Source organism: Convolutriloba macropyga, chromosome 12 (assembly GCF_964194025.1).
Source record: "Convolutriloba macropyga chromosome 12, txConMacr16.3, whole genome shotgun sequence".
NCBI classification, from domain to species: Eukaryota; Metazoa; Xenacoelomorpha; order Acoela; family Convolutidae; genus Convolutriloba; species Convolutriloba macropyga.
In genome coordinates this window covers 33,693,801-33,815,696 of record NC_134479.1, presented here as the reverse complement: position 1 = coordinate 33,815,696, position 121,896 = coordinate 33,693,801, and the positions used below count along the sequence as shown (strand labels likewise).

Here is a 121,896-nt window from a genome sequence, read left to right as displayed (position 1 = left end):
AATTTAAAATACTTCAAATGCTTTGAACTTAAGATGAAGTTTATACTTGAATTTTGAGTTTCGAAACAGGAAGAAAGTGCAGCAAAGATACTAATGTCGAATACCAGCAAAGATACTAATGTCGAATACCAGCAAAGACACGAATATTACCATATTAACCAGGATTTAGAAATTTCGGCTGCTATAAGCTTAGCTAAAGTTTTAGATGTTTTGGCCTCATTTCGATACGAAAAAATTTTTTTTTATTTTTTTTCAACTCACTGTCCGAAATTATAAACTCTTAAGTTCTACCCAAGAAAAGAAGTTGAACTTTGACTGCAGGCGCTTTATAACCCAACATACGGATCCATCATAAGTCAATCCTAGCAGAACAACAATTGGAGTAGTATTAGAATATTTTTTACAAAGACAACTAATTTTTCCTAGAAACCTCTAAAAACTAATAGAAAAGCACTTTCAAACCTTAACATTGTTTAGGCAGTGTGACGGTATATTCTTGTTGTTACAGTATCCAACGAAACAATCAAAGTCTTATCTTGCGCAGTTCACGGCCATATTGCTAAGTTTGTACACCTTCTTTGTCAGTTTCTTGCGTTTAAGTTTTGTTTTCGATCAAGTTGTCGGCCCATCCATAAAAAATAGAGAAGCACTTGGAAACTTCAACATTGTTTAGGTAGTGTGACAGTATATTATTGTTGTTACAGTATCCAATGAAACAATCAAGGTCTAAACTTTTGCAGTTCACGGCCACATTGCTAAGTTTCTGGACCTTCTTTGTCAAATTCTTGCGTTTAAGTTGTTTTCGATCAAGTTTTCGGCCCATCCATAAATAATCAACTTTAATTGGTTTTTCTCGTTTACCAATTATTTTGCTTTATGTTCAGCGACTTCTTATAACTGTCGAAGATATCAAACTTTCGGATTACGTCAAAGTATTCATGGTTTCCTGCCCGGGCCGAGTTTTCAACGCTAACAATTGCAAAATTGTAATATTGGCGTTGAAGGCGTTTTATTTATGTAAGAAAAACGCTTGATTGTACATCTTACATAATTTCAACGCATTCAAAGCCAATCTTTCAACTTTTGCGTCGAATTTAGCGTAGATCTTACATATTTTGCTTTAAAAGTAGCGTAGATCTTACATAATTTCAACGCATTCAAAGCCAATGATCAACAAATGAATTACACCTCACTTAGACTTTTTTTTATTGATATACAGGCACAATTTTGATGGTTGTAGAGGTGTGTTAGTGTTAGCAAGGTTAAATCGATATTAGTCAGCAATTCACGCACCTGTGAGAATTAATTACAAAAAAAAGTTGTGCTTCAAATCTCGCTGATAACACGTCTGCGAGCTTTCGAAATATTTGTCCTATTATGCTTATGAAACATCAAAAATCACACGATTACTCGAAAAATATCAAAAACTCGGGTCAAATTTTTCTTTCAATTTTACCGTTACCGATACGAATGCTTGAAGAAGTTCACTCCTAGAGTTCCACAAAAAAACAATTAGGATATAAGCGAACGCTGACAGAAGTAGCCGGCAAATTGCCGGAAACCAGCCGCCATTGATTCGCCTGACGACCATTGGGATTGAAACAAAAAAAGATTGAAATTGCTTAAAAAAATTCCAAATGTTAAAGTGTTCCTAATTGGTGTGTAAATCATGCAAATTCGGTTAGATTCTAAAATTTCTCTTAATTCAGCTTCTGAACTGAAGTCTATTGAACATTATACTGATGCAAGCCGCCGCTGCTCCGCCTGACGACCATTGGGATTTGAAACAGAATAAAAAGATTGAAATTGCTAAAAATTTCTAAGTGTTAAAGTGTTCCTAATTGGTGTGTAAATCATGCAAATTCGGTTAGATTCTAAAATTAGACTTAATTCAGTTTCTGAACTGAAGAAACCATTCAGTTGAAACAGTGAGTGAAGTAGGTTAAAGTCAAGCGTGAAAATCGTGACTTAAGTAAAACAAAAAAACTTGATCAAAAGGTAAAGCAGAGAAAAACATAGCAGGATAAGCCCTGAGGTACAATTCAAAGAAATTTCATTGACTAAACAAAACACTACACCTAGAACGGACAGAGTGAATTGGGAAAATGATTTCCAAAAAAATCAGATCAAAAAATAGAAAAAAAACAGATTATAAAAGTTAAAATGCCGCATGTGAACAGATAACCACTAGCGAGAAAGCTAATTTTTGTTCAAAAACCATTTTCTCACTCTACTTTAAAATTACAGTGAAAAAAATACACGCCGCAAAACCACTTTTTTCGCTTCACTTCCTTTTTTGGCGTGACCAAAACCATACTTCAATTGGACATCAAAAATCATGAAAACATGAACCGCTCTTAAAAAAACAGCGCCCCAATACAATTCAAGTTCTTTAAATTGTAAAAAGGAGAGCGCCTAAATTAAAGCCGTTGAGAGGCTGACGGCTGCTATTAACAAGATAATTCTAAAATTTCACTTCAGATTAAAGTGTCAATTTTACGATTACCAACACAATTGCCTGAAGAAGTCCTTTTCTGTTTATCCAGAAAGAACAAGGAAGACAAAAATGAACGATGACAAGCTTCGATTTTTGACCAATTACGAAAAACAATTTTGTGTGTTGGGCTTTGTATTTTTGTTGGCGTTTGTTAGTATGTTTGTGCGGTTTTTGTGCATCTGTCTTTCAAATTGTACTACACTTCTCTTACTAAAATTCTTTGAAGAGGAGTGATTTGTGTACGCCGCAAAAAGGGGCATTTTTTTGGTTCAAACAGTACAAGTAGTTTTTCTAATGCATATAGGTTGCTTTTGGATACTAAAATTTCTCTGACAGAACTTTAAAGTTGGTTTTTCAACTTTGAGAGGTACGTCGAGTCGTTTTTTAACTTCTATCATCAATTTGAATTTTATACCAGTGATTCAGAATGCCGCTTTGACAAAACATAGCCGGCAGTTTGCCGGAAAATAGCCGCGATAGAAGCTTGTGGCCTTCCATTGACTGAAACAACCAAAGACATAAGTGATAGATCGACAACCAGTCCTTTAATAGACCACTAGGGATAGATTTGGACTGTCAATTTTATGACATATACGGTCTATAAGGAAAAAGTGCTCAGAGAGCTTTTTCAAAAAAAACGCGACTAATACTCAAGAATTAGGACGTATAAGTTTGGCACTACTTAGATGCACACTATTGATCTTTAAATAAAATGTTAATTTTAATGTTCCATAAGTGAGTTCAGAAATCATTTTTTTATTGAGGTAAGTCACGCAATTGGCCTAAAAGCAGAAATGACTTCATGCACACAAATTTTAACTGCAAAGCAATAGAAGTTAGTGAAAAAGTCAATTCCAAGAAGTCAGGTCGAAAGAATCATCGCTGGAAACGACGAATTAAAAAAACATAGCAGAACAAGTCCTGACGAACAAATCAAAGATTTTTCATCGACTAAACAATACACTAGACCTAGAACGGACTAGCACGGAAACCAATTCTACAAAAATCAGAAAAAATTTTTTAAAAAAACTGAAAATTAATGTCAAAATGCCGCATGTGAACAAAAAAGCCACTAGCGAGAAAAGGGAAATTTGGTTCAGACAAAGAACTAGGCCTAGAATGAAATATGAATGGATTGGGAACATTTCGAAAAAAAAATGCGATCCAAAAAATCGAAAAAACAGTAAAAATTAAAGTGAAATTGCCGCATGTGAATAAAAAACCACTAGCGAGAAACCCAATTTTTGTTCAAACACCGTTTTCTCACTTTACTTTAAAATTAGAGCGAAACAATTTCACGCCGCAAAACCACTCGCTTTTTCGCTCCACTTCCTGTTTCGGCGTGACCAAAATCACCACTCCAAATTGACTTCAAAAATCATGAAAATGTGTGAACAGATCTTAAAAACATAGCCGGAAGAATTTCGGAAACGACTCGAAGTGAAAATCCATTTGAACGCCATCCAACTACTCATCAAACAAAACGTGCCTTCACTAATTTATGATTATCTTGAAACAAAGTCATGAAACGAAAAAGTAAAAACAAAAAAATCAAATCTGTTAAAATATGATAAAAAATCTGATCAAATTTTGTTATAAATTGAGATCTCGAAAAAACTATCTCAGCCAAAATAACTTCATCAAAACACAGGTACTTACAGAAACCATTTATCTGAATTTTGAAAAAATACTTTCGGCTAAATTATGAAAAAAAGCTCTTAAAAACAACTTTCACTGAAAAACTGGAAGTTACTAAATTTTTTAGTATTTCAAAAATTATATAAATCTAAAGAAAAATTCCCTTCCGCCAATAGGGTATCCAGATGCTCGCAAAACAATAGGCAAGTCATAATAGGCAAAGAAACTTAGCTAAAAACAGAAAAAAAAACGAAAAACTGCTAAAAATTAAAAAAAAAATAGTTCCCATTTTCGCCATTTTTTTGCCATATTTCTCAACAAAAAAAAAGATTCTTGCCCACAAAACTGTAACAAATGGTTATCAGAATATTGCTCAAGTAGAAGGGGTTTCTTCAATACCCATTTGAGCCAGTAAAACAAAATAATCGTCAAAAAATAGCCCGAAAATCAGCAAAATACCTTAAAAACCTCCGAATTATCATAAAAATCATATGAATTTCCAGAAACCTTCAACCCACTACCGAAAACAGCCTCAACTTAAAACAAAATCATAACCAAACCTCTTAACGAAAATAAATAAAAAAACTGCTTAAAATGCCGCACGTGAACAAAAAAAATTTCACTCGCTTAGAGAAAATTTTTTCACACATCAATTTCTCGCTCTCTCAAAAACAGCGGTATGAAAAAAACCCACTCTCTTTTCGCTCCGCTCTTCACTTTTGTTCAGCACCAAAATCACTCCAAATTTTTTCACGCGCTTCATTTCCCGCTTCAAAAATCACTCCAATAAAATTGATTAAAAAAAGGACTTCTCCAATACTCCTCTTCGAGTCGTAAAAAGACAGCGCCCCAATACAATTCAAATTCTTCGAATTGTAAAAAACCACGATGTCCCCAATAATAGCCGCAATCGCTTCGCGACTATTAATAAGTATATGGAAAAGTTGCCTCCCCTTATAATAGAGTACTAAAACTTTAAGGTGCGCGGTAGTCGAAGGCCTGTCAAGGAAGATTTCAAGCGTCTGGCAGACAATTTGACCGGAGCTCAACTCTTTAACTATCTAAATTAACCTTTTAGCACGTTTCTAAACTTATAGAAAGTAGGACAAAAAACCAGTAGTAGGACAAAAAACTAGCTATTCGAAATACCGCTTTGAATTCAGACAAACAAGTATGTGTCAATTAAAACTAAAGCGATAAGAAAACAATGTTTCACTTAGTGTATTTTTATAGAAATCTCTTTACTAGACGACTGTAGGTTGTGTACAATTAATAATATTCATTTAAAATCATCAATTTAATATGAACAATTCAAAGAGACGAGAAATCGAGAGATCTTCGAACCGCAGCAGCTAGATTTAGACTTTGATCTCAGTTCAGTTTTCACTACAAAATACCGTCTGAGACTTATCTGTTACTTGTTAGTAAGTTGTAATCAGGTTTTCTGATTCTTAAATAGCAGTTTATTACATCGTTATTCGATCTTTAATTCTTTTAGTAATTCATACGACTTGATGAAACAGCATCGGAACCGTTTGTTTGCAATAGTTGTAGTTGAACCGGCTTTGATGTCGATTCGGTTAAGAGTTCACTTCAAGGCAATTCGGCTTATGGTCCACTTTGATGTTTTATATGGCAACTTTGCAAAAATCTCGGCTGTCAGGGTTTTTGTTTAAATGGCGGATTAAATGCTGAGTAGTTAAAAAGTTTGTCGCAAACAATTCTTCTGAGTAAATGTAGCGTTAAATGATGATGGTTCGTAATAATATTCGAGGATATTTCTGCTAATTGAACACTCGGTAATCTGAGAGAGGACTGCTGTGAGAAATTTTCTGCTAATTGAGATGTCGGTTTATGGATACAACTGGATTACAGACTGGTATTGGTCCATGTTTCTCTTCAGGATGTCTTGACAGGGCCCCAATATCCTCTCGAACCGGGATCTGTCAACTTTGACACATTCTAGCTTCCCATTCGCAACCACTGTGGCTGCTCGAGGTCTATTTAAGATGAGAGCGATTTCTCCTGGAAAAACAAATAGATTTTTATAAAGCCGGCGCTAGGAGCAAAAATTCAAAGCCATGGCAGCTTAATTTAATGCTACTGAATGCTTGCCAGAATTAATTATTAGGATCTATTTTCTCAACAAATTGGACATGTAATGTTTATGCCCTCCACGCCCTCATGGTTATTTTATTACATTGCAACAGGCTGTAAATCAACACAACTAGAAAGCAAGCTAAACACCCAAAATATCTCCAATATTTTAATTTAAAGTAAGATGAACCGTAGCACTTTTCTGCGAGCAATACCATTCTTAAAAAATAAAAAAAAATACAGCGTAAGATTTCAAAGCCTGAATTGTAAGTTGAAACTTGGAACTCAACTTGGAACTTAAAACATCAACCCCATAATTTGAATCTTTCGAGAGTTAAAGCTCCGCTCAGTTTGATGTCTACCTTCATCATTAACATAGCTCACGTCACAGAATATGACAAAACACAAACATTGGGAAATCATGTTTAACTCCGTCGGAGTTAGAATTGTTCGGAGAAACCGTAAAATCGCAATACTGACCAAAGTAGTCGGATGTCTTGAGGGTTCCAACCTCGACCTCCTCAGATTCTCCATCCTTCCTCTGCAGCACCTTCGCTTCTCCCTTAAACACATTGGAATTAAACAATACTAGCGAAACAGCTGTTAGCACTCTAGAATAAAAGTGACAAACGTCAAAAGAAAAACATGAGGATGAGTGATTTATTACATTGACAATGATGAAGAAATCGTCGCCTGGTTCTCCCTGTTTGACCACAACCCCTCCGTCACTGTAGGTGATTGCCTCCAGAGAATCAGACAGAGTTAGTGCCTCCCACGAGTCTAGACTCTCTACAAAAATATCACAACTATACAGATACCAGTTATTGATTATCCATGAAAATATCATTCACTGAACTGGTGGGTACTTTAAAGGACCCCGATTTGACCATAGATTTACCATAGACCGTAGTTTACCATAGACCGTAGTTTACCATAGACCGTAGTTTACCATAGACCGTAGTTTACCATAGACCGTAGTTTACCATAGACCGTAGTTTACCATAGACCGTAGTTTACCATAGACCGTAGTTTATCGATTTACCATAGACCATAGTTTACCAAAGATTTGATGATGTTAATGCTGCTCATAGGCAGCTGCGTTTGTTGTGTAATCTTGATCTCCGTTGCCCTTTTTAACCTGGTACCAGTCGAATTTTTATAACAAATAGTACTGGTGATATTAGTTTGTTTGCATTACCAGCCAGCGCCCTCACCAAATAAAGAGGACTATTTGGGTCTATTTTCATCTTTAATTCCACATAACTAATCTTAATACATGTAAAACAGGCCGTACATTGTGTGGCATATGGCGACAAAGGAACGATTAAATAAAATGTTATTGATGTTATACTTTTCAAAGCTTTTGTTTCAAAATTCCACAAATTTGTGCAATCATAATTCAAATCTATTGGTAGGGGCGCTGGCTCGTAATGTGATTTCATTTCAACAAATAATCTGGGGTTCGACCCAAACTGTACCGAGTAGAGAGGGGCATTAAAATTTTAAAGTTAGTAGGAATACGTAAACGTGCAAGCACTCACCTAATATTGGCACTTTCTTCAGAAACTCTTCATACAATTTTCTCTTCTTCAGTGTATTGCCCTGAAACGCGAACAACTCAATTAATAAAAACAAATCGATAAAAAAAAGATCAAATATCAAATTCCACTATTAAGATTTATAGTAAAAAAATGACACCGATTTCAGCACCACACGTTTACAATAATTCTATTCAAACTTCGTTCGAGAGAAACTAATAAAATGCGATAAAACTTGGAAATGATAAGGCATCTCCTAACCTAGAGGCTTGGAAAAGATCTGGAAATAGACAAACATATTTCCTTACCATGAGAAGCATCCTGTACGATTCTCTGTCCAATCTGAAAGTTGTGACTTGAGTAGCTGAGTCTTCCTTGACAGCGATGGTGGCAGCCCTGGGAGTTCCGTAGATCAGGGCCAGTTCCCCAAAAGAGCCCCCTTCCCCAATTGAACCCACTTTGGCGTTGTTCACGTATACGTCAACTTCACCCTTGTGAATGATGTAGAAATAATCACCCTCTTCTCCTGAAGATCAAAACGGTTTTGTGTGACAGAAATACAGATACCGAATTACCGACTAGCAAAGTAAAATTCTTAAAAACTCCGAGCCTTTTCCAATTATATAGTAAACCAATTTCTCTAACCTCGTCTGCTTGTTTGAGGCTATGAATAATGATAGCCTTGTTCCTCTCCGGTATTCCAACTTATCAAATTTATGAAGGCTTTCGAAATTTATGTGGGACTTGCCTTGTTGAGTCAATTATTTGCAAGCTCCATAATTGCTGGATAGATTTTCCCACTTTTTAAAATTTCCTGAAATAAAATTTAGACAAAAGCTGCACGTTTTAAAGGTTTGCGAGCTTTACCAACTGACTCTTCATTTTTCTTTAGAAGTTCAAAGCTAACAAATTTATATCAAAAACAGATAATACCACACATTATATCCAAAATGAGCACGCAAATATGAAGTAAGAAAACAACATATTGATATTAAAAAGAAATTAACTACAGAAACGTAATAAGCTTTAGGACTTGCAGTGTAGTCAGGCTACAAAATCGAGAACAGATCGTTTTCCAGAAAATTAAAAATTACTGTTTCTTTTTATAACTCAATAGATAATGCGATTCTTAATACTATTTATAATCATACTTTACGCAAGGGATAACAGTTTGAATCACAAAACAAAGGACATTTTAAACTTCCATTAATTATTCCAGAAGGTAACGAAAAGTAAAACATCTTTTCTAAGAATGTAACTACAATCGCAACCTAACGCAATACACTTAAATAAAGCTTACTATTCCTTCGTTGCTCAAATCAGTATATAACATTGAAAAAATAGGAGAAAAAGTGGCCATATTTTTCTATATATTCATAAGTTATAAATCAAAACGTCTCTATTCCGTTTCATAAAACTTCACTCCTGGATGAATTTTAAACAATTATACATAGCCGGCAAATAGCCACCGTGCACGCAAATGAGCACGCAAATATGAAGAAAACAACATATTGATATTAAAAAGAAATTAACTACAGAAACGTAATAAGCTTTAGGACTTGCAGTGTAGTCAGGCTACAAAATCGAGAACGGATCGTTTTCCAGAAAATTAAAAACTACTGTTTCTTTTTATAACTCAATAGATAATGCGATTCTTAATACTATTTATAATCATACTTTACGCAAGGGATAACAGTTTGAATCACAAAACAAAGGACATTTTAAACTTCCATTAATTATTCCAGAAGGTAAAGAAAAGTAAAACATCTTTTCTAAGAATGTAACTACAATCGCAACCTAACGCAATACACTTAAATAAAGCTTACTATTCCTTCGTTGCTCAAATCAGTATATAACATTGAAAAAATAGGAGAAAAAGTGGCCATATTTTTCTATATATTCATAAGTTATAAATCAAAACGTCTCTATTCCGTTTCATAAAACTTCACTCCTGGATGAATTTTAAACAATTATACATAGCCGGCAAATAGCCACCGTTCACCCACTTGACCCACAATGGGATTGAAACAAAAGAGATAGAAATTGACCGAATTTTTCCAAATGTCAAAGTCTTCTTATTTGGTGTGTAAATTCTGCATATTCGTTTAGATTCAAAAAATACACTTAATTAGCGTCTAATTTGAATGCTATTAAGCACAATACTGACGCCAGCTATCAATCGCTTTAATGAACTTTGATGACCTAATGCACTAAGACTTAATGACCGGGCTTTATCTGTTTATCCCGTTCTTTTGATTTTGCACTTTTGACATTGACCGTATTGACTAAATTACGTAATTATATACCAAAGAATTGAAAATCCATTCAGTTGAAACAGTGAGTGAAAGAAGTCGAGCGTAAAAATCGTGACTTAAGTAAAAGTAAAAACGTGATCAAAAGGTAAAGCGAATTAAAATAGCCGAAGATTTTCAGAAACGACACAAAGAATTGGCTTCGTGAAAGAACTACCTTGTAAATCAACTGGTACCTATTACTGACAACTGAAACCAAAAAAAACAGGCCAAAAATGAAAAAGCCCTTAAAACCAACCAAACGAAAAACAATTTACTATTATCTAAACAACCAGCCAAACTTTTTGTACGCTATTGAAAAAATCAACTTACGCAAGCAGCAAAAGTCGAGCTGTATTAGGCTCCAAAAACTTTCTATTTTGACGAAAAATTTGAATACTGAAAGAAATGACCAAAAATTGTTGCAAAATTTATCATTTCTGGAAAATTTTCTCAATCGAAACACTAATAAAAGTGATCAATTGGTACCTCTATAAACTTGGCACATTAGTTAGCACTTTGAATCACACTGAGCAAAAAAAACACGCTGGCCAAAATTAATCAAATCGAAATTAATCACCGATTACACTGAAGAGAGAACAAAACAGAAACGAAAAAAATCATATATTACAAAAACCAACCCCTGAGATCATTAGCAGATTATTAGTTCAAATCGATAATTACCAGACCACTAAAGGCAGGGATAAAAAACTAGAGATTTCAGGATAATATTAGATAAAAACAGGCTAGAAAGTGGAGAATACATATATTGAAAAAAGGTGAAAAAACATTCGCAATTTCTGAAAAATTATATTGAATTTAACTTGGAAACTTAATTAAAGATGAAAGAGAAAAAAAATGAGGTATAATCATGAATTTTTTTATTATTAAGCAATGCAGGTTTAAAAAAACAACAATCATTTTTCTGTCTCAGTAAGAAACGAACACAGCTCAATTGCGAAATAGTAAAAACAACTTCAAAAAATTATCGAAATACGAAAAAATTTCATTTAATTTTAAAGAGTTATCGCCAAAAACAATTCCACTAGCAACAAAACGAAACCCAATACACCGACGTTGCACCAAAAGACTTTTTATGGTAATTAAACTCAAAATACGAACAAAACACTTAGAAAGGGACAAAAACCGCCAAAGTCGGATTCGTATGTGTATCATTTCATGAAGCAAAAACACCACACGTCAAAAAACAGGCATCCAATTCAGGAATTATCAAAAAGAAATTGTCATATTTACTAATGTGGCTAAGAAACCTTCAACTCAAAAAATGAAGAAATTAATGAAGAGCCTAAAACTGACAAAAAAATAGAAAAATTTGTGCCGTTTTGCACTTGAAACGCATTATTAAGGCTCTCATGAATATTGTGGTTTTGATTTCAGAAGGCTGCATTTTCATGCGGCGTCAATCAAAATTTACTCCAAAAAACCAAGATACAATTAAAAAAAATTGAGTCAAATAGACGAAAACACGGCTAAAAACTCATCTACATGCGCCAATCTCTAAAAAAACTTCTTTCGGAGTCAAACATAGCCATCAGATGGCCGGAAAATAGCCACGGTTGACGCGCTTAATGCACATCTGGATTGAAAAAGAAAAAAATAATTGACCAAATTTTTTTTTGATTTTTTTAGTGTCAAAAGTGTTCTAATTTGGCCTGCAGTTTCAGTTGGATTCAAAAATTGTATTTAATTCAGCTTATAATTTGAAAGCTTATGAGCTCAATACCAATCTCAACTAGCAAACACTCTAACAAACCTAATAAACCAAATTGATAACCTTATTCTCAATGACTCAATGACCGGGCTTTTTCGGTTTATCCCGTCTCTTCATTTTGATCTTTTGACAGTATTCATTATACATTACGTACTTCAATAAGCAAAAGAATTTGAAATCCATTCAATTGAAACAGTGAGTGAACTAAGTTAGAAGCCAAACGTGCAAATTGTGACTTATGTAAAACGAAAAACGCGATCAAAAGGTAAAGCGAATTAAAAAGGAAAGCGCCTAAATAATAGCCGTTGAAGCTGACGGCGGCTATGAAGTCATTCAATCAAAGCAGCGCATAGCAAAACATAACCGACTAAACGTCGGAAGAATTGCTCTCGAACGACTTGTTGTAGCTCTAATCAATTGCAGTCTGCTTCAGTCGGGGGGGGGGGGGGCTAAATGGGCATAAGAAGTTCAATAGTGGGCTTCAAATCGAGGTTAACATACATTCATTAGAGGTTAACATATACCACTTTTAAGATTTAAATTTAAAATGACACCAATTTCGGCGCACTTTTCATTTGACTTTTGGTATTAAATATCCGCCAATTGGATTCAGCCGCTTGAAATTGTGATTGAGAAATTCAGATCACGCGAAACGCAAGAAGTCAAGGGCGCAAAAGTCACTCGAAAATTCAAAATTGTCAAGCGAAAATTTTGCATAAAAAAGACACACGTTTAAAATAATTGCTATGAACTACGTTCAAGAGCAATTAAAAACTTCTTTCGCTCAGAAAAAGTTAGTTCAAACGGCAATTTTACTCACTTTCACCATTAGGTCAACCCGCCGCCTGAACAAATAGTACTTAAAAAACCTTAAGAAAACCAATATTCCTCTTCGAGTCGTTAAAAAAGGAGAGCGCTTAAATAATAGCCGTTGAGCGGCTGATGGCGGCTATTAAAGATATCCCAACAAATGTCGCTAAATTAATTGAAATTTGGCAATAATTGTCTTAAATGGTTGTTCAGAAAAATTAGCTGTTAGTTTTCAAAGTTGTTAGAGTATTGCCCGTTTTGTGATCCTTTTTGTTTGGTGGCTTAGTCTAATTAATGGCAGATTCATCCTCTTTTTAATACGCATAAGAAACCATATAATGATTTCAATTTTACTTACTCTCTTAAAGAGTTCGACAAGAGTTGTTTTCAGTAACATCTGATTTTCCATTTTCCCCCCTTTTTGTACTTTTCATTGTCGAGTTCATTAATGAAAGTCCCATCGACTTTGTAATCAGGCAACCTTGAACCTATTTAATAGGTCCGTTTTGTAGCAAAGTGTGAAATTGAGGTTGGCGCCTTTCGTTTTTCAAAACAATTGAGCTCATTTCGATTTTGTTCTTACTTCTATAACGTGGTCCCTTATTCGTGTTTCTGAAAACTGAATCGCGCTTTATAATGTTTTATGTTTTTGTCTTATGACGTTTTATGACGTCGCTTATTTTCAAAAACTTAGGAAGTCAATTTCTGCCAAGATTGCAATAAACATTTGATTTCACTTGTGGAATTTTCGAAACAATGGATCTGATAAAATACTAGAGATCACCATAAATGCTCTTCGAGTCTAAAAGTCAATGCACCTATAGAATCCGATTTCTTTGAATCGTAAGTAATAGGAGCGCAATAAAAGCCTGATGTCTGGATGACGCGACTATTAAAAACAGAAAGATGATAATCTTCACTAATAAAGCTGTCTGTTTTCATTGTGTACTAATCAAAATTTAATTAGCACAGAAAAAATTCCAACAATTTGTTTGTAGTCTTGTATTTTTCAACCATATTTTGTAAAAACGCAAGTCAAGGAATTGGATAAGCGGAACATTATGTGCAAACGCACATTACCGAGCCTCCTTGCTAGTATTAAAGCAATGAATATTACTGAAGCTTTGCACTTGAGCTTAAATTTTCACAGAATGCAACCAAAGTGTATTATCAGCGCGAGAGAAAACAAACATTTAGCATTATTGAAGCTGACGCACAATTTCAATTCTGATTGTTCGGAGCACTAACCCTGAACAATGATGTTTTCGCCTGCTTTGTAGTCTTTTGGTTCCATGACATCAAAAATGTCGGATCTGGTCTTGTCGTCTAAGTACTTGAACAGGACGTTCTTGTTCAGGGCCTCCTGCAGAGCCAACATTTCCTGATACGTCTTGGGAATATCCTGAAAGAAGAAGGAAAAATTAATCACGTAACTGTCAGCCAACATGGGTAAAAATTAAAATGATTCAGATCACGCCAGCTATGAATCAAAGCTTTCTGACTTATTTTTGGATGCAACAAAAACCAGAGTTTTAAAAAGATTTTACAAAACTAAAATCTCTGTATAAAATTACCTTGCACCACATAGTTTCCGTGTTTTACTGCTTACCAATTGTCAATACCACAGTCAATTCTTAATTTATCCTGGTTTGAATTGTTTAGTATTCCCCGTATTAGAACCCCGTATTCCCAGCCGTGTAGTGGAGCGGCAAGATACGGCTTGTTGCCAGATATGGTTTTGACGTAGAACATAAAAATGCCCAAGTAGCACAATCATCATGTATCAATAATGCATAGCAAAATCGGTACACACGATGTTCACTAATCAAAATTGTCATCTATAAGACCTCAAAAAGTATCAAATTTGTTTTACTTTTTTGACATAGTTGGCGATGTCTTCCTCGGTGACAGCCTCTGATGAAACAGCACCCCTTCTGCTCTTCTGTGGTGCTCTCTTTGGTTGGAAATCGTCGGGCAAGATGTCATCGTCTATCTCTTCTGAGGTAGCGCCTACAACCCACAAGATTCATCAACAAAACAATCTTCAAAGATTTATCAACTATTTGTAAAAAAAAACATTAATCGATAAAGATATAAATTGAACAGGTCCCTTTTGTAAATTTCTAATAGTTGATGTTTATTTCTGATGAATCCAGTATGTTAATGCATTTCCCGGTTTCAAAAGAAGACAAACAGGAACTCTACCCAATAATAGGTACCCCACTCCCGACGGAAATAAACCCTCAACTTTAATGTTGAACCATTGCAGCGTCAACAAAATTAAATGAATTAGCGAGATTACATTTCATTCCACCCTCGCGGGTCATGGCCATACCAAGACCCCACAAAACCTATTATATTCACTGGAAAAAAATGACTTCAATTTTGTTTTCAATTTTGAGAAAAACATGCTGTATACAATAATAACAAAATGATATATACTATAATTAAAACTGAGGTTGACAAATGGTTCGTGCACAAATGAATGGCAGCTCTGGATCTCTATTCAACCTCATTTTTGCTGGATCCCATTACCATGAACTTCTTCATGACAAAATCTGACAGGTTGAAATTTGCAGTATGAATGTATAAATATATCCCAAGTATTAATTCTGTTAATTAATATCTGGATTCTAGGTTGAAAACAGTTGCATATTTCAATTGAATCTTAGAGCAGAAAAAGGAACGCTTTTTTATAATACCAACAGTACGGTATAAAAACAGTTCAAAACAACCGATAACTCGTAACTCAAACATGTATCTTATTTAGACATATTATGGATATTAACATGCATAAGAATAGAGTTATAATAGTCACCTAGGTTTGCACCTCCAGTGCCTGATGACCTGAGGCCAGTGGTAGTATCAGCGCCTGAACCAGAAGCCGATCTCATTTCCTAAACACAACACATATTAACTATTACTTACTAATGACAAAACAAGGGCAAAATTATAATTGAGACAATTGAAAACAGGCCCTTTTACGGCAAAAAGTTCTACCAGAGTACACTCTAGACTGAAAATATGTAAATAAGCAGTGAAGGAACTGTAATTTCGTAATCTCTGAAACCAATTTACTATAATTAAACATAACCGACTAAACGTCAGAAGAATTGCTCTCGAACGACTAGTGGGAGCTCTAATCAATTGCAGCCTGCTTCGATAGGAGGAGGGGAGGGGGGGGGGGGGGGGGGGGGAGGGGAGCCTAAATGGGACTAAAAAGTTCAATAGCTGGCTTCAAATAACCACATTAGAGGTTAACATATACCACTATTAAGCTTTAATGTGAAAAATGGCATCAGTTTCGGTGCACTTTTCATTTGACTTTTAGTATTAAATTGCCGTCAATTGAGATCACGCGAAATGCAAAAAGTCAAGGGCGTAAGTCTCTCAAAAAGTCAAAACGGTTATGCGAAAATTTTGCATTAAAAAAGACGCGTTTACAATAATTGCTTCTCTGTGAGTACAATTAAAAAGTCGTACTGTATACTTGCAATAATAAATTTTAAGTAAACAAAAACCCGATAAATGAAGACAAGGAAGATAAATAATTTAACAGTTAGTTCTATAAACCCTCCAAAATGGATCGAACGAGCTCCAAAAGGTTGATCTGATGCAAGTTATCAGAACTGTAGACTACTAAAATTGCCTTGATGGCAACGAAAAAACTACATAAAGGAAGATAACCAAAATTTGGTACACTTGCAAAACTAAATCTAATAAATATGACCTGTCACAGCATTTAACAAATTCAAGATAGATTTAGATACAGCATTTACCGAATCTAGATCTATTCAAAGCCTTTGATTCACCAAAGCATGAGACACAACAGCTAGAAAATATATAAATTCAAGAGAGCAATAAAGCGATCTAATAATAAGCTGTGATAAAATCATCTTTTTTCTCTTAGTTGAGTGAAACTAAAGATCTTCTTTTCTTTGCACTTCGTAACTGTCGGCCCTAGCATTCGGAATTCCTTCACCGCTCCCATCTCATAAGCCTCACTTGTCCTGAAAGTAGGGTATTTCCTTCCTTTTACCATGAATCAATGGGCGAGCGGTTGGGTTTTTCAGTAGCTATCCATGGGTGTGAGGCCAGCCTTAGCTTAATTGAAGGAGCGTGAGGTGAGCGCAGCGGGGGGGGGGGTCATGGGGATGCAACAGTGGGGGAGGGGGTTAACAGTGGGCGAGGGCAACGGGGGGAGGGCGAATTTTGGCTGCACGGGGCCCTTGCGGCCTGAACAATGAGCAGGGGTGGGGATAGGAGTCGAAGTGAGAGGGGACTGATGTAGAGAGGGGGGAGGGGGAGGTGGGTCAACCTCTAATAACGCCCATCACACTATAAGTATAAGTCTACAAAACAGGTTCTGTGAATCGCATACTTGGAGACTATTGAGCTGAAAGGCTCTAAGATCGTTTAATGCCCCCTGGGCGCTACCTGTTTACCCCGTTTTCGAGGACAGAAGTGAAATGGGTCAGACGAAAAATCGGTCAAGCGAAAAATCGCATAAAAAAGACCGACCGGACTAATATAATTGCTACAAACTTCGTTAAAAAATAACTCACTATCAGTCATCAGGGCAAATTAAGTGAACTTAATTAAGTGAAATTAGCACATTTATTTTTCAAAAATGCGAAAGAGTAACTATGTCACGAAATGAAGCAGTTCGGTCCCAGAACATTAAAAAATAAGGCTTTTCAGATAAAAACGAAAATCAAGACTAAACTACTAAAAATGGAAATGTTTAGAAGGGTTAGGTAAAAAGACAGATAGGTGCACGATGAATTCCTAAGAGGCCACTAATTATTAATAACAAATTTGCCAGCAACTTTATAAGGGAAGGTTTTTAGATAAAACAAAAAAAAGCAAAGAAACTAAGGTTTACTAATTTCGAAAATATGAAGAAACAGATTCTCTTACTTCTATAACTCAAAAATAGGAGTTTTTTCTAACAATTTTTTCAAGAAAAGAAATGAAAAAAGCTATATACACAATTTGATTGCAAAAAAATATAACCGACTAACGTCGGGCAAATCGCTCTCAAACTTCAGTCAAGAAGTTGACTTCGTCAGAAGCTAGCTACGGGTTAGAGATGATAGTTTTAGCTTAAATGAAGTTACGTGGGGTGAGTGCGGCAACACTCTTAAGACTCGCCCTTCCCAATATCAATTTGTCTCCAAAACAGTTTCGGTTAATCATTTAGTCTAGTAAGCTGAAAGGATCTAAGAGAACTTAATCCCCTCCGGTTGTTGCCTGTTTATCCCATTTTTGAAGACGGAAAGTCAAAAGGGTTCGACGAAAAACCCGTCAAGCGAAAAATAGCATAAAAAGACCACATCACTAATATAATAGCAAAACTTCGTTTGCGAGCAAATAAACATAGACAGACCAACTTTGCATGAACTGTTCTTCAAAAGGCGGGGAAATTGAATTCAGATGGGGTTTATAATGTATGATCCTTAACTCAATCCAAGGAATTTGAAAAAAAAACAGCTGAATGAACCCCAAAAAAGCTGCGGAGCAGTTTGCCCGCGGTAATTTAAAAAAACATTTTAGCCCTGAAAAGCAGAAACGAAATGTTTTTTTAAATGCTATGCCTGCAGCCTCCATCTCACCTATTAGAAGGATCAGTCTACAATTTTTCTGAAAAAAATTATCAAAAATTTCACAATGTTGGAATTTTCGCTTAACTTTCACATGGGAAAAGGCAATAACTTACGGTTGAATAATGAGTTGAGCACTACCAGCAGGCATGTTGCCTTGATAAAAATATACTAATACAGATGCTGTAACTACGCCAAAAACCGGAATATTTTTGTTTAAAATTATTATCTGTAAAAAACAATTACAATTATTGACTAAATTTAATTTTAGAAGTGGCTTTAATTTTGATTATTGAGTTTTAAATTGCTTTGATGAGCTTAGACAGCTTTGGTCAATGCTTAGGTGAGATCTTTATAGACAATATCAAGCATTGGAAGAGGTAGATTTAGAAAAAAAAATCCGCTTTCATCTAAATTACCAATGCGGTTACCCCCAAAATTTTCTTTAGCTTTGAGTGTATTTTTTGAGATGAGGAATAAACTGTAGTCCCTCAACCAATGGATTTTAGAATAATTGTAAAAACTGGCCAAATAGGGTTGCGCAGAAAAGTACTAGAATGAGGTAAAAGTTGGGAGACTCTTGATGTGGTCACTTTGGTTCTTTTCGATCAAACAAATTTTTGTCATCTTTGCTTTGGGACTGTTGTTTTTACTACAGTTTAAAATTCCAAGTTTATGGGAGAAAAAAAGTTTCTGGCAAAAGTGAAAAAATTTCTACAATTTGATTTTTTGGGGGCCACGTTAGCTGAGTTCAGCTTTTACAAAAAGAATCTAACTAATATGTGCGGGTGCTCATTACAGAGGCTTTAAAGATGTTAAACTATAATTCTTCTTTCTGTTGAAACTTTAACGATGTCTAAATTTATTAAGTTTACTTTTAACGTGCATGGAATATTAATTTTGTAATACTTCCACCTCGGTCACAAACCAAAAACAGGGTAAAATTTATTTTTATAACTAGAGCGAAACTGATACTTGCACGTTAGCAACAAAGCAAAAAATTGCGAGGTAAATTTTTATTGCAATCCCATAAAAACAAACACCTGAACTGACTCGCCAGCAAAGGTAACTTATTGCCACTTACCATTTTATGCCAATAAAATATGGGTAAAATAAGCCACCGAGACTACAGAAAAAGAACTGTACAGGTTTTAAAACTGACCACAGTGAACTAAAAGAGCAAATCTTAAGCGAAATTCAATTAAATTGTAAATCCCAACACAGCTAGAGTGAAATCACTCGAGATTTAGATTCAAATTGAGTTCAAGTTCCTCAAGTCAAGACATAAAACAAACTATTAGGCTTTTACCACCTAGCTACGTCCAATCAACTATCACGTATTGAGAATACATATGCACCGCGCTCTACTTTGAACCGCAATGATTTACAAAATAACAAATAAAATTCAGCGCCTAAGACTTCAAATTATATCGCTACGCAAATGTTGGATTTGTTTGACCTCCATTAGGCGCTCTTTCGGTTGGTGACTTTTAATGAGGCTTTGCTTTGTTGTGTTGCAAAGCCTATTCGATCAAATATTCAGAAGGGAAACCGAAAGGTATTAAGGCCTAAAAATACTACCTTGGAAAACTTTTGAATAATAGCCGTAAAACTTTCAAAATTTCATATCACACTGAGGTGGGAGAGGGTTGAAATTTTAAGATTAGGAACCGCCCTTCATACCCTGAAATTATCTCCTCGAAACAGTTTTGATTACTCACATACTTAAAGACTAGTAAGGTGTAAGGCTCTAAAAGAGCTGCTCAGCCACTTGATGCCCTCAGAGCGTTACCTGTGATCCCGGTCAAATGGCTCAGACGAGAAATCAGTAAAGCGAAAAATCACTTAAAAAAGACCACAGGACTAACAATTTCTACGAACTTCGTTTGAGAGCTTTGAGAATTTTCGCAAATTTCTTTTAAAATATCTTAACTAAGGTTTCTGTTGTTAAAATGTGGCTTACACCAGAAATGCCAACCATCAAAAGTAAATTTTTTCCTCAATCTACAAAAAGTTTAAAATAGATCTTCATCAAATGAAAAAGCCTCAGCTGAGCGTATGAAACCTTAGATTATATAACCACATAAGCTACTAATCACGGCTAGAAATTATACTAATTTTATGAATAGCTTCTGCTAACCAATCATTCGGTTTTCCGTCATTTCAGCGCTTAAGAACAAGAATCAGACTTGAGTACGCAAATGGTGTCTTTCAAAATCATTTCTCTTCAATATCAAATTCTCTCGGGGCCAATAGGTCACGAAATGGATCGATTTTTGTCAACTTGAACGACTCTCAATCTTTTCGTTAGCTTAATGAAAGCACCTTACTTGGCGACAAAGATGCACCATTAAAAATGAACACATAATAGGTACATGCAAATAACCTGCAAAATACCCATATGGTTTCGAATCACTCCGTCCCGACCATACAAAATTCTTGTTCAGGATCAATGATACAGAAAAATACGGTTTTGATCAATGAAATAAACAAACTGTAAAGGAAAGAGTACGTAATTTAGCATAGGACATGCGCAAGTAGATTTAACAGTTCCCTACCTACTTTTTTTTCATTGTATTTTAACAATATCGTGTAGAAAAATCAGCTCAAAACAAGTATATTATTCCAATTCCTATGAATAAGTTAAACAAAAAGGTACGAGTTTTATATCGAGCACATTTGAAACATTTTCGCTTTTTTTGGGTTAAATTTGGGTTAAAAAAATAAAGTACCCAGGAAGATACAGACAAATTCATGCTCAATTGATCAAAGAAGAACTTCAGATACAAGAACATGTGAACGAAACTGATGAGTTTTCCGAGAAACAAGCAATACCAGAAAAAAATTTAGCAAAGCAAATTGGAATTGCCACGGTGGGAGGGGGGTCTTTGACTCCACCACGGGGCCCTTACGACCTGAACGTTGTGCAGGGGTGGGGAGGGATTGTGTGTGTGTGGGGGGGATCATGTACGTGGGGGGTGTTGTTGTTGTGTGGGGGTGGGGGGTCAACCTTTAAGAACCGCCCTTCACACCATAAGTACCCAAAAAGTTTCTGTGAATCGCATACTTGGAGACTAGTGAGCTGAAAAGCTCTGAGAGAACTTAATGCGCTGGGCGCTACCTGTTGATTCCGTTTTTGAGGACGAAAAGTGAAATGCGTCAGACAAAGATCGATCAAGCAAAAAATCGCATAAAAAACCAACAAGACTAAATTAATTACTACATAATTCGTTTGAGAGCAATTAAACATTTGATTTATTTACCAATTGCAGTGATTAGTTTGAGAGAAAAAAGGTTTAAAAGAATTAGAAAAAAGTTTAAAAGAAAAGTGAAGCTCATAAATTGTTTCAAAACAGCTCTCAAATAGTACGCAATCAGACACAACTCAAAAAAAGATGCTTATTTCTAATTACTATCTTTGAAACGTGGAGTAAAAATTACAACTTTTAGGGCACAGATTCGTTCGAATTAGTTGTTACTGTGACGGGCTGGTTCACCTTACAAAAACATAGATTTGACTTATTATTGGGAGCTGAACATGGCAATTGTAATTTTTTGTTTTCCTCTGAGACCACAACGATGACCACCTTACAAAATCCAAAAAAAAACATTTTCAATTATCTCCGAAAGAAAAAAACTTGGAACCAGTTTTTCCAAATATTAACAACTATCCCTTAAGCAATTTGACAGAGAAATTGCGAAAACGAGTACAAGCTCGTGTTTTTAACTTATCTTCTGTTTCTGATCCATCTGTTACTAACCTATGACAAATATAACGGACAAGCAAAAGAAAAAAATTTGATTTAAGAAACGTCATCAAGTCCACAATACGGGCTTCGCTCCGCTTCGTTTTGCAGTCCTTAAAAAACAAGATGAGGCTAAAAAAATTTACCTCAAATACTAAAATTGAACTTTTTAGCTATAGCAGATGTGATTTAGTAATATATGAGGTTATCATAGGGGTCATTTAAGTTCTTCGGCTATGTAGGGTTAATATGGGTTCATAACTTTTTGCCAGTTAGGTTCTCTTATGCAAATTTAGGACAACAGATTTTCCACATGAAGCGATACGAGAAAAATCATTGAGATAGAATCATTGAAAAGAACCATTGTTGAGAAGACATTTTCAATTTTGTTTAAATTTTTTCTGCTTTTTTTCCACACAGGCAGAACGGTTTAAAGCAACATATTTTAGCTGCCTGACTATTTTTATCTTGAAGTTCTGGGGGTTTTCTGCCAACCTTAGCTTAGAAAGAAAACGAGCAGATTATATAGTTTTTCCCGCGTCTCATGAGCATTGAGCAAATAAATGTTTCTAAAGGTAAATGGAATATTTATAGATCGAAAAAGCGCGTGTAGATTTTTTCAATCAGATTTGAAAAACCTTTCAAAATTTATCTGATTTATCACAATAATCGCTTAGGTTCAGCAAAACATGTTACCCGCATTTGCTTTGTTTTGAAAATTGGCACTGCTGCAGACAAAAAAGTAGTTCAAGCATACTTCGGTGCAAATTTTACAATTTTGAACATTATCTTGAAATAATTTGCCACAGATTGTCTTCTGACGGTTGCTGAGTTTGTTAGAACAACTACACAATACATTTTTCACCCATTAGATTTATTGGTTTTGAAATACTGACTCAATATAAATCGGAGTTTTTTTTAAAATTTCCGAAATAAACATAATCTCAAACGTTCTCAGAACTAAACATAACCTCAAACGAATTGCTCTCGAACCACTACCCGGGGGATTTTATTATTGTACTTTATTTCACAGGTAGATCACAGGTCTTTGAGAAAAATTTATATGAGTCGAAACGTACGGACGTAAAAGTTAATCGAAAGGTCTCAAGCGGTCAAGCTAAACATTTTGCATGAAGGGTCCCTCTTCTGTGCACTAGAAAAAACTGAAGAGGACTTGCTTCTGAAGCGGCCTTGCTTCAGCAATACAAACTGTAGAATACCAACCCTTTCCGAGTTGTAAAGACACGCAACGAAAACAGAATTGATTCAAAAGCTTCGTACGAGAGAAATTAAATTTCACCTATGTTTACACAAGATTAAAAATTTGTCTTTCAGTATTAATTTTTTTTTGAGAAGTTGTCTTCATAGGGTCAAAAATGAAGTACAATTTGAAAGCTAGACTGACATGTTCCAAGGACTGTCGCTTTTTTCAGCGTTTACGTTAAGTATTCGAAATGTCTCAAGAAAAAGCCAAAAGAAAAATTTAAATTCATTTAACTGGCAATGGGTAGGTATGAATGATACACGAAAATTCCACTTTCAAATAAAGCCCAAAGAAACAACTGAGCTTAACTTGTCATATGAAAAAAACTCAATAACTCAAAATCAAACCGAATGTCAAGATCATGTATATGATATCATGCATCGCAAACAACTACGTCTGCTCTTTCATTGATCATTTTTCTCGGCCGAATTATCCCTCGAAAGAAATGGCTAAAAAGCATTCTAATCTTTCTAAGCTATAACTACAGCAGAGATTTTCTACAACCTACGAAGGGTTCTATAAAACAATAAAGGTTTCAAAAACAATCTTGACACTTCACAATTAAAGTCGAGATGAAACAATTGAAACACTTTAATCCTAAACCAGCGCATGAATTTGTCAAATGGAACCATAAACTCTCATAAATATGCTCACGCAATATTTGCAGCACAATGGCACTGTAAACAAAAGCAAACAAAACAAAACACGCTTTCAAACTATAGGTCACAACCAGCATTCCTCATTATATCAGTACCAATTCTCAAGAATTCAGTTTGTTGTTGAGACATTCCTTACAGTCTTTGACAAATGCAAGGCAAGCATGCAAATTTAATACCACCGAGCTTTTAAAGCTATCACGTTGAAAGTGCTATTTAACCGCCTAACCTCTCGCGCGCGCGTGTGTATATACACAAGAACAGCACACACCTTAGACAAATTGATCAGTTCTGGAGCAAATACTCAAAACAGTCAAAGGAAAATAAATGGAAACGATTAGGAAAAGGCGGAGCTTTTCCAATTAATCGAAAGACCGCTTGTCCGAAATGCCATTTTTAGAGCTCGTGGCATCGTTTAGAAATACCGCCGCTTAAAATGCCCAAATTATCTAGTCGAGTTGAATTATAAAAGAACGAATTGCCCTCAAAATGCAAAGATTATTCTAGAACAATATTAAATTTCATGGATTTTTTTGCGGCGGAAGCTGTGTTGACGCTAGAAACAATTTTGCCCTATGCATCGGTTGGTTGATATTGAAATAAGAATGAAATGATCGAACATGCAAACTTCACAGTCAAAACTGTGAAATCAAATCAACCTGATTTTCTGTTATTTAATTTACGCCAGCCCGTTCCCTAAATTAATGTCCAGTCTAAGACTCAATCCGAACCCCCTCCCTCACCAACCACCCACACACTAATGCAAACACACGTACATACATATAAAACACGGACACTCGTGCAATCTTTTCCTTCGTTAAATCAGAACTACGCGTGTCCACACATACATACATACATACATACACAACAGCATAGAATTCCAGTAGCATGGATTAGCTTTTTTAAATCACTTCTCCGCTCGTATGGCCTCCAAATAAAATCCATTGATAGATTCAATTCATGGGGAGATTTATTTTGAAGAGTACAGTTACCACTAATCCTTCTTCAGACGAATTTAAAATGGAGCATGAAAAGTCAGTTGGTCATTTCTCAGTTTTTATTGACAAAAATCTTCACAAGTTGTTCTCTGTACAAAAGAATTTATGTTCTTTGACGTTTAGATCAAAAACATAGTGATTATAATTTTTATGAGCTCTCTAATTTGTGCAATCTACAGGCCACTTTGATATTCTGGCTCTACCAAAATTGAAACAAATATACATTTTCTTAATACACCACAATTCAAATCTCTGACTTGCTACCAATCAAAGCAGAACTTGTAGCACACCCAAAGCATAAGAACACTGTACGCGGAAAAACTTACGGAAAATGCTCCTGGCAGATTAATTTTCGTACGATAAATGGGAAAGGGAAAATTACAAACGACAAATGGTCATTTTTTCGCAATGAAAAAGAAAAGAAAGAAATTATTTCTCCAAAGTAAAATCATAGATTTTTAATTTTCGCAACAATAAACACGAAGAGGACAAATAGACGGGTTCAATTGACCCACTTAAAGATTGCCCATAATTCATATAAAAGAAATAGTATAATCACAAACAACATTTATTTTCAAATTAAAGAGAGTAATTTTTTTGCACTTTTTTTGAGTTCTCACGTGCGTTCAGGCAATCCATTGGACTAACTGCAACACTTTATCCTGCAAGAGGTCAAAATCATAATCCCCGAGCACCGATTTTTTAGTGAGTATCCCTGAATGAGTGATAAAAAAATGCTTATGGAATTTGCTGAAGTTTTATGATTGATTATAAAGCGAGCGAATACAAACATACCCGGCAGATTGCCGGAAAATAGCCGCCGTTGATTCCAATAAGCATGATTGGGATTGAACGAATAGAATATATTGAAAAAAAAAAAGATTTTTGTACAAAAATATTTTTTAAGTCCGATTTATTTTGATGGCATTTCGTAGTTGAACATACTTCTGTTTCTTAGAGAGAGGCTAGCTACTATCAACACCAATAAGCATTAGAGGTGGTAACTAAGACTTATAGGAACGACGTTCAAATAGCGGGCATATAAAATTGGGCTTTATGGGTTTATCCCGTTTCTATTTCTGACTTCAATTTTTTTATACCGACTCTGTTCATTTTGAATTGCTTTGCTTAGCAACTGATGTTCAAACTCACTTTTAGCAGATTGAGAGAAGAGAGAAACTAGGCTAGAGAAGTCAAAAAGATTTCACGCAAAATGTCGAAAAAGCGGCAAAATGGTAAAGCGAAAAAAAGTTTGACGAAGTAAAAAAACATAGCAGGACAAGTCCTGACGTACAATTCAAAAATTTTCATTGACTAAACAGAAAAACTAGACCTAGAATGGACTATGAGTGAATTAAGAAAACCATTTTAAAAAAGTCAGATCAAAAAAATAAAAAAAAAACAGAAAATCAATGTCAAAAAGCCGCATATGAACAAAAAAAAACCACTAACGAGAAATGAAAATTGAATTCAAACAAAAAACTAGGCCTATAATGAGCTGTGAACGGGTTGGGAAAACCATTTAAAAAAATCCGATCAAAAACTCGAAAAAACAGTAAAAATCAGAGTGAAATTGCCGCATGTGAACAAAAAACCACTACCGAGAAACCGAATTTTTGTTCAAACACCATTTTCTCACTCTACTTTAAAATTAGAGCGAAAAAATTTCACGCCGCAAAACCACTCGCTTTTTCGCTCCATTTCCTGTTTCGGCGTGACCAAAATCACTACTCCAATTTGACTTCAAAAATCATGAAAATGTGTGAACAGATCTTAAAAAAAAAAAAGACAGCGCCCCAATACAATTCAAATTCTTTGAATTGTAAAAAAAAAATACGAGCGCAATAATAGCCGGCTGAGAAGATGAGGGCGGCTATTAATAAAATACCGTTGGCGAGCAAAAACGTCACATCCAAAGCAAACGCTCAAAATTAATCAAGCAGATCAAATTTTGCATGAATGAATGAAGTAAATACGTTAGCTCTCGCAACAAATAATTAAGTCAATTTAACAATGGCCAAGCCAAAGTGCCATTTAGGAAATACTCAGATTTATGAATGATTTGAAATAGTAATACTTGAATGTCTATGTCCGGAAGAATTGGCTCTAAAAGGATGTTTACATCAGCCTGAAGTAGAGTAAAATTGTACCTCAAAAAAGCTCGTGGCTCCAAACACCGAATAGCAACCAGTCAACGATTTAGCCGATTTGAAACTGTTGATTAATGAATGCACTTTGGACAGATACAAATCTTGGCCTAGAAATCAGTTAATGGTAGCAAAATTTATGACCAGGTTACCTGTAATTTTTACATTTAAAGCTGGGGCATAAAAGATGCTAGGCAAACAAATTCTTGCAATGACCTCAGAAAAAAAAATTTAATGAGTTCTTCACTAAACGAAGGAGATAACAATAATCAGATTTAACTTCAGCGCTAAAATTGCGCGAATGCACTTTTGTTGGAACTAAGATGAAATATGTAAAAGATGTTAAGAGCACGAAAAATGTTCTAACCTTGCGGCAATTTTAGCCAGATTAGTTTTTCTACATTCTTGTTGTTGAAGCTGTCGCTAAAGCAATTCGCAGGTAATTTTGGCGTGATACCAGCGCGTATTGCCGTCTATAACTGGTACCTTACCTGCATTTCTAACATTAAAAAATATACATATTGGTAATAATGTGACTGCCTATCCACAACTTGCTTGTGGTGGGGCGACCTTTCTGCATTTATGCCATGGTGAATGTCATGTGGTCTCCAGGAGGGGAATCGTCAAAATCGGGTGAAAGGGGCAAGGAAGGCGGATTATTCTGTGCAATTTGGTCGTGTTGTCTTCTACCTCTACTTGTCTTTCCCACAGGTCAATCACTTTCAGATCTGTGGTGTTCTTATTGTAGCTGAAAATCTTTTACGTCATGTAGTGCTACTTCACATTTGGGACAGCGGTTATCAACATTGCTACAGATCCTACTCAAGTAAGAGTTTAGCAGAGGGCAGTATCCAGTTCTCAGTTGTGCCAATCAGATACGTGCAATTCGTGGCAGCGTTTTTTTGTTATCTTTGGTGGAGGCTGCCTAATTTCTTGCTGTCTCTTCAACCGTATGTCGGTGGATACTTTTGAGCGCATTTTTTAATTCTTTGTCATATAATTGCTTGCTATAGTTTGTGTGTTGTTTCACGCAGTCCCCATAAGTTAAATTTAGTGTCGGTCTCATGGCACGAAAACTGGTTGAGGAGGTTGTTTTCTGATCAGCACGGTGGCTCTGACAACTGCCGGCTAGAAACTGCTCTGCTAACATTTCCGTGTGAGCTTTAACAGGCAGCATTTCACTTCATGTAATTGATGTCAGATATTTTTACACAGCCAATAATCGTGCGAAGAGCAAAGTTTTGTTGTGTTTGCAGGTGGTTCAAGTTTGTATTGCTGATGTGTGAGCCCAAATGGGAGCACAGTAGTTCAGGACGCTCCAACAGATAGCTTTGTAAGTCACTGAGAGTGTCCCTTTTGTGCAGCCCACGTCGCTACCAGCAATCACAGACTGCGAGAAAAAGGTTTGTGCGGCGGGTTTTTCTACATTAAATTTGAGATCTGGAAGTTTTAATTCCAGTAAAATTTTTATTTGTGGAGATCTTCGATGCCCTAGTGGACTGTGCAGTAACCATCAAACTTCGCGTTTATCCTCTCTCCGGCTTTTTTATACCGGCACTTCCAGTATTGAATATGCAATTCAAGACAGCATGGACCTCCAGTTGAAAAAGTGACTGAAATAAAGTCACCCGCGAAAAAACTTGTTAGGAAGAAACGTGAACATACACATAATGAAGCAATTATTGAAAAATCGTTAAGTAGATACAAATAAATGAGGAAAAATCGTGATTCACTTTTAACGACTCAAAGTGGAGTATTGGTCAAGCCCTTTTAGGATTCGAAGACTTCATGATGGTGTTCCTTCTTAAATTTTTAGTGGGGAGAACATTGTAACAAAAATTAAGGGGAGAAAAAAGTGAGCAATGATTTATTGAAAAATTTGATGAGTAGAGAGAAAAGAACGGTCACTTTTTTCGAACCGCTTCCCAATTTTCATAACTCGCCATCGCAGTCAGAAAACCCAATAAGTCATCAACACTTATTTATATTGTTTCTCAGTATTTATAATTTTTTCTGGCGCGGAGCTGGTTTATGCGTCTACTGAAGTTGAAATGGAACTCTGACGCATTAATTGCTTCATAGGCGGGGTTTTTCCTTTCAGCTAAGAAAAAGGAGTGATAAATTATCCACGACTCTTTCTGAGAGAAATGTAGTGGTAAAAATACTTTTCTCTGAGCAAGCAAAAATTATTGTTCATGTGCGAATTTTCAAAGGCGATTTAGGTTTCAATTATTTTTTACCGAACAGTTTCCATTAGGCTAGCTTATTGAAATGTTCATAGAATACAGTACCAAGAATTTTCACTAGCCGTTTGGAAATTTTTATTGTTACTAAGAAATTTATTTATTAGGTCTTTGGTGATGTAGGCACTTTGCGGTTTGTTTGCCTCGTTTTCCCTATTAGTTTAAATTATCATCATTTTCTTTTTAAGTTTTCTTTAGTCAACGTCACATTTTCAAATATATATATGTTGAAATAATTACCAAATACATGAGATTTTTCAGATTTTTGTGTTCTCTCAAGATATTGAATTAATTCTTGATTTCTTAATGATGAAGATTTTGTTCAATGAAGACTTTCATAGATCATGAAAGAAATTTTAGCCAGATGGGAAATTGAGACTGTTGGATACAGCCTCGTCGGGGAATTGGTAGGTTTGTTTGATTTCATAGCAATTGATTTTCTTTTTATTTAGGCTTTGTCTTTGTAACTGCATGATGTTATAATGTTACTGCGGTACAATTTTGGTGTCGATGTATTCTCAATGATACTTTTCAAGCAATTATATTGTTACTCTTTAAATTCAACTCTAAGCAAATTTTAATGATTTTTTCATTCATTTTTGTGTTTGCAATTTCATTGTACTGAAATTTAAGTGACAGTTCAGTTTTCAAATAATTTTAAAACTTTTTTTCTAAATTATATTGAAACCTAAATAGACAATATATAAGAGACCACGAATAAGAAACATACCCGGCAGATTGCCGTAAAATAGCCGCCGTTGATTCCAATAAGCATGATTGGGATTGAAAGAATAGAAGATATTAAAAAAAGATTTTTGTACAAAAACATTTTTTTAGTCCGATTTATTTTGATGGCATTTCGTAGTTTAACATAACGTACTTCTGTTTCTTAGAGAGAGGCTACAGGGGCTACTATCAATACCAATAAGCATTAGAGATGGTAACTAAGACTTATAGGAACGACGTTCAAATAGCGGGCATCTAAAATTAGGCTTTATGGGTTTATCCCGTTTGTACTTCTGACTTCAATTTTTTATACCGATTCTGTTCATTTTGAATTGCTTTGCTTAGCAACTGATGTTCAAATTCACTTTTAGCAGAATGAGAGAAGAGAAACTAGCCCAGAGAAGTCAAAAAGATTTCATGCAAAATGTCGAAAAAGCGGCAAAATGGTAAAGCGAAAAAAAAGTTTGACGAAGTAAAAAAAACATAGCCGGAAGAATTCCGGAAACGACTCGAAGTGAAAATCCATTTGAACGCCATCCAACTATTCATCAAACACAACGTGGTAAATTTTTTAATATTTCAAAAACATAAAAATCCAGAGAAAAAATCCCTTCAGCCAATAGGGTATCCAGATGCTCGCAAAACAATAGGCAAGTCATAATAGGCAAAGAAACTTAGCTAAAGACATAAAAAAAAACAAAAAACTGCAAAAAAAAAATAAGAAAAAAAGTTCCAATTTTCGCCATTTTTTTGTCATATTTCTCAACAAAAAATGATTCTTACCCACAAAACTAACCAATTGTTATCATAAAATTGCTCAAATAGAAAGGGTTTCTTCAATAGCTATTTGAGCCAGTAAAACAAAAAAAATCGTCAAAAAAACGCAAAAATTAGCCCGAAAATCAGCAAAACACATTAAAAACCTCCGAATTATCATAAAATTAATATGAATTTCCAGAAACCTTCAAACCACTACCGAAATCAGCCTAAAATCAAAACAAAATCATAACCAAACCTCTTAACCAAAATAAATGAAAAAAACTGCTTTAAAATGCCGCATGTGAACAAAAAAATTTCGCTCGCTTAGAGAAAATTTTTTCACACATCAATTTCTCGCTCTCTCAAAAACAGCGGTATGAACAAAAACCACTCTCTCGACGAAGTAAAAAACATAGCAGGACAAGTCCTGACGTACAATTCAAGGAATTTTTCATTGAATAAACAGAAAACTGGACCTAGAACGGACTATGAATGGATTCGAAAAACCATTTAGAAAAAAATCCGATCCAAAAAATCGAAAAACAGTGAAAATCAAAGTGAAATTGCCGCATGTGAACAAAAACCACTAGCGAGAAAGCGAATTTTTGTTCAAACACCGTTTTCTCACTACTTTAAATTTAGAGCGAAAAAATTTCACGCTTTTTCGCTCCACTTCCTATTTCGGCGTGACCAAAATCACTACTCCAACTTGACTTCAGAAATCATGAAAATGTGTGAACAGATCTTAAAAAAAAGACAGCGCCCCAATACAATTCAAATTCTTTGAATTGTAATCAAATTCTTTGAATTGTAAAAAACAAAAATAGGAACGCTATAATAGCCGGCTGAGAAGATGAGGGCGGCTATTTAAAAACAAAAACTGCGAATCATGACAGTACAAGGTTGATTAAAAAGTTGCCGATATACTTCATGGCAGTTCAGATGTTCGCTTTAAGGAAATAGCTGTAACTACAATTCAAGAACCTCTCATTGACCAAACCCAAAACTAGACGTCAAAATGCTAACTGAGCTTTGGAAACGAATTACAAAACAGATCGTTACAAACAAGAACTCGAACAGCAATGAAAACGAACTCAAAATGCCACCACAGCGAAAGTGAAAATTTAGTCAACCACCATTTTGTCAATTAATACTGAACGGCAAAAGTAAGTTAGCACCCTCTAGTTTTACGTTACGAAGTAAAAATTCAATCTTTGAGGCAATTTTACTCCAATTTAAAATCACATTTTTTACAAAGGGCACTTGTGCTAAACATTAGAAAACATGGCCGGCAAATAGCCGCTTGTGGCCTTCCATGAATTGAAGCAACTAGAGAAACAAGATATACAGATTGACCACCAGTCCTTTAATAGACCACAAGACTTTTTTGGTGAGATTCGGACTGTCATTTTTATGAGACACATACGGTTGTTACGCACTGATTTTTATAGTGTTCCTCGTGGTGTTATTGAGGTTTATATTAGGAGTAATTAACTCGGATAATTGGCATTTTACAAGGACTTATTTGGTGTTTCACAGTGCGGTTTTTAGCAGATATATTTTGAAACAAAATTAGCTAGTAATAGCCTTTTATTGAGCGGTTCGGATGCGCGATATATCCACTGGTTTGCCTTGTATCTAATAGCTTTTCTCAGAGTTATTCTGCTCTGTAGAGGCCTGGTGTAACTTAGAGTTTTATAAGGATTTTCCAGTTCAATCTTTAATTGTTTTGGCAATAATTAATCAATAAATTTAGCAAGAAGTTTCTCAAGTTTTTATCAAGTTTAACAAGATGTTAGGCAACTGATTGTTAGGCTGGTTCTCCGGTGTTCTGCTCATCGTAAGTTCCGCAGGGCTGTACCTTGAGTTGTATTGGTCCTTCGTAAATATTTAATGATCTACAAGTTGGGCAATTTCCGGCTTTCGTACGTCTCTTGATGTTTGTTAAGTACATATACAAGTTCCGTATTAGCACCTACTTTATCAGAATAATTACTTCACCAAGTACATAATCTCTCATAAAGTTATTTACTAATTATGTGAATTTATCTTCAAGAAACTCAAAAAAGTAAATATTGAGGCTTTTAGGCACTTGATATGTTTGCTAGTAAACTGTCACTCTGCGGTTGTTTTTCGTAAACATAAACAAATTAAGGGCTACAGGCCTAGATGGAAATATTGGCTATATATGGTCTTGAAACTGAATGAATATTAATTAATATAAAGCACTTAATTAAGGATATTTTAAGGAATATCATCACGTAACTATGAGGGACGAAATAGGGGCGTGACACTACCGGAGTTTATGAAAATTTTCCATGAAAATTTTGAGAAAGAACTGGGGTTTTACAATTTTTCTATAAAACATATAATTTGCACGAGTATGAGAGTAAACATATGTTTTTGTTGGAGCCACCCAATTTATGTTTTCTTAGAAAAAAGTTTGGAACGAAAGCATTTTAGTTAAAGACAATGAAAGAAGTTAAGAGAAATAAAGTTTAAGTTAAGACAAATGGAGATAAAGGTTAAAGTGAGGAAGATTAAGACAAGATTAAGGGCTTTGAGGGAACATTAAGAATGTGAAAGGGCGCTAATTTCAGAGGAAAGAGTGAAGACATAAGTTTAAAGTTAAGATTAAGAGAATAACGGAAATTAGCACTGGAAATACTCATGGTTATTTCTTTGAATAATGGCTCTAAACTTTTAGAAGGAGGATAAGAAGGATACTGGTTAAATGAATGGTTTAAAGCACTGGTTAATTTCTGGAAGTGAACATTTATTTCGAGTTTATAAAGCACTGATTAGTTTTACTTAGTGAATGAATGGGCACTTAATCTGTGAAAAGAATAATTCTTATCGAACTTATATAAGACTTTCAAGAACTTAAAGCATACTCTCCTTTCGGGGTTGAGCTTGGTTGTCCAGTTCATCGTCTGTGTGAAATCGGTCCATGGTTTTGAGTGACATGGTAGAAGTTGCAGGCATGGAATTTCGTCGTTGTCGTTTGAGGGTTCCAAGTTATTCTGGGGAAATGACTGTTGGCGGTTGCTTGAGTTGTTTAGCGAGTGTAGTAACAACTTCTGCTTTCAGATGTTTGGGTACGGAAACTACTGGGTTTAGCGGTACATTGGTTCCATTAAGCTTCATGAAATTTGGTACCATTCGTCGTACAAAGGCTACTTTATGGTATAAGAACATGAAGAGAATATGTAGGGCTAGATTCCCGATGAAGACAATGATTGTTAGTGAAAGAGAAAGTTTGATCGGAACGTAGGATTCAAGTTTGTCAATAAGTGCTGGTTTAAATGACTTCATTTCAGTTGTAATGGGCTTTGCTATAGCGTCTAGTGATTCTGTTGATAACTTTCGATTCGAGTAAATAAATTCTGTTTTAACTTTCTTCAATAAATCTAGATTTGCTTCTGTGCTGGAATCATACTTCGGAAGTTCATTGATGTTTGATCGGAACGTAGGATTCAAGTTTGTCAATAAGTGCTGGTTTAAATGACTTCATTTCAGTTGTAATGGGCTTTGCTAAAGCGTCTAGTGATTCTGTTGATAACTTTCGATTCGAGTAAATAATATCTGTTTTAACTTTCTTCATTAAATCTAGATTTGCTTCTGTGCTGGAATCATACTTCGGAAGTTCATTGATGTTGGGTACTGAGTCAATTAAATGTGCAAGTGGATCTGGTAATTTTACATTAATTCTTGTTGCTGGAAGGTACTGACAGCTTTGTAAATCAGCTCGAATTTTAATGTGGTCACTGAACATTGTATGTCCACATTTTAATGTGATTAAACAGATGTTACAACCTTTATGAGGAATATTGGTGTGTTGGCCATTTTCATCCATACCAATCTCACTAAGGGTAAAATCACTTGAAGCTGATGTTAGTAGCCAAATTCCGTATCCAAGGTTCTGTGCTCGTTCAGGGTTGGGTAACACAACCTTCTCTGTGTCACATACTTTCAATGCTGATATTGAGTGGTGAAACTTGAGGGTTGCTAGACACGAGGAGAATTCAAGGTGGGTTTCCATTGTCTCATGACAGATTCGGTATCGTGGCGATCCAAGACAGTTGTCATACTGAGCTTTCGTCAGTACTGTAGTTTCCATCTGTCCTTCGGAGATTGCTAAGTATTCTCCCTCTATCACATATCGTAAGGCATCTACAGAGTCCTTCTGAGGCATAGGGATTACTATTGCACGATAAACTTCAAACACTGTCTGGCTAGAGGCTAGGGGAATGGCTAGTGTCAGTAAAAGTCCGTCTTCAACTGTCGAAATCTCTTGTACTAATTTCGCATCGTAGTACGAAAGTATGTCAGTCATAGGTATTGCCAAAGTTAGACGATCTGGGGCGTTCTTTTGGCTCTCATGGACTGCATCAAGAATCTTTATCAAAGATTTACGAGGTACTAAAGAGATTGGAAGACGTTTATCAAGTAAAGTAGGAATTGCATTTATAACAATAATGCGGAAAGAATATAAGGCTGCTCTGTAACTTTTGATATCTGCATAAAGGGTAAGTAGTAATGAGGCTGCTGTGTCAAAGTTAAAGTTCAACTGTTGCTGTGATAATTGAATTTCCATGCAGGTTGCTATTGCATTCAGATTATGTTCGACAATCGCAAATTGTTCCTCAACTAGTTTCCAGTTTCTGTTCTGGTTTTCTTGCATTTCGTTTTGAACTTTATAAACCTTTGCAAGTTCGTCAGCAACTAGGAAAAACTTCTCATCGGTTTGTGCTCCGATTTCCATGACATAGTCGTTGAGGCTGTTAAAACTATTAGCTAATCGATCGATGTTTTCAACGTTTTGAGACGTGCGCTGACAAGATCCGAAAATTCCTGTTATTCCACCGCATCCTCCGCTGCTCATTGCTATTCCTGGACCGAAAAGTCCAATTCCAGCGACTGCGGCTGCTATAGCAAGCGGGGCGGCTCGTTTCTGTCGATTGTGAGGGTCCTCTTCGACTCTGGTGAGGAGTTTTTCAGTCTCGTTACGTAGCTTAAGTACTTCAATTTCAGCTTCGATTGTTTCAATGAGGATCTTCGTGTAAAGCCAGTCGACATTGAAGGCTTTTGTCTGATTCCGATACGTGGTACTGTACGTCATATTACAGAACTCTGACTTTGTTATCCATTTTTGCGAGAGTTCGTTAAGTAGGGTCTCTACTTGTTGCCGTATCGTGAAATTGTAACGAGGAAACGGTACTAGAAATTCCGCGTTGATGAATTTCTCAGTGATTAATATCTTCCCTTCCTTATGGAAAATTATTCCTTGGGCTAGAGCTGCTTCTGTGTTAATCGGAGTCTCAAAAGTAGGGCCGAAAAGTACGAGATTCAACACAATTGTAAGTAACATCTTCGTGTTTCAATAATATCAACTATGTTTTAGGACAATCTTCTACTGATGTGGCTCCTCTGAGTGTTTCAACTGGTTCTAATTGTTCATCCGGTGTTTATTTGTTCATTTATTTGATGTACTCGGGCTTTTAGTTCTAGTTTTCTCAATATGGCACTTGTTTATGTGATGTTTATTCATTTCAGGTGTGCTCTACTTTTGGGTCATGTGTGTTGATGTAAGTTTTTATTGACATTACTACTAAATATGGTGTTTAAACATGTTGAAGTGTGGTTATTTGGTTGAATAATTGGTGTGTGATGATGGGGATAGTGGTTGGGGGGGGGTCGAATTATGCAGTCTTTACATGTTTTTTCGAGTTTTTCAGATTATTCTGCTTGCAAATATGTGTTTTAATATTACTGTCGGCCCGAATAATATCACTCTGGGGTGCTGCAGCAACGGGACCAGGTATGTATCAAGGAACTGGGTTCACTGGTCTCGTTTGCGGCACCCAGGGTGTAATATCAATAATAGTACAGCAGTAATTAATAGCTTAGAAGATGGAGGAGATGGATGGGACTGGGACGTAATATTATTATTAGTATTCATATTATTATTCTTATTATTCGGGATTGTTGGGATGTGGAGGAGAAGAAGGATGGGAAGATGTGTGGGAAGAAGGAGGGAGAGGGAAGAGAGTGAATATCAGGATAATGAGGGAGGAGTTGAGATGGAGGAGACGGCAGTTTAACTAGTTATTTTTATTTATTTATTTAACTTATTAACTGACTTTTAGTTGTATATGTTTAGTTGTAGTTTGATGAAATATATCCTAATATACTGACTAATATACTTGGTGCTACTAATATTTAATAAGGTGCTATTAATATCATAGTAATTAGTATATAGCAATATTTGTTTTTGTGAGGGGAATTGAGGATATAAGTAGGGGATAAAGGAAGAATTAGTGAGGCGTAGTGAATAAGTAAATGTTAGTGAAGGGTGTAATTGTGTTCAAAGCGGTGTTGTGTGTTTTGCGGCATGTGTTATTAACAATTAGTGGTCGTTATAGCATGGTATTTAAACGTCCTTGGCATTTATTGCATAATCTGTTCTGTTTGTGTGTTTTCATTCCTGTGATTGTTCATTTTTGACTTAACATTTTAACTTTCTGCTGGCTTAACCACTAGTTTGGCTCAATTTTTGAATTTTTAGATAGTTATTGCTAGTCAGGGATGTTGCCCAGTATGAGGATTTTCTGACTTTCTTGCGAAGCAAGTCGTTGTCTCAATCTGAATGGATGTATCCATCATTTGTTCGGACATCTGAGGAGTGACGAGCTTATCGGGACAAAGCAGAGCATATGGTACTGGGGACAAAGAACGTGGGGACGTCTGAGTTGGTCGTGAATCGAGAGGTGTTGTTGTATAAGGTGGAAGTGAAGGTGGGCAGCGAAATGCAAGTTCAGGAGAAGGAAATTCCAACTCAGCAGATGGTGTCTCAGGAGTTGGCTTCGCTTCATGTCGGGTTTAGTGCTTCTGCAAAGCACATTACTCGTGTGAGGTCACAAGTCGATCGCCTGAAAGCTGCTGGGTTCTTCTTTCCACGTTCTATGGGAGGATTGCAGGCCGCTGTTGAAAGGTAATTGCATATGTATATAATATTTGCGTATCTTTTTGGTGTTTTTCTTTAGTTTGTTACATGTATTATTAATTGTGAAGTGGTGTGTGCTTATTGTTTAGAGCTACTCGTGAATGTGTGCCATGTTTCGTGAAGAAGATGCACGGCAAAGAGGTGCATTGCACTTTTTTCCGTGCAAATCTTCGTGCAAACGTGTGTGCCGAATTGGGGTACGAGTTTTATAATGACATGTATGCTGAGCATGTGGACATAATGTCATTTAAAACTCCAAAGTTGCTTGGTGCGCCTGGTGTGAGGGCCGAAGTTGGTGGTCTGTGTGCTCTGTACTACACATAAACTGGTCGGAAGTCAGGTATTTGTTGTATTTTATTGCAAATTTCAGGACGTTTGGCACTTTTAATCAATTTATTACAGACAAGAAGGTTCCCAAGCATAATGTTCGTCCTCTACGCTTGGCTATTGTGGCGAAGATGCGTTCGCCTGGGTTCTCTAAGCTTGTGAAAGACCAGTTAGGGTACTTTGTGTCTGAGTATGAGATTGCTGAGAGTGAAGATAATGGGTCGTTGGCCGAGTTCTGGGTAAAGTTTCTTGTTATACTTGATAATCCTGGTATGTGCATGCGTAGGTAGATATTATATGAGGTTTTGCTATTTAGTTTGTCGGTATGGCTTATTTCCTCGGATGCAACGTCAACATCTATTGGCAGTATACTGAGGAAATGGGGGGCGGCTGGGTCTGTTACAGGCATTCGATCAATGCTAAAGCCACCGCTCCTGCTGTACTGATCCAATGCATCGGGAAATTCATCGACAATGAGTATCGGTACCATTGTGAGCCAATCGTAGACTTTCCAAAGTGAGTATTTAACTGTTTTTGTGAAGATTTATCTTGTTTTTTATGTGATTTTGAGACTTTTTGTTCATTATAATGAAATTTAAACAGGTTGGACGATGCTGAGCGGTACGTGACTCGTTCTACTAGGACAAGGGGTCAGTCCGGTCAGAGTACTAGTGGTGGTGGTACCGTAGTTGAGGATAGTGCCGATGAGGATTGACTAGTGTCGGTGCATTTGAATTCATCATGTAGTTTAGTTTCATCTATAGGTGAGTTTTTACTTATTATTTGGCAATGGTAGCTTTGATAGTTGGTTTTTACTGTTGGAACTAGAAGCTGTAGTGTGTGTGAGCATGTGGTAACTTTTTAATTGCAGTTTGTGACTTTATAATGACATATTTGTGAGAGTGCAAAATTGATGACATAATGACTTTTCATTTTTGAGCATTAACTTAACTTTACTTGTGAAATACTGGTCAGAAACGGGTTCTAATGGTTCTAGACACATGTCCTGGTTATTAACAGCGCTTGTGTGTAATTTGAACTGGTTTGGAAGAGTATTTGGTACCAATTTTCACATGTAAATTTTTCGTAATATAGGCCATTTTTCCACATCATGGCTGGTGTTACATATATGTGAATTTTTCAATTTTTATTGAGCTTTGGGCAAATTTTTTGGCTTGGCCCACTCGGTAGACATCTGTGGGGAAGTACTATGCTATAAATTCAGGTTTTTGGGCACTTTTTGGTCAACTTTTTCATTGATGTATGAGAAAACGAAAAATGCGAAAAATTGAGGGCTCCAGCGTCACTCAATTTTTAAATTGCTCCAATCGGGCTCAAAATTTGCAGATCGCTTCAGCGGCTCAAAAAAGCCAGCAGCGCAAAAATTTGGCGCAATTTGAGCATTTTTCGCAAAGTTATTACTGCTTTCGTGATCTGAACCTGGCTATTTTGGAATCATGAAATTTCGAGTTGCATAAGTCGTCACTGTTCATACATTATCGGTTTTGAATGGTTAAAATGGTAATGTCTGTGCTTGATACTAATGTAGATTACTGAATTATAGGGTTTGAAGCTATTTATCGGGTCAGAACATTGATTTTTACGTCCAAAATGCTAAATTTTAGGCATGATTTTTCCACTAATTGAGTTTTTCAAGACATGTGTCGGTCTGGTGATTCTCTAGTGGCCTAAATCAGGTGCTAACTGTTAGTACTGATATCTGTGGCTATCAGGTGTAGCATTTTGGTAGCATTGAAGTTGAATAACTTGTGTTTTGTGCCGGTTTTTCTGTGAAATTTACTAGATTTTTACTTGTGAAGCGTTATGTTTTGTGCATAAGTTGGCATAGATTGGAGACAATTGATTTTTGACGGTAATTGGGGGTCATACTAGTGAATACTATGTTGGTGGCAGCTATTGGTGCAATTTGGTGCATGATTTGACTTTATTATGTGGAGTTTTTTACTTTAGAATTTTGGGATAAATTTGATCAGATATGTGCAATTTTTGATTTTTTCACTTTTTTCAACATTTATGAATTTCTATGCGATTGTATGGGTTTATTAGGCTTGGAAAACTACTAGGGAGACTGAATATTGGATTTGGGCTCATAAATCGGCTATTTGGTACTATTTTTCTGGTCTAAATCTAGCTCTATTTTGACTAATTTGAGAAGAGTTTGGTAGGCTTCAGCTATTTGCTATTATTTCAACATTTTACTTAACAATTTTCAATATTTTTGATATGGGCGTGTAAAGTTTGACCATACGGATGTTTTGAGCTAAAAATATCAGGTTTTCGATCAATATTTCAGATTTTATGAACTTGTTCGTAAATTTTCAAAAAGTCTCCAAAATTGAGGGGCCCAGCGCCACTCAATTTTTAAAATGCTTCGATTGAGCTCAAAATCGATGAATCGCTTTATCGGCTCAAAAAACCCTGCAGCGCAATTTTGAGCAATTTTGAGTATTTTTTCACGAGTTATAACGTTTTTGCTGCAGTGAACCTGGGTTTTTTGAAAAGGCTCAGATAAGGGATAGGTTATTGGCTATGAGGCTATGAAAAACTTGTTCAAACAATTGATAATGCTATGGTTGGACTGCTCATGAGTAGGGCTAACTGAATTAACAATAAAATTGGTCATATTCGGGTATTAAGATGCATTTTTGATCAATTTTTCTTGAAATTACACTCAATGTTTTGTGATTTTCTGTACTTTGGCAGTCTTTTCTCAGCTTGTATTGGCACTAGGGGGCTGGGAGTGCATATTCTAAGAGATATAGATGTAGGAGTGCTGATGGTATGGTTAATTTTTGTCAGAAGTTAATATTTTTGACTTTAGTGGGAAATAACTGAATTTTTCCTGACAAAATTGTGGCGTTTTGAGAGCTTATTTGGGTTTAAGTCTTCATGGTTGATACTGGGATGAGCTAGGACTAGTTTTTATGGTACTACAAGGCTAGTGGGGGGTTGCACTAGGGTTGTAGGTGGTATAGGTGGCTTTAATCGGGCCAGGTGGGAAATAAAATGACAAATTTTTGAAGCAGTGAATTGAAGCAGAAGCGCAATTTTCGTTTTTTCGTCATTTTTCAACATATACTTGCAAATATTGGGTTTTACGGGTTGTTTGAGGTTGTACCTTATCGTGGCAGCTAGGAGTAGCTGCTGGAGGCATTTGGGACAGTTTTTGGCATATTTTTGGGGTATAATTTACACTACATTATAATCAATTTTAACGCACTTTGGTAGGGTTCGGTATTTTTTGTCATAACTCAACTTTTATTGATTTTTGACGGGATTTTTGGGTACTGGGATGTCAAGCGTGAGCAGTAGGATGGTCTAGCGCTATAAAATAGGTCAACTGAAGGTTTTTTGTAGGAGTTATCATTGAATTCGAGCGGATTCGAAAAGTGTCAAAAATTGAGGGCTCCAGCGTCACTCGATTTTTAAAGTTCTTCAAATCGCTTCAAAATTTGCATGTCGGTTCCTCGGCTTGAAAAATGCTGCAGCGCAAGAATTTGGAATGATAAGGGCATTTTTCACAATTTTGTGGCTATTTTTCGGAAGTGAACCTAGGATTTTTGGAAAGGTCAACTTTGAGCTAAGTTTTTGGTACCTAGAGCGGGTCGAGAGGGGTCAATTATAGCTGGAATCGCTTCTACTGGATGAGGGCTTTTCAGAACAATAGGTTAATCCAGGTTCGGACAAGTAGTTCTGGAGATATAACAAAATAACTAGGATTTGAGGTCGAGATTTTTCGAATTTTGGGCAATTTTTGGGCTTTAGGGCTAAGTTGCTCAGGCTTGGTGGGCTTTTGGGGCAAATAGGGGGTACTGCTAGACTGTACTGGGTCTGTAAATGCTCCAATCGGGCTCAAAATTTGCAGATCGCTTCAGCGGCTCAAAAAACCCAGCAGCGCAAAAATTTGGCGCAATTTGAGCATTTTTCGCAAAGTTATTACTGCTTTCGTGATCTGAACCTGGCTATTTTGGAATCATGAAATTTCGAGTTGCATAAGTCGTCACTGTTCATACATTATCGGTTTTGAATGGTTAAAATGGTACTGTCTGTGCTTGATACTAATGTAGATTACTGAATTATAGGGTTTGAAGCTATTTATCGGGTCAGAACATTGATTTTTACGTCCAAAATGCTAAATTTTAGGCATGATTTTTCCACTAATTGAGTTTTTCAAGACATGTGTCGGTCTGGTGATTCTCTAGTGGCCTAAATCAGGTGCTAACTGTTAGTACTGATATCTGTGGCTATCAGGTGTAGCATTTTGGTAGCATGGAAGTTGAATAACTTGTGTTTTGTGCCGGTTTTTCTGTGAAATTTACTAGATTTTTACTTGTGAAGCGTTATGTTTTGTGCATAAGTTGGCATAGATTGGAGATAATTGATTTTTGACGGTAATTGGGGGTCATACTAGTGAATACTATGTTGGTGGCAGCTATTGGTGCAATTTGGTGCATGATTTGACTTTATTATGTGGAGTTTTTTACTTTAGAATTTTGGGATAAATTTGATCAGATATGTGCAATTTTTGATTTTTTCACTTTTTTCAACATTTATGAATTTCTATGCGATTGTATGGGTTTATTAGGCTTGGAAAACTACTAGGGAGACTGAATATTGGATTTGGGCTCATAAATCGGCTATTTGGTACTATTTTTCTGGTCTAAATCTAGCTCTATTTTGACTAATTTGAGAAGAGTTTGGTAGGCTTCAGCTATTTGCTATTATTTCAACATTTTACTTAACAATTTTCAATATATTTGATATGGGCGTGTAGAGTTTGACCATACGGATGTTTTGAGCTAATAATATCAGGTTTTCGATCAATATTTCAGATTTTATGAACTTGTTCGTAAATTTTCAAAAAGTCTCCAAAATTGAGGGGCCCAGCGTCACTCAATTTTTAAAATGCTTCGATTGAGCTCAAAATTGATGAATCGCTTTATCGGCTCAAAAAACCCTGCAGCGCAAAAATTTGGGCAATTTTGAGTATTTTTTCACGAGTTATAATGTTTTTGCTGCAGTGAACCTGGGTTTTTTGAAAAGGCTCAGATAAGGGATAGGTTATTGGCTATGAGGCTATGAAAAACTTGTTCAAAACGATTGATAATGCTATGGTTGGACTGCTCATGAGTAGGGCTAACTGAATTAACAATAAAATTGGTCATATTCGGGTATTAAGATGCATTTTTGATCAATTTTTCTTGAAATTACACTCAATTTTTTGTGATTTTCTGTACTTTGGCAGTCTTTTCTCAGCTTGTATTGGCACTAGGGGGCTGGGAGTGCATATTCTGAGAGATATAGATGTAGGAGTGCTGATGGTATGGTTAATTTTTGTCAGAAGTTAATATTTTTGACTTTAGTGGGAAATAACTGAATTTTTCCTGACAAAATTGTGGCGTTTTGAGAGCTTATTTGGGTTTAAGTCTTCATGGTTGATACTGGGATGAGCTAGGACTAGTTTTTATGGCACTACAAGGCTAGTGGGGGGTTGCACTAGGGTTGTAGGGGGTATAGGTGGCTTTAATCGGGCCAGGTGGGAAATAAAATGACAAATTTTTGAAGCAGTGAATTGAAGCAGAAGCGCAATTTTCGTTTTTTCGTCATTTTTCAACATATACTTGCAAATATTGGGTTTTAACGGTTGTTTGAGGTTGTACCTTATGGGTGGCAGCTAGGAGTAGCTGCTGGAGGCATTTGGGACAGTTTTTGGCATATTTTTGGGGTATAATTTACACTACATTATAATCAATTTTAACGCACTTTGGTAGGGTTCGGTATTTTTTGTCATAACTCAACTTTTATTGATTTTTGACGGGATTTTTGGGTACTGGGATGTCAAGCGTGAGCAGTAGGATGGTCTAGGGCTATAAAATAGGTCAACTGAAGGTTTTTTGTAGGAGTTATCATTGAATTCGAGCGGATTCGAAAAGTGTCAAAAATTGAGGGCTCCAGCGTCACTCGATTTTTAAAGTTCTTCAAATCGCTTCAAAATTTGCATGTCGGTTCGTCGGCTTGAAAAATGCTGCAGCGCAAAAATTTGGAATGATCGGGGCATTTTTCACAATTTTGTGGCTATTTTTCGGAAGTGAACCTAGGATTTTTGGAAAGGTCAACTTTGAGCTAAGTTTTTGGTACCTAGAGCGGGTCGAGAGGGGTCAATTATAGCTGGAATCGCTTCTACTGGATGAGGGCTTTTCAGAACAATAGGTTAATCCAGGTTCGGACAAGTAGTTCTGGAGATATAACAAAATAACTAGGATTTGAGGTCGAGATTTTTCGAATTTTGGGCAATTTTTGGGCTTTAGGGCTAAGTTGCTCAGGCTTGGTGGGCTTTTGGGGCAAATAGGGGGTACTGCTAGACTGTACTGGGTCTGTAAATGCTAGTGGATGTAGATGGTTATGGGTAGAGGGTCTAAGACTTGGCATATAAGCTCAAAAATGATGTTAAAATCCAATTTATCATACCCACTGGCGAGTTTTGGAAGACTTAAGTGTGAGATTCCTGCATCTATTACTATTTCTCTCAGTTCATAGAGACTTGCTAATACAGATTGATATGTGGGTTTGTGGTAGTATTTGAATTTAGTAACTAAACTGAAGATATAACGTTCGGAAATGGGGTCGAAGTAGATTAAAACTGAGCCAATACCTGGTGGATATCTAAGTCTGATTGCACTTGGAGCTGCTGGGTACCAACTTTTGACTTGTCTGGCTAATCCCTTTGCCATTGCAAGGTCTGCTGATATACAGTGTGCAAAAGAGTGTGAAGAGTATAAGATATCTGTTGGTGAACTTAAATATGTTGCATTTATTTCTTGACTAAAGTGATTTAAGTTTTGATTTGAAGAGCCTGGTGAAGTTTTTTGTTTGAGATCTGGTTACTGGTTTGTTTGTTGAACTGCTGGGCTTTTTCCCTGAATATTTTGCTATACTTGCTCTAACTTGATCTAGTTTTGTCTCTCTACTTGGTGTTTTTGCTTGTTTTGATGCTTGTGCTGAGGCTTTTATTGCTTCACGTTTTTCTTCTTGTTCTAATCTGGCTCGTGCATTTTTTGGTCTAGGACTCCCTGATCTTCTAACTTGGTTGGTTAGGTAAGGGTTTGTCCTATCTTCATCGTGTAACCATAGTTGTCTAGTTATTTTAAATCCTTGGACATTTTTCTTCTGTTGGTATTCTGGTGATTTGAAAGCACTTTTTTCTGGTTTTCGTTTAGGGTGATAAGGTCGCGCTCTTATTTTTCTGTCATTTAACGCAAATTGTTCTTCTCGTGTTTCTGGAGGTGACTCAACATCTAATGGTACTATTGACGGGCGAGGCTGTTGAGCTGGTAGAAACATTTCAGCATCTGATGAAGATGATACGAGAGGAACACGAACTTCTGGTTCTTGCTGTCTTATTTCATCTGCAATTAGTGGATCGACTGGTATTCTAGCGATTTGTTCAGCATCTAGGTTCAGATCAGCTAGGTTTTCGTCTGAACTAATATTTTCATCAAATAGATTTGGAATTGCTTCATCTGAACTTGAGGAGTCAAATACTGGAAGATGGACTGGGGCAGTTCGTGGTCTAACTGCTGGTGCTACTACCCTTGGTGGGGCCAGGGGTGCTGCTGCTGGTCCTGCTAATGGTCCACCTAGGGGAACATTTATGGTAACTCTGACTGGGTCTGGTTTCACTTTCTTGGATTGTTGTATCTCTGTTTCTTGTTCATTGATTAATTCTGGGATATGTTTATCAAAAAGATCTGGTTCCATGTGTTGTCTTCTAGATGGATCTGGTTGAAAGTTTACAGGGTTGATGACTTCAAGGTCTTCAGGGGTTTCACTTGGTTTAATTGGCTTCAGTCTGATGCGATGAACACATTGTGTGTAATTCGTATTTACTTTTCGAATGATGTAATTAGAATCAGTAAGGACTTTTTCCACTTTATATAGCGGTAGCCATTTCTGTACTTGGGAAGCTATTACTGTAGACTGTTCTAGTAGCTTAGGATTCAAAAGTAAACAGAATGATTTCTCCGGAATCGGTTTCGCTGAAGCTTTTTGATCATAATACTTTTTGTACTTCAGGTATGCGGTCGTCAGTTTTTCTTTGTTTTCTCCAAACTTTTGCATCATGGCATCTTGCAGTTCATTTACAAAGTCCGAGTTTACTGCTACTGCATCCATTACTTTTCTAGAGAACCTAATGTCGAGGGGCTTTATGGGTTCTCTGCCATGGAATAAAGTTGAGGGACAACAATTTGTCGCTGAATGATATGAAGTATTATGAATAAAGGTTGCAAGAGGAACATATTTGTGCCAGTCTTTCCATTGTTCCTCAGTATTGAGTTTCAAGATTCGTTTCAATGGTCCATGTGATCGTTCTACTGCTCCAATGGTTTGAGGGCGCTTTAGTGAGGCATGTTTTAACTTTACTTCAAGTAAACTTGCTAATTCTGACATTAATTCTGAAGTAAAATTTGTTCCTAAGTCACTAAGTATTGTTTGAGGAATGTAGCTGTGTTGGAAGAACACCTTTACTAGTTCTCTGGCTACTGTATCAGCATATCCATTGGTTAACGGAACTGCGAATAGGTACTTTGTAAATACATCTATTCCACTCAAGACATACTTATATTGCGATGACTTTAGGGGGCCTACTAAATCTATTTGTAGCATATCTCCTGGGTATTATTGTAGAGAACTGACTGGTTGTAACTTGGGTGTGATGTGGCTTTTTGGTACTCTGTTAAGTTGAAGAAAAGTGAGGCAATTTTTGATGAAACTAATGAAATGTTCGGTGAAGCCTGGGTAATAGAATCGCTTTCTGAATTCCTGAATTGTTGCTTTAATGCCTAAATGTCCTGCTGTTCGTGAATTATGGAGCCTGTATATAGTCTCTTTCCACAAATGCTTAGGTACGCAGAATTGTTTATGAAGTAATTTTCCAGTATCATCATAGAAGTTCCGGTATAAGACATTCCCTTCAAGAATTAATCTGTTGAAGTGTTTGTGGTACTTTTTTAAATTGGTTGAGGCATACTTTAAATCTGGTTGTTGATTATTTTGTTGTATCCAGCTTATTACTGTTCTAATGTCTGTGTCTTTTTGCTGCTCTTCTGCTAAATTGAGGCTAATTAAGTTGTCTGTAAGATCTGGGAACTCATCTAATGGATTTGGGTACTCAATTGAATTTATTTCTTGTTTTCTTTTAAGTTTAAATAGCCATTGGATTTCTGTGATTGGTGAAATATTTTGTTGTTTTTTATAATGTTCGTAAATTCCGAGTTTTTTGAGGACTTCTAGTTCAGCGTTGTCAGCTTCGTCATCAAAATTGTCAATATCAAATAATACGTTCAATTCAACATCAGGATTTTGTGCTTCTGTATTAATTTCTATTTCTCTGACTGGAATTCTATCTGTTAATTTTAAAGACATTGTTGCTGTTTTATCATTCTCCATTCGGGAGAGGAAATCTGCTGCGTAATTAGCACGTCCAGGAATGTGAGCAATTACTATGTTAAATGCAAGTATTCTGTCTAAACAGTTCCAAAGTGATGGCGGTATTACTTTTGACTGAAAGAATTGTGTGAGGCTTTTGTTGTCAGTGAGTATAATTACTTGTTTACTTGATCCCCAAATGTAGTGCGAGAAATAGTCCAGCGTGTAGTACAAAGCTAGGAACTCTTTGTAGTAAATTGAGAACTTTAATTGCGTTGCATTAAACAAATGCGATCCAAACGATACGGGAGCGTATGTTTTCTTTTCTTTCTTGCCTGTTTCATTTACGTAGTCTTCCACTATTAGTACAAAACCTGCGCCGTGGTAACTAGCGTCACAAAGAATTACATACTGCAAGCCTGGCTTTGGCAATCGCAATGTTACATTTGTTGCTTCCATTATATCCTTCTTTATTACTTCTAATGCTTTTACGTGTTCTTCTGTAGTTTCTATTACTGCATCCTTCTTCAGGAGCTTATAAAATGACATTAGTTTTTCACCTAAATTAGGGATGTAATTTCGGAAGAATTGCGTGAAGCCGATTAGTCGCTTTACTTGTTTTGTTGTTTTTGGCATTTTGAATTTATCAAGAAATTTAGTTCTTTTCGACTTTTCTGGTGATATTCCTTCTGCACTGTTATTTCCCAGAAATTTCATTGTATCGGTTGCTATTTCACACTTTTCAGGTGACAATTTCAGTCCCGATTGACGTATACATGTAAAAATTTCTCGTAAAGAGGGTACCAATTGTTCAAAGTTTGTTACTGCATTTCCAATATCATCCATAAACTGGGTACAATTTCCTGAAGCTAGGCATGGGTCCAAGTAATGTCTAATAAAGGAGCTAAATCCTGTTACTGACTTATTCAATCCTTGTGCAAGACATTTATAAGCATAAGTTCTCGAAGCAAAGTTAAATGCTAGCAGTTGCACTGATACATCGTCTGCCATTTGTACACAGTGATATGCTTGAGAACAGTCAAGTTTCGTAAACAGTCTTTTCCCGGCAAAGTAGTTTATTGCGTCGGTCATGTTCGAAATTGGGAAATTCGTGTTCACGTAGTCATTTTTCAGCAAATGGTTTACTTTTCTCAAGTCAATTAACAGTCTAAGTCTTCCTGAGTTCTTTGGTTGTGCAAAAAGAGGACTACTATATCTTGATTGGGACAAATTTGTTATCAGTCCGTAGTAATGCATTAATGCTAATTCTACTTGCAACTCATTTCTCAGATGGACAGGCGTTGGAGGTCCTTGTTCATAAATTGGTATGCTTCTTTCTGGAGTTAACTTTATTTTCAAATCTGTATTGTATCCGACGTCAAATCTATGCTTTGCAAAAATGTCACTGAATTCAACTAATAGTTCACCTACTACTGCTTTTTGCTCATCATTAAGGGCCGATTTCTCCCACGGAAATTTGCTCAAAAAGGTTATTTTGTCCTGATGGTTACCCTTTGGATCTAATTTCTCCATTTCTTGCAGTTTTAGCAGTTGCTCAAAGATTTCTCTCTGCAAGGGCGACAAAATTGTCGGATCTGGGCATGTTTCAGGCGTTGGGAACCACAATTTTTCATATTCGGGCGCTGGTTTCACTGGTTGAGCTTTTCTTTTCGGGGTATCTGTAACTTGAATTAATTGATTTATTTCTGTTAAGTAATTTTCGCTCATTTTTGCAACATTAATTAATTGAGGATCTACTTCTAACAACTTTTCAGCTTGGTCTGATGTTAAGAATGAGAATTTTGCTATTTCTTCGCCTTTATTTATGGTAATGGGGTGGTCAGTAATGTTCAGGACAGAGATATACAGAATGTTATTTTCAGCAACTTTACTTAAAGAGGACGTTAATATTACTTCGCTATCTTTTTCAAAGATTTCGTTTGGAATTATTACCCCGCAAAGGTCAGTGAATGATTCCAGTTTATCGTAAAGCTTGCATTCTAATACTGCCTGTTGATTCGGCTGTAAGACTTGCTTTTTCTGTGTATAAACTCCAAATTTTTTACGTTTTACAACTCTTCTAGGTTGCTTTTCTGGCTTTATTTCATTTATCTGTAGAGTTTGATCAGGGAATTTAATGTAACTTTGTCCTGGGCAGATGCTAACTTTATGTTTAACAAAGAATGGGTTGCCTAATATTACAGGAGTTGTGACAATTAAAACAAGGAAATCTTCTGTAAATGTTTGTGTGCCCAATTTAAATGTAACTTTAATTGCTTTGTCAATTTTAACTATATTTCCGTTTGCCATTTTTACTTTATCTAGATCAGGCTTTTCTATTTCTGTTATTGAATTGATATTTGTATTAATAAGCACCTTGTAAAACTCACGACTTATCACGTTGGCAAATGCTCCTGTATCAATTAGTGCGCGTCTTTCTAATTCTCCATTAAATTTAACTTTAACATAGGATAATGTTCTGCCTATAAGTGGGACAATGCTGAATAATTGCTGAACATGTGGTATTGGCTTTGGTGTGGGTTGAGATGCTTGTGTTGGGAGTTGCACAGAATTATTAACTTTACTTTTATTATTATTACTTTTGCGTTTTCTACGCTTTTTGTTACTTTTATTATAAACTGGTTCTATTACTTTATCTAAATAAGGACTAGACGTGCTTTCGTTATAATGATTAACTGAGTTTTTATAATTTTTATTTTGTTTTTTAAAGTTGGGTGGCTTTATTAGTATTTTTGTTGATTAAATGGAAAATTCATACCTCTCATATTTCTACTTTGGAGTGCACCAGCACGACTAAATTCTTTTGCTTTTTGCATACCATATCTGTCTTGTGCTGGACTATCGTAAACTATACCCTGTCTAAGAAGGTTTTGAGGGGTATTTTTCGTTGGAAATCGATAAACAGGTCTATTAACATAAGCTGGATGAACAAATGGAGGGCTATCTGAAGGTTCGGACCAATAATTCCGGGTTTGTGGCTGTTGATTATAATAAAATGGTCTAGGGGCATTAAATTGCGGTCTAAACTCTCGGTAATTATTAGCACGAGGGGCATACTGTTGCTGGGGCCGATAGTTTTGCTGAACTGGACGATGATTAGGCTGATATTGAGGGTAATTTGGTCGATAATTTTGATATTGGGGGCGGAAATTTTGTCTATAACTTTGTCTGTAGACTTGTTGAGGGTAATGTGGTGTAAAAATGTTTATTGGACCTTGTTCTGGTGGCTCATTTTTAGGTGCTGATCTCTGCTCAAGTTTCTGCTCAAGTTGTTTCTGATTATTTGAAATAGTAGTGATTGCTTTTAACATTTTATCAGTGTTTGTTTCGATTATTTCATTAAATCCGTCATCAAAGTACTCTTCTCTATTAAACATCTCTCTTATTGCAATTTGTTGGCTAGCTAGGGTGCATAATTGATCAATTGTATCTGTATCAGGCCTTTCTAAGAGCTTAGGCTTAAGCCAATTTGGCATAGATTTAATGAAAAAGCGCTTTATTTGTTCGTTTTTTCTGTTTTCTGACGTTTGAAGGGCAGAATCTCTTGCTGCTGTCTCTCTTTCGAATCTACGAGCTTCAGCATCACCTCCTCCTGCTGCTACTACTACTCTTTCTGGTGCTGGATATGCTTTATTGGCTTCAGTTCTTAACTTTACTAAGAAATTTTTTACAGTGTCTGTTTTTGGATTGAACTTTTGGTTCTCTAACTTTTTAATTCTGATCTCTCTCAAGTCATCTTGCGTGAATCTGTTTCTTAGAGCTGTTATACTGTCTGCGAAAACTAGTCTGGTAGCCTCTGGTAAGGTTAGAAAGTATCGTAAAGCGTCTCCTTTTGAATGTAACTGTAAAAAATTCGCTTGTTGCGCGTTTGCGATTGCTGCGACTCCGATTGCACCTGCTATTAGTTGTTCAAACTCGTTGAAGTTGTCCGTTTCTGATCCGGAAAAAGGCGTGATGTTGATCTGCGCGTGTGCCATTTTGCTTTTTACCCGATTAGATTATATACTTTTCGTTCAATCAGTCTTACGTTCGTTCTAAAGTATTAAATAGCACACTTAACTTAACTTCATGGAGAAATTAAAGGGTTTTAAGAGATGAAGACAGTTAGATGAATAGCACAAGGATATCAGAAAAGAAACTACTGAAACCATTCGTTCAGAAAATAATAGAGATGGGCTGCTTATGAACCTATGACGATTCGACCGGAGCTTTAAGAATAGGTTCATAAGCAGCCCATCTCTATTATTTTCTGAACGAATGGTTTCAGTAGTTTCTTTTCTGATATCCTTGTGCTATTCATCTAACTGTCTTCATCTCTTAAAACCCTTTAATCTCTCCATGAAGTTAAGTTAAGTGTGCTCCATGAATCAAACAGTGACTTCGGTCAATTATGCTGTTGCCTATCTGAGTGCAGCTTCCACAAGGCCTGTGCGGTCGTGGTCCCCACGAATTTTCTTAGACTAAGGGGCACTCTTTAGAGGTGAGACTTCGGCGGCCCATACGGCTTCAACGATAGTCTGACGATTCGACCGGAGCTTTAAGACTATCGTTGAAGCCGTATGGGCCGCCGAAGTCTCACCTCTAAAGAGTGCCCCTTAGTCTAAGAAAATTCGTGGGGACCACGACCGCACAGGCCTTGTGGAAGCTGCACTCAGATAGGCAACAGCATAATTGACCGAAGTCACTGTTTGATTCATTAACCTCCGGAGCTGGGTGGGGAAATAAAATATAATTGTTTTTATTTTGTTTAAATTTATGTTTTGCCCTCTTTTAGTTAATATTTAACTGATGGTTTCAGTAATTTAGCTTATTCTGTTGTTATCTGATAATCAGTGATGATGCTGTCAAGGTTAATATCTCTATCAGATTGAAGTTTGTGACGGATAAGGCCAAATTTGCGAGGTTTCTGATTTAAACTTTTTGCTGTCCAATAAATTGCTACATGTTTATCGTCTTTATCTAGCACATAAATAACGATGGATTTATAAGCTGAAGAGGAAAAAGCGCTTACTATCTGAGCTTGTGTTTTATTGCTGTTATGGGTGTAATTGATGTTATTTCCTTCAATATGTTCAACAAAATTGGGGGAAGCTCGGCAATTATTAATAGCGGGGAGAATTTGTTCTTTATAAATTGACATAAAGCACCAAATTTAATTTTACAAATTCATTTACTCATAATATCCTCGTTTGCAAATACCCTGTGTTGTTTTTGTCCGTTGTGGCGGCTGTGGTTGAGTTTGTTCCAGTTATTGTTTACTCAAACAATTTTGAATTATTGTTGCTTTTTGTCCACAAAGACACAAACACAGTTTCCACCCATTCTTTGCTTTGATACTGCTTTCTGCATTATCGTCTTGCTCGGAAAGGAAGTGCTGGATGCTGATCTGGATGATTGGAGGCTCTTAAGGTAATGAAGAAAAAGCGAAAGAAGAAAATGTCAGAGAGAAGGAAGAAAATGTCGAATTTATCAAAGAATTATTTGGAATTTCGGTCCGTTAAACTGGGAAACAGTTAGTAACTCCTGTCACCATGTTACGCACTGATTTTTATAGTGTTCCTCGTGGTATTATTGAGGTTTATATTAGGAGTAATTAACTCGGATAATTGGCATTTTACAAGGACTTATTTGGTGTTTCACAGTGCGGTTTTTAGCAGATATATTTTGAAACAAAATTAGCTAGTAATAGCCTTTTATTGAGCGGTTCGGATGCGCGATATATCCACTGGTTTGCCTTGTATCTAATAGCTTTTCTCAGAGTTATTCTGCTCTGTAGTGGCCTGGTGTAACTTAGAGTTTTATCAGGATTTTCCAGTTCAATCTTTAATTGTTTTGGCAATAATTAATCAATAAATTTAGCAAGAAGTTTCTCAAGTTTTTATCAAGTTTAACAAGATGTTAGGCAACTGATTGTTAGGCTGGTTCTCCGGTGTTCTGCTCATCGTAAGTTCCGCAGGGCTGTACCTTGAGTTGTATTGGTCCTTCGTAAATATTTACTGATCTACAAGTTGGGCAATTTCCGGCTTTCGTACGTCTCTTGATGTTTGTTAAGTACATATACAAGTTCCGTATTAGCACCTACTTTATCAGAATAATTACTTCACCAAGTACATAATCTCTCATAAAGTTATTTACTAATTATGTGAATTTATCTTCAAGAAACTCAAAAAAGTAAATATTGAGGCTTTTAGGCACTTGATGTTTGCTAGTAAACTGTCACTCTGCGGTTGTTTTTCGTAAACATAAACAAATTAAGGGCTACAGGCCTAGATGGAAATATTGGCTATATATGGCCTTGAAACTGAATGAATATTAATTAATATAAAGCACTTAATTAAGGATATTTTAAGGAATATCATCACGTAACTATGAGGGACGAAATAGGGGCGTGACAACGGTCTATAAGGAAAAAGCCTAAATAGATCTTTTTCAAAATTAACATTCGAAATAAAAAACTCAAGACTCTTATACTCACGAATTAGGGCATATACGTTTGGCACCACTTAGATGCGTACTATTGATTATTAAGGTAATTAAGGTTCATCAAGTGATTTCAGAAGTCATTTTTTGAGTGAGGTAAGTCACGCAATTGACCTAACCTTAGAACAAATGACGTCACGCACACAAATTTTGACTGCAAAGCAGTAGAAGTCACTGAAATTGAAAAAGTCAATTGCAAGTAGTCAGGTCGGAAGAATCATCGATCGGGACGACGAATTAAAAAAACATTGAAGGACAAGTCCTGACGTACAATTCAAAGAATTTTCATTGACTAAACAACAAACTAGACCTAGTACGGACTATGAGTGAAATGGAAAAATCATTTCTAAAATAAGATTTAAAAAAAACAGAAAATCATGTCAAAATGCCGCATGTGAAAAAAAGCACTAGCGAGAAATGGAAATTTGGTTCAAACAAAAAATTAGGCCTTGAAAGAGCTATGAATGGATTAGGAAAATCATTCAGAAAAAACCTATCCAAAAAATCGGAAAAACAGTAAAAATCAAAGGGAAATTGCCGCATGTGAACAAAGAACTACTAGCGAGAAAGCGAATTTTTGTTCAAACGCCGTTTTCTCACTACTTTAAAATTAGAGCAAAAAATTTTCACGCCGCAAAAGCACTCGCATTTTCGCTCCACTTCCTGTTTCGGCGTGACCAAAATCACTACTCCAATTTGACTTCAAAAATCATGAAAATGTGTGAACAGATCTTTAAAAAAAAGACAGCACCCCAATACAATTCAAATTCTTTGAATTGTAATAAAACACGATGTCCGCAAATCGCTCGCCGCTATTAGAAAATGTGTTTCATAGGCAGGCGAGAGAACTACAATGGTCATAAAATGTTTTCAAAATCTCAATTTGGAGTAATTTTGCATCAAAAGTTGAATTTTTACTTAGTGAAAAGAGGGGGGCTGTTAATTTACTTTTGCCACGAAGTATACTTAACTCTAAATTTATTCAGATTTTTTGTGTAAATAAATCTTCTTCTTTTTTGACCGTAAACTGCTTGTTGTTTATTAACAGTGCTCAAGCACTTCTCAGAAAATTCTGACCAGTGTGTTTTTTCAAAAATGTTTCAAATTCGAGGGATTTAAGTGAGTGTAAAACTTCTGTTATACATGACGTCAGAGAAAGAAAATCAGAAACGAACGATTCGGTATACGCATCAAGGGTTAGTAGCAACTGAAAAATTCATCGACTATCTTTTATCATTTAAGACTAATAGAACATCAGAAAATAAATGCTTGAGAAAACTTTTACAAAATAACCGCAACGGCCAACAAAGGAAACATAAGAATCGTTAGCAATAACCGCAAAAGTCGCTAAAATTGCTTTAAAAAACTGGCGAGGATTAGCTTTGGTAGTGGCTACCTTATACTAGGGGAGTTCGTCTTCACTGGGTCAAGGGGCAAGAGACGGGGGATGAGGGCTGCTGGGTATCAAAACACTTTAATAGAGGCGGATATCTAAACCATCTTAAATTGCCGTTTAAATATCAGGGTTCGAGAGGGGGGAGTTTGAAGGGGAGGGAGTAGCCTGAGTGGTCTAAAACATAAACCGACAAATGGAAGAATTGCTCTTGAACGACAGGCGAGGCAATTAAATTCAGGGGCTGTAGCCTAGATCAATTTTTCTTTATGGGTGCAAAAAATCTTTCCCCTGCCGGGATTCGAACCACTGACCTCCCGATCCACAACCACCGGCACTAACCACTGCGCTACGAAACACATACCTCTCCTATGCTGCAAACGATTTTATATTAGCCACAAGCTTTACTTCGGAACAATAGAGATTACTCAAACATGAAGAACGAAAGCGTGAAAAAGTCACTTGAGAAGTCAAAGAATGTTCTAGGAGAAAAGAGCAAAATTGTCAAAAGAGCAAAATTGTAAAACATTTTTTTTAAAAAAAAAGACACACACGTTTACAATAATTGCTATGAACTTTGTTCAAGAGCTATTAAACACAAGGTATTGCAGGTTATGCTCTTAGAGATCTGCTCAGCAAAAAATTACGGACTTAGGCTTTATCAGTTTACTCTGTTTCTCAAGACATAGGTCACACGAAAAATCGTATTAAAAAGGACTGCAGGATTGAAACACAACCGACTAAACGTCGAAGAATTGCTCTCGAACGACTAGTGGGAGCTCTAATCAATTGCAGCCTGCTTCAGTCGGGAGGGGGGCCTAAATGGGACTAAGAAGTTCAACAGTGGGCTTCAAATAACCACATTAGAGGTTAACATATACCACTATTAAGATTTAAAGTGAAAAATGGCGCCAGTTTCGGCGCACTTTTCATTTGACTTTTAGTATTAAATTGCCGCCAATTGAGATTGAGAGAATTTTAGATCACGCGAAACGCAAAAACTCAAGGGCGTAAAAGTCACTCGAAAAGTCAAAACAGTCAAGCGAAAATTTTGCACAGAAAAATACACACACGTTTACAATAATTGCTTCTCTACGAGAGCAATTAAAAATGATTTGGTGCATCTAATGGAGCCAAAATTTGATCAGAGATCATTTTAGTAACGACCTTCATGTTTCTGCGTTACATATACATGCACAATTAGCATCATGCATCGGCATTTTTTAAAGCAATTTAGCTTATAATTTCCTGTTAATCCAGCGCGGCTAGTCTTACAAAGCTAACTTACGAAATTTTGACAGTCGATCAATGGAGTAATGACAGCAGTATAGTATAATTTTAGTGCAAAATGGTAAAAAGACAATCACTGTAAAAAACAAACTGCCACAAATTTAGCAAATTTACTAGTGTAAGTAATAGCAAAACACCAATGTCGCGCGCGGATTGCTTTAGTTTAAACTAACAGATGTTTTACACAATTTAGACGATGTAGCACTAGTTTCCATAACTTAGCTTCACTTTTAATAATGGATATACCAATTTCTACTACATCTATCTTACATGTTTATAAATAAGAACCGTTCAAACTAAACTTCCACAGTTTAACTCAGCAATTGTCTTTACAACTAACTACGAGCAAAAATGGATTGGTTTAACTTAGAGCAACTTTGAGCTCTATAACACTGTAAGAAAAACGGAAATCGATACAAAGTCAGTTTAAAGCTTTAGACGGCAAATACAACAATATGGTGTAATTTGTTCAACTTTCACTGAAAGTTAGAAGTTGAGAAACAGCTTTCTAGCCGCGTTCAATTATTTGCACCAATTTTAAGTCAAAATCGATTTCAGCGCTAATGCAAACCTGAAAATCAGTTCCTGGAAATTGCGTCTTTTTCACAAATGCAAGTAAAAAATCTATATATCAATTTTCTTTTATCCTGAACAATGAAGGGTAATAAATTTTCAGCAAATAATCAGATTTAAGAAGCAATATTAAGAAAATGGCAACTTGACACAAGCACAAAGTCACGTAAGGAGTTCTAAATGCAATTAAGCTCCTTTTCTCAAGTATCTAGTATTTACCCCCCGTTATTACTAGTAACAAGTGATTTTTATTAAAAATAAATAATATAAACTTACAGTTTGAACAAGTTGTCCTGTATTTAAGCAAAAATTGACACCAGTAAAGGTAAATTGAGAAAGCGACCAAGTTATCACACTCCCGAATCTGTGACAAATCTAAGCGGCGTGTGGTTAAATACTTTTCCCAAATTACTTCAAATTGAGGAAAAAAGGAAACAATTACAGTTCTGCCTTCTTTTCAGCACTTCTCAAATATTACCATGTGAATGGGGCAAAAATAGGAAAGGGGATAACGTCACGCTGCCCAAATACGCTGGAGAAAAACACCACTTCCCTCTGTACGCTTCAGAGCTCCATCTACACTTATCTCATATGCCCAAAATTTGCCCACAATTTCGCAAGACGTAAGAGAAGCAAATTATCCAGGCTGAAATTAGATTCATTGAAAGCTATCCTTCCTGTTTTATTTTCACGCTTCAACGTATTTTGGGAAGGGTTAAATGAGGGGTTTATTTCACCGTCACTGAACCATTCAAGCGCTAAGAAACGTGGTTTCTAAATTGATCCTTTATGACCTCATATTAGACGCAAAATCCTCTCAAAATGAATACCAAAAATCGATATTTTTCGTCTTTGGTAATTTTTTTATATACATAATATTAACAGTAATATTTTAATATATTAAAAAATTAAAAACATTAATATTAAAAAATATTTTGAAATTTCACATATCAGTATAATTTTTTCAATGAAATTGTTGAGAAAATTGATGATGCTATCAATGATACCTCGAGAAGGCTACAACAGCTCTGAATCAACAATTGGTGTCTGTTTACAACATATGTACGGAAAAATAGACAATTGAATCTTGATTAAAAACACATTATATAATATAATTTATTTATTTGGTGAACATACATTCAAACCAAAACAGACCATCCAAAAGCGCAATGCTTTTCAAGGGAGGCCTGGAAAACATAAATTTACACAACATAAATTTACGAACAGAACATAAATAAATGCCTAAACATTATATTATAAATATTACAGATCTATATTTGCTGATTTATTTGGCGTAAAAGCTTATCATTTGGTGCACTTAATTTATGACTTTTAATGTTGCCTACGAATGTGAACTGTAATTGAGGTCAGCTGTCATTACAGAAGAGAAAAAAGACCTTTACAAAGTTGGCTATGCCGTAATAAACTTAAGGCCTAATTAGATGATACGGTTCATTGGAAAGCAATTACAATCTATCAACGTAAGAAAAATAATATGAAAATAAAATAGTTCGAAAAGCTGAAAAATCACAAATTTTTGTTGCCTAACAGCGGTCAAGAGACTGTTTCTATCCCAAATAGTGATAGATTTGGCCAAAAAAAATCACAACAGTTGCTCAACAGCGCAAAACATAGCTTTGTCGTCATCGAGAAGGTTCTTCGATGCAATAGTTGTAAGTGATGATTATTCAAAAAAGTAAAGCGGCGAAATTTAAAATTAAAACTGCCGTGCGCATAAATAAGAGGAACGTCTTGCCTGTAACGATAAAAAAGAACTTCTTGCCTGCAACGATTTATATTCAAGCAAAAATCGAGAAAGGACCCAAAGTTCTGATCTCCGGTATTGAAGAAAAAAACAAACACCGACTAACGCCGCACGAATTGCTCTAACGACAGTTAGAGGTCAATTTAAATTAGGGATCGTAGCTTAAAAATTTTTTGTTTGCAAAAAATCCGACCTCATATGGGTTTGAATCTGCAACCTCCAGGAAATCAATTTGACATCTTAACCACTCAGCTGTTAATGCTTTGGTACTCGTTGGCTCACTCCTTAACAAAAACTTAATTTCGTTATGAGAGCAATGGAGATCACTCGACAACTGAGAAATCCAGCGTAAAAGAGTTACTCGAAAGCGAAGAACTTTCTAGAAAAAGGCTCAAAAACAGTCCAGCAAAAATATGGCATAAAAATACACACGTTTACAATGATTACAGGAATTTGGAAAAATTCAATAGAATTGCAATAATTGGAAAAAATTGAAGTAAAAAATACTAGCAGGAAGCAAACGTGGATCTATAGAAAATTTCTATGTCCCAGTTAATCTGTCGATTTATACGCTATGTTTGCTGACAATGTTTGTGAAAAACAAGAAATGAGAGAGGACTAAAGATTTGAAAATATGCAGCCTTAATTCATAAGGTATATGGTTTCTTACCAGATATAGCGAGTAAATGTTAGCCGCCATTTTTCTTAACACTATATATAGAAGCACTTCAACTGACAATTTTGGTTCAATGTGTATTCCTAAATAACAGCAACTCTCAGCGATTTTATTAAAGTACGTTTAAATGTAATTTTTGGCTCTACTTCATCCCTGGGAGAAAAAAAGTAGCTTTTTATCAGCATTAAAAGTCAGTTAATTGTCCTTCAAGTAACTGTCTGTCTCCAATAAAACATTATCAATTTTTGTTGCAATTTTTTCTCCTGGTTCATATCGACTTAAAATACTAGTATCGCCTGCAAATTGTACAAGCCCAAAGTCACCTTTGATTTTTTCCCGACAAATCGTAAACGTATAAAAGAAAAATTAGGGGTCCTAAAACTGTGCCTAGGGGTACTCCATGATTAACAAAAATTTTTGCTGACATCTCGTAGCCTATTTTAACGCATTATAATCTTTCTTCGCGAAAAGATTTCAAATTAATTGCAGGCTGAGAAGTTGAAGCACTCAGCTTTTTTCGGGTGATCTCAATGGCTCTCATATCGACGCTGAAGCATTCTACACTAACTCAGACATGTAATTTTTTCAAGCACCTGCTCCCGAAAATTAAAAATGCCGTCATGCACAGACATTCAGCTACTGAGAGGTAGATATGACTGAGAGAGGCGTTTTGAAGCGTTACCAACTGGTGACAACATAAATTGATGCTGATGAATCAAAATTGGAGAAGAGATGATTAGCACTAAATTGGCGAAGAGCTCATTAGCCCTAACTATGCCGCCATTACTTGCCACGCGGTTATTAAACACGAATTAAAAAGCGTGATTTTTAGCTGAAAGTCAAATGAATTCTGGCGAAAAATTTAGCTCTGAAGTAAGTAAAAGCAATGTGTAAAGTTTATTAAAACGGACAAATTTTTATGGCACGGAAAGTTCCAATACACAGTTGGCGTGCAACAACTAGCGTGCTCCTAAAGGTTGTAAATTATAGGAACCCACGAAAACGGGAGATCACATATGGAAAAGATGAACTCCCGTGTGGACATAAAATTTAGGTTCTTTTCCGTTTGTACCCCCCCCCTTTATTATGCGCCCCCAGTTACAGAGCACGAGCAATTACACAGTAAATCATTATGTAAAACTATGACACGTGCGTATGGGGGTGCAAATAATATGCGCCCATTAAACTGGGGGGGGGGGGGGGGGGGCACAAACAGAAAAGATCCAAAATTTAATATAGCGATAAAATAATTTTTTTACCTTTTCTAAGCGCTCGAAGTGCTCTCTGAGGAACCGCACAGGGTTCTCTGGTCTGTTAATGCATAGCTGTACAATGCACTCCTTGAGAAGTCCCTGAATGTTGTGCTTTTGCACGTACTGTTCGCATTCCCGTAGACTTTGTTCCTCGTCAGCCATTTATCTAAAAAATATATATCACAGAAACATTTCTTTACAAAGATCAGAACATAGAGGTAACAAACGAACAAAATCCTCAAATTGTATTCTATTTACTTAACAATAAAAATTCATGGATTCAACGATGTGCAGGAGTGGGGATTGGGGGGGATGAAGTGAGTGGGCTGTGGGGGCAGGGATTTGGAAAAATTAATTGCAATTAATTGGCTAGACAAAAAGAGAAACAATCAATTAATTTAATTGGTTGGCAAAACAAAATCAATTATTGCAATCATTGATCAATTAACTTTGACTATTGACCACCTATCAATAATTTTTTTTCGCAGTTTTTAACACCATTGTGCTTTGATTAACCCAAAAAGTAACGCAAATGGTTATATTATGAAGCATTGAATATTTTAATTGAAAACTTGTCTAGGACGAACAGGGCCTTAACACTAAAAGTCAAATTACCCTTTCTCAAATTACATACGATTTGTGACAGAAAATCATAATTTGGGAGTTTAAGGTTTCCAGCGTGGGAGAATGTGGTTTTAATTATTGGGCAATTATTGTGTCGTTCCAATCAATTATTGCAATTAAATTAGGGTCACCAATCAATTATTGCAATCAATTAATTGACAATTATTGCAATCCCTGTGTGTGTGTGTGTGTGGGGGGGGGGGGGGCTTGTTGGGGTGGGGGCTTAGGAGGGAGGGGGCAACAATCGGAGGGGGTCTTTGCTGAGGGGCCTTTATGGCCTGAACGATGTGCAGGGGTGGCGATTGGTAGGGGGGATATAAAGTTAGAGGGCTGTGCGGGTCAATTTCTAGGAACCGCCCTTCACACCATAAGTATAAGTCTCCAAAAACAGTTTGTGAATTTGGAGACTAGTGAGCTGAAAGGCTCTAAGAGCACTTAATGCCCGCTGGGCTCTGCCTGTTTATCCCGTTTTTGAGGACGAAAAGTCAAATGGGTCTGGTAATTCGAAACCAGAAATCGCATAAAAAGACTAACAGTACCAATATAATTGCTACAAACTTCGTTTGAGAGAAATTAAAAAGGTGGTATAATCCACCAAATGTACGGGGCAGTGAGCCCCCCACCATGAAACATCACAGCATCGTATCTCAATTTACCTCAAAAACACATTGTAATTTAGACATAGATCAATATGCTAGACTCCAGGAGCCGCATCCGAAATTTGAAGTGCTACTAACCAAATTAGGAGTCTATTCTTCTCTCGCGCACAACACTATGAAAAAATTATCAACCTGAGTTACACGTTTTAGTACCACGGCAGCCACTGAGACGCACTGCGTAGAAGTGTGAACTTTAATATTGCTCGAATGTATGTTATTGCGTCCGAGTATGTGGTCTTGTCTTACAGGGATTTTTGTTGGCAGTTGGTTTACAATCCGTGTTGCAGAGGGACCTGCGCCTCCTATGAATAAAAACACGAGCGGAACAAACTTACTTTCAACGTTCAAGTTTTTTGTTCATGTTTTATTTGCCTCGTGATATTTGTGCGCTTTCTTGGCTTCTTTTGCGCATGACCAGTCCAGCGGAACAAAACTTTTCAAGTCAAAAAATTCTGCTTAAATGCCGACTACCAAAAACCGTTTTGGTTGTCAAGTCGAGCGTTGCCATCAGTATTAGTAGGTTTGTTGTAAGAGCTTTCAAGCAAATGGAGTCATGGCTCAATTCCGACCTCATGGCATACTTAATTCATGATCTTACAAACGTGTCTCTAATTTAACACCTTTGCACAGTGCAGAGCATATGTTACAGCAAATTAATCTCAACTAGAACAGCCGATAGGTGTATTTCTCGCACAAAGTTTCTATCGAATGCACAGATCTTTGAGGAAATCCAATGTTGTCAATTGATAACGGTAGCGATTTGGTGGTATAATATTCGTGCACTTTATGCTCAAACGGTTTTGGTTTGCGGTTTTCTAAAGCACTTTCTTTCTCGGATGTAACCTGAATAAAATGTTCAATGTCAAAGACTTCATTTGAATTGTGGACTAAGAATATTCAGCCAAAGTTACAAAGTCAAAGAGATTTAAGCTTTCAAGATTATCTTTTTGAAAAGCGTTGTTAAAGAAATTAAAAAAGGAGTTTTACTGCTTAGGAGACTTATAGGAAAAGCGGCTAAATTTATCAGTTGAGGTTTTTAATTATGGTTGTTGGTTGTGTTCATATCTTTGGTTACTTTATCTTGGTTTATTCTCACCATTTTCTCTAATGGATTTGGGATTTTGTGTCCCCTTACCTACATGGATCCCTGTTAGTTAAACAAACAGATAAGTTTAAATGCTTGACAAATTTCTTCAAGAAAAAACATTCTTTGCCTCTTTGACGTATCACATCGAGGCTGAAATTCGTGATTATTCCAGCATACGGCAACCGAATGGAAAACGGCATTAAGGTATACGGCAACCGAAACAATCAGAACGACTTTGCGAAGGCAGAAATGTTAAACGAATATTTTCATTCCGTTTTGTCATCTGAAAACGCTTCACATTCCACGAAATTCCTCTTAGAGACTTTTCGCTAACAAACTTTGGGATTTTTTCCGTTTGTGCCCCCCCCAGTACGATATGCTCCCCCCAGTGACAGAGCACGTGTCATTACATAGTAAATCATTATGTAAAAATATTGCACGTGCGTCGGGGGGGTTGCAAATAATATGAACCCACTAAGCTGGGGGGGGCACAAACGGAAAAGATCCAAACTTTGACAAATACAAATCCAAAATTCGAAAGATTATTTTGACATTAACTTGATATTATGAAAACAAGAAGAGCAACTGGGTAATCTCCAGCATTTTAACCAAATCCGGTTCAGTCATGATACATGCGCTCCATGTGATGCTCAAGAACATGAAGAGATTACGAAAAATACACACCTGTTGGAAAACTGCCGCGGTAACAACAATCCTCAAAAAGCAGAAAAAGAACCTCGTCAAAAACTATCGGCCAACCTCACTATTAAACATTGACAGCAAAATACTTGAAAAGTGTCTGTATGAAGCCTTGTACGGTCATTTTTTAAAATTTCTCACCAACCGTCAACACGGATTTCTTCGACAAAAATCTACAGTCACGAACATGTTGTCTTTTCTGCAAAAGGTTTACAAAGCGCTTGACGAAGATAGTAGCAGTGAAATTGTTGCATTCTATACTGATTTCTCCAAAGCTTTTCATAAAGTGCTTCACTTCGAATTGCTTTGCAAAGTACCATAGATTGGCGTCGGAGGATGCTTTGTCAAGGTCTTATTCGACTACCTGACGAACCGGAAAAGATTTGTGAGAGTGGAAAATGTCTGCTCGCAGATGAATGATGTTAGTAGTGGTGTACCACAAGGATCGATCCCTACTAGGGTCTTTGTTGTTATATTATATAACAATAGTCTCGTTTTTATATTCATTAACGATCCACCGAGGTCTTAGTTTTTATATTCATTAACGATCCACCGAGGTCGTTGTTTGCAGTGAAACATATTTCTTTGTGGCTGATCTCAAATTTCCTTAAATATACCGCACTCCAGCTAAAATACAGAGAGACCCGCGTTCCATCAAAAACTGGGTTAGCTCAAACAACATTGAGTTTGCCTTGGACACATGAACCTAGGTCTCACTTCGTGGCGATGACCACTCTTTCAATCGCTTTGGTGTAGTGCTGAATAGTGAAAACAAAATTAGAGATTTAGGAATCCTTGTGACCTCAGATCTAAACGGGAGCAGTCACATCAACAAACGGATAGTTACAACAAAGAGCGTCCTTTTTTACTCCAACGAAACAATGCCTACCAGTTGAGCATGAGAGTTAAAACATGCCTCTACAAATTGCTGATACTGCCAATTTTCTTTTGTGGCATTCAATGCATATATTTGTCAAATTCGAATGTTTCCATCTTGAAAAGGTTTCAAAGGAAAGTAGTGAGTTTGATCTGTGAAACTGGTTCAAACATTCAACAGATAATAATGATGAATATACTCCCGCTGCCGATATACATACAGCCACTAAACTTGTTGCTACTTCAACAGCTCTCAAACGAACCACGAAACAGCATCGAACTCCTAAAAACACAGGATATGTCATCTCAATCGAATTAACTGTTCGAAATGCCAAAAACAAGGACAGAAAAAATGCGACAAGAATTCGTCTTCTGCACATTCCATCTCGACTGGCCAACAAAGTAAAACCACTTGATTGTTTTCAGTTGATCGAATGCACCCAAGAAACGAATTATACAGCTCCTCTGGAAAATCGTGAAGACAAAACTCAACAAAAACAACATCTACACCTGGCAGCTTGCATGCGACTGCCAAAACTGCAGAGAAAAATGGAAAATACTTTAACCTGAGTGCATGGGATAAATGCCTTTTAGCTTCGCTGTATAGACTGTACAACAACAACAACAACAACAACAACAACAACAACAACAACAACAACAACAACAACAGGAAGAACGTAATTTATGATGATTTTCCTTTCGTTCTGTTAGAATCCTGTTTACTCATGATTCTAATCTGTTTCTGCTGCTAAAATTAACATCAAAAATTTTTAATAGTGTTTATATTTTGTAATTTACAGGCATTTCATACGTTCTGTTCTTAGGGTTACTACCAGACCTCTAGAGTGGCAAAATCAGTTCCGCTGAAACTTTACGAGGTCTGGATTTTACGTGCTTCGTTACAATCAATTGGCATATTGGAATGCGTTTATCATGATCGAATAAATAAATGAAGAACTTCACTATTTTTTACTAAGCTTCCTACTGCAATACCGTTTCCCGCATACTGGTCAATCGATACCGGTCAATCAATGGGAGTATGGCTATAACGTACATTGTCCCGGCAACAGGTTTTCCCAGGGAGGCTCCTTCTTCAGGTCTACCTGTAAGTGCCGGCTGCTAACAGCTCAGAAAAGGTGGCTACGCAGCTGAAAGCAGGGTGAATTTTTCAAAAATTTTCTAAGTTTAATTGTCAACTGAGGCAATCTAATATATTTATCTCTCTGGCGTCTTTTATGAGAACTGCCTGGTTTTCAGAGACATCAATAGCAGACCACAGTGAAGGTGTTGCATATTCATGTTGCATTATTTGGTTAAAACATGTTAAAATTGATATTTATATATGGCGCTACGTGATTATCCCGTGGAGGACAAAAATTCAAATGGGTCAGGCAACAATTCGAAGCCAAAAATCGCATAAAATGAATAAGAGGACTAAAATAATTGCTAATAGTTGCTAGAGACTTCGTTTGAGAGTACAAAAGGGGGTGTTATCCACCCAATAAACAAGAAAATAATCCACTACTTTGAAATGTCACAGCATCTAAATTAACCACAGAAACACCTTGTAATTCAAACATAAATCAAAATGGTAGACTCTAGGAGCTCCATCCGAAAACCGAAAAGATACCAAACAAATGAGGAGTCGAAACTTCATTCCCGAACAAAACTATAATGGTTATCAACCTAAATTACAGTTTTAGCACCACGGGAGCCGCTGGGACAAATAAATGCACTGAGACGATTGTGCAACTTATATTCGTTCAAATGCAATTTATTGCGTCTCAGTATGTGGTCTTCTCTTTCAAAGTTTTGTTTGGCAGCGTTTTAACAGTCCGTGTCGCAGGAGATGGGGTCGCTGCGCCTCCCATGCATGAAAAAACGGGTGAGACAAAATTAATTCAATTTTCAAAAATGTTTGGTTCACATTTTAGACTCTTAATTGCCTCGTGATATTTTTACGCTTCCTTTGTTTATTTTGCGCATAACTAGGCCAGTGGATTGAAGTTTTCAAGTCACAAATTCTGCTCAATGTCGACTCCCACAAGCCGTTTTTGTTGTCAAGTCGAGCGCTGCAATCAGTATTAGTAAATATGCTGTAAAATCTTTCAAGCAGTTGAAGTAATGGCTCAACTTCGGTGTCATATCATACGTCATACAATTTTTTGCAAGTTTTCTCTTGTTTTGTTGTGCCGCCGTTTGGTAAACCTCTTTGCACAATAAAGAGCTGGTGTTAGTGTAATTTTTTCTCAACCGGAACAGTCGATAGGTCTATTTCGAGCTCCAATTTTCTACCGAATGCACAAACCACCGAGGAACTCCAATGTTGTCAACTTAAAACGGTAGCATTTTGGTGGCAGTGCTGTGAGCCAGTTTGAGGTCTGAGGCTCCCCTTTGTGATCACAAGCCAACAACGCGACAACAAGCGGAGAATATCTTTTTTTTTGATCTGCCATATACATGTAAGAGCGTTGCGTACGTATAGCGTAATCATATCCTGTATGAAATGAATATCCTTGAGTTTCTCGCCTTTCTTGAGATTCAAGAGGCTCAACAACAGCGAGCAGCGCAGTGTTGTCGGCGGTGATTTGTATTCCGTTGGTACTCTGATTCTAAGCCCATCCTACCGGGATAGTGTGTAAAACAACTGACACGCGTTGTCAGTGACGCGCGAGTCAAAAAACGAAATCAAAAACGTTTTTTGATTATTTTCCTCTGCTTCCAGGGAATTATTTTGAGCGTTACGAGTTCTGCGAGGAAGGAAAGCAAATGTTGACAGCCATTCCAAAACAGATAGCCAATCCAAACTCATCTCTGGGTCAACAACAGAGTTTGGATTGGCTTGAAATTTTTGTGGGTGTTTGCTGAGCGGTTAATTGACATACCCTTTTCCAAATTGTTGTATAAGACATCTAGAATGTCAATACCAATTCCTCTTAAAATTTTGCAAGCTCTGGATTATAAGAGCTCCGTTACAATCAATTGGCATCTTGGATCATTCATTAGGTATCCAAGACGTTTTTCATGATTGCATAAATCCTTGAAGAAAATAACTAGCTTCTTGAGCTTCCTACCGCAGTACCGTTGTCCACATACAACTTCTCCATTAGCCTCCAGTTGCGCATGAGGTAGGTCAACGGCAGTCTGGCTAACATATATATTGCCACGGCAAGAGGATTTGCCTGGGAGGTGCCTTCTTCGGGACTCTAAGCAAGCGCCGGCTACAAAAAGCACGGAAAAGGTGGGCACGCAGCTGAAAGCAGGGCAAAGTTTTTTTCAAAAAAATTAGAATGGTAATTGTCAACTGAGGCAATTTGTCTCTCTGGCGTTTTTTAGGAAAAATGTTTTGTTTTCAGGGACATCATAAGCAGACCGCATTGAATATATGGCGTATTCAAGCTCGCATTTTAGGCCGAGGCAGAGCTGGTTTTTGCTTTTGAGAAACCGCAAATCATTTTCAATGCGCTTTCTAGTAATACGGTGCAAAACCTCACCAACGCCGATTGATCTGACGCCAGATTTTTGTTGAGTGCTATGAGATGACAGGCGATATGTGTTGCCAATTGTTTATCTTGTACTTTTTTGGTGGCTAACCTGATGGAAATCCCGGTTAATGTTTTATTCAATATTGACAGAGCTCTCCTACAGGCAAGTCAGAATTAGTCTTCATTTGTATTTGACTAAACACGAAAGACCGAGGTTTTTATTGGCCATACTCTTGATTGCTTGACATTTTAAAATTTCGAAGAAGGCTTTGAATGAAATTGAAAGTTTGGGGCGTCAACAAAACAGTTTGGATTGGCTTAAAAGTCGTGTTGATGTTTGTTGAGCGGGTAAATCACGTACAGTTTTTCAATTGATTGTATCCTTAGAGAGCTAAATGAGTTCAATGTATATTTTTCTGTCTCCCTGTTCTTGTTGAATTGTTCCAGGTCCTGCTTTCTGTTGAGTTTATTTTGTGAAGCTGGTTTTGAAGGCTAATTTTCCTTTTATAATCTGCGTTAAGGACAAAACCTGGAAAAATTCGGCCTCATTAGATCCTTTCGTCCCCCTTCTATTTGTGATCTCTTCGCGCAGCGCGATAACCCCCGCCCTTGTATATGACCTCTTCGCTTATTAGTCTTCGCTATTTGAGGTCTTTGTTTTTTCTTTGGCGGCTTGGTCAGGTGCGCTCCTTATGGAGCTCAGTAATGCCCCGGCTCTAGTCTTCAACGAAGGTAAAAAAGCTCATTCAAAAGCTAAGACAAGTTTACTGCTGCAAAAATCTGCACCCTATGAAAGGCTATAATTTTGGTTAAAAAAAGCTTTGATCAGATTTTAGGTCAACTGTACCGGGTGTGAAAAGACCTTGGGTCGACTTATGAAAAGACTAGGGGTCGACAAATTTTGGACATGGAAAGACCGTAGGTCGACCGATATGGGATATGAAAAGACCGTTGGTCGACTTATGAAAAGACTTTTGGTCGGGCCTTACTAGGAGGTCGACTATGTTTAAGGCAGGGAAATACCCTCCCCCCACCCCAGGTCAATTTTATAAATTGTGTCAAAAAGTCGACCGCTATACTGGGCGGCACCATCCTCCAATCTTACGAAGGCACCAAAAAGAGAGATCAAACTGCCATCTCAAAATAGCTATGTTGTAGGCATAGCCCCTCAAATGACCCCATGCTCAACTCTTCAAAGTTTTATTCGAAAGGATTACCATTTAGGATAGATACTGAATATTTCAAAAAAGCAACTAACTCTAAGGAACTACACGAGCTCACTATGCACTGTAAGAGAATGTAGATAAGGAATCAGTAACATAGTTCTAGACAGTTTGTTAAATTTTTTATATCAGTTTTAAGTTGCGGGATCAACCACCTCGTTTTGGTTGAGAAAAGGACAAAATTCAATGTTTTTTCAAGCTTCCCTTCTGACTTGATTGTTGCACAACATGCTCCAGGGGAAAGAGAGGCCAACAAACACGTCACAGACGTTTGACCAGATTGTCGAAGAGGGTGTAACCCTAGTTGCCTAGAAAACCACTTTGAAAAAGGTCAAGAAAAAACTGGGCTAATCAGCTAAAACGCTTGCGAGGGCGGAGACCGGGCAAACGTACGTGCCGTAAGCCGTTTTCACCTTCACCAACACGGTTTTGTCCATTTCGTCCAGGGTAGACATCAAGAACTTGTCCAAGGGGCCAAATTCTACGTGGAGTCATATCTTTCAGAATCCAAACGATGTCATTGACTCTGAGTGTTGTTTGGTCACTATCGCTCCATTTGGAATTCTTCAACATTGTCGTAAGTTACTCCTTCACGAGTTGTTTCCAGAATTGGCTGACCATTTGCTGCACATTCTTCCAAAATTTGAAGCTGTCGGGATCTTGGCTGTCGAATTTTCCTCGTGGAGGATAGTTGAACGGTCTGATGATCAGAAAATGGTTTGGCGTGAGGGGCATTTCTTTTTCTGGAAGGTCAACGACAATCGTTAGTGGTCTGGAGTTCAATATAGCTTCGGTCTCGACCAATATAACTTCGGTTTGTTTCGCGGTCTTGATCAAGCGCTCCCAAATACCGCCAAAATGAGATCCATAGGGAGGATTGAACTTCCAGATTGTGTTCATTGCTGCCATTGCTTCGTAGATTTTGTTGTCGAGACGTTTCAAACATCTTTTTAGTTCCTCAGATGCACCATTAAATGTCTTGCCATTGTCACAAAGAATTGTTGTTGGCTGGCATCTGCGGCTTACAAAACGTCGATATGCGTTTCAAAAAGTGTCAGTGTTGAGATCGGGACAAGCTTCTAGATAGACACACCTAGTAATCAGGCAAGTGAAGATGAGGCCGTAGTGTTTTTCAATCTGCCTTTTGGGATTTTCTATATAAAAGGGTGCAAACAGTCGATTCAACTGTTTGTGAAAGGATACTGGGTCGAGTCTGTGGGGGAAACGGCAGGCAGGGAGGGTAGCCATGACAGCTTGAATGTTTTGTGCGGCAAACCGTCTGCAGCGAAAACATCTGTACTTTATAATCAAAAGTGTTTTTCTGAGTCCAATGCTGTGGTATCTTTGCTGCACAAAAAATTTCATTTGCTCTGTTCCTTGGTTAACGCAAATGTTGGTTGCATGCTCTATATAGAATCTCGCTATATTGTCTTTTGCGTGTAGTACAATTAGAAACTTCTCAATTTTGAGGACATCTGGCGCAAATTGCAACCTTCCGCATGAACGAATGATTCCATTGTTGTCCAAAATTGTGTTGAGTGAACAGATTTTGCTCACTGAATCTATCCTGGAACCACGTTTCACGGCTTTGAGTGTTGAGAAGAAAAAAATTCTGCTGCGACATTTTGATCAGCCGATTTCCTGCAAGAATGACGTCTTCTGTTATATTCTGTTGATCTTTAGACCTTTGCACTTTGATTTGAAAGACCAAATTGAAGACTGCTGCTAAAATCAGGAGCAACTTGTTCCAATTTGAAAACCGTGTCGAGTCGATTATTTGCTCCAACAAACTGCGTGAAATTTCATGCGTTGCTAACACATGCTTTGAGGAACTCCCAGGAACGTTTAGCTGTCTCGTGGAAACAAATGTTGGCGCTGTTATCTACTTGGCTGCAATTTCGTCTGGATTGAGACCACGGGTACCGTTATCGGCTGGATTTTTTTGGTGGTAACATATTTCTATTGGTAAGCATCAGTCGAAGCAAGGATCTCTTTGAGGCGATTGGCAACAAAAACATGTTGTTTCTTTGTTGTGGATGGCAAGTCAACTACTGCTTGACTATCTGTCCAGAGTGTAAAGCGAGGAATGTGAAACGATGACTCTTTCATGATGGTTGAAAGAAAGCTCACTCCGATGACTGCGGCTTCCAACTCCAATTTGGGTATGTGGATTTGATTAATAAACAAGTTTCAACATCAGTTGCTAAGTTAGGAACTGTTTTCAAGTATGCAACGGTTGCAACTGCCAAAGCTGAGCTGTCGACAATTATATGGATTTCATTTTCACATTCTGGTGAATGGCAACTCTTATTGAGAGTTCTGTTCATTCTTACTTCTGGTGAAGAAAAGTACCAATTCTTTTGATGTGGTTTAATTACTTGTGGGGCAATTTGTTTGTCCCATTTTTTCCCAGGTTTCCACAGTTCTTGAAGAACTGTTCTGAAAAGGATCGTTGATGACGACATTATCCCTATTGGCCGAAAATCGAGGACACAAGGCTAAAGATCTTACGTTGAGTGTACGCTGAGACACCTTTTGGGAAATCAGTGATAGGTGTCATAAGAAATCAGTCTTTCTCAAGATTGCATGTAAAATCAAGAACTCTAACAATATCTGTCTGGTTGTCTTTTTCTCCTTGAGGGATTTGGTTGAGGACCAGAGAGCTGCTTGAAACAAATTTTGTGAGTCGGAACCCACCTGTTTGCAGGCAATGTTTTGTTTCAAGAACTGCCTTACAAGCGTCTTTTTCTGTTGCATGTAATTGGATGTAGTCATCCATTTAAAAGTGCTTTCTGACGGCTTTGAGGACTTCTGGTAATTGTTGACTGTTCGCTTTGGCACAATGGTTAAGAACGTATATTGAGCACGAAGGCGAACAACTTGTTCCGCTCCAAAGATGAGTCTGCTAAATTGGTACTGTTGTTTCTTATTTTCTGCTAACCAGAGAAATTGATGAGCAGATTGCTCAATCTGATGCATGGCGGTTTGCATAAACATGCCGTCGATGTCCACACAAGATTGTTGCACAACATGCCCCAGGGTAAAGAGAGGCCAAAAAACACGTCACAGACGTTTGACCAGATCGTCGAAGAGGTTGTAACCCAAGTTGCCTAGAAAACCACTTTGAAAAAGGCCAAGAAAAAACTGGGCTAATCAGCTAAAACGCTTGCGAGGGCGGAGACCGGGCAAACGTACGTGCCGTAAGCCGTTTTCACCTTCACCAACACGGTTTTGTCCATTTCGTCCAGGGTAGACATCAAGAACTTGTCCAAGGGGCCAAATTCTACGTGGAGTCATATCTTTCAGAATCCAAACGATGTCATTGACTCTGAGTGTTGTTTGGTCACTATCGCTCCATATGGAATTCTTCAACATTGTCGTAAGTTACTCCTTCACGAGTTGTTTCCAGAATTGGCTGACCATTTGCTGCACATTCTTCCAAAATTTGAAGCTGTCGGGATCTTGGCTGTCGAATTTTCCTCGTGGAGGATAGTTGAACGGTCTGATGATCAGAAAATGATTTGGCGTGAGGGGCATTTCTTTTTCTGGAAGGTCAACGACAATCGTTAGTGGTCTGGAGTTCAATATAGCTTCGGTCTCGACCAATATAACTTCGGTTTGTTTCGCGGTCTTGATCAAGCGCTCCCAAATACCGCCAAAATGAGATCCATAGGGAGGATTGAACTTCCAGATTGTGTTCATTGCTGCCATTGCTTTGTAGATTTTGTTGTCGAGACGTTTCAAACATCTTTTTAGTTCCTCAGATGCACCATTAAATGTCTTGCCATTGTCACAAAGAATTGTTGTTGGCTGGCATCTGCGGCTTACAAAACGTCGATATGCGTTTCAAAAAGTGTCAGTGTTGCTAACACATGCTTTGAGGAATTCCCAGGAACGTTTAGCTGTCTCGTGGAAACAAATGTTGGCGCTGTTAGCTACTTGGCTGCAATTTCGTCTGGATTGAGACCACGGGTCCCGTTATCGGCTGGATTTTTTTGGTGGTAACATATTTCTATTGGTAAGCATCAGTCGAAACAAGGATCTCTTTGAGGCGATTGCAACAAAAACAGGTTGTTTCTTTGTTGTGGATGGCAAGTCAACTACTGCTTGACTATCTGTCCAGAGTGTAAAGCGAGGAATGTGAAACGATGACTCTTTCATGATGGTTGAAAGAAAGCTCACTCCGATGACTGCGGCTTCCAACTCCAATTTGGGTATGTGGATTTGATTAATAAACAAGTTTCAACATCAGTTGCTAAGTTAGGAACTGTTTTCAAGTATGCAACGGTTGCAACTGCCAAACCTGAGCTGTCGACAATTATATGGATTTCATTTTCACTTTCTGGTGAATGGCAACTCTTATTGAGAGTTCTGTTCAAGGTTACTTCTGATGAAGAAAAGTACCAATTCTTTTGATGTGGTTTAATTACTTGTGGGGAAATTGGTTTGTCCCATTTTTTCCCAAGTTTTCACAGTTCTTGAAGAACTGTTCTGAAAAGGATCGTTGATGACGACATTATCCCTATTGGCCGAAAATCGAGGACACAAGGCTAAAGATCTTACGTTGAGTGTACGCTGAGACACCTTTTGGGAAATCAGTGATAGGTGTCATAAGAAATCAGTCTTTCTCAAGATTGCACGAAAAATCAAGAACTCTAACAATATCTGTTTGGTTGTCTTTGTCTTCTGGTGGGATTTGGTTTAGGACTAGAGAGCTGTTTGAAACAAATTTTGTGAGTCGGAACCCAGCTGTTTGCAGAAAATGTTTTGTTTCAAGAACTGCCTTACAAGCGTCTTTTTCTGTTGCATGTATTTGGATGTAGTCATCCATTTAAAAGTGCTTTCTGACGGCTTTGAGGACTTCTGCGAATTGTTGACTGTTGTCTTTGGCCCAATGGTTAAGAACGTATATTGAGCACGAAGGCGAACAACTTGTTCCGCTCCAAAGATGAGTCTGCTAAATTGGTACTGTTGTTTCTTTTTTTCTGCCAACCAGAGAAATTGATGAGCAGATTGATCAATCTGATGCATGGCGGTTTGCATAAACATGCCTTCGATGTCCGCACAAGATTGTTACACAACATGCTCCAGTGTAATGTGGGGCCACTAACACGTCACAGACGTTTGACCAGATCGTCGAAGAGTGTGTAACCCAAGTTGCCTAGAGAACCATTTCGAAAAAGGTCAAGAGAAAACTGTGCTAATCAGCTAAAACGCTTGCGAGGGCGGAGACCGGGCAAACGTACGTACCGTAAGCCGTTTTCACCTTCACAACACGGTGTTGTCCATTTCGTCCAGGGTAGACTTCGAGAACACGTTCAAGGGGCCAAATTCCACGTGGAGTCATATCTTTCAGAATTCAAACGATGTCATTGACTCTGTGTGGTGTTTTGTCCTGATCGCTCCATTTGACTTCTTCAACATTGTCGTTTATTTGTTGTGGATAACCTTTCAACTACTACTTGACTATGTGTTCAGAGTGTAAAACGAGGAAAGTGAAACGATGACTTTTTCATGATTGTTGAAAAAAGGCGCACTCCGATGACTGCGGCTTCCAATTTTGAGATGGGTATGCTGATTTGTTTAATTGGGGCAACTTTGCATTTTACTATTATGAAACAAGTTTCAACATCAGTTGCTAAGTTAGGAACTGTTTTCAGGTATGCAACGGCCTGAACTGCCAAAGCTGAGCTGTCGACAATTATATGGATTTCATTTTCACATTCTGGTGAATGGCAACTCTTATTGAGAGTTTTGCTCAATGTTGCTTCTGGTGAAGAAAAGTCCAAATTCTTTTGAAGTGGTTTAACTACTTGTGGGGCAATTTGTTCGTCCCATTTTTTCCAAAGTTTCCATGGTTCTTGAAGAGCTGTTTTGAAATGGCTCGTTGACGGCGACATTAACCCTTTTGGATCAAAGATCGAGGAGAAAAGATTAAAGATCTTACGTTGAGTGTACGCTGAGGCATCTTTTGGGAAATCAGTGATAGGTTTCAAAAGAAAACAGTCTCAACGTTCTCAAGATTCCATTTCACATCAAGAACCCTAACAATATCTGTCAGGTTGTCTTTTTCTCCTTGAGGGATTTGGTTGAGGACCAGAGAGCTGCTTGAAACAAATTTTGTGAGTCGGAACCCACCTGTTTGCAGGCAATGTTTTGTTTCAAGAACTGCCTTACAAGCGTCTTTTTCTGTTGCATGTAATTGGATGTAGTCATCCATTTAAAAGTGCTTTCTGACGGCTTTGAGGACTTCTGGTAATTGTTGACTGTTCGCTTTGGCACAATGGTTAAGAACGTATATTGAGCACGAAGGCGAACAACTTGATGTTCTTGGACCGCAACGGGATGTTCTTGGAATCTCATCAGGACACCTAAAAGGTTACGAAGGAGATCTGGTCCTGTAAGTAGGTTTGAATTAAGCAATTGGCCGCGGAATTTCGGAGCCGCATTTGCAACTCGGCGGACTTTTCCCGGCTTATTGATGTTTTCCACTGGATGGTGTGGCAGGTACCAAATTCTGTCTGGCTGAGGATCTTGCATTTCCACCGGTATGACATAGTTTTTCTGTCAAGAGATTCTTATTATATTTTTCTTGCAACAAAGGATTACGCTGAAGGGGTGTGTTGAGGTTTTTGACTTGGTTCAGTGCAGAATAAAAGTTGTTTTTCAAATTTTTTTCTGATTTTCAGGTAAGTTTGACCATCTCTCTCACCATTGTGATTGATGGAGTTTTTCAAAATTTCAAGAAACTGTTCTTCTTGTTTTGTGTAAACTTGATCAGGGTCCTTCTGAATGCCATCTGCTTCAATACTCCAGATCCAGAACTGTTGAACAAGTTCGTCAAGTCCGGGTTCATCTGTTCTATTTCTTGACACATGGAGAAAAATGTGTGGACTTGCGGGCTGCTGAGTGGTGGGTGAGTTACAATTTTCATATTCACCGTCGAGGGTCCAACCAAGTTTAGTTTTCACATCAAAAGATTGATTTTGATTGCCAGGTATAACATAAGTAGGGTAGGTGAATGCGAACGCGTTAACACCGAGGAAGGCGCCGACTTTGCCATTGGTAATATTTGAGAAATGTATGCGGCGCAAACTGTTGAAGGCATCACAAATCTGATTAAGTTCAAAAAGTTTTGCAGCTGCGACGTTCAAGGACGGGTTGCTGAACGTTCGAGAGTTCAAACGATATTTTAGTTGACTGACATGGAGTTTTTGTGACTGGCTCAACAATTTTTGAGAGAGACATGCTGTTCTTTGTATTGAGAAATTTTAGTGGAACTGACTGTTGAGTTTCACGGGGTAGCTCGAGAAATCCAGCTATGGCGTCCAATACGAAGCTGAATTGGCTACCGGGGACTATGCGGGCGTAGGTATCGAATGCTTTATTCCCCTTTAGAAATGCAACAGGAATAAGCTGCAATTGCTCATACCAATTCTTTGGGGTTTCTGAGCATTGGTTAATGCTGAACAATTGGTTGATCGAATTGCCGTTTAAATTACCTCGTTGCACGTTTTTTGGCTTGGGTTGATGAAAGTTTGGCCATAACGGCTGTTGGGTGCTTTGTTTGTTTGACTTTTCTGTTGAGAAGATGTATTTGGAGTTTGACTTGAAGGTTTACTAATATTTGAAGCTGTTGGATTGTTACTAGAAAAAATCTCAGTAGAAAAAGCTGTTGAATGGCGTTTGTTTTGCTTGGCAGGATCTTCAAGAGTTGTGTGGTAGAATCCACTGCAAACCTGACATCGTTTTTGCGATGGATACGATTTTTTGTGGTGTTTGTTACTCAAACAGTTTGTACACAAATTGTTTTGGCTGACAAGGTTGTATCGATCACCTGTTGAGCACAACCAATAATCAGGGCATGTGGCAATGCTGTGTTCTTGTGTGCACCTCTCACTAGATCGTTTTGTGTTAAAAGTTTTCTTTCTGAACGTTTTTGAAGTTGACGATTACTTTTGCTGAGGCGCAAAGTTCCAATCTTTTCTACTGTTTTCCGCTAATGCGTTGTTGACTGAGAGGTTGGTATTGTATTGTTTGGTTTGAAGGTTGTTCGAGTAAACAAATTTTGAGGCTTGAGAACTGATGGTTCTTTGATTGCTTTCGTGACTCACTTTCTCGTAGATTTGGGCTTGGAGCTCTAACTATTGGTCAAAATCCACAAGAGTCAGGTCGGAGCTGGGCTCGGTAAGACAACTTTCTGTCCATTTCAGAAACAAATGATGTGGTGTTTTCTCTTTGGCTTTCTTAATGAGTGTTGTAGACTGGAGGTCTGCCGTAAAGCCAAGATATTGGAAGGCTTGTAAAAATTGTTTCACAAATGTGGAAAAGGCAAAGAATTTTAGCTTATTTTGGAAACTCATTTGCCAGTTTTCGAGCTGGTTAATGAACACTTTAACAATTATAGTACGATCACCTAAATGTCGGATTAGTTCATTCAGTGCTGTCTGATAATCAGGTGGATCGCAGGAATAAGCATGAATTAAGTCCTTTGTTTTCCCATTTACAGAATTCTGCAAGTAGGTTATACGATGCGTGTCTGTAATAAAAGCGTTGTTGTGAATCAGTGTGTTGAAGTTATTGCTCCACTCGTGAAAGTGGATGGGGTTACCATCGAAAGTCTGAAGTTTTAGCATCGAAAGTCTGTACTGAGCTAATGGGTTGGCTGACAGTGGATAACAAACTCTGGTTGACTAAAAGCTGGCCTAATTGACTTTGTCCAACAGGATTTAGCGGTTGATTAATGAACATTAGGGCATGGATCTTTGAAGTTAATGGAGCTTGAAAGTTCGATGGAACTTGAGAGCCAGGAACAAACTGGTTGATACACAACTGACCGGGTTGTGCGACATATTTATTAACTGGGAAAGTGCTGGCGAGGCTGTGTGGACTGTTAACAGGGTTTCGAAATTGCAGATGAGCAGCAATTCCGTTTGATTGTGAAGCTATATGGTTTGGCAGAAAACTAGCAGCTGCAGGGTTCAAGACGTTATTTTGACGCTGTTGTTCTTTCAGGGGCTCTGTTATTGAAAGAACACCTGCGGAATGCACACTAATTATAGGATTAATGCAATGATTGGATTGTAGGCAATTGTTTTCTGCGACTATTTTATTAGTGTAATTTAGAGGATGTGAGGTTCTGTTTGCCACTTTGGGTAAACAGGGAAATTTTCGCGGATCACAGTTCAACAGTTGACTATCGAGATATTCACTTGTTCTTGTTTGGACTTGAAAAAGTCCTACATTTTGTTGCAGATTGGAAAAAATTATGGTAATGAGGATTTCTGTTGGCACTTGAATCCTGATTATTTCTTTTCTTTGGCGAGTTTAAATTAAACGTTTTCTGCAATCCGAGTTTTGGATAAATAGACCATCTGCATCAAATTGAGGAGTTGGATTTGCAATTTCAAGAGGTTCAAAAGTGAGTGATTTCTTGAAAAATTCAAATTTTGGATTGAAGGTAAAAGGTTCCGCGACGTGTTGAAGTTGTCACTCAAGTTGATTTGGGCTGTTTCAATTTCGCGGACATCTCTACTTACCAGATTGGAGGCAATTTCGAGATTTCCTGAGCTTGTTGGAGATGTGAATTCTTTGCTGGTATCTTTGTCAAAGCAGGGAAAAGGATTCGGAGCTTTTGTTTGGTTTCCAAGGTTATTTTTCGATTCTAGAAGACTTTCATGCACTTCGTTAGGATCTTCTAGCACTTCGCTAGAAGACTTTCATGCATCTTTAGGATTTCGTTGATGGGCTTCAAGCACATGTTGAATTTGCATTCCTGGTTCATTAGATGCTTGTAGAAACAGTGATGGTTGCCTTGGTCGTGGTGGTATTGAAGGCGGTTGATTGAAGATGTTATACTGGTCTGCTTTTCTTCTATATCACGCTGATGCTGAATTCGTTCCTTGTCGTCACTGGACGCAGGTGTTGATTGCCGAGACAGATTTCTTCTGCTGGAGATCATGCTAACATCATCTCTAATTCGACTGGAAGACTGACTGAACTGGCCATCATTGTCCAAGTGATGGACTTGCAGTTCCAGTTCATTGGGGCGAGTTATTATTGTCGTCTGCCTATTCAATATTGAAGATGCAGTGCTTTGATGTGGCTGTTGTCTCATCACTTCCTCTGAGAGTTTCTTGAGCTCTGTTTCCAGGTCTTTGACTCTGTTGATTGTCAAAGACAAGTATCGGAAACTCTTTTCCTGCTCCACAGTTTTCTCAAGGAGGTTGATCTGTTTCTTCATTGACATTGCTGTCGCTTTGAACATATTGATGGCAAACTGACATCCTGCACTGTTGTGCTTAAACATCTTGGTGGCTGTTGCTTTTTTGTAGCTGATTGTTGATGCTGTTGGTGAGGAACTTTGTAATTGAATGCGAAAAAATGGCTTTGAGAACCAGAGCGACGCAAATTTTTGATGTAAAAAAGTTGTTTGAGGTTTGAATGCTAATGAACCTTATTTTTTCTTGTTCAAAAGACCAGCGACGCAGTTTTTCCAAAAAGTTTTCCTGTTGTCTTAGGATGTGTTTTGAGTGCTAAATCTAGCTTTTTGCACTAAAAAAATCCTAAAAAGCTTTTCCGAACGTTCGCGCGCTGTAATCGACTTTTGTTCAACAGACCTAAAAAAATGCTTGTTCTTTTTGTTGAATAAACACAAGTTTTGCTTAAATAGCTGGCTTTAACTGTCTTAACTAGTGTATTTTGTTACTGTATTTGACAGGAAACTCGTGCTTCGCTATAATTATGCAGTTGAACTAATATTAGACCAGAACTCAATTAATCGCTACATTGAACTCTTTTATCTTGAAAACTTCAAAAAACTCGTATGTTTCTCTCAATTACGAATAAAATTACCATCAAAAAAGCTTAAGAAAACACTAAAGAAGTGTTTTCTTAGCTCCATATTCCTAAACAAACACTAAGATTAATAAATACCTCTCACATTTTTTTGTGAATTTATAAATTTGAAAACTTTTTTTTTCTAGGAGTTTATTGTTGTTGTGATGGCTAGAGATAAGAAATTTGTCAAAATGCTATGCGTTTAGGCAAAAACATTTACAGGAGGGCTACTGAATGCTAGAAATTTGCAGAGACGAGTCATACTGCGGAAAACTTTAGAACTCTTTCGGATATTGTCTTTTTTCGGAATTTGCAAAAACTTCTTCGTTTTCTTTAAAACTGTGTGACTTTATCTGCTCTTTTTCACTCTCTCTTCGTTATTTATAATACGCATTGACTGTACTAAATTTTCAAAGCTCTCTCCGACAGATAACGTGTGAGATCTGCCTTTCAAAAAATTTGAAAGTAGGAAAAAGAGACATCAAACAATCTGGAGACTACTGGAACCAATTTTCTTCGAAAACCCCTCTTCTGCTGATAGTAACGTCTGAAACCAATAAAGATAAAGGGATTTCACAAACGGCAACGTCTAAGATCGAGGACTTTTGCAAAAAGTAGAGTTTTGGAAGTTTTTATCAAAAAAAATTTAAGTGGTAGTTGTTTTCGTCAAATGAAAGTTTTGATTTTTGGTGTGGCGCCTAATGACTCTCTATTTACTTCCCTATACAGGTGAAAATATCAAACCGACTGACAATGACTTGGTTTAGAGGCTTGTTTAGTGGTTTATTTGGCAAATAAAATGAATATGCGGTCAGAAAGTTGACTTGTGTTTTTTGAATTTTCTGAAATCAAAAATTTATTATTCTGAGATATATATTTATTAAAATATTATTATTCTGATTTTTCTTATATGTATGATACTGATTGGATAAATCGATGGAAATAGCTTTTTTTATTGCAAATCAATTCAATAGAGTGAATTTATGTTTTATTCCGCAATTCAAACGGAAAGGGATTCCGAAAACTAATTTGCACTTTTTGAATTTTCTGAATTCAAAATTTTTTTTTGATATTTCTTATTTATATGATACTGATTTGACAAACCGATGCAAATAACTTTCTTTTTGATTGAAAACCAATCCAAAAAAATGTTTAAAGGATTTATTCCGCAATTCAAACGCATATGGGGTCAGAAAACTAAATTGTGTCTTTTGAAAGTTCGTAATTCAAAAAATTTTTTCTGACATTTTTTATTTATATAATGATAATATGATATATCGATAAAATAGGCTTTTTAATTGATCGAAAACCAATTCAAACGAGTGGTTTCATAGTTTTTTCGCAATTCAAACAGATCTGTAGTCGGAAAAGTAAATTGTGTTTTTTGAACTTTCTGAATTCAAAAATTTTTTTCTGACATTTCTTATTTATATAATGCTGATTTGATATATTGATAAAAGTGGCTTTTTGTTTGCTCGAAAACCAATGCAAAGGAGTGGTTTTATAGTTTTTTCGGCAATTCAAACAAATCTGTAGTCAGAAAACTAAATTGTGTTTTTTGAATTTTCTGAATTGAGGAACATTTCTCTAATTTTTGCGTTTTTTTCGCAGATTTTTCTTTGGAGGTGAGGAAATTGCCTTTACTCACTTTGAAAAAAATAAAACTAGTCAAGGTTGATCAATCGAGGTGTTATAGAAACAAAAAAGTTTTTTTGGGGACAAAAATCAATTTTTTGGAGGCTTTTTGTCGAAAAAAAGTAGAGATTTTGGATGGATCTAACCGGGGAACAGGACATCAGAGGTAACGTCTGAGACCTCGGGCGGACTTCTGCTGGCTAAGTCTGAAACCAGTAACAAAAACTAGACCCTCTCGTCGGGGAGACTCGTCGCTTGGCTTCGTCGCTGAAAAAATCGCTTGTCTTTTCTTTTCTGTGTCTTTTCTGTGTCTTTTCTCTGTCCTATGAAACCATTTGCCAGTAACAGGGGAGATTTTTGTCCTCAAAATTGTTTTGGGGAAAGGAGGTAGGTTTTGTTCTTTGAACGAGGGGTAAACCATAAAATGTAAGAGAATTTAGATAAGGATTCAGTTACATAGTTCTAGACAATTTGTTAAGTTTTTTATATCAGTTTTAAGTTGCGGGAACAACCAACTCGTTTTGGTTGCGATAAGGGCAAAAATCAATGTTTTTTCAAGTTTCACTTCTGACTTGATTGTTGCACAACATGCACCAATGTTTCAGAGTACCCCTGTCAATGTCGTATATTGTTTCCGTGTTCTGAAGTGTGCCATCGGCCTTGAAACATTTTCAAATCATTAATAGACACTTCGAAGAACTGATAAGAATTTGGCACAAAACAATTTATCGTGTTTTTCGAGAAGTGATCAAATTTGCATTGCTTATTCGGTTGATGCTAGTGTTCCAAACGATATCTCGCATTCAGAAAAATCATTCAAAGTCAATGCCGCTGTTGTTTTTTGACTCATATATGTTGTCAACGCTGACGCCGGTTGAATTCGTACCGACCAGTGTGGTTGGATTCGATAAATTACAATTTGGACTATATTGCATTGATCGCTGGTAGCCAACATTGTAGTTTTGAAAAACTCATAAACACAACTCTTAAAAGTTACAATTGACCACGACAACAAAAATCTCGTCTTAAGAGGATTAAAACTAGCAAAAAAGATACTGGGTGGCCGCTGTATGTGCATATTTAATCCGTTAGGGCGGGGTAGGGGCCCTGCCCGGTTCCTAGTTTTTGTTACCTATATATACCTTCCTTTGAATTTGACCGGGTTCTCGGAATCTCTTCAATAGATTTTTCTAATTTTTTGCATGTGGCCTGGAATCGGTGAGATTAAGAAAAGTCCTTTAGTGAACTTTTTGATTGAATCACTCCTTCATTGACTTTTTGGCCAAGTTGGGGGGGTCAAAATGGTAAAAATTTCGATTTTTTGACTTTTTCGCCAACTTTTTGGAATTTTCGTGTCCCCCAACCCTGGTAAAAGTTTTTACACTCCCCGAGGGGGGAACACTGGCAAAAAATTGCACTAGAAAAATATTAACCCAATTTGAGATCTGGGTGACCAATTTTCCCGCAAAAACGACTTTTTTTCAAAAACATCACTTTCCTTTGATTTTTTGGGGGTAATTATCAGGGACGAAATTGATTGTCGGCGCAAAATAATGGGGGTCTAAGAAGCATAACTTTTCAAAAAAATCAAAAGAAAATGTGAAAAATTACAAAAATTTACATTTTTTGGGTGATTTTGGGGCCTATTTCAAAGGGTTACCACGCCAAGTGGAGAGAACTTATAGACCTTCTGTAAGTCCCAGGAGCTCTCCAAGTGAGTTAATAATGGGTTCGAGGTCTAAAATTTTGCAAAAAATAAATAAAAATTCAAAATTTTTGAAAAAAAAAATTGAAAAAAATTAACATTTTTTTGAAAAATTTTTGAAAATTTACTAAGTCCAAAAATCGAAATTTTTTAAAATTTATTTTTGGACAAAAAAACTTTTTTGCCGTACTCCTGAGACCAAATTACATCGATCTGCATAGTTTTTTGACCCAAAATCGAAAAAAAATTTTTCGATTTTTTTGGACTTAGAATTTTTCCAAAAATTAAAAAAAATTTGTGAGCAAATTTTGTGGGGCTCGTCCCCACAAAATGCTCACACTGATGAACTGAAATTCGACATACTTCTTTGGCCTCAGTCCTGAAGTCCTCTGGAAAACCGAATGAACTGAAAAAAAAATTGAATGGTACAATGTTATCACCAAATTCAGTGCCCGAAGGGCACTGCCAGATAACGATCAAATGTACTCAGTAAATGAAAACACTCAAATTGCCAAACAAATTGAGCTGAAAGCGCCTGATTCAGGGCAAACACCTGACCCAGGGCCACGCCTGCCCCCTAGGTGGTCGCTGTTTTTGCATTCGTTATCCGGTAGGGCGGGGTAGGGGCCCTGCCCGGTTCTAGCATTTTATCCATATATCACCGGACCGGGACCTCCGTGCATGTTCTCGAAAACTATCCAGTAACTTTTTCTAATTTTTTGCATGCGGCCATGAATTGGCGAGAAAATGAGAAGTCCCTTAGTGACTTTCTTGATTGAAGCACTCCTTCATTGACTTTTGAGCAGGTTGGGGGGGTCAATTTTCGACTTTTTCAAAAAAATGGCCCAAAAGTCCAATTTTTCGAACTTTTTTGGCCCCCATCAATAAAGGCTCATTTATCAGGCACAGATAGTGGTCTCTAAAAATGCAAGAAAATCAGAAGTCACAAAAGTCAAAATTTTTTGAAAAGTCATGAATTTTGTCAAAATTTTCATATTTTTGGCGTTTTCTCAAAAACAGTTGATTTTTGACCCTTCTTTATCATGGAAAAAAATGTCTGGCGTCAAAAAATACGTTTTTAATAGTAAGAGTAAGTATGTCCAAAAACCACTCAAAAAAGAGTTTTCCGAGAAAATTTGTCCAAAAAAGTTGAATTTTTGTTGATTTTTGAAACCTTTTATCTCCTCAACCAATAACGCTAGACATGTTCTGTAAGGTCCTGTAGAGCTCCAAGTGAGTTAATAATTGGTGAAATTTATAAAAATTTGCAAAAAACGTGTAAAAAATTGAAAAATTTGAAAAAAAATTCGAAAAAAATTTAACAAATTTTTCAAAAATTTTTGAAATTTTTCTAAGTCCGAAAATCAAAAAATTATAAAATTGGTTTTTCGTCAAAAAAACTATTTTAACGTACCCCTGAGACCAAATTACATCGATCTGCATAGTTTTTTGTCCCAAAATCGGAAAAATATTTTTCGACTTTTTTGGACATAGAATTTTTTCCAAAATTTGAAAAAACTTTGTGAGCAATTTTTGTGGGGCTTGTTCCCACAAAATGCTCACACTGATGGACCAAAGTCCGATGGATTTTCTTGTCCTCAGTCTTGAAGTACCCTGGAAAACCGGATGAACTGAAATAGAATTGAAATGTAAAAGTTCATCACCAAATCCAGTGCCCGAAGGGCACTGCCAGATAACGATCAAATGTACTAACTATTTTAAAACACTCAAAAACGTAACAAATTGAGCTGAAAGCGCCTGATTCAGGACCAACACCTGCCTTTGGCCACGCCTGCCCCCTAGGTGGTCGCTGTTTTTGCATAATTAATCCGTTAGGGCGGGGTAGGGGCCCTGCCCGGTCTAGTAGTTGTTCCATATATAACAGGACCTTGAGCTCCGGGCATGTTCTCGAAAACTATCCAGTAACTTTTTCTAATTTTTTGCATGTGGCCATGAATTGGCGAGAAAATGAAAAGTCTCTTAGTGACTTTCTTGATTGAATCACTCCTTCATTGACTTTTGACCAGGTTGGGGGGTCAAATTTCGAGATTTTCAGAAAAATGGCCAAAAAGTCCAATTTTTTGAGCTTTTTTGACCCCCAGTCATAAAGAGTCATTTATCAGGCAGAGATAGGGGTCTCTAAAAATGCAAGAAAATCAGAAGTCACAAAATTCAAATTTTTTTGAAAAGTGATGATTTTTGTCAAAATTTTCATATTTTTGGCGTTTTCTCAAAAACAGTTGACTTTTGACCCTTCTTTAACATGAAACAAAATGTCTGGCGTCACAAAATACGTTTATAAAAGTAAGGGTCAGCGGGTCCAAAAACGACTCAAAAAAGAGTTATTCGAGAAACTTTGTCCAAAATAGTTGAATTTTTGTTGATTTTTGATACCTTTTATCTCCTCAACCAATAACGATAGACATGGTCTGTAAAGCCTAGTAGAGCTCCAAGTGAGTTAATAATTGGTGAAAGTTTTAAAAATTGGTAAAAAAAGTGTAAAAAATTGAAAAATTTAAAATAAAAATCGAAAAAAATTTGACAAATTTTTTAAAAAAATTTGAAATTTTTCTAAGTCCAAAAATCGAAAATTTTTTAAATTAGTTTTTGGTCCAAAAAACCAGTTTACCGTATTCCTGAGACCAAATTTCATCGATCTGCACAGTTTTTTGACCCAAAATTGAAAATAATAATTTTCGACTTTTTGGACGTAGGAAATAGATCCGAAATCTTCAAAAAAATTGTGGGCATTTTTTGTGGGGCTTGACCCCACAAAAAGCCCACACTGAAAATACCAAAGGCCCCCTACAACCACTCCTTCTACCTAGAGTATTGAGGTCTTCCATTTTATGAAAAAATTAAGCTCCAATCTACTTAGAGGGGTATTATACTGACAGTGCCCGAAGGGCACTGCCAATATGCTCTGATAAGAATGAGCGCGAAAGCGCACCGGATGCGTAGCAGACTGATGTTGGGAACAAATAACCAGGAAGACGTGGCCCGTCAGGGGCCACTAATAACCTCTAGGTGGTCGCCCTTTGCATCAAAAATACGGTAGGGTGGGGTCGGGGCCCCGGCCGGTCTAAAACCAAATACCTATATACCCTGAAAAAAATAAAAGTGGGTTTCTCAAAATTGTTTCAATAAAATTCTCCAAATTTTTGCATGCGACCCCGAATAGCCGAGAAAATGAAAAGTCCCTTAGTGAAGTTTTTGATTGAACTTCTCCTTCATGGGTTTTTGGGCAAATTTTGGGTTCAATTTTGCCCAAATTTTGGGTTTTTTTGCTCTAGTTTCTTTTGTGTTAATTTTTACGTCTTTTTTCATAAGGGTGAATTATGATAAATTTTAGTTGCAGTCTGGTCCACGTAAACAGTTTTCTGCTAACTTTTTCCAGTTTTTCAGAAAATGTACATTTTTGACCCATTTTTATGCATTTTATAAAAATTTTGCAGTTTTCTCCCAAAATATTGATTTTTTCACTTTTTTCATTAAAGGGAACTTTGTCTGCCGTGAAAAATCAGTTCGGTTGTAATAAAAGTGTTTTGGTGACAAAATTTACAGATTTTGAAAAAAATTGAAAAAACATAATTTTTCAAATTTTTTTTTCATTTTTTCGACCGTTTTTCTAAAGCTGTACCTTTGAAACCATAACCTTTAGCAATATTCCGTCAAGGTCAATCTGAAGTCCTATGACCTATAGTTGGGCCTGCATTTAAACAAAAACAAGAGCAATTGGACTTTTGGAAAATTTTAAATTAAAAACTTCAGTTTTTGACTGAAAAGTGTAATTTTTTTGAAATTTTTCTAAGTGCAAAAAATTTTAAAAACTTGGAAATTTTTCTTTGATCGAGAAATATGTTGTCACGTGTTCCCTAGACCTAAGTCCCTCGCTTTCCAAAGTCCAAAAATCGAAATTTTTTAAAATTTATTTTTGGACAAAAAAACTTTTTTGCCGTACTCCTGAGACCAAATTACATCGATCTGCATAGTTTTTTGACCCAAAATCGAAAAAAAATTTTTCGATTTTTTTGGACTTAGAATTTTTCCAAAAATTAAAAAAAATTTGTGAGCAAATTTTGTGGGGCTCGTCCCCACAAAATGCTCACACTGATGAACTGAAATTCGACATACTTCTTTGGCCTCAGTCCTGAAGTCCTCTGGAAAACCGAATGAACTGAAAAAAAAATTGAATGGTACAATGTTATCACCAAATTCAGTGCCCGAAGGGCACTGCCAGATAACGATCAAATGTACTCAGTAAATGAAAACACTCAAATTGCCAAACAAATTGAGCTGAAAGCGCCTGATTCAGGGCAAACACCTGACCCAGGGCCACGCCTGCCCCCTAGGTGGTCGCTGTTTTTGCATAATTAATCCGTTAGGGCGGGGTAGGGGCCCTGCCCGGTCTAGTAGTTGTTCCATATATAACAGGACCTTGAGCTCCGGGCATGTTCTCGAAAACTATCCAGTAACTTTTTCTAATTTTTTGCATGTGGCCATGAATTGGCGAGAAAATGAAAAGTCTCTTAGTGACTTTCTTGATTGAATCACTCCTTCATTGACTTTTGACCAGGTTGGGGGGTCAAATTTCGAGATTTTCAGAAAAATGGCCAAAAAGTCCAATTTTTTGAGCTTTTTTGACCCCCAGTCATAAAGAGTCATTTATCAGGCAGAGATAGGGGTCTCTAAAAATGCAAGAAAATCAGAAGTCACAAAATTCAAATTTTTTTGAAAAGTGATGATTTTTGTCAAAATTTTCATATTTTTGGCGTTTTCTCAAAAACAGTTGACTTTTGACCCTTCTTTAACATGAAACAAAATGTCTGGCGTCACAAAATACGTTTATAAAAGTAAGGGTCAGCGGGTCCAAAAACGACTCAAAAAAGAGTTATTCGAGAAACTTTGTCCAAAATAGTTGAATTTTTGTTGATTTTTGATACCTTTTATCTCCTCAACCAATAACGATAGACATGGTCTGTAAAGCCTAGTAGAGCTCCAAGTGAGTTAATAATTGGTGAAAGTTTTAAAAATTGGTAAAAAAAGTGTAAAAAATTGAAAAATTTAAAATAAAAATCGAAAAAAATTTGACAAATTTTTTAAAAAAATTTGAAATTTTTCTAAGTCCAAAAATCGAAAATTTTTTAAATTAGTTTTTGGTCCAAAAAACCAGTTTACCGTATTCCTGAGACCAAATTTCATCGATCTGCACAGTTTTTTGACCCAAAATTGAAAATAATAATTTTCGACTTTTTGGACGTAGGAAATAGATCCGAAATCTTCAAAAAAATTGTGGGCATTTTTTGTGGGGCTTGACCCCACAAAAAGCCCACACTGAAAATACCAAAGGCCCCCTACAACCACTCCTTCTACCTAGAGTATTGAGGTCTTCCATTTTATGAAAAAATTAAGCTCCAATCTACTTAGAGGGGTATTATACTGACAGTGCCCGAAGGGCACTGCCAATATGCTCTGATAAGAATGAGCGCGAAAGCGCACCGGATGCGTAGCAGACTGATGTTGGGAACAAATAACCAGGAAGACGTGGCCCGTCAGGGGCCACTAATAACCTCTAGGTGGTCGCCCTTTGCATCAAAAATACGGTAGGGTGGGGTCGGGGCCCCGGCCGGTCTAAAACCAAATACCTATATACCCTGAAAAAAATAAAAGTGGGTTTCTCAAAATTGTTTCAATAAAATTCTCCAAATTTTTGCATGCGACCCCGAATAGCCGAGAAAATGAAAAGTCCCTTAGTGAAGTTTTTGATTGAACTTCTCCTTCATGGGTTTTTGGGCAAATTTTGGGTTCAATTTTGCCCAAATTTTGGGTTTTTTTGCTCTAGTTTCTTTTGTGTTAATTTTTACGTCTTTTTTCATAAGGGTGAATTATGATAAATTTTAGTTGCAGTCTGGTCCACGTAAACAGTTTTCTGCTAACTTTTTCCAGTTTTTCAGAAAATGTACATTTTTGACCCATTTTTATGCATTTTATAAAAATTTTGCAGTTTTCTCCCAAAATATTGATTTTTTCACTTTTTTCATTAAAGGGAACTTTGTCTGCCGTGAAAAATCAGTTCGGTTGTAATAAAAGTGTTTTGGTGACAAAATTTACAGATTTTGAAAAAAATTGAAAAAACATAATTTTTCAAATTTTTTTTTCATTTTTTCGACCGTTTTTCTAAAGCTGTACCTTTGAAACCATAACCTTTAGCAATATTCCGTCAAGGTCAATCTGAAGTCCTATGACCTATAGTTGGGCCTGCATTTAAACAAAAACAAGAGCAATTGGACTTTTGGAAAATTTTAAATTAAAAACTTCAGTTTTTGACTGAAAAGTGTAATTTTTTTGAAATTTTTCTAAGTGCAAAAAATTTTAAAAACTTGGAAATTTTTCTTTGATCGAGAAATATGTTGTCACGTGTTCCCTAGACCTAAGTCCCTCGCTTTCAGTGCTTTTTGGCCTTATGAAAATGCAAAATTTTAGAAAAATGTTAAAATTTTCAAATTATGGCATTTTGATCAACATTTTTGTATACTTTCGCTAGAAAATTACACTGGGCATGCATGTGGGGCTTGCACCACATCATGCCCCTATTGAAGGTCAGAAACAAATTTCAAGCCTGATTTTCTGCCACCATTGAGAAAATGAGTTTCTAAAATTTTTGCGTAGTTCAATGCGTACTTTCGTCCAAAGTGCAACAGCTTGTTAGCGCCCGAAGGGCGCTACCATCTTCTTTGCCACCCACTCACAACAAGATAATGAAAACGGCTAAAGCGCCTGCGAGGACAATCAAACTAATGACTCTCAACTGACCGCCTGGGGCAAACACCTGATTCTAGGTACATTATATTAAAGCCATTAGTTGTGTGGTCGAATTGGAATATGATAAAGGAAAACCGATATACTGCCTTGCCGTTGAAAAGCGTTGGTTTCAAACCAAGCATGTTAGATTTTTGCGAAGGTCTTTTATTAGGTACAAGATTGGATATAAAACAGCATTTCAAATGTTAATTTGGGAAAAATTTACGCCGATTCGATTTTATGCTATGCAAAGCGAAGTCTTGTCCCAGAACAGAAAAAAAGATTTGATTGCAAAGATACTGCGTGCGGTTGGCCAGGATGTTGAAGTTGAGCCCACTCTTTTGCTGCGAGAAATTAAAACGTGTGACATAAAGTCTACTTGCTCTGATGATAACGCTAGGCTTGGTTTCAAAGTCTGTGGTTTTTGGCAATTCAGATTCAGCAGATTTTTTTCAGAAAATTTGTTTATTGGCCAGAATATCTGGTCCAAAAAACCTCGAAAATCTAGAATTACTAAAAATTTCAATCTAAAACATCAAGAATAATATTTAAAATTTTTAACAAAAATAAGTTCCGCTATTGTCTTTGGCATGGAGATGCCGGGCTGGAGGCAAAGCTTACCAGTAGTTAACCTGGCAAATATTTGTCAAATAAGATTTCATAAACAAAGGCGACACATACTCGGTTGTTAAGAAAGTTCTTTTTGCGCGGAGATAAGTCTTCCTCTCCTACGCAGCAAAAATACTCGTCTTCCCTGGCAATTTGTTCCTCAACTCGTAACCAATATTGACATTATTTCTATCGTTGTCTTGCAAAAGGAAATAGAAGATACTTAATTGGCTTGGTATCAGTTCAGTGCTCTGACAAAGCGCTTGGAGCCTAGCACGTCGTTGTAAAATAAAAAAATGCCTTTTTGTGGTAAATTTACAAACGTCGCTGTGATACTTCGTCATGAGGGCTAAACTGTTTCGTCAATTGCGTGATACATGACATCTTTTCAATTCTGCAACTTTTTTAAAAAAAACCAAGCAAAAATTTTTTCACAGTTGTAACAAAGTTTTCTGACGAATCAATTTGTTATCAAATTTATATTTTGTGATTTCTTACCTTTTGCATGAAGAAAAATGTTTCAGAAAAATTTTATTTCTGAACTTAAAATTTTTGCTAACTCCTCGCCTCCAATATTTGACGCACGCCATAAATTCCGGTTTAATTTTTAAAATGCTGACATAAATTTCGACTGATGTCATTATCGTATCTACACTGCGACTTGAATAAAGCATTTTGCGACATAAATTTGTTTCTGAACAAAAGCGTTCAATAGAAAAATTGAAATAAATTCCAATTTCTCTTGTGATGATCTGTAACCCTAATGGCATGGCTACAAGTCGACTATACGGGCCAACTTGCATGTATCTTCATTCGTTACAGTTTAATTGGTACATCACAAGATTTCGAAATATTAATGAGAAGAGTATAAGTCCAGATGACAAGTTTCCAGCAATCTAAGGAGCAATCAGAAGCAATAGAGATGAGAATTCTGTTTAAAAGTGAGGTGCATTTAACAAGAAATCTGTACTTCATAAGTTTTCTCCTATGCTGAACAAAACGAGCTTTTTTGGTATGGAGACTTGGGCTTTTGCCAAATTTTCCCACGATTTTTGCATTATTTTCATTTTTTTTCTGTGAAATTGTTTGGTTGCATTTTCAGCTTGTAATGACAATTCTAGTGCTTTTCGATGATCAAGTCTTCAGATCTTCTTTTTATCTTTTTCTAACGTTTCGTCTTAATGACTTATCGTCTTTTCAAGATACTTCAGATGCTACACGGACAGGCATTAAAATAAAAATGATAAAATAATCCTTAACGCTTTCGATAAAATTGTTTGACGTAATCTCTTAATCAGCTTAATGTAAGTTTTCAAAACAAACTATGGTTTGAAGCATGTTGATTTTTATATGATTAGAAGAAACTGGCAATGGTCGCTCTCGAGGTGTAATTCGCTACCCTCCTACAGAGTCTGACAGGATTACCTACAGTTTGCAAAGTTTTTTGAGGGGAATTTCCTGAAACTGAGTGACTACTGCGCATTGTTGGTACCATACCCGTTTTATCCACGCACTTGGGGTGCCCCGTCCCATTGGTTAAGTGCGCAAGCAACACAAAACCGCCGGTCATTAGTCTCCAGACTTTCGAGTTTGGCATAGATCAAGAAGGATGACTCCCGCTAGGGGGCGTTGGAAGAGCCGCAATCTAAGTTAGAGTACTTCGGGCCGAAGGGCCTCTAGTCCCTTTTTCACCAATCGGGCAGTTCTTGGTGTACGACCATCTGTGTTTGGTCGAGCAGTGGTTCTGAACACTTTTGATGAGTTTGTATGTCCTAGGACATAGTGGGCACTGAGATTCCGCCTCATCTATTTCTCTCACTGCGTTCACTCTCAGTTCAGTGCTTTGCGGTTCTGCTGTTGTCTCCTCAGTGACATTATCATTGACCACATTATTCATGTGGTCAAGCCACCATCGGATCTGCTTGTATGTCATTTTACAGCCCGTAGCTGGACATACCATTGTAACAGTTGTGGGTTTACTTGGTTGGAAAGGAGTCACGTCCAATCCGTCGCCACTTTCAGAATGGTCATTTCTCAGATGCCTAAGCATCTCTTTTCTTAATGCAAAGTGCCTTGCACTTGGGGGTATTCTGACCATCACTCTAGCATTTGATTTAGCAGTAATCAATGGTTTATTGTATTGTTTTTAGAAGAATAGAGATCGGTACATGGTTCTTTGAGATCTTCAGTAAAAAAATTAGTTCTAAACAAAAAGAAAAATTTGGTAGCTTCAGTTCAACAGAAGCTGCCAAATCTGGTCTTAATATTGGAGACCAGTGACCTTCTTGAGATGTTCTTTCAAGAAAAGGGACCAATTTAGATCGTGCCAAACTTCGCTTTCGTCAAGCAGAGGTTTAATCAATGTTGGAAAATTTTTTCCTCTAGAGACTAGCTTGATGCACTTCTGTGAAGCAAGATCCTTATTGTTGTTAGGAACCGAATTTTCAATCTTCGGGATGTTGTTTTGGAACATATATCGTCTTGTTGATAGTGAGCATCTTCGGCAAATCATTAGCAAATATAAATTTACCAACGAACTTCAGAACTTCTGTTAAATCATTCATAAAGATGCAAAACAATAAAAACCTGATAACTCGACTTGTGGGACATCACTTTAGACGTCAAGAATTTCTGAATGGCAGTTACTAAGTCTAACGAACAATTTTCTGTTGTCGAAATAATTGTAATGGATTTCAAGAAAACATCCACTGAAGCCAGTATTGATACGTTTTTTGAGCAAAAGATCGTGCGGAATTCGACCGAAAGCCCTGCAAAAGTCTGCATGCCACAAAATTGGCATGAGGATTTCTAGTAAGGGTTTTGTGAACGTCACTCTAAAACTTAGCATAGATGACATAACCGAGAGCCTGCGAACAAAACCGTGTTGGAATTTGGTCGAGTGGTCAAGAAAGAGCTTTTAGAGTGGCTTTTAGAGCTTTTGTTCCCTGGTAAATCTCCACTCGCATTTTGCCACCCATTGTAAAGATGGGTAACACCTAAGTGGTTTCCCAAAACGTTGGTAGGTTACTGTATTGCTTTATAATTCTGAAGAGTTTGTGAAGGATGATATATTTGGGCTCGTGTTCGATGATAGGAGACAAATGGGATGCCATTAGAGCCACTGAATTTTAATCGGAAGTGATCTAATGATTACTTTATTGAATGGGATGTTCATGAGGAGGGATCTTTTGCACTTGATTTCTCTTTTGCTGAGGATTATTTTGGGGTCAAAGACAGATAGGAAGATCTGGTGGAAGGTATTTGCATTTTCTCAAGTGTTCTCATGAAATTAGGAACGAGGAGTGGGATAATATACTGGCTGCTACTTCAGAATTGGTGTTTTTTTTCTTACTTTGTTTTTATGGGCAACAATAAGATTTTGGGCTGTATGAAAATTAAGTCAATGCAGAATAAAAAAGCGCTCAGCCCATTGTTTGATAGGCTAATCACAAGTGTTATAACAATTCCAATCGCCCATTCTTATTTGCCAAGGCCTCTATCTCTGGTCTAGCATTTTTCCCTAAAAAAATAATAAAATTTTGGTAAATATAAGCAAAACATTTACACCGTCAGTTCTCCCCCTATTAATGGCTGCAAAATGAAATCTGATTTGAAAGCTTAAATTTTCATGTTTATATTTTTTCTGGCAAACCATGCTGATTGTCGTGAATCAAGTAGCTTTCATTTTGAACTGACCAAATTTAATGTCTCAGACCACATTTATTCAATTTTTTAGTTCAAAATTCAAAAAGAATCAGCCCGCAGCTGCCTCAGTTTTTTTTCTTAATAATACATTCGATCGTACATCATCGTCATCATCATCATCATAATGAGTGCAGTAAAATTAATAAACGATGTACTTAATTTCATTTGAAGGTTATTTCATAGAAGTCAATCGTGTTTCATGTTATCCCATATTATTTGAAATTAGGTCACTTGTTTATCTCATACCTTATATCCCGTTTTGGGAACAATAATCTGTCCTAGGCAATTAGCTACTGCTAATTCATTCTCGTTTGTCTTGAAGTTTTCGAAAAGCTGCTCTATTTAATTTGTTGTTTTGCCCTCTCAATTTCAAGCACAATCTGATTAAATTAAATCTTGTAAGTGAACTTGTTAAGCGAAAAGCAAAGCTCACATTAGTAAAGCTAACCCGCCTAGCAAAATCTCTCTTTGCTTATCAAAGTCTATTTGTGTCACGAAATAGAGTACACAAATTATGTTTGTGTAGAACATAGCTCAGCCATTTTCTCATAAACGGACCTTTTTGGGAATAGAGGCTCCTTGGATGAAGTCGAGATCAGAGCCCACTCTGAATTAGGAAACTGATGGACCCAATTGAACTTAGCTTTGCTTGCAAAGACGAATATCACAATTGAGACTCCACTTGATCTTCAACCAGAACAAGTCCAATCAACCCTTGAACCAATTTTTGAAGGCATTCATACAGGAGCTTCTGCACAACTAGAAAACAAGATAAAAGCTATTGATGCTCATCGCAAAATGAATAGGGAGAACCGCTGTCAAAGAGAAATGGAAAAGGGAACAATGTGAGGCGAAAAAAACTGGAATCAAGCTGATCGCAAAACGGTCTGTTTTTTAGCTAAACATGGGTACAGAAGGAAGAATAGTCGTAAGCAGCCGTAACCCGCTCCTCATGATTGACTTCTCTACATCAGCTGAACGTTGACGCTTCACAGATAATGCTTTTTTAGATCTAGAAACTTTACTTTTGACCTATGTGTTCCGCTCACAAAAAAACAGCCCGAGGGAGAATAATTTGGAAACATCTTAGCAAAATTGTGGGAACACTCAAAAAAATGTGATCTGGGTAGTCAGGAGACACAATGATCAGAGATCTCTTTGTAGCCAATATGCGGCACACATAGATCCAAAAAGAACTTCTCAAAGAAACTGCTGACTCAAGACAAGCCATAAGATTATCTATTAACATGGAACCCGAAACTCGGAACCAAATACAAATTTATAAACGTAAATCAGCCCCGCAAAGAAATGCAGTCTTCACCAAGCACCCGAGTGTGGAATGAATTATGCCGAAGCTGTGGTCTTGCTTAGTCCATCAATCATAAAGAAAAAGGTATCGACAAAGTAAAGTGTGCAATAATTGCGGTTTACAAAACCACTTTGCACTTGTTTTTAATTTCAATTTCCAAACAAACCTTCGTCCTAATATTAATGTCATTTGTATATGTACAGTAATCAAAAGTCCCTGTTAACGAAATTGTGTTAATGAAACTCGTGTCTGAAATTTTAGACGATAACTTGGTTCCAAGCATCGAAGCTAAGACACTCCAATTAGAACCTCAAAGTACTACTCTCTTGACACGCAATACATAATTTGGTCTACTTGTTGACTCTGGTAGTGTCTGTAGTATGTTGAATGAATCTCTTGACAGCTGAACTTTACAAAAACAAAACACCCATTGGCCCATTGCAGTTTCAGCTAAAATCCTAACAACCTTTACCAACGATCCCATACAAGTGATTTGCAACATAAAATCGCCGATGGATTGTAATGGTTGGTGAGTTGAGGATGCAGAATTTGTGGATGAACGCTATGGTTTAAAACGCCTTTTCTTTGGCAATTCCTCCGTCGCACTCGGCATCGTTATCGCACACACTCTAAGCAACTCAGAAAGTAATGTGGTAACCACAGTAAACATCAAAAAGATGACATGTACTTTTTGATTTACAGGGCAGAACTAACACTGAACTTAAACATTTTCTTAAAGATGCACTTATCAAAAAATTTAACAATTTTTACGATAAATTGCTTATTTCACCCATAAAAATCACTGTAACAAGATACCAATCAACATAACTATCATTGAATTTAAAAATTTTTAAGAAAGTCTAACGCATCAGAAATCATAGAGAAAATACACACCATAATCCGCAATTCGAAACGCGAGTTAAATGTGAAGCTTCTCTCACCGGGCTCGGAGCAGCTCTCGTACGACTAATTGTTGATCGATAAAAACAGATTCACATTGTATCTAGATTTCTCAATTGCAACGACAAACGTCATAGCATAAATGAAGAGGATCTACTTGAGGTAGTTTGGTCCACACAATGAAGAAAAAATTCAATTTTAGCAAAATTATAAAATGTATCGACAAAGTAAAATGTGCAAAAATTGCAGTTTACACAAACAATTTGCACGTGTTTTTAATTTCAATTTCCAAACTAACACTCGTCCTAATGTGAATGTCATTGGTACATGTGCAGTAATCAAGAGTCTCAGGTAACGAAATTGTAACTCGGACTCCAAAATGACTATAATGCCGAGTGCGAATTCGTGTCTCAAGTTTAAGATGATAACTTCGTTACAAGCATCGAAGGTAAGACACTCCAAATATAACGCATTAAAAATCATACAGAAAATACACGCTATAATCCGCAATTCGAAACCCGAGTCAAATGTAGAGCTTCTCTCACTGGGCTCGGAGCAGCTCTCGTACGACTAATTGTTGATCAATAAAAACAAACTCACATTGTATCTTGATTTCTCAATTGCAACGACAAACGTCATAGCGTAAAATTAACAGGATCTACTTGAGGTAGTTTGGTCCACACAATGAATAAAAAATTCATCTTTAAAAAAATTATATTAAAATGTATCGACAAAGTAAAATGTGCAATAATTGCCGTTTACAAAACCAATTTGCACGTGTTTTTAATTTCAATTTACAAACAAACCTTCGTCCTAATATTATTGTCATTTGTACATGTACAGTAATCAAAAGTCTCAGTTAACCAAAATTGTGTTAATGAAACACGTTTCTGAAATTTTAGATGATAACTTGGTTGCAAGCATCGAAGTTAAGACACTCCAATTAGAACCTCAAAGTACTACTCTCTTGACACGCAATACATAATTTGGTCTACTTGTTGACTCTGGTAGTGTCTGTAGTATGGTGAATGAATCTCTTGACAGCTGAACTATACAAAAACAAAACACCCATTGGCCCATTGCAGTTTCAGCTAAAATCCTATCAACCTTTACCAACGATCCCATACAAGTGATTTGCAACATAAAATCGCCGATGGATTGTAATGGTTGGTGAGTTGAGGTTGCAGAATTTGTGGATGAACGCTATGGTTTAAAACGCTTTTTCTTTGGCAATTCCTCCGTCGCACTCGGCATCGTTATCACACACACTCTAAGCAACTCAGAAGGTAATATGGTAACCACAGTAAACATCAAAAAGATGACATGTACCTTTTGATTTACACTGCAGAACTAACACTGAACTTAAACATTTTCTTAAAGATGCACTTATTGAAAAACTTAACAATTGTTACGATAAATTTCTTATTTCACCCATAAAAATCACTGTAACAAGATACCAATCAACATAACTATCATTGAATTTAAAAATTTTTAAGTATATCTAAAGCATTAGAAATCATAGAGAAAATGCACAATCTAATCCGCAATTCGAAACGCGAGTTAAATGTGAAGCTTCTCTCACCGGGCTCGGAGCAGCTCTCGTACGACTAATTGTTGATCGATAAAAACAGATTCACATTGTATCTAGATTTCTCAATTGCAACGACAAACGTCATAGCATAAATGAAGAGGATCTACTTGAGGTAGTTTGGTCCACACAATGAAGAAAAAATTCAATTTTAGCAAAATTATAAAATGTATCGACAAAGTAAAGTGTGCAAAAATTGCGGTTTACACAAACAATTTGCACGTGTTTTTAATTTCAATTTCCAAACTAACACTCGTCCTAATGTGAATGTCATTGGTACATGTACAGTAATCAAGAATCTCAGGTAACGAAATTGTAACTCCGACTCCAAAATGAGTATAATGCCGAGTGCGAATTCGTGTCTCAAGTTTAAGATGATAACTTCGTTACAAGCATCGAAGGTAAGACACTCCAAATAGAACCCAAAAGTACTCTTCTTTTGAAACGCAATACATAATTTGGTCTACTTGTTGACTCTGGTATTGTCTGTAGTATGTTGAATGAAGCTCTTGACAGTTGAACTATACAAAACACCCATTGACCCATTGCAGCTTCAGCTAAAATCCTAACAACCTTTACCAACGATCCAATAAAAGTGATTTGCAACATAAAATCGCCGATGGATTGTAATGGTTGGTGAGGTGAGGATGCAGAATTTGTATATGTACGTTATGGTCTGAAACGCTTTATTAGCGGCAATTCCTCCGTAGCACTCAGCATTGTTATCACACACACTCTAAGCATCTCAGAAAGTAATATGGTAACCACTGTAAACATCAAAAAGGACGACATTTACCTTTGGATTTACATGGCAAAACTAAAACTGAACTTAAAAATTTTCTTGAAGATGCACTTATCGAAAAATTTAACTTTTGTTACGATAAATTTCTTATTTCACCCATAAAAATCACAGTAACAAGATACCAATCAACATAACTATCATTGGATTTCAAAATTTTTAAGTAAATCTAACGCATTAAAAATCATACAGAAAATACACGCTATAATCCGCAATTCTAAACCCGAGTTAAATGTAAAGCTTCTCTCACTGGGCTCGGAGCAGCTCTCGTACGACTAATTGTTGATCAATAAAAACAAATTCACATTGTATCTAGATTTCTCAATTGCAACGATAAACGTCATAGCATAAATGAAGAGGATCTACTTGAGGTAGTTTGGTCCACACAATGAATAAAAAATTCAGTTTTAGCAAAAATATAAAATGTATCGACAAAGTAAAGTGTGCAATAATAGCGGTTTACACAAACAATTTGCACGTGTTTTTAATTTCAATTTCCAAACTAACACTCGTCCTAATGTGAATGTCATTGGTACATGTACAGTAATCAAGAATCTCAGGTAACGAAATTGTAACTCCGACTCCAAAATGAGTATAATGCCGAGTGCGAATTCGTGTCTCAAGTTTAAGATGATAACTTCGTTACCAGCATCGAAGGTAAGACACTCCAAATAGAACCCAAAAGTACTCTTCTTTTGAAACGCAATACATAATTTGGTCTACTTGTTGACTCTGGTATTGTCTGTAGTATGTTGAATGAAGCTCTTGACAGTTGAACTATACAAAACACCCATTGACCCATTGCAGCTTCAGCTAAAACCCTAACAACCTTTACCAACGATCCCATAAAAGTGATTTGCAACATAAAATCGCCGATGGATTGTAATGGTTGGTGAGGTGAGGATGCAGAATTTGTATATGTACGTTATGGTCTGAAACGCTTTATTAGCGGCAATTCCTCCATCGCACTCAGCATCGTTATCACACACACTCTAAGCATCTCAGAAAGTAATATGGTAACCACTGTAAACATCAAAAAGGACGACATTTACCTTTGGATTTACATGGCAAAACTAAAACTGAACTTAAAAATTTTCTTCAAGATGCACTTATCGAAAAATTTAACTTTTGTTACGATAAATTTTTATTTCACCCATAAAAATCACAGTAACAAGATACCAATCAACATAACTATCATTGGATTTCAAAATTTTTAAGTAAATCTAACGCATTAAAAATCATACAGAAAATACACGCTATAATCCGCAATTCTAAACCCGAGTTAAATGTAAAGCTTCTCTCACTGGGCTCGGAGCAGCTCTCGTACGACTAATTGTTGATCAATAAAAACAAATTCACATTGTATCTAGATTTCTCAATTGCAACGATAAACGTCATAGCATAAATGAAGAGGATCTACTTGAGGTAGTTTGGTCCACACAATGAATAAAAAATTCAGTTTTAGCAAAAATATAAAATGTATCGACAAAGTAAAGTGTGCAATAATAGCGGTTTACAAAAACAATTTGCACGTGTTTTTAATTTCAATTTCCAAACTAACATTCGTCCTAATATGAATGTCATTGGTACATGTACAGTAATCAAGAGTCTCAGGTAACAAAATTGTAACTCCGACTGCAAAATGACTATAATGCCCAGTGCGAATTCCTGTCTGAAGTTTAAGATGATAACTTGGTTACAAGCATCGAAGGTAAGACACTCCAAATAGAACCCAAAAGTACTACTATCTTGACACGCAATACATAATTTGGTCTACTTGTTGACTCCGGCATCGTCTGTAGTATGTTGAATGAATCTCTTGACAGTTGAACTCAAAAAAATACCCATTGGCCCATTGCAGCTTCAGCTAAAATCCTAACGACATTTACCAACGATCCCATAAAAAGTGATTTGCAACATAGAATCGCCGATGGATTGTAAAGGTTGGTATGTTGAGGATGCAGAAATTGTGGATAAACGCTATGGTCTAAAACGCCTTATTTGCGGCGATTTCTCCGTCGCACTCGGCACCGTTATCACACACACTCTAAGCAACTCAGAAAGTAATGTGGTAACCACTGTAATCATCAAAAAGGAAGACATGTACCTTTTGATTTACAGGGCAGAACTAACACTGAACTTAAAATTTTTCCTAAAGAAGCACATATCGAAGAATTTTACAATTGTTACAATAAATCTCTTATTTCACCCATAAAAATCACAGTTACAAGATATCAATCTACATAACTATCATTGGATTTAAAAATTTTTAAGTAAATCTAACGCATTAGAAATCATAGAGAAAATACAAACTATAATCCGCAATTCGAAACGCGAGTTAAATCTGAAGCTTCTCTCACCGGCCTCGGAGCAGTTCTCGTACGACTAATTGTTGATCGATAAAAACAAATTCACATTGTATCTAGATTTCTCAATTGCAACGACAAACGTCATAGCATAAGTGAAGAGGATCTACTTGAAGTAGTTTGGTCCACACAATGAAGAAAAAATTCAATTTTAGCAAAATTATAAAATGTAGCGACAAAGTAAAGTGTGCAAAAATTGCGGCTTACACAAACAGTTTGCACGTGTTTTTAATTTCAATTTCCAAACTAACACTCGTCCTAATATGAATGTCTTTGCTACATGTACAGTAATCAAGAGTCTCAGGTAACGAAACTGTTACTCCGACTGCAAAGTGACTATAATGCCGAGTGCGAATTCTTGTCTGAAGTTTAAGATGATAACTTGGCTACAAACATCCAAGGTAAGACACTCCAAATAGAACCCAAAAGTACTACTCTCTTGACACGCAATACATAATTTGGTCTACTTGTTGACTCTGGCAGTGTCTGTAGTATGTTGAATGAATCTCTTGACAGTTGAACTATACAAAACACCCATTGGCCCATTGCAGCTTCAACTAAAATCCTAACAACATTTACCAACGATCCCATACATGTGATTTGCAACATAGAATCACCGATGGATTGTAGTGGTTGGTGAGTTGAGGATGCAGAATTTGTGGATGAACGCTATGGTCTAAAACGCCTTATTTGCGGCAATTTCTCCGTCGCACTCGGCATTGTTATCACACATACTCTAAGCAACTCAGAAAGTAATATGGTAACCACTGTCAACATCAAAAACGACGACATTTACCTTTTGATTTACAGGGCAGAACTAACACTGAACTTAAAAATTTTCTTGAAGAAGCACTTATCGAAAAAATTAACAATTCTTATAACAAATTTCTTGTTTCACCCATAAAAACCACAGTAACAAGATACCAATCAACATAACTATCATTGGATTTAAAAAATTTTAAAGTATATCTAACGCATTAAAAATCATACAGAGAACACACACTATAATCCGCACCTCGAAACGCGAGTTTTATGTTATGCGTCTCTCACTGGGATCGGAGCAGCTCTCGTACGACTAATTGTTGTTCGATAAAAACAAATTCACTTTGTATCTAGATTTCTCTATTGCAACGACAAATGTCATAGCGTAAATGAACAGGATCTACTTGGGGTAGTTTGGTCCACACAATGAATGAAAAATTCAATATTAGCAAAATTATAAAATGTATCGACAAAGTGTAGTGTGCAAAAATTGCGGTTTACACAAATATTTGCAAATTTGCACGTGTTTTAATTTCAATTTCCAAACTAACACTCGTCCTAATACGAATGTCATTGGCACCTGTACAGTAATCAAGAGTCTCAGGTAACGAAATTGTAACTCCGACCGCAAAATGACTATAATGCCGAGTGCGAATTCGTGTCTGTAGTTTAAGATGATATTTTGGTTACAAGCGTCGAAGGTAAGACACTCCAAATAGAACCCAAAAGTACTACTCTCTTGACACGCAATAAATAATTTGGTCTACTTGTTGACTCTGGTATTGTCTGTAGTATGTTGAATGAAACTCTTGACAGTTGAACTATACAAAACACCCATTGGCCCATTGCAGCTTCAGCTAAAATCCTAACAACCTTTACCAACAATCCCATAAAAGTGATTTGCAACATAAAATCGCCGATGGATTGTAATGGTTGGTGAGGTGAGGATGCAGAATTTTTATATGTACGTTATGGTCTGAAACGCTTTATTTGCGGCAATTCCTCCGTCGCACTCAGCATCGTTATCACACACACTCTAAGCATCTCAGAAAGTAATATGGTAACCACTGTAAACATCAAAAAGGACGACATTTACCTCTGGATTTACATGGCAAAACTAACACTGAACTTAAAAATTTTCTTGAAGATGCACTTATCGAAAAATTTAACTTTGTTACGATAAATTTCTTATTTCACCCATAAAAATCACAGTAACAAGATACCAATCAACATAACTATCATTGGATTTCAAAATTTTTAATTAAATCTAACGCATTAAAAATCATACAGAAAATACACGCTATAATCCGCAATTCTAAACCCGAGTTAAATGTAAAGCTTCTCTCATTGGGCTCGGAGCAGCTCTCGTACGACTAATTGTTGATCAATAAAAACAAATTCACATTGCATCTAGATTTCTCAATTGCAACGACAAACGTCATAGCATAAATGAAGAGGATCTAGTTGAGGTAGTTTGGTCCACACAATGAATAAAAAATTCAGTTTTAGCAAAAATTTAAAATATATCGACAAAGTAAAGTGTGCAATAATTGCGGTTTACACAAACAATTTGCACGTGTTTTTAATTTCAATTTCTAAACTAACATTCGTCCTTATATGAATGTCATTGGTACATGTACAGTAATCAAGAGTCTCAGGTAACGAAATTGTAACTCCGACTGCAAAATGACTATAATGCCGAGTGCGAATTCCTGTCTGAAATTTAAGATGATAACTTGGTTACAAGCATTGAAGGTAAGACACTCCAAATAGAACCCAAAAGTACTACTATCTTGACACGCAATACATAATTTGGTCTACTTGTTGACTCCGGCATCGTCTGTAGTATGTTGAATGAATCTCTTGACAGTTGAACTCAAAAAAATACCCATTGGCCCATTGCAGCTTCAGCTAAAATCCTAACGACATTTACCAACGATCCCATAAAAAGTGATTTGCAACATAGAATCGCCGATGGATTGTAAAGGTTGGTATGTTGAGGATGCAGAAATTGTGGATGAACGCTATGGTCTAAAACGCCTTATTTGCGGCGATTTCTCCGTCGCACTCGGCACCGTTATCACACACACTCTAAGAAACTCAGAAAGTAATGTGGTAACCACTGTAATCATCAAAAAGGAAGACATGTACCTTTTGATTTACATGGCAGAACTAACAATGAACTTAAAATTTTTCCTAAAGAAGCTCATATCGGAGAATTTAACAATTGTTACAATAAATCTCTTATTTCACCCATAAAAATCACAGTTACAAGATATCAATCTACATAACTATCATTGGATTTAAAAATTTTTAAGTAAATCTAACGCATTAGAAATCATAGAGAAAATACACACTATAATCCGCAATTCGAAACGCGAGTTAAGTGTGAAGCTTCTCTCACCGGGCTCGGAGCAGCTCTCGTACGACTAATTGTTGATCGATAAAAACAAATTCACATTGTATCTAGATTTCTCAATTGCAACGACAAACGTCATAGCATAAATGAAGAGGATCTACTTGAAGTATTTTGGTCCACACAATGAATAAAAAATTCAATTTTAGCAAAATTATAAAATGTAGCGACAAAGTAAAGTGTGCAAAAATTGCGGCTTACACAAACAGTTTGCACGTGTTTATAATTTCAATTTCCAAACTAACACTCGTCCTAATATGAATGACTTTGCTACATGTACAGTAATCAAGAGTCTCAGGTAACGAAACTGTTACTCCGACTGCAAAGTGACTATAATGCCGAGTGCGAATTCTTGTCTGAAGTTTAAGATGATAACTTGGCTACAAACATCCAAGGTAAGACACTCCAAATAGAACTCAAAATTACTACTCTCTTGACACGCAATACATAATTTGGTCTACTTGTTGACTCTGGCAGTGTCTGTAGTATGTTGAATGAATCTCTTGACAGTTGAACTATACAAAACACCCATTGGCCCATTGCAGCTTCAACTAAAATCCTAACAACATTTACCAACGATCCCATACATGTGATTTGCAACATAGAATCACCGATGGATTGTAGTGGTTGGTGAGTTGAGGATGCAGAATTTGTGGATGAACGCTATGGTCTAAAACGCCTTATTTGCGGCAATTTCTCCATCGCACTCGGCATCGTTATCACACATTCTCTAAGCAACTCAGAAAGTAATATGGTAACCACTGTCAACATCGAAAACGACGATATTTACCTTTTGATTTACAGGGCAGAACTAACACTGAACTTAAAATTTTTCTTAAAGAAGCACTTATCGAAAAAAATAACAATTCTTATAACAAATTTCTTGTTTCACCCATAAAATTTTTCCTAAAGAAGCTCATATCGGAGAATTTAACAATTGTTACAATAAATCTCTTATTTCACCCATAAAAATCACAGTTACAAGATATCAATCTACATAACTATCATTGGATTTAAAAATTTTTAAGTAAATCTAACGCATTAGAAATCATAGAGAAAATACACACTATAATCCGCAATTCGAAACGCGAGTTAAGTGTGAAGCTTCTCTCACCGGGCTCGGAGCAGCTCTCGTACGACTAATTGTTGATCGATAAAAACAAATTCACATTGTATCTAGATTTCTCAATTGCAACGACAAACGTCATAGCATAAATGAAGAGGATCTACTTGAAGTATTTTGGTCCACACAATGAATAAAAAATTCAATTTTAGCAAAATTATAAAATGTAGCGACAAAGTAAAGTGTGCAAAAATTGCGGCTTACACAAACAGTTTGCACGTGTTTTTAATTTCATTTTCCAAACTAACACTCGTCCTAATATGAATGTCTTTGCTACATGTACAGTAATCAAGAGTCTCAGGTAACGAAACTGTTACTCCGACTGCAAAGTGACTATAATGCCGAGTGCGAATTCTTGTCTGAAGTTTAAGATGATAACTTGGCTACAAACATCCAAGGTAAGACACTCCAAATAGAACCCAAAAGTACTACTCTCTTGACACGCAATACATAATTTGGTCTACTTGTTGACTCTGGCAGTGTCTGTAGTATGTTGAATGAATCTCTTGACAGTTGAACTATACAAAACACCCATTGGCCCATTGCAGCTTCAACTAAAATCCTAACAACATTTACCAACGATCCCATACATGTGATTTGCAACATAGAATCACCGATGGATTGTAGTGGTTGGTGAGTTGAGGATGCAGAATTTGTGGATGAACGCTATGGTCTAAAACGCCTTATTTGCGGCAATTTCTCCATCGCACTCGGCATCGTTATCACACATACTCTAAGCAACTCAGAAAGTAATATGGTAACCACTGTCAACATCGAAAACGACGATATTTACCTTTTGATTTACAGGGCAGAACTAACACTGAACTTAAAATTTTTCTTAAAGAAGCACTTATCGAAAAAAATAACAATTCTTATAACAAATTTCTTGTTTCACCCATAAAAACCACAGTAACAAGATACCAATCAACATAACTATCATTGGATTTAACAAATTTTAAAGTATATCTAACGCATTAAAAATCATACAGAGAACACACACCATAATCCGCACCTCGAAACGCGAGTTTTATGTTATGCGTCTCTCACTGGGCTCGGAGCAGCTCTCGTGATAGCATAAATGAAGAGGATCTACTTGAAGTAGTTTGGTCCACACAATGAATAAAAAATTCAATTTTAGCAAAATTATAAAATGTAGCGACAAAGTAAAGTGTGCAAAAATTGCGGCTTACACAAACAGTTTGCACGTGTTTTTATTTTCAATTTCCAAACTAACACTCGTCCTAATATGAATGTCTTTGCTACATGTACAGTAATCAAGAGTCTCAGGTAACGAAACTGTTACTCCGACTGCAAAGTGACTATAATGCCGATTGCGAATTCTTGTCTGAAGTTTAAGATGATAACTTGGCTACAAACATCCAAGGTAAGACACTCCAAATAGAACCCAAAAGTACTACTCTCTGGACACGCAATACATAATTTGGTCTACTTGTTGACTCTGGCAGTGTCTGTAGTATGTTGAATGAATCTCTTGACAGTTGAACTATACAAAACACCCATTGGCCCATTGCAGCTTCAACTAAAATCCTAACAGCATTTACCAACGATCCCATACATGTGATTTGCAACATAGAATCACCGATGGATTGTAGTGGTTGGTGAGTTGAGGATGCAGAATTTGTGGATGAACGCTATGGTCTAAAACGCCTTATTTGCGGCAATTTGCAACTCAGAAAGTAATATGGTAACCACTGTCAACATCAAAAACGACGACATTTACCTTTTGATTTACAGGGCAGAACTAACACTGGACTTAAAAATTTTCTTAAAGAAGCACTTATCGAAAAAATTAACAATTCTTATAACAAATTTCTTGTTTCACCCATAAAAACCACAGTAACAAGATACCAATCAACATAACTATCATTGGATTTAAAAAATTTTAAAATATATCTAACGCATTAAAAATCATACAGAGAACACACACTATAATCCGCACCTCGAAACGCGAGTTTTATGTTATGCGTCTTTCACTGGGCTCGGAGCAGCTCTCGTACGACTAATTGTTGATCGATAAAAACAAATTCACTTTGTATCTAGATTTCTTTATTGCAACGACAAACGTCATAGCGTAAATGAACAGGATCTACTTGGGGTAGTTTGGTCCACACAATGAATGAAAAATTCAATTTTAGCAAAATTATAAAATGTATCGACAAAGTAAAGTTGGCAATAATTGCGGTTTACACAAACAATTTGCACGTGTTTTAATTTCAATTTCCAAACTAAATCTCGTCCTAATATGAATGTCATTGGCACCTGTACAGTAATCAAGAGTCTCAGGTAACGAAATTGTAACTTCGACCGCAAAATGACTATAATGCCGAGTGCGAATTCGTGTCTGTAGTTTAAGATGATATTTTGGTTACAAGCGTCGAAGGTAAGACACTCCAAATAGAACCCAAAAGTACTACTCTCTTGACACGCAATAAATAGTTTGGTCTACTTGTTGACTCTGGTAGTGTCTGTAGTAGGTTGAATAAATCTCTTGACAGTTGAGCTAAACAAAACACCCATTGGCCCATTGCAGCTTCAGCTAAATTTCTAACAACATTTACCAACGATCCCACACATGTGAGTTGCAACATAGAATCGCCGATGGATTGCAATGGTTGGTGAGTTGAGGATCCAGAATTTGTGGATGAATGCTATGGTCTAAAAAGCCTTATTTGCGGCAATTTCTCCGTCGCACTCAGCATCGTTATCACACACACTCTAAGCAACTCAGAAAGTATTATGGTAACCACTGTAAACATCAAAAAAGAGGACATGTACCTTTTGATTTACTGGGCAGAACTAACACTGAACTTGAAAATTTTCCCAAAGAAGCACTTATTAAAGAATTTAATTATTGTTACGATAAAACTCTTATTTCACCCATAAAAATCACAGTTACAAGATATCAATCAACAGAACTATCATTGGATTTAAAAAATTTTAAGTAAATCCAACGCATTGCAAATCATACAGAGAACACACACTATAATCCGCAACTCGAAACGCGAGTTAAATGTTTAGCTTTTCTCACCGGGCTCGGAGCAGCTCTCGTACGACTAATTGTTGATCGATAAAAACAAATTCACATTGTATCTAGATTTCTCAATTGCAACGACAAATGTCATAGCGTAAAATTAACAGGATCTACTTGAGGTAGTTTGGTCCACACAATGAATAAAAAATTCAACTTTAATAAATTATATTAAAATGTATCGACAAAGTAAAATGTGCAATAATTGCCGTTTACAAAACCAATTTGCACGTGTTTTTAATTTCAATTTCCAAACAAGCCATCGTCCTAATATTAATGTCATTGGTACATGTACATTAATCAAAAGTCTCAGTTAACGAAATTGTGTTAACGAAATTCGTGTCTGAAGTCTTAGATGATAACTTGGTTGCAAGCATCGAAGGTAAGACACTCCAATTAGAGCCCCAAAGTACTACTCTCTTGACACGCAATATATAGTTTGGTTTACATGTTGATTCTGGTAGTGTCTGTAGTATGTTGAATGAATATCTTGACAGTCGAACTGTACAAAACACCCATTGGCCCATAATATCTTCAGCTAAAAACCTAACAACACATACCAAAGATCACATACATGTGATTTGCAACATAGAATTGCCTATGGATTGTAATGGCTGGTATGTTGAGGATGCAAAATTATAAAATGTATCGAAAAAGTAAAATGTGCAAAAATTGCGGTTTACACAAACAATTTGCACGTGTTTTTAATTTCAATTTCCAAACTAACACTCGTCCTAATATGAATGTCATTGCTACATGTACAGTAATCAAGAGTCTCAGGTAACGAAATTGTTACCTCGACTGCAAAGTGACTATAATGCCGAGTGCGATTTCGTGTCTGAAGTTTAAGATGATAACTTGGCTACAAGCATCCAAGGTAAGACACCCCAAATAGAACCCAAAAGTGCTACTCTCTTGACACGCAATACATAATTTGGTCTACTTGTTGGCTCTGGTAGTGTCTAGTACGTTGAATGAATCTGTTGACAGTTGAACTGTACAAAACACCCATTGGCCCGTTACAGCTTCAGCTAGAAACCTAACGACATTTACCAACGATCCCATAAATGTGATTGGCAATATAGAATTGCCGATGGATTATAATGGTTGGTGAGTTGAGGATGCAGAATTTGTGGATTTACGCTATGGTCTAAAACGCCTTATTGCGGCGATTCCTCTGTCGCACTCGGCATCGTTATCACACACACTCTAAGCAACTTAGAAACTAATTTTGTAACCACTGTAAACATCAGAAAGGACGACATGTACCTTTCGATTTACAGGGCAGAACTTGCACTGAATTTAAAAATTTTTGTAAAGAAGCACTTATCAAAAAATTTAACAATTGTTACAATAAATCTCTCATTTCACGCATAAAAATCACAGTAACAAGATACCAATCAACACACTGCCATTGGATTAAACAATTTTTAAGTAAATCTAACGCATTGCATTCCATACAGAAAACACACACTATAATCCGCAACTCGAAAAGCGAGTTAAATGTGAAGCTTCTCTCACCGGGCTCGGAGCAGCTCTCGTACGACTGATTGTTGATCGATAAAAACAAATTCACATTGTATCTAGATTTATCAATTGCAACGACAAACGTCAAAGCGTAAATGAACGAGATCTACTCGAGGTTGTTTTGTAAATAAAAGTTCTCTATAATAACATTATATTACAATAATTCGTTGTCAATGAACGTATAAGAAATCAATCTATAATAGTCGTGTCTCTCAGTGGGTTGATTGCTCATTACTATTTCAATTCAAAATCGAAAATTCATCGCGTGCAAAAAAGGGTTAAGATGATTATAGGTACAGAAACCCATATAAACAAGCAAAAAATATACCTTATATGATCAAAAGGACTTAACAGCAAACTTATCAAACATTGTATCTGATGCAAAAGTTTTACAAAACATTTAAATCATTCCAGCAAATCAATTAAATCTATTCTATTCTAATAGACAGCACTTCAAACTCAAACAAAATCAGTTCCAATGTTTTAAATATCAATCATGCATTCCATGTTCGCCTAACTCATACTGAAAATTATTTCATCAAAACAAAATCCATCAAAACAAAGCTCGTCAAATTTACTCATCAAAACGAAAACTATTAATTAACTCCTCTATTAGGAATAAAAAATAAGCATCGCGCGTTAGGTTGTTTCAAATTGGAAAATCATTTGCAGAGCAAAACACTACAACACATTCAAAAGAATTTATTTTCTCTCGGATATTACCATTCACGCGCAGCGCGTACGCTTATGTCGAAATTCTAACTCATTGGCACCTCAGAATACTGTTACCAAACATTCTACAACCTAACCTAGTAAATTCGCGATATATTCCGCGCCGCATATCAACCCATTGCCATGTCTGGCTCTGCAAAATGTCTTTCAAAAACGGAATATGCTAATTGATACCTGTCAATCGTTCTTTCGGAGCAATTTTTTTCCCACTATAGCACCTAAATTCTTAGTCCCCCAAAAATTTTCTTAGTCTAGGTAACTCACCTGCTAAACTGGCAAATAATAGCAGTGCTTGCTTTCGATTCTAATTCTGAAAAACAGTTGCTCTTGGACTCAGTCAACTCAAACTCTCAAACTTCTAATCCTCTCGAACACTACAAAAATATGAATTAATCGCCATCGTTGAAAGGCAAATCAGTGCCCTTATACCCAAATTCACCTCGCGTATCCGTCATTACTGAACAAGCTCCCAACACGTCCAACAGATCACCCCAATATCTAATGTCAGCTCATCCTTAACGGATTGCCTGCAGGTGTTCTCATTTGACAAAACATGAGGAAAGATCTTCAACAGATCCTTAATAGCATACTTGACTAGCAAGCATGCTGTATTAAAAGAGATACTTGACTGCATTCTCTATCAAGATCAAACCCGTCTTAAAGAATAAAATCAGTACCTCAACTCCTACTGGTGGGCGTATGTGTCTGCTTTGACGAAAAGGTGGCCATACCCCATGCTCCAAAGATGAACTCATTGGAGACTTTCGTGCCTGTGATGGGGAATGTTGAGGAGTTAATTGTATGCATCAGCACTGATGGTGAGCCTACTTGAAACACAAGTTGATTTTATGCTCCATTGGGTGTAACCCCTGCACTACAATTGTCAAGAATTTTAATCCATTATACATGCAAATCATTTCAAACCACACAAACAATGTATAATTCCCAATCAAACAATGCGAATAGATTTTGTTGTCCCGATCACTAATGAAAAAGAACTTGAGATCTTCATACTTACATGCATTGATAGATTTTCTAATTAACCATCGGCTGCAAATTTTGATAACGCAAATGCATCGCATGTTTTCAAACTTTTAGGTAATTACATACAAATTTACTATATTTCATGATTCAGGCGAAGTGATCTATCCCGTTGACTTATTGGAGTACAAGTAATTTTTTTGTAAAAGTAACAATAAAAATTTATTTCTTGCACCTTCTAATGACTATAGAGCCACTGGAAGGACGCAATAACACAGCTAAACAACTTTTTGCTTGTATAAAACTAGATAATAAAGATACAAAATCGTTTAACAAAAAACAGCACTTAAGTCATTAATCTAGCAGCTTTGCAAAGGTAAACAAAAAACAACACAGATCTCGCCGTTCAAACATTTTGGTCTTATACTCAACTTTGCAATGTATGTACTGCAACTAAAAATTCTGACTTTGTGTAAAGCCACACGAGATGCAAATGACAAGAGCAGTCAGCTTTAGATGACGAGTCCCTTTTATTGCAACCAGTCAAACTCTGTGGGCCAGCTCACCTCAAGGAGAATGCAGTCCAGCTGGAACTCGCTAGAAAAGACTAACCTCGGCAATGGTCACAGAAAAACCTTGACAGACTATATGAGGTCTTCGGTGTTATTAAAATTTTACGTACACATGTCCATAATCAGTGAGCCCGGAACGCTTGATGTCACTGTTTGCAACAGTGACATCGCCAAATTTGGATCGCAGGAAGAGCATTGGTCAAATTCAATGGCCTATGTGTTTCGAATGGGCGAAGAAATCCTGAAGAACGACAAAGACCAAAACAATAACACACATTAAATTATCAGACAGAATACAGCAATGAGACGGGAAAATGATGCACAGAAAGAGAGCAGCTGCGAGTTACAATCAAATTTTTCCCGCGCCATGCAAGTAGGCATGCTCCAGAATGCCAATTGTCTTCGCCCCTCCTGAGCCATTTCCAGCCCTACCTATTGAAGCAAATGACGGCCTCTCAAATTAAAAATGTAGAATTTCTCCTAACAATTATTTTTGTCCCCCGTGATGCCCTGTAAAAATTTGCACCCACTGCGATTGTCCAGAATGTCATCGTGAAGCCGTTTCCTCAAAAATGGGCAAATGTACAAACAAGAACCCAAAAATTTACGGTTTGAACACACTGATTTGTCTGGTGAATCAACTCAATCTTGTCCCCGAGATTACAAACAATAAAATGAAAAAGACACGCAGGGGATATTGAGTGATCCTAACTATCAGCGACACCTCAAACAAGACCAAATGAAATTTCATCTCCTCATATTGGTATTTGTGTTGCTTTTGGAGCCGCGAACTTGACCTGCGAATCGAAGCCCAACATCTGAATTTAAACAAGATGATGAAGAAGTCAATTCTGATTGAAATCCAAAACTGAACGGCAAAGCATACTTTTTTCAGTTACTAATATTAATTTTCCCAGCCAGCAAAATTACTTTATTCATTTCATAACCGGTTAATAATTTTTAATATGTTATGCATATTGCAATTATATTAAATTTCAAATTTTACATCTAAAATGTTGCCAAAAAAGAGAAATGTTTTACATCAGCAACAAATTAACTGCAGTAAAATTTATATACAATGTACTTAAGCTTATTTGAAGGTCCTTTCCAGAAGTCAATTTTGTTTCTTCATCTCCACTATTATTTAATGTTATCTCAGTTGCCTGTCTGATACCTGGTATCCTGCTGTGGCAACAATTATCTGTTCATGGCAATTTGCTACTGCTAGTTCATTCTCTTTTGTTTTGCACTTCGCTACAAAATGCTCAAAATTGTTCATTACTCTTGTCGCTCGTTTTCAATCGTAGTCAGTTTAATCTTGTAAGTGAATTTGCTAACCGAGTATCAAAGCTGAACTTAGTATAGAGAACGCGCCCAGCAAAATCTACCTTTGCTAATCGAAGAGTACTTGTGTCGCAAAATACAGTACACAGCTCTATTCGAGTAAGACACATTCATTAAGCCACAATCTCTTTAAATGCTGATCATTATCATAATCAATAGCTTTCCTTCTCGGTATAAGGGCACGTTCTCTTTCCCGCTCCGCCACTGAATGTGCACTATATAACGGGTCCAGGAGGGCATTCGCTAATGAGATTGTAGAGAAGTTTCTAAGTGTAGCCAGACCGTTACCACTTCGTTAACATCTGGGAGGTAGCATGAGTATCCCTAGCGAGGTTCCCGGTGTTCCTTTTTCAGTGCCCCCGTGGATCCTTATTGAGACAAAAGGTACCTGTGCGTCGGCGACGAAACAATCGATAAGCCGTACTCGACCATTTTTGAATGCTAATAAAACTTCAACAGTCACGTTTGTCAAACTCTCCGATATCTGAACACAAAAGGCAGTTTGGTGCCCCAAATTTATAGGCTCTGCTTAGAATGAACAACTTAAATTAAATCTAAAACTTCTATTAAATCTAAAATTATTGTAGACAATCTTTCAAAAAATTTTGTAGAAAGAATTGAACACAATATTAAAACCAGATTCTTCAAATCTTCGTCTGAATCGATCGAGAATTTTCTAGTGGAAAAGCAGCTTTTAAAGAATACAATTGTATACAGAATACGAGAGTTTAAAACAAAAGTTTAAACATTTAAAATATGAATATTAGCTTCGGTCTCTAAATATTAGCTGCCGTCTTTGTTGACCGCAAAACTTGTTTAGTCTTAAAGTTCTTAGCAGCTTCCGTTTTCCAATTTTACTCTTAAAATTCTTGTAGCATTTTAGCGTATCTCATTTTAAGAATTTTGTGTTTGTTTTTTGAATTTTTACTTGCCTCAAGAAGATATATATTTGACTTAATTTTATTTATTTACACATCAATGACATGTCACAACTTTTTTCACGGATGATCAAATATCTCTTGCATTGTATCACAACTCGACTTCATATTGTTTTTTTTTAAATACAGAGGTGGCTTTCCTAGAAAAGAAATTTAGTTGATTCACTATAAATAAAATTGCATGAACTGAATATGAAGCAAATTACAGACTTATTAGCACTTAAACAAGTTTTTGTCATTTGGAGCTACAGTGTTCAATTTTATAGTTGCCTTTTTTGGTTTTGTACAAAATTGCTTCAGGGACATGACTTCATCTTTATTAGTCATCAGTTGCAAAAGTGAAGCATGCCTTTCTTCTTAGCTTGGGAGAAATTTGATGTCAATTGTTGTCGTCATATAGGCTCAATTGAACGCAGAAGCTAAAATCGAAAAATGGAAAATGCGTCAATTGAAATGTTAGAGATTTCTCTAAAAGAAAACCTATAGGTCAGATTTTTTATACACTAGTTTTAGATGGTCAACAATTGATTCAGTTCAAAAGTGCGACTACTGTGCCAACCTAACTTTTTTTGTAAAATTCTTTCTAGCATAGAAAAGTATGATAAAAGTTATTCATTTTGGAAATCATCAAATGAACTAGATTCCGTCCAAGATAAACAAGATTTTTTTTGTCGTTTTTTAAAGAATGCAATGATGCACAGTTTTACGTATTTTAATTCAGTCTTGAGCAAGTCAACAAAATAACTGACTACGAAATAACAACAAATTCGGGTCGAGCCCCAAATATATATTCCGCATAGAAAAAGAAAAAATTCTTCGAAAAGAGGTAACTCGAAGGGAGTTGCTTTTTCCTGAAAAAAAAAACATTATAGATTTTTTGGAGAAGTTCTTGACGAGTTTCATTTTGCTATCAATTCTATTTCTGGAACTTTTCTCTATTACTTGAAAAACAATCAATCTGCGCAGTCGAAGATGCAGAAGTTTTAGTTTGCAATCTAAAATGCCGATAAAGTTGTCGGATGTTTGCAGTTCTGAAGCAAATTTTTGACTGATTTCCAATAGAAACTACCGGATGAGTTTTCTTGCAAAAATAAGTATATAATGAAATTGACAAGTTGCAAGGTCGAGAATTTTTACTCGACTCTGCAACCTGAACCCATCAGTTCGCAAACCTGAAATAACTTAATAACTGTAATGAACTTGACTTTTGAGCAGTCACAGCCATATTTGAAAACACATGAAACAGAACTTGCAAAATATGGCTATCAACGTTAGAAGGTACAAGCCTATTACTGCAATTACCTCTCGATGTTAAGTTTAAAACCTAACATCCCACCTTGAAGGGAAGTTATTAAAAGGTAGTGAAGGACCTTCAGACAAGAAGGAAGGGCGCACCCCCAATCACGCTTTTAGACAAACAGCGTCACCACCCAGGTACCGCTGGGACCCTCATCCATTTTGTTTAACGAGCTTCCCCAGACACTCAGCAGACGAACCCGGCTTCCATTTCTGTCAGTCAGTTTCCTCACCTAGCAACCAGTGAAGCCCCCAACCATTACGGTCAACGGGCTTCACCGCCCAAACCCCGGTTGATCCGCAGCCTTTCAAAGTTAAGCAGCATTCCCAGGCTAGTTTTTTCCAAGCAACCAGGATTACCCAACAGTACCTAACAAACAGCAGCAGCGTTCGGCAGCCGTTTCCTTGTCTAACCAGGATTCCCAGCAGCAGCAACCCACGACAACAAGATTTCTCAAGCACAGTTTATCCTGGTCGAACAGAATTCCCCACCAGCAGTTACCAACCAGCATTATCGTTCTGCAGCAGTTTTCCTGGCTAAGCAATATTGCTTTCAGCAGCAAACGACATCCAGCCGCACTCGGCAGTTTTGTTTTTTCGTGGCCAACCCGGATTCACCGCCAATAGCATTGTTTTGCTGCAGTAATCCTAGCTAACCAGGACTCCCAGCAGCAGCGACACCGAGCAAGCAGCTTTCCTCAGGCTAATTTTTTCCTGGGAAAACAAGATTACCCACCAGCAGCTACCAACCAGCAGCTGCGATCTGCCGCAGTCTTCATGGCTGAGTGCGGTTCCCAGCAGCAGCAATCAACAACATGAGGTATTCCGCAGCCTAATTTATTTCCTGGCCGACCAGGATTCCGAACCAGCAGTAGCGTTCTGCAGATGTTCTGTTTAATCAAGATTACCAGCAGCAGCAATCAACATCATGAGGTATTCCCCAGCGTAGTTTTTTCCTGGTTAATCAGGATTCCCTATCAGCAGCTACTAACCAGCAGCATTGTTTGGCAGCCGTTTTTCCTCGCCAACCGGGTTCCGCAGCTGCGCTAACCAGCACGCGTCAGTTTTTCTGAGCTTCAATATCCTGGCCACCTGAATCACCCAGCAGCAACCAGCCTTTAGCAGCAATCTGCAATCCAGATTCTTATCTTACCCGGGTCTCAAGTTGCGGCAGACAGCCAACATTAGCTTTGTACACTCCAGTTTCCTGGCCAATAAAGAACCCCAGCAGCATCAATTTGGTTCCACTTCACTTGAACACACAGAATTTTTCGTCAACATCATAGCCCACATTTTGTCTGGATGCCCATTGACTGTATGTGACCTGCGATATCATCTCAAATCTTCGAAAGCGAGGTTCATTTCGATCACAGGGCCACAGGGAAGACATTTGAAGGTGAAAACCGAAATATCCTATCTTTTCCCGGATGAACCATCAAAAACGTATATGACTTTGTTCCCCCTGTCATTGAGTACTGTAAAATTATGCTCTTTATTGGCACTAATAACTTGTATAACGGCTGCAAACTTTCAATCAAAACACCAACTGAAATCAACAAACACCGTTAAGCAGCGTAAGGACGCCATCTACCAACAAAAATTTTGCTGCAATTGCCTTAAATTGGGACATTTTTCAAAGGAATCTCCTTCAGCATAGAGTTGTAGAAATTGTAAGAAACGTTGTCATACACATTAAAACGATGAGTCGATCAAGTCAGTCAACAAACTAAACACTTTCCAGTAACGTGGCATCATCTGAGTGTCCATCACTCCTTTTCAGATACTTCCCATAACACTCTGAAGCCATTACGGTCAACGGGCTTCACCGCCCAAACCCCGGTTGAACCGCAGCCTTTCAAATTAAGCAGCGTTCCCAGTCTAGTTTTTTCCAAGCAACCAGGATTACCCATCAGTACCTTACAAACAGCAGCAGCGTTTGGCAGCCGTTTCCTTGTCTAACCAGGATTCCCCGCAGAAGCAACCCACGACAACAAGATTTCTCAAGCACAGTTTATCCTGGTCAAACAGAATTCCCCACCAGCAGTTACCAACCAGCATTATCGTTATGCAGCAGTTTTCCTGGCTCAGCAATATTCCTTTCAGCAGCAAACGACATTCAGCCGCATTCGGCAGCCTTGTTTTTTCGTGGCCAACCCGGATTCACCGCCAATAGCATTGTTTTGCAGCAGTAATCCTAGCTAACCAGGACTCCCAGCAGCAGCGACACCGAGCAAGCAGCTTCCCTCAGGCTAATTTCTTCCTGGGAAAAAAAGATTACCCACCAGCAGCTACCAACCAGCAGCAGCGATCTGCCGCAGTCTTCATGGCCGAGTGCGGTTCCCAGCAGCAGCAATCAACAACATGAGGTATTCCGCAGCCTAGTTTATTTCCTGGCCAACCAGGATTCCGAACCAGCAGTAGCGTTCTGCAGATGTTCTGTTTAATCAAGATTCCCAGCAACATCAGCCAACAACAAGTGGCATTGCCCAGCGTAGTTTCTTCCTGGTTAATCAGGATTCCCTATCAACAGCTACCAACCAGCAGCATTTTTCGGCAGCCCTTTTTCCTCGCCAACCTGGTTCCGCAGCTGCGCTAACCAGCACGCGTCAGTTTTTCTGAGCTTCATTATCCTGGCCACCTGAATCACCCAGCAGCAACCAGCCACTAGCAGCAATCTGCGATCCAGATTTTTATCTTACCTGGGTCTCAAGTTGCGGCAGACAGCCAACATTAGCTTTGTACACTCCAGTTTCCTGGCCGATAAAGAACCCCAGCAGCATCAATTTGGATCCACTTCACTTGAACACACAGAATTTTTTGTCAACATCATAGCCCACATATTGTCTGGATGCCCATTGACTGTATATGACCTGCGATATCATCTCAAATCTTCGAAAGCGAGGTTCATTTCGATCACAGGACCACAGGGAAGACATTTGAATGTGAAAACCGGAATATCCTATCTTTTCCCGGATGAACCATCAAAAACGTATATGACTTTGTTCCCCTTGTCATTGAATACTGTAAAATTATGCTCTTTATTGGCACTAATAACTTGTATAACGGCTGCAAACTTTCATTCAAAACACCAACTGAAATCAACAAACACCGTTAAGCAGCGTAAGGACGCCATCTACCAACAAAAACTTTGCTGCAATTGCCTTAAATTGGGACATTTTTCAAAGGAATCTCCTTCAGCATAGAGTTGTAGAAAATGTAAGAAACGTTGTCATACACATTAAAACGATGAGTCGATCAAGTCAGTCAACAAACTAAACACTTTCCAGTAACGTGGCATCATCTGAGTGTCCATCACTCCTTTTCAGATACTTCCCATAACACTCTCAAGGGATGTTAAGTCAATTACACGTTTTGCCTTCATAGATAACGGAAGCGTCGCATCAAGGATGCTAATGAAAATTGCTTCGGCACTTGGAATCATTCTTTGAGATATCCATATAACAAAAATTGACACACAATAACGTCAACCTTTCAATAAATGGAATAAAATCTAACCGAAATTTCAATATGAACGACGTTCAAATTTGAGCCGAAATAGAGCTTCACCGATACACTTTAGCATGGAGTCAAAAAGTGTGTCATTAATTTGAACACTTGAAGCACATAAAATAGCCGAATTCGACACCAAACAGATCTCTACTTTGATTGGATGTACATTTTTGCACTCTTTGCACCTAGAGGGATTCACTATGGACCACGCCACGAAGCAGAGCAAGAGCTATTCAGACAGAACTTGGAGAGATTTTGTCAAGGAAAATTGATCTGTTTTCAGCGGTAACTTGTCAGCATCTAAAATTTCCACAATTGAATCTAGTGAATGCTGCGAAATAGTCGTCGTTCTATGCATTGAAGTACTCAATTGGTACAAAATTGAAAATTTTCTGTCCAATAAGGACGTCACAAAATCAGAGGGCAATAGGAGGGCATCAGTTATTTTATAAAATACATTGGAATTTAAAGCAAAACGATATTATGCTGGCCTTTTATGGAAAAACGATCCTGACCTGCCAATTAATTTCCCTCTGATCTTCAATCAATTTAACACCCTATCTAAACGCTTAGAGAGACACACCGAAATGTTAGCGAAGTGAAAGAAACCAATCAACGAAGATCATACAAAAAAATTATGTCGAAGAATTTTTCCAAGCAAAAACGACTTCAAACTTATTGCACATCTCGAATCACCCTGTCAAAAACCCAAATGAGAAAATTTAGAGAACTTATGTACAAAACATCAAAATATCGTGGAGTCTCATTGAGTAATCAACTCAAGCCAGAGACTGAGTTGACGCAATACTTATTATGTGTTATCTGCAGATTCAGACAGAGAAAAGTTAATATGTCTGCAGACCTAAGAAGCGTTTTTTCCTTTTTGTGCAAGTAAGTGTTTGACCTCAGATGCAGATAGTTATAAGATTTTCGTGGAAGAAAGGCGAAAATATAATTTGCCTCTAACTTAGAAGGCACATTTAGGGTAATGTTTCAGTAGTTTGAAACTGGGTCATTTTTCAAAGGAATGCCTTTCAGCATAGAGTTGAAATTGTAAGAAACATCGTCATGCAAAATTACTTGATGCCTCTAGTCGGTCAGCAAACTAAACATCTTGCAATACTGCGGCATCATCTGAGCGTCCATCACTCCTTAAGATACTTCCCATAACACTCTCAAGGGATGTTAAGTCAATAACACGTTTACCTTCCTAGATAACGGAAGCTTCGCAGCAAGGATGCTAATGAAAATTGCTTCGGAGCTTGGAATCGTTCTCGTTGAAAAAATCCAGCACACAGAACTGCACAAAGGTATCCATTGAACAGAAATTGACGTATATTAACGCCATATTTTCAATAAAAGGAATGAAATCAATTCGATATTTTGATATGCCAGACGTTCACGTTTTGGCCAAGATAGAGTTTTCCCAATACAGTTGCGCATGGATTCAAAAAGTGTGTCAACAATTTGTTTTCTTGAAACAAATAACTTACCCCGAATTCAATATCAACCAAATCTATACCTTGATTGGGTGGAAATATTTTGACCTCATTACATCCAGAGGGATTCACTATGGACCTCCAGGCACACGAGGAGGTTTTCAGACATAAATTGGAAGGAGTGCGTCAGACACAAGTGATTTGCCTTCAGCAGTAAATTGCCCGTCTCAAAATCACAAAAATGAGTCTAGAGAATGCAACAAGTTAGTTGACATTTTTTGCAACGAAGTTTTTAACAGGTGCAGATTTGAAAGTTTGCTGT

The 121,896-nt window shown here is 36.9% G+C and overlaps 1 protein-coding gene across 4 annotated transcripts; it reads right to left on the bottom strand.

The window, feature by feature from the left end:
* Window positions 1-5,272: 5,272 nt before the first annotated feature.
* On the bottom strand, window positions 5,273-61,169 carry LOC142350704 (cAMP-dependent protein kinase regulatory subunit-like). 4 transcript variants are annotated; one of them, XM_075402635.1, is made up of 9 exons: window positions 60,983-61,169; window positions 15,422-15,500; window positions 14,477-14,613; window positions 13,852-14,005; window positions 8,079-8,296; window positions 7,774-7,834; window positions 6,900-7,021; window positions 6,713-6,794; window positions 5,273-6,160 (listed from the first exon to the last, which is right to left on the bottom strand). In XM_075402635.1, the coding sequence occupies exons 1-9, from the start codon at window positions 61,136-61,138 to the stop codon at window positions 5,988-5,990; spliced, it is 1,182 nt and encodes a 393-aa protein (XP_075258750.1). In that variant the 5' UTR covers window positions 61,139-61,169; the 3' UTR covers window positions 5,273-5,987. The 4 variants fall into 4 exon arrangements, with proteins under 4 accessions (XP_075258750.1, XP_075258753.1, XP_075258752.1 ...); XM_075402638.1 differs by lacking the exon at window positions 60,983-61,169 and adding an exon at window positions 57,559-57,722; XM_075402637.1 differs by lacking the exon at window positions 60,983-61,169 and adding an exon at window positions 56,708-56,813.
* Window positions 61,170-121,896: the final 60,727 nt, after the last annotated feature.

What these genes read in the sequence shown, in the direction of transcription:
- LOC142350704 (XM_075402635.1), bottom strand. Translation starts at nt 61,138, where the DNA reads ATGGCTGACGAGGAACAAAGTCTACGGGAATGCGAACAGTACGTGCAA. An exon ending in CACTGGAGGTGCAAACCTAG is followed by an intron (nt 14,614 to 15,421) that starts GTGACTATTATA and finishes TGTGGGTTGTAG; the next exon opens with GCGCTACCTCAGAAGAGATA. An exon ending in CAAGACATCCGACTACTTTG is followed by an intron (nt 6,161 to 6,712) that starts GTCAGTATTGCG and finishes TTGTTTTTCCAG; the next exon opens with GAGAAATCGCTCTCATCTTA.